This window comes from Anomaloglossus baeobatrachus, chromosome 7 (assembly GCF_048569485.1).
Source record: "Anomaloglossus baeobatrachus isolate aAnoBae1 chromosome 7, aAnoBae1.hap1, whole genome shotgun sequence".
In the NCBI taxonomy this organism is placed as follows: Eukaryota; Metazoa; Chordata; class Amphibia; order Anura; family Aromobatidae; genus Anomaloglossus; species Anomaloglossus baeobatrachus.
Window position 1 is genome coordinate 195138380 of NC_134359.1, and position 144179 is coordinate 195282558.

The 144179-nt window shown below is 45.9% G+C and overlaps 1 protein-coding gene across 2 annotated transcripts; it reads right to left on the reverse strand.

Moving 5' to 3' along the window:
- Positions 1 to 56333: 56333 nt before the first annotated feature.
- DHRS7B (dehydrogenase/reductase 7B) lies at positions 56334 to 110209 on the reverse strand. 2 transcript variants are annotated; one of them, XM_075319059.1, is made up of 7 exons: positions 110100 to 110209; positions 86413 to 86594; positions 83263 to 83378; positions 76882 to 77092; positions 68867 to 68959; positions 68129 to 68281; positions 56334 to 56681 (listed from the first exon to the last, which is right to left on the reverse strand). In XM_075319059.1, exons 1-7 carry the CDS (start codon positions 110114 to 110116, stop codon positions 56476 to 56478), a joined length of 978 nt encoding a protein of 325 aa, XP_075175174.1. In that variant the 5' UTR covers positions 110117 to 110209; the 3' UTR covers positions 56334 to 56475. The 2 variants fall into 2 exon arrangements, with proteins under 2 accessions (XP_075175174.1, XP_075175175.1); XM_075319060.1 differs by lacking the exon at positions 110100 to 110209 and adding an exon at positions 98849 to 98917.
- Between the last annotated feature and the right edge of the window lie 33970 nt (positions 110210 to 144179).

Consider the following 144179-nt stretch of genomic DNA (forward strand, 5'->3'; position numbering starts at 1 on the left):
AAAAAAAGGTGCATATGACTATGAAATAATGATTAACAAAAATACAATGATTTTATTGAAACCATTAATAAAAACATATTGGCAAACGACTGAAAGCAAGTAAAAAGTAGCAATGCATGAAAATGGCCAGTAGATGGCAACTAAACATCACAATTGTTTAAGAAAACATATAAAGTAATAAAGCAGCAGTGTTGAGTCTGTAGCGTATAGAACTATCATAATGAGTGATATGAATCAAAGACTCAATGCTGTATGCACAGAAAGTGTAAATAATTATAAAGTGCAATACCTATATGGATGTAGAGGTGACAGTCTCCCTTGGGACCACTACATCCATATAGGTATTGCACTTTATAATTATTTACACTTTCTGTGCATACAGCATTGAGTCTTTGATTCATATAACTCATTGTCATATTTCTATATGCTACCCGTGTCTGTGTGGGTTTCCTCCGGGTTCTCCGGTTTCCTCCAACATTCCAAAGACATACTGACAGGGAATTTAAATTGTGAGCCCCAATGGAAACAGTGTTTCTGATGTATGTAAAATGCTGTGGCATTAAATAAGTGAATAAATATTATTATTATTATTATTATTATTATTATTATTATTACTGACTCAACACTGCTGCTTTCTTATTTTATAGCTTGTCTTAGCCAATTGTGATGTTTTGGTGACATCTACTGGCCATTTCTTGAATTGCTAATTTTTGTTTTCAGTCTTTTGCTATGTTTTAGTTAGCTGTTTGAATAAAATAATTTTATTTTTTAATCATTATTTCATAGTCATATGCGCCTCTTTTCCTCATATTCAATGCAAATTTAGCACTGACTAGCTACATTTGTTTACGGTATTGCCCCATACGTTGACCCTTTAATATATCATAAAAAACTTACTTATTTGATGGCTATTATTTCATTTTACTTGCCTACTCATTTGTGCTGTCTGTCTAAATGTTGATATATTTCACTTTCAATGGGGTACCGTGCCAAAAGCTATATTTGGAGTTTTCAGAAAGTTCGGAACTTGGAATATCCAAACCATGAACCATGGCAAAGTCAAGCTCCTCCAAGCCAAAATGGACAGAACAGGGCTCAATTTACTTGGAATTAGCAAACTAAAACGGACTAAATCCAAACAAAATCACTCAATTGAACATTGGGTCTACTATTCTGGCAATGATAACTGAAGAAGAAACGGTTTCGCTTTATCTTCCACCAAAAATTGTCTGGCAATGTCCTGAAGTACAATGCAGTCAGTGATAGATCTCGATCTGAAATCATGGTGTGCCAATCTATCATACAATTATAAAAGTCTACTCACCAACAACAGATGCTGAGGAGGAGGACGATGAACTGTTCTACAATCAAGTTCAAGGAGAAATCGAGAAGACGCCAAAACAAGACTTAAGGGGGCTTTACACGCTACGACATCGCTAATGCGAACTCGTTGGGGTCACGGAATTGGTGACGCACATCCGGCCGCATTAGCGATGCCGTTGCGTGTGACACCTATGAGCGATTCGTTGCAAAAACGTGCAAAATCGCTCATCGGTGACATGGGGGTCCATTCTCAAAAATCGTTACTGCAGCAGTAACGAGGTTGTTCCTCGTTCCTGCGGCAGCATACATCGCTCCGTGTGATACCGCAGGAACGAGGAAGCTCTCCTTACCTGCCTCGCGGCCGCTATGTGGAAGGAAGGAGGTGGGCGGGATGTTCGTCCCGCTCATCTCCGCCCCTCCGCTTCTATTGGGCGGCGGTTCAGTGACGCAGATGTGACATCGCTGTGATGCTGAACGAACCGCCCCCTTAGAAAGGAGGCGGTTCGCCGGTCACAGCAACGTCGCCGGACAGGTAAGTATGTGTGACATGTCTGGGCGATGTTGTGCGGCACGGGCAGCGATTTGCCCGTGTCACACAACAGATGGGGGCGGGTACCCACACTAGCGATATCGGTACCGATATCGCAGCGTGTAAAGCGGCCATTACTCATAATCAGGGGAGACTTCAATGCCAAAATGGGCCATAACAAACCTGGAGTTGTTGGAAACTTTTGACTTTGTGAACTAAACAAGGCTGGAGGAAGATTCGTTGACTTTTCTATGAAAAATCAACTGTCCATCAGGAACACTTTTTTCAAAAATCACAAACTGAGACTCTACATATGGAAATCACTGAATGGGGCCTATAAGAACCAAATTGACTACATACAGTGCCTACAAGTAGTATTCAACCCCCTGCAGATTTAGCAGGTTTACACATTCGGAATTAACTTGGCATTGTGACATTTGGACTGTAGATCAGCCTGAAAGTGTGAAATGCACTGCAGCAAAAAAGAATGTTATTTCTTTTTTAATTTTTTTTTTAATTGTGAAAAGTTTATTCAGAGGGTCATTTATTATTCAACCCCTCAAACCACAAGAATTCTGTTTGGTTCCCCTAAAGTATTAAGAAGTATTTCAGGCACAAAGAACAATGAGCTTCACATGTTTGGATTAATTATCTCTTTTTCCAGCCTTTTCTGACTAATTAAGACCCTCCCCAAACTTGTGAACAGCACTCATACTTGGTCAACATGGGAAAGACAAAGGAGCATTCCAAGGCCATCAGAGACAAGATCGTGGAGGGTCACAAGGCCGGCAAGGAGTACAAAATCCTTTCCAAGGAGTTGGGCCTACCTGTCTCCACTGTTGGGAGCATCATCCGGAAGTGGAAGGCTTATGGAACCACTGTTAGCCTTCCACGGCCTGGACAGCCTTTGAAAGTTTCCACCCGTGCCGAGGCCAGGCTTGTCCGAAGAGTCAAGGCTAACCCAAGGACAACAAGGAAGGAGCTCCGGGAAGATCTCATGGCAGTGGGGACATTGGTTTCAGTCAATACCATAAGTAACGTACTAAACCGCAATGGTCTCCGTTCCAGACGAGCCCGTAAGGTACCTTTACTTTCAAAGCGTCATGTCAAGGCTCGTCTAAAGTTTGCTCATGATCACTTGGAGGACTCTGAGACAGACTGGTTTAAGGTTCTCTGGTCTGATGAGACCAAGATCGAGATCTTTGGTGCCAACCACACACGTGACGTTTGGAGACTGGATGGCACTGCATACGACCCCAAGAATACCATCCCTACAGTCAAGCATGGTGGTGGCAGCATCATGCTGTGGGGCTGTTTCTCAGCCAAGGGGCCTGGCCATCTGGTCCGCATCCATGGGAAGATGGATAGCACGGCCTACCTGGAGATTTTTGCCAAGAACCTCAGAAATGTATTAAAATTTAACTGAGCAACATAACTTGTTTGTTTGTAAGATTTATGCATCTGTTAATAAATCCTGCTCTTGTTTGAAGTTTGCAGGCTCTAACTTATTTGCATCTTATCAAACCTGCTAAATCTGCAGGGGGTTGAATACTACTTGTAGGCACTGTATATATATATATATATATATATATATATATACATATATATATATATATATATATATATATACTAGCTGTAGTACCCGGGCATTGCCCGGGATAGTAACTGTCTCTCTGTCTCTCTTTTTGCCCGTCTGTCTCTTTGCCCGTCTGTCTCTTTGCCCATCTGTTTCTTTTCCAGGGCTGTCTCTTTTCTAGGGCTGTCTATTTTCCAGGGCTGTCTCTTCTCCAGGGCTGTCTCTTTCCATGGCTGTCTCTTTTCCAGGGCTGTCTCTTTTCCAGAGTTGTCTCTTTCCAGGGCTGTCTCTTTCCAGAGCTGTCTCTTTGCCCGGCTGTCTCTTTCCAGGTCTGTCTCTTTCCAGGTCTCTCTTTGCCCAGCTGTCTTTTCGCCCTGCTGTCTCTTTGCCTGGCTGTCTCTTTTGCGGGCTGTCTCTTTCCCTGTCTGTCTCCCCACTGACATCATATTACCTCACACATAAGCTTCTTATACTAACAGTTTATTTTGTTCCTATAGCAACCAACAGTTGCTATTAATAACCTATAGCTCCCACCTCCATTCAGTTTAATGGAGGCATGTTTTTTTGAGAGCAGCTGTAAAGCGCAGGGTTAAATTTTCCCGTCAAAACATGGTTTATGACGTTCCCTGAGTCACATGAGGCATCTGTGCAAAATTTAGTGATTGTAAATGCGACGGTGCGGATTCCTTTAGCGGAAACACACACATACATACATACATACACTCAGCTTTATATATTATATATATATATATATATAGCGCCCCTGAGGCTTCAGGCGCCACAGGGTCCCCACAACACCACAAACTACACACAGCAGACTTCCCTCCTGTCACGGATGTGTCTGAACCTTCAGGTACTGCTCTGGGACCAGGTGCAGAAGGGCCTGGCGATCATCCAGACATTAATGGATGTTGTCCCTTTAAGGGCTGGATTTAGGTTTTTTTTTTCTGTTCCTTGCCAGGTTGGAGGAGCCTTTCCTCCAGCTAGCAATTAAGGGCCTTTATAAGGTTGGGCCTCGCACTCCTCCAGTGTGCGTTATACTCTGCACTTAGAGAAGTCACTTGCTCTGGTGTACATGTTGCTTCAGACTACTGTAGCTTTATTTTCTGAAGATTCCTTCTCTAAGATAAGGTGTTGTTTTTTTTCCCTTTTTCCCTTTTGCAGGTTATTTTTGTTTGTTTTTCCCCCTGTGGATTGGTGGGAGTTAGCCGGGCTTTACACATTGCGACATCGCTAGCAATTGCTAGCGATGTCGAGCGCGATAGCACCCGCCCCTGTCGTACATGCGATATCTGGTGCTTGCTGCCGTAGCGAACATTGTCGCTACTGCAGCTTCACACGCACATACCTGGTCGGCGACGTTGCTGTGACCGCTGAACAATCCCTCCTTCAAGGGGGAGGTGCGTTTGGCGTCACAGCGATGGCACTAAGCAGCCGGCCAATAGAAGTGGAGGGGCGGAGATGAGTGGAACATAACATCCCGCCCACCTTCTTCCTTCCGCATTGCCGTTGGATGCAGGTAAGGAGATGTTTGTCGTTCCTGCGGTTTCACACACAGCGATGTGTGGTGCTGCTGGAACGACAAACATCGTATCTGCAGCAGTAACGACATTATGGAAATGAACGGCGTGATAAGAGATCAGCAATTTTTTACGCTTTTGCGCTCGTTCATCGTCGCACCTAGAATTTACACATTGTAATGTCGCTACCGGCGCCGGATGTGCGTCACTAACGACGTGACCCCGACGATATATCGGTAGCAATGTCGCAACTAGAGTTGAGCACGGTTCGCGGTTCTCCAGTTTGCGGCTCGAGTGATTTTGGGGGGTGTTCTAGATCGAACTAGAACTTGAGCTTTTTGCTAAAGCTCGATAGTTCGAGTTACGTTCGAGAACGGTTCTAGCAGCAAAAGCAGGGCTTTTTACAGCTACAGTGTGCAGGGAGCCATCACTGTCAGCCTGCGGTAAGCTGGTAACCAAGATAAACATCGGGGATCCAATCAAAGTTAGTAACCCGATATTTATCCTAGTTACATGTGCAAGGAGCCGACACTTCCCCGCTCAGCTCCGCCCCCTCCTGCACTCGTCATGTGTATATACACACACACACACACACCTGTCCCCAGCCATACAGTCCACGACACTGACGTCCTCAGCGCCACATGGCCCCGCTAGGCTCCGCCCACCTGGCACTCTGCACACATGGCCCCGCTAGGCTCTGCCCACCTGGCACTCTGCACACATGGCCCCGCTAGGCTCCGCCCAGCTGGCACTCTGCACACATGGCCCCGCTAGGCTCCGCCCACCTGGCACTCTGCACACATTACCCCGCTAGGCTCCGCCCACCTGGCACTCTGCACACATGGTCCCGCTAGGCTCCGCCCACCTGGCACTCTGCACACATGGTCCCGCTAGGCTCTGCCCACCTGGCACTCTGCACACATTACTCCGCTAGGCTCCGCCCACCTGGCACTCTGCACACATTACTCCGCTAGGCTCCGCCCACCTCGCACTCGGCACACATGGCCCCGCTCAGCTTACCTGCGGTGATGAAGTCCCGCCCTCCCGACCTCAGCGCTGTCACGGTCCTCCATGGCCGCCGCTTGTCACATCACCTTCTCTCGCTTCCGACCCGAGACTGTGACTAGCGGTGACGTCACGGGCCGCTCGCGATACTTGGCTGTGAAGGTCATTGAAGTCAGTGACAGGTGCTCTCAGCAGTGCAGGAGATCAGTGCAGGTAATGTACCTCGCAGACAGCAGCACTTGTCATCCCCTGCAGTGACCTGGGCTGACCCATTGATGTTAGCTCAGGTCACTGCATTGCTCTCCCAGCCAATGGGGGAACATCCTGCTCTTCATTGACTGGGACAGTGTGGATCGTCATGGGAACCGCTTGGATTACAGCAGACCTGGATTTGTTTTTCTTTCTAATAAATTGATGAAAGAGGGAATGTATTGGGGAGTGTTTTTTCAAATAAAAATGTGTTTGTCGTCTATATTTTTTTTTTTTTTTTTTATTACTGACTGGGTTGGTGATGTCGGGTATCTGATAGACGCGTGACCTCACTAACCCCAGGGCTTGATGTGACATTACACATCTGGTATTAACCCCATATATTACATTGTTTTCCACCGCACCAGGGCACGGGATGAGCTGGGCGAAGCACCAGGATTGGCGCATCTAATGGATGCGCCACTTCTGGGGCGGCTGCGGGCTGCTATTTTTAGGCTGGGGAGAGTCCAATAACCATGGACCTCCCTAGTCTGAGAATATCAGACCCCAGCTGTCTGTTTTACCTTGGCTGGTGATCCAATTTTGGGGGGACCCCCACGTGTTTTTTTTTTTTGTTTGTTTTTTTTTTAAATTATTTAATTTAAAATAACAGCGTGGGGTGCCCTCAGTTTTGGATTACCAGCCAAGGTGAAGCTGCCAGCTGTGGTCTGCAGGCTGCAGCCGTCTGCTTTACCCTAGCTGGCTACAAAAATAGGGGGAACCCCACGTCATTTTTTTTTTTCATTTTTTTGGCTAAATACAAGGCTAAGCACCCCTTAGTGCCACATGAAAGGCACCAAAGGGTGCAAAATTACAAAATGCAGGAGAGTGGGACATTATGTGTCTTTCTGCCATTATAATGACAGAAAAGACTGATATGAAGTGTACAAGCACTAGAAAATCACCAGAGCGCTCTACGCTGTGAAAAGCAGTAGAAAATGGCACTGGAGTGAACATGTGACCGCCTCATGTAGGTTGAAGCTATGCATCTGTACCGCCCTGGGGGCTCGGCTGCTCTCCGTGGAGACGCTCGGATCCGGGCTCGGGTTGTCAGTGGCTCAAGCGCCTCCGGACCGGGGGCCACGTCGCTCTGGAAAGGGGGGGTTTGTTTGTTTGGTTTGGGGTGGACTGGTTTCACGGCCGGAGCCGCGGTGACCGGTAACAGTTCGTGACGCCACCCACAAGTCGTGGTAAGGTGATGGCCACCACCGCTGCGGTGAGGGTGCGGGAGCTCGTCCGGGATCGGTGGTGGGTCGCAGATAGGTGTTGACCACTCCGTGGGTAGGGGGTTTGTTGGTCCCGGGGCCAGGTGGCAGGAGCGGGGGGTTGCAGGACGCAGGGGCTCGCTTGCAGCGTGGTGCCTGATGGCACTGGTGTACTCACGATTAAACCACACAATGGTAAACAAAGTTCGGTGTAGGTCGGTGCCCGCAGCCGGCTGCGTGTGTCCTCAGTGAGATTGGTGATGTCGCCTTTCTCCTGCACCTTTTAAATTTGCTATAGTGACTCCTATACTTCAGCAACGGTAGTTCGCTCCCTGGCTTTTGGGTACCGGAGGAGCCCTTTTGCCCACAGGCGCTGGCCCTTTGGATCTCTGGCCCTTGGCGGTGGCTCTTATCCGGAATCGGTGGGCTGTTGCTGTCTATCGGGACTTTGGGTGGGAATGAACCCCTGAGGTCCAGACCGCAATCAGTAGATTTGTCTTAGCCCAGTTGCTTCTGGGCTTGAACGGGGTCTGAGTACCCTGCCTGGTGCTCCGGTTGACTTGTTAGCTCCCCGGTTCGGGTCCGAAGGGTCACCACCCTCTTCTCGATCCCTACGGTTCCGCAGTTCAGTCCCTGACCGGACTCCTGCAGACGGCCACCACCGTCTGCCTGCCTGACCGTTACAAGGGGTCCTAGGCTCCGTGCTAGGCCCCTGACTCTCAGCTCGCCACTTTTACTCCTCTCACTACTCCTCTCCCCACTCAACTCACTTGTCCTTTCACTGCCTCAGGCCAGCAGACTCCTCGGAGGGCGTGCCTATCCGCCTGGCTCCGCCCACCTGGTGTGCCTTGCTTAGACCTGAGGGAGGCGGTCAGGACTTGTTGGCTGCTGTTGCTTCACTGGGGTGGGGGTGTGTGTGGTGTTGTGTGTTGTTACCTGTGACCCCTGGGTAAATTTATGTATTTTCCCTCCTTTTAGTTTTTTTGCAGTACGCAAACAAACGGAAGGCACACGGATGACATAAAACGGATTTACCTTTGGCATTGCACTTTGGTAGCAACCGTTACGACATGGACTCTGCTGCTGTGGACCCGGGGAGAGTGGGTGCAGATTCATTGCACCCACACTCCTCACATGGAGGGTCTGCACTCCTAGAAAATGGGGGATACGTTCCCTGAGTGTCTCCCCCCATATTTTAGATGGTCCAGAGTCGTCGTGGGACCCCCTTATTTTTTTTCTTACAATAAATTGGTGAAAGAGGGAATGTTTTGGGGAGTGTTTTTTTCAAATACATTTTTTTTTTTGTCTTTTTTTTTTTTTTTTTGTTAGTACTGACAGTTTGTGATTTCGGGTATCTGATAGACACCATGACATCACAAACTGCTGGGCTTGATGTCAGGTGACTTTACAGCTAGTATCAACCCCCTTTATTACCCGTTTGCCACTGCCCCAGGGCACAAGATGAGCTGGGGTGAAGCGCCAGGATTGGCGCATCTAGTGGATGCGCCACGTCTGGGGTGCCTGCGGCCTGCTATTTTTAGGCTGTGAAGGCCCAATAACTATGGACCTTCCCACCCTGAGAATACTAGACCACAGCTGTCCGCTTTACCTTGGCTGGTGATCCAATTTGGGGGGGACCCTACTTTTTTTTTTTTTTTTTTGTAATTATTAATATTTATAAAATAATTATAAAAAAAGAGCCTGGGGTGACCTCCACATTGCATCCCCAACCACGGTAAAGCTGCCAGCTGTGGTTTTCAGGCTACAGCCATCTGCTTTACCCTAGCTGGCTATCAAAAATGGAGGGACCCAACGTAATTTTTTTTTTTAACTATTTTTTAAATAAAAAAAATGAATGGGCTTCCCTGTATTTTGATTGCCAGCCAAGGTAACGCCAGGCAGATGGACGTAGCAACCCCTAGCTGTCTGCTTTATCTGCACTGAGAATCAAAAATACCGCGGAGAGCAACGTCATTTTTTTTTAATGATTTATTTTTACAGCACTGTCATGTCAGGCAATCAAAATACAGGGAAGCCCTTTTTGTTTTTAGTTATTTAAATAAATAATTAAAAAAAATATATATGGGCTCCCGCTGCATTTTTTTGTATTGCTAGCTAAGGGTAATCCAAGCAGCTACTGGCTGCTGACCCCCACTGCTTGGTGTTACCTTCACTGGCAATGGAAAATCCAGGGAAGCATTTTTTTATTTTTTTTGCCAAAAAACTACAAAAAAATGACGTGCGTTTCGCCATATTTTTGTATGCTAGCCAGGTACAGCAGGCAGGTATGGCTGCCCCCAACCCCCAGCTGCCTATTTGTACCCGACTGGGAACTAAAAATATAGGGAAGCCCTTTTTTTACTTAATTCATGAATTTTATGAAGTAATTAAAAAAAAAACAAAAAAAACAATGTAGGCTTCGCTCCATTTTTGTGTCCAGCCGGGTATCAACAGCACAGGTTAGCCCGAGGTTTCTGGGCCCCTCTGCTGCGAATTGCAGTCCGCAGCCACCCCAGAAAATGGCGCTCTCATAGAAGCACCATCATCTGGCGCTGTATCCAACTCTTCCAACAGCCCTGAAGCCGGGTGGCTTGTTGGGTAATCATGAGTTAATACTGGCTTTGTTTTACTAGCTAGTATTAAGTCAGGCACGTTTGACCCGGCCATTAAGAATCTCCAATAAAAGGTTAAAAAAAAAACACACAGAAAAAAAAATACTTTAATAGAAATAAATACACAGACACACTTAGAGACTCCATGTTTATTACCCCCTCTCAGCCCTCCACGATCCATGGTCTTCTGTCTTCTTTCCCCTTCAACACATGCAGCTCTGTCTGCTCCATCAGACAGCACAGCTGCATGGGGGAAGACGCTGTGCTCCGTGCAGAAATCACTCTGTGAGAATGACCACAGGCTCCCGGCTGTAAGCGGTGGCACGAGTTGCCATAGCAACGCTGCTCCGATTACGTGATTCTGATGCTGCTGCGTGCTGGTAGCGGGACGTCCCCGTCACCAAGCACGTTGCTATGGCAACGGTGATCTCCGTTATTGACCGGCTGTGTCATCCGGTCAGGAGCCGGCTTCTGCGGACGCTGGTAACTACGGTAAACATCGGGTAACCAAGAAGCCCTTTCCTTGGTTACCCGATGTTTACCTTCGTTACCAGCGTCCGCCGCTCCCACGCTGTCAGTGCCGGCTCCCTGCTCCCTGCACACATAGCCAGACTACACATCGGGTTAAATTAACCCGATGTGTACTCTGGCTAGAAGTGCAGGGAGCCAGCACTAAGCGGTGTGCGAAGGTAAATATCGGGTTGGTTACCCAATATTTACCTTAGTTACCAGGCGCAGCATCGCTTCCACGCGTGCTGCTGGCTGGGGGCTGGTCACTGGTTGCTGGTGAGATCTGCCTGTGTGATAGCTCACCAGCAACCCGTGTAGCGACGCTCCAGCGATCCCTGCCAGGTGGGATCGCTGGAGCGTTGCTTAGTGTGACGGTACCTTAAGGGAACGGGAAAGCAGAGCGGGGAGTCGACCGTGTGCTAGAGCATGTTGCCGGTATGCGGCGATACACAAACGTGCACCGTGTAACAGAGAGATGCAATGACAGGTCCTAGCATGAGGCGTCATAGTCATGTGACTGTAGCCAATGAGATAATAGATATGTGACTGATCACATGGCCATTTTGACGTCACGATAGGTCCTGCATCACTGCTGGTGTTCCCGGAGGACGCAGCGATTACCGATGGAAAAGCTGCGGGAGACAGAGTGCAGGACGCATCCCGGGGACAGCTGTTATGGCAATGTTTATTAACTGTATGTGTACATTTGTAATGCGTTTTTATGTGTTTGTGATTGCCTCCCATTGTTTCCTATGGGTTCGAGTGGTTCGCCAAACCAGTTCGCCGACCCGAACTCGAACCAGACCTCGGGTCGACAACCCGAGCTCGAGCCGAACCGCAACCAGTTCGCTCATCTCTAGTCGCAACGTGTAAAGCCCGCCTTAGTCCTAGGGTCTGGCTAGGAGACAGGGGCATGTTGGCGGGCCACATCTCCTAACCATTATAGGTTCCTGTGGTTTGAGGGTAAGCGCAGGGCCCCCTAGTGTCAGGATCAGCGCAGGAGCCCTTGGTTTCCCCCCTCCTCTTTGTGTTACAGCCTCCCTTATTCCCTGGAGTCCATTTGCTGGGTGTCTCTCCCCACACCCAACGTGACATTATAACCCACCCAAAATATTGCAGGATTCTTTAAATTAAAAAAAAAAAGTGTGTTTAAGGTCCTGTGCGCACTGGAAAATGGAATTTTCTTAAGAAAATTCCGCAGGGTCTGAAAGATTGCCGCACCCGTGGTAAAAAAACGCGGCAAGCCGCACCTGAAAACCGCATGCGGTTTGCCGCGGTTTTACCGTGGTATTGTTTGCGGTATTGCCACGTGTGGGTTGGTACATGTGTTTTATTACATTCAATGCAATAAAGCACATTGAAAGAAAAAGAAAAAAAAATAGTTTCCTTCTGAGATAGATAGTAGATAGATAGATAAATAGACAGAAGAATAGATAGAGGGATAGAGGACAGATCACTGCATTTCTACCGAGCGGTAATGTGAGTTCACATTACCGGCTGTGGGAAATGCCCTGTGGTTACCTCTGCTGTCTCGCTGCGAGGCTGCATTCAGCAGTGTGTCAGTGTCAGTGTCAGTCGCGGCTGGATGCAAGCATCGCAGGACGTGGATTATGCCGGAGCTGTGTGTTTGGGAGAGGTTAATAAAAGGGTGAACGAGGTGGCTTATTTGTGTTTTATTTAAAATAAAGGATTTTTCGGTGTGTGTGTGTTTATTCACTTTACTTACGGGTTGATTATGTCAGCTGTCTCATAGACGCTGCCATGATCAAGCCTGGACTTAGTGGCAGCGATCCGCCGCCATTAACTCTTTATTACCCTGTCAGCCACCGCATCACGGCAACAGGAAGAGCCGGGACACTCCGGGACTGCCGCATAATGGATGCGACAGTCCCGGGGCAGCTGTGGGCTGATATTCTCGGCTGCAGGAGGGGGGGGGGGCATTAACCCTGGCCCTCTCCCTCCCCAGCCTGAGAATACCGGGCCGCCGCTGTGTGCTTACCTCGGCTGGAAGGTAAAAATACGGCGGAGCACACGTGGTTTTTTTTTTTTTTTTTTTCTTTCTATATTTCCGTTTGATTTCTATGTGTATTCTATATGTCTGTGTGTGAGTGCGATGTGTGTGTGTGTGTTCTATGTCTGTGTCTGTGATGTGTGTGATATGTGTGTGTTTACTCTCTGCTCCGCTTCCTCTTCCTGTCATAATGACATCACTTCCCTGCAAACCGCAGGGCAGCGATGAACATTACCGCAGGTAAACCGCGAAATACCGGAGGGAATAACGCAGAAATGCAATGAACTGCACAGAATTTGCTGCCTGCGTTATTCCCTGCGGGATTTCACGATTGCATTGCAGTCAATGGAGTGAAATGCCGCAGCGACGTGCGGAAAAGAAGTGACATGCAATTGTTTTTGCTGAGGGAATCCCGCAGCAAAACATGCAGCTGTCAAAATCTGCATAGTGCACACAGCATTTTTTTTTTCCCCCATAGGTTTTGCTGGTGATTCACTGCAGAGATGTTATGAACATTTTCTGCAGCGACACATGCAGCAAAACCACAGGAAATCCACAGCAAAAACCGCCAAGTGCGCACAGGGCCTAAAGCCTGCTTTACACCAGGCAATCTATCGTGCAATAGATCGTCGGGGTCACGGTTTTTGTGACGCACATCCGGCATCGCTGGCGATGTGTGACACCTCCTAGCGACGCAGTATCGCTCACAAATCGTGAGTTGGGTACTGCTCGTTAGGTTCCATAATATCATTGACTTTAGTTGCCCATCGTTTCCGTGGTAGCACACGTCGCTCCGTGTGACACCACGGGAACGATGAGCAGCTCACCTGCCTCCCGCGGCCGCCGCCGTCTCTATGTGGAAGGAAGGAGGTGGGCGGGATGTTTACGTCCCGCTCATCTCCGCCCCTCCGCTTCTATTGGCCGGCGCCCGTGTGACGTCGCTGTGACGCCGAACGTCCCTCCCACTTCAGGAAGTGGACGTTCGCCGCCCACAGCGAGGTCGCACGAGAGGTAAGTATGTGTGACGGGGTTTAGTAACTTTGTGCGACACGGGCAGCGATTTGCCCGTGACGCAAAAAGGACGGGGGCGGGTACGATCGATTGTGAAATCGCACAATCGGTCGTATCGTGTAAAGCAGGCTTTACTCTGTTTTTGTATTATGGATCCTGTTTCTAAATTGACTCAGCAACTTTACAATCTCTATTTGGAAGTGACTGATATTAAAAAATCCATTCAGGAGAGAGTTGATGTGTCTTTTGTGGCCCGTATAGAGCCACAAATAGCGCTTCCTGAACGTTTTTCAGGAGGTAGAGAGAAATTTACAGCCTTCAAGGAGCAGCTCAGCAGCGGATTGGCATCATTATATCCCTCCTGCAAGAGGATCCTCAGTCATGGGCATTTTCATTGCCGGAAGATGCCGCTTTTCTAAAGTCAGTCGAGGGCTTCTTCGAAGCTTTGGGCCTTATCTATGATGACCCTGACCGAGTCTCTTTAGCTGAGTCTAGACTACGTCGGCTAAGGCAGGGAGATCGGTCAGGTGAAGCCTATTGTTCTGAATTTCGTAGATCGGCTATGGATACATGGATATAGTGCATGATATTCCTTCTTCTCTAGAGGCTGCCATGTCTTTCGCATCTACGTGTTGAAAGATGCCTCCGTGAGAGAAAGGGTAGTACTTTTTTTTTTCCAGATGACATGTCTAGAGGTGAAATGTCTTCCTCTGAGAGGCAATCTGGGGGTGGAGGGCGGGGAATTGTGGCAGATGAACCCATGCAGCTCGGTGGAGCCACCACTTCCCGTGTCTCTCCTGTCGTCTGCAAAAGGACAGGAGAGTGGTTTTTATGCGGTAAACCCGGTCATTTTGTTGGCGCTTGCCCCCTTATTCCTAAATGTCCTGGGATGCCCGAGTCGCATGTTACAGTTGGTGGGGTGGAAGCAGGTAATCATGTTAGGTTTTTTTCTTTTACTTGTAATTTCCGTTTTCTCCTGCCTGTCGAGGTTGCGTTGGAGAGCAAAACTATAAAAATTGATGTTTTTGTGGATAACTGTGCCGGGGTTTGTTTGGTGGATCCCCTTTTCGCTAAAGAGCATGATTTGCCTCTCAGTACCTTATCTAACCCCATTTCCGTTTTTGCCATTGACTCTGTTCCACTTGCTCAAAGACATTTGTCTCAGATGGTACATGGTATTAAGTTGACAATGGGATCAGTGCATCATGAGTTGATTTCATGCTATGTGTTGAAAGGTCTTCCCACTCCCATTGTGCTGGGTTTACCGTGGTTGATTAAACATAACCCTGTAGTAGATTGGCAGGAGCAACTTATTTCTGATTGGAGTGACTTTTGTTATGATAATTGTTTGGGGACTTCCTTATCTGCTGTCTCTCCTATCTCTCTGCCATCCTTTTCTTTCTGATTATGATGATGTTTTCTCTGAGAAAGGATACCAGGACCTTCCCCCTCATCGGGTGTACCACTGTCCTATTAATCTTGTTCCCGGAGCTAAGCTACCCAAATCTAGACTGTGTGAGAGACAGGCTATGAAGGAATTTATTTTCAAAAGTCTACAGAAAGGACATGTTAGACTTTCATTCTCACCGGTGGCGGCAGGTTTTTTCCTTGATAAAAAGAAAGATGAAGGCTTTCGTCCTTGTTTGGACTTCTGGGAACTGAATCTTATCACAGTCCGTGACCCATACCATCTTCCTCTGATTCCTGATTTATTTGGCCAGGTGGTGGGAGCTAAGTGGTTCTCCAAGTTGCACTTGAGGGAGGCGTACAACTTGGTTAGGATCAAAGAGAGAGATGAACGGAAAACCGCTTTCAATACCCCGACGGTCATTTTGAGAGTCTGGTTATGCCATTTGGTCCCACCAATGCCCCTGCGGTGTTCCAGCACTTCATTAATGACATTTGTTATCATCTGGTGGGTAGATTTGTGGTGGTCTACCTAGATGACATTTTGATTTATTCACCTGATTTTGCAACTCACGAGGCTCATGTCTGACATTTTCTTCAAATTTTACGGGAGAATAACTTATACGCCAAGCTTGAAAAATGTGTGTTTGCTGTGCAGGAGGTGCAGTTTCTAGGGTACCTCTTGTCTTTTCGGATGGATCCCGGGAAGGTCAAGGCAGTGCTGGCCTGGGATCGTCCGGAAAATCTGAACGCCTACAGCGATTTTTGGGGTTTACAAATTTTTATCATAAATTCATCAAGAATTACTCAGAGATCGTTAAACCTCTTACCGATCTAACAAGAAAAGGTGCTGATTTTTCCGCAGGGTCTGATTCTGCTCAGCAGGCTTTCTCTTCTTTGAAGAGCTACTGCTCCCATACTTTGCCAACCTGATGTTTCGCAGCCTTTCATCGTGGAGGTCGATGTGTCAGAGGTAGGGGTTGGGGCAGTTTTGTCGCAGGGGCCGTCGCCTGGTAAATGGCTTCCTTGTGCATTTTTTTCTAAGAAGCTCTCCGCTGCGGAGAGAAATTATGACATAGGTAATAGAGAGCTCCTTTCTATTAAATTGGCATTTCAGGAGTGGCGTCATTGGTTGGAGGGGGTGGCTCATCCTATTATTGTCATTACCGATCATAAGAATTTGTCCTATTTAGCATCTGCCAAGCGTCTTAACCCCAGACAGGCCAGATGGTCCCTGTTTTTTACTAGGTTTACTTTTACTGTTACCTACCGTCCTGGGGTTAAGAACGTCAAGGCGGACATTCTATCACGTAGTTTTCCCAGGGGTGGTGATCAGGAGAATCCCGTTCCCATTCTGTAACAGGGGGTGGTTGTTTCAGCTCTTTGTTCTGACTTAGAGACTGCTGTTTTGGAGGTTTAGGGGGACGCCCCTGCCTCCTGTCCTACAGGGAGACTTTTTGTGCCCTCTGAGCTGCGTTACTGACTGATCCAAGCTCATCATGACTCTATGCTTATATAGCGCCCCTGACAATATCCGTGGACAGCAAACTAGTGAGGTCTAGCAGGGAAAGGGCCGCCCACCTATGGGTCAGGCAGACTGGTGGTAGGGGTGACAGACAGTTTATTGAGAGCCCTCAAAGTGTGAGGAGCTGGAGTAGTAGCTCCAGGGGAGCTAGACTAGATTGGGTCGCAGACGTGAGTCCAGGACCGGAGGAGTCGGGGACAGATTGCAGTGACTTGGGAAGGGTGTGACAGATATAGTCTGGCAGGACTGGCGGCACCAGAAGGCCCAATAACCGGACCGGTACTGAGCACGGTGGGGTACAGGACCCTAGATCAGGAGTCAGTTCATCGTCCTGATAATTAACCTGGGAGGGAGAGTCTCTTTATGAACTTCCCTAAGAGCTCAGAGATTGAAGGCATCAACACAACAAGAGGGACAGGGTTTCCCGTGACAAGCAGCCCACTGAAGTCCCACATGTCAGCCACCAAGAGCACAGCTATACTACAAATATTGAGCGGGGCCCTAACAGCTTCAAGCCAAAGGGTCACACACAGACCACCAAATTGTGCATGGAAGCAGGCTCCGGATTACCAAGCAGTACCATTGGAAGCAGACACCTGGACGGGCTCCCCAGAGTGGCAGCAGTACACAGAGACATTGGTTTACTTACAGCGTGTGTGTTGATACAAACAAGGACCACAAACAGATCGCATATTGGTATCAGCAACAACTCATTAGAGATAGTTACAAAAGCAGAAATATGAGTCTTTAAATTTGCTAAAAAGCAAGAAAATTATCCAAACAAGCATATATTTTTAAAAATTTATTAAAGTAAAGGGCTTAGGGTATAACATAAATACAGAATAATAAATGGAAAGGGAAGAAGAAGTGCTGAAGGGTAAATAACCCCAACTGTACTACAAATAGTGAGCGGGGCCCTAACAGCTTCAAGCCAAAGGGTCACACACAGACCACCAAATTGTGCACGGAGGCAGGCTCCGGATTGCCAAGTAGCACCATTGGGAGCGGACACCTGGACGGGCTCCCCAGAGTGGCAGTGGTACACAGAAACATTGGTTTACTTACAGTGCGTGTGTGTCTACTTTATAAACATCATCCAGCACCATGACATCCAACAGTGAGTACCATGCTCCCTGCCTCTTGTCTTCCCAAACCTACCACAAAACCCGCCATCCTCCTAGAGTCCAGGGCCTTCCCTACCTGTGGAGGGACTGACACCTTGCTGCCCCACATCATCTGCCCCAGTACTCCCTCCGGTATCGGCGGTACTCCCATTACCGCAACCCGTAGGTGGCGTCACAAACTTCTCCCCTGTAAATAATCCCTTTCAAAGAGAGTAGTGTCAGCCGAGCCCGGGTCTGGACCCCTCTAGCCACGAACACCCCCGGATCCGAGCACCCCGGTATGCGCCAGGGCGGCACACTTACTGGACACCCGGGTAGTAAGGCAACCTTGGACCTTGTGTGCCTTCTTTTTTGGTGGCCGGGATTGCAGAAGGAGGTAGCCAACCTTGTGACTGCTTGTGGTGTTTGCGCTCGTGCCAGAGTCCCACATACTCATCCGTCAGGGTCTCTTTTTCGGTTGACCATTCCAGATAAGCCACGGATGCACATATCCATGGATTTTATCACGGATCTTCCTGTGTAGGCTGGTAAAACTGTGGTATTGGTGGTGGTTGACAGGTTTAGCAAGATGGTGAATTTTATTGCCTTACCTGCTCTTCACAACGCCAAGACTTTGGCGCAGGTTTTTGTGAGATTGTGAAACTTCATGGTTTACCGTCTGATATTATCTCCAGGTTCTGGAAGGCTTTTTGCACTCGTTTGGGGGTTCAGTTGTCTTATTCCTCACCAGAACTTGGAGACCTTTTTGAGGTGTTTTGAGGCTGAGAACCGAGTATTGGGCATCCTTTTTGCCTTTGGCCGAGTTTGCCCTTAACAACCGGCGTAATGAATCCACTGGCCAGTCACCATTTTTTGGTGCATATGGTTTCCATCCTCAATTTGGTACCTTTTTGTAGTGGGGCGATCTTCGGGGGTCCCGGAAGAGGAGCGTTTTGCCTTCTCTCTCTCTCCTCTGTTTGGCGAGGGGTTCTGAGCAATCTGAGATGTATGGGTGACAAGTATAAATGCAAGGCTGACAGAAAGCGTGTACCTGGGTCTGGACCTGGTTGTGGATGATCTGGTGTGATTGTCGACATGTAACATTAAGTTAAATGTGCCTTCGTGGAAACTGGGTCCCAGGTTCATTGGCGCGTTCAAGATTTCTACCATCATCAACCCAGTGGCTTTCCGTCTTGAGCTGCCTCCCGCCCTGAAAATCCATAATGTATTTCACCGGTCCCTTCTTAAGAAGTATGTCGCTCTGGCCGTACCATCTCCATTGCCTCCCTCGCCCATTTTCGTTGAAGGGAATCTTGAGTTTGAAATTTCCAGAATCTTGGATTCCCGTCTTCTGCGCAATTCCTTGCAATATTTAGTACATTGGAGAGGTTATGGTCTGGAGGACAGGAGTTGGTTTCCGGCATCTGAAGTGAACGCTGTGAGGTTGATTCGTGCTTTTCATAGGGCGAATCCTGCCAAGCCAGGCCCTGAGTGTCCGGAGGTCACTCTTAGGAGGGGGGGTACTGTCACGGATGTGTCTGGACCTTCAGGTACTGCTACTGGGACCAGGCGAAGAAAGGCCCGGCGATCATCCAGACATTAATGGACGCTGTCCATTTTAAGGGCTGGATTTATTTATTTTTTTCTGTTCCTTGCCAGGTTGGAGGAGCCTTTCCTCCAGCTGGTAATTAAGGGCCTTTACTCCTCCAGTGCGGGTTATACTCTACACTTGAAGTTACTTGCGCTGGTGTGCATGTTGCTTCAGATTACTGTAGCTGTATTTTCTGAAGATTCCCTCTCTAAGTTTTTGTTTTTTTTCCTTTTTCCCCTTTTGCTGGTTATTTTTCTGTTTGTTTTTCTCCCTGTGGATTGGTGGGTGGTGTAATTTAGTCCTAAGGTCTGGCTAGGAGACAGGGGCATGTTGGCGGGCCACACCTCCTAACCATTATACGTACCTGTGGTTTGAGGGTAAGCGCAGGGCCCTCCAGTGTCAGCGCAGAAGCACTTGGTCCCCCCCTCTTTGTGTTACAGCCTCCCTTATTCCCTGGAGTCCACTTGCTGGGTGTCTCTCCCCACACCCAGCGTGACACCTCCCCAATGGGGACTGGGACCAGGGTCGGGTTACAAAGGGGGTCACCACAGTGGTTGGGTCTATAGGATGCCACCACACTTAGGGACTCCTGATCCACTGGATCCGGGACTAAGGGTCAGGGAGAAGGAGTCACCGGGGAGTGTGAGGAGCCAAAGTACAGTTAGTGACAGTTGGAGTAGAGAGTCGTGAGGAACTTCGGTGGAGAGAGGAGCTGACCTAGTGACGTCGGTTGGACATAAAAGTTACGGTTGCCGGTGGGATATGGTGTCAGTTTCCCGGGAGCAGTGCAGTCGGGGTGTAGAGCCCTAGGTTAGGGGACGCTTCAAGCTCGACTAATAAATCTACCGGGAGAGAAGATTTCACGTTTCTTCACCCACCAGTGTCCAGGGCACAGCAGCACATAGAGCCTGGGAATTGAGACTTAGAGCCAGCCTACTACAGGTTCGCGCTGCCTGCGAACAGACTGGAACTTTTTACACAAAAGGGGACCTCAAGTAGCTTCAAGCCACGGGGACCCGCCAAGAGAGCGTATAGAGGAAGGGCCCAACAATCACAATACCGGCTCCGGGATCCGAAAAGTTCGTGATCGCCTGGAGCCCATCATGGTGGAGACCGGCACCCCGTGGGCAGAAAGGACAATCAGTGAGTAAAAACTTGAACCGCAGCTGCTGTGTCGTCTGTTTACTTGCCGTCGCCCTGTCCCTCAGCGCCACCGTCACTACAACCACCATCATCCTCCCTGGGGCCTAGCTCTGCTTGCGGAGAGCTGAAACATCTCAGCTGTATCACACCATCAGCCCCAGCAGTGAGCGAGACTACGCAGGTTTCTCTCAAATACCTTGTGTTGCCAATAGTACCTGTAAGCGGCGCTATTGTGCTCTGCTCATCTCCTTCTTGTAAGCCCTGAGCTTCATGACCTCTGATGTCTAGTGAGGCCATGTCAACTTCCTGTTGACCTGACATCACCGCGGATGGCCCCAGTCTTCCTGAGTCACTGGGCTGTGGGCAGCATTTCACTGCTTGTGACAGCCTAGCGTCACTCCTGCTTGTGGCGCTCTGCAGTGAAAAAAAGCACGCGTGACATGCTACACTGTGACACTGTCTCACTCTCTCTATTCGTCTCTCCACAGAAACAAGATTACCAACCAAGCAGAGCTCCTCCTTTAGCTCCCAGCTCCTTTTACTTTAATATAAGCAGGTGTTTCGGCGAATAACTGTAAAGCACGGGCTAAAATTTCCAACTCAAAACATAGTCTGTGACATTTCCTGAGTCAAATGAAGCATCTGTGCAAAATTTCGTGATTGTAAATGCGACGGTGCAGATTCCTTTAGCGGACATACACACGTATACACACACACATACTCAGCTTTATATATATATATATATTTATATATATATATTAAGTTCAAGACAAAATATAGACCAGCTCACCAGCTCGTCAAAGCTCTTACAAGATTGAATCCTCCTGGTTCCTTCTATGATGCATGGATCTGGACTGGGAGAACATCCATTGATGAATGAAAACAGTGAGAACGGAAATCCGGGTGGCAGTAAAAAATATTTCCAACTTTATTGAGCACTAATTAAAAATATTTCAGTGCTCATGACAAGTGGTATATGCAAGACACACGCAGTAATGGACAACGCGTTTCGGCGGTACTATCCGCCTTCCTCACGGTCCAAGCCAAAACTGATGTTCCAATGTGAAAGGGCGTCTATATAGGCAGCTGATGTCATAGAAACTATGGTAAGATGTCAACAAACAGGTGCATATAATAAATACATAATTGAATCCCTGCAACAAACACACACAGTTACAAAACAGATTAAAAGGCTACAAGCATGAATAAATACATAGCCTGTCAAAAAAAGTACACACAAATCAAGTGTTGAAGTGCATGAAAATGCATATGAAATATAATGCAATCTAAATGCATGTAATTGCACATTCAGTATGCAATACAATACATCAGTAGTATTCGGGGAAAAAGAACAATATACAGTTAGGTCCAGAAATATTTGGACAGTGACACAAGTTTTGTTATTTTAGCTGTTTACAAAAACATGTTCAGAAATACAATTATATATATAATATGGGCTGAAAGTGCACACTCCCAGCTGCAATATGAGAGTTTTCACATCCAAATCGGAGAAAGGGTTTAGGAATCATAGCTCTGTAATGCATAGCCTCCTCTTTTTCAAGGGACCAAAAGTAATTGGACACGGGACTCTAAGGGCTGCAATTAACTCTGAAGGCGTCTCCCTCGTTAACCTGTAATCAATGAAGTAGTTAAAAGGTCTGAGGTTGATTACAGGTGTGTGGTTTTGCATTTGGAAGCTGTTGCTGTGACCAGACAACATGCGGTCTAAGGAACTCTCAATTGAGGTGAAGCAGAACATCCTGAGGCTGAAAAAAAAGAAAAAATCCATCAGAGAGATAGCAGACATGCTTGGAGTAGCAAAATCAACAGTCGGGTACATTCTGAGAAAAAGGAATTGACTGGTGAGCTTGGGAACTCAAAAAGGCCTGGGCGTCCACGGATGACAACAGTGGTGGATGATCGCCGCATACTTTCTTTGGTGAAGAAGAACCCGTTCACAACATCAACTGAAGTCCAGAACACTCTCAGTGAAGTAGGTGTATCTGTCTCTAAGTCAACAGTAAAGAGAAGACTCCATGAAAGTAAATACAAAGGGTTCACATCTAGATGCAAACCATTCATCAATTCCAAAAATAGACAGGCCAGAGTTAAATTTGCTGAAAAACACCTCATGAAGCCAGCTCAGTTCTGGAAAAGTATTCTATGGACAGATGAGACAAAGATCAACCTGTACCAGAATAATGGGAAGAAAAAAGTTTGGAGAAGAAAGGGAACGGCACATGATCCAAGCCACACCACATCCTCTGTAAAACATGGTGGAGGCAACGTGATGGCATGGGCATGCATGGCTTTCAATGGCACTGGGTCACTTGTGTTTATTGATGACATAACAGCAGACAAGAGTAGCCAGATGAATTCTGAAGTGTACCGGGATATACTTTCAGCCCAGATTCAGCCAAATGCCGCAAAGTTGATCGGACGGCGCTTCATAGTACAGATGGACAATGACCCCAAGCATACAGCCAAAGCTACCCAGGAGTTCATGAGTGCAAAAAAGTGGAACATTCTGCAATGGCCAAGTCAATCACCAGATCTTAACCCAATTGAGCATGCATTTCACTTGCTCAAATCCAGACTTAAGACGGAAAGACCCACAAACAAGCAAGACCTGAAGGCTGCGGCTGTAAAGGCCTGGCAAAGCATTAAGAAGGAGGAAACCCAGCGTTTGGTGATGTCCATGGGTTCCAGACTTAAGGCAGTGATTGCCTCCAAAGGATTCGCAACAAAATATTGAAAATAAAAATATTTTGTTTGGGTTTGGTTTATTTGTCCAATTACTTTTGACCTCCTAAAATGTGGAGTGTTTGTAAAGAAATGTGTACAATTCCTACAATTTCTATCAGATATTTTTGTTCAAACCTTCAAATTAAACGTTACAATCTGCACTTGAATTCTGTTGTAGAGGTTTCATTTCAAATCCAATGTGGTGGCATGCAGAGCCCAACTCGCCAAAATTGTGTCACTGTCCAAATATTTCTGGACCTAACTGTATAACCATAGATGTATGCATCACTACAAAAAACATGCATTACCGGACCTAAAAAATGATTGTAACAATCCAATCCAGCAAGAAGTAGGGGAAAAAAAGGGGGGAGAGAATATAACAACAAATAATATAGAATGATTAATGTGTAGGAATTTAATACTGAGTAGCAAGATCCATTCTGTTATTAAAACCATGTGAACATCTACTTAAGCTGGTGTCACACATAACGACGACGACAACGACGTCGCTGCAACGTCACCATATTCTGTGACGTTGCAGCGACCTCAACAGCGACGTCGCTATGTGTGACACATAACAACGATCAGACCCCTGCTGCGAAATCGCTGCTCGCTCCTAAATGCTCCAGGTCATTTTTTGAACGCTGCTATCCCGCTGCGCCATGCTGATAAGCTGATAATCCTTTTGTTTGACACTGCAGCAGGGACGCTACGCTACGTCTGAAACCACACAACGACCGTCGACGTCGCTATGATCGCTGCTCCGTCGCTGCTTTTTATACCATGTTTGACAGCTTACTAACGATCATCTATGGTCGCTGCTACGTCACAGAATATGGTGACGTTGCAGCGACGTCGTTGTCGTCGTCGTTATGTGTGACCCCAGCTTTACTCTCTCTTGCTAAAACTTTTTTTCTGAAAATCCCCTCCTCTCTCCAGTTTAAAAACCTGCTCAATGCCAAGAAAGGTACAGGTGCTAGAGGTGGGGAGACAGAAGGCGCAAATAGGGTCTTACTCGGTATGACTGGAGATGACAGAAATAAGAGTACACTCACCTGATCTGGTTGTGCCAGTCACAACTCCTGAGATCGCATGTGAGTGTCAGATTGGTTTGAAAGCAGCGGCCCCGTGGCTAGCAATTGTCAAATATATAGAAATAGGAAGACGGGTTTTAGCCGCGCTGAAAAACCACTGGTACAGGATTAATGAAGAGGTTTCTTTTTTATTTCAGCATTTCCAACGCGTTTCAGAGACTGGAACCGTCTCCTTCCTCAGGGAAAAAAGAAATCATGCAGCTGTCTAACAGTCAAATGTTATAAAGGAGGATGAAGACTGCCACGTTGACAGCCATGACGTCATCCACCCACTCTGTTGCAGGGCAATGACTCATAGACACGTGGAGAACATACAGGAAAAAATCACAATCAAATACATCGAATTATTGTAAAACACAAATAACTGCATGAGATAAAAATAAAAATTATTTAAAAGTTGTTAAAAAAAGTTTTTTGTGGTCCATTTGTGACATATAAAAGTTTTAGATTTGCAGGTATAATTTATAAAAAAAGACTAAAAAGAGAATGGAGAGGTGCGAACCTGTGAACAGTTACTAGTATGCGGGGGATTAGCCACCGTACCATTCCTCCAAATACATCTAGTGAACTTGGTAGAAATGGGGATGGGATGTCATAAAGTGACTCAGAAGGATCAGTTAATAAAGGCAATCGCCCTCCAAGAGACGTGAAAATTTAATAAATATTTGTATATATATAAAATATAGATCTGTGCAAGTGCATGTACATGATAAATATTAAATCCATTAACCGTATCAAGTTTTACTGTTTAGAAAAATAAATTATCAAATGAAAACCAAAGCGAACAATTTGGGTGAATCAAAGAGGGGCTAGTGTGGGATAACTGAACGTAAGGTGAAAAAGAACCGCATCTATGAAAGAAGGAAGCGAGTGCCAGTGGGGACGGGGTGAAATAAGTTCAGACCGTGGGAAAAAAACAGACTGCGCAAGCGCATAGGGAAAGTAAAACCCTCCTGGGGTGACGAAAGTTCAGACCGCAAGGAAATGTGCTCAGTGGCATAGAGTAATGGGTGAATACACAAGTGAAAGTGCACTGTGCAGGGCTGAAGGGTGATCGAAACTAGTGATTATACTGATAAAAATATCAGGATGACTAATGGGTGCCTGGAAAAACAAGGGGAGAGAAATAACTTGTGGATTTAAAACCACTTTAAGAAGGGCTATTAAACTGAGATAACAACAAAACAAATGTGTACCATGCGGAGATAAGAAGTGTACGGGACTAGCGTTAATCCCGACAACATATCTAAAGAAGAGAAATAAGAGAGGGACCAAATGTGTTTATAATTATAAAATATTTAAAATTATAAAATGATAACAATAAAAAGGTATCCATTAATACCAATCATTATTATCATTTAATATTCTTGGAAGGGGAAGATATTGGATATTTATTGATACCTTACAATTAAAATGGAAACAACGCTGGATAAGAAAGCAACTAATAAATCATGTAAAAACAAATAAAATCATGTAAAAAATCGTGCCAAAGGATACTTAAGGAGATTAACTCCCCTTTGCACATAGGAAAGAACATTTGCCTCTTTTTGTATTTCAACTTTACCATTCAAAGGGCTGCACCATAAGAGGTTTTTAAAAAATGTATGACAATTTTGCCCATAACAATGGGTCACAAAAATCTAGGGCAGCGTACATTGCCCGGGCTATGAAGGACTTGAAAAGGACCATAAAACACTGATTTTAAATTAGGCTAAAAAGACACTGACATCGGACATAAGTGAATTAAAACAATAAATTGGCATAAAAATAGGCTAATAAAATAAATCAGAGACTTCATTAAGGCCAAAAGGTTTCAGGGTATTCAATTTATATATCCAGAAAGTCTCTTTCCTGCTGAGAGTTTCAGCCCTATTGTGCACAACAGGGTCAATCTGTTCAATCGGTGTGATTTTAAAATCAGGATTTTTGTTATGCTGTAGAACACAGTGTTTAGAAAGGCCATGTAAAAGAAAGCCCGTTTTTATATTGTGGCGATGCGAATTCAATCTGTTATGCAGTGCTTGGCTTGTTCTACCTACATACTGTTTGCCGCATATACAATCCACCAGATATATAACAAAATTTGATTGGCATGTCAAATGATTTTTTATCTTAAACAATTCCTTCCCATTGGACGCGCTAAATGAAGTTCTTCCATGGTGAATGATTTTGCAGCACAAACAGTTCCTAGAACCACATCTAAATACACCCACTGGGGCTGAAAGAAAGTTATTTGGGGTGGGCTTTGTCCTTAATTTACTGGGGGCTAATATATTTTTGATAGTGGGTGCCCGTCTGAATGTTACACCCGGGGTGGGAGGAAGAATGGGACTCAGGATGGGGTCATTTTGTAGAATATCCCAATGTTTGGCCAGGATGTTTTTGATCGACTTATTGTCGCTACTGAAGGTAGTGATGAGATTCAGGCTAAAATCCTGCTTGGCCTTTTTTCTTGCATATTCATTTTGGTTTTCATTAGTTTTATCATTACTTTGCTCAATGGGGGGCATACTTGAACGGGTCTTGATTAGGTCTATTTGTTTCAAATTAGAAGACTTCTGATAAGCCCTCCGAATGAGAGGTTTGGGATATCCTTTTTCTTCAAAACGTTGTTTTAAAATAACCACCTGATCTTTAAAATCATTATCCTGAGTACAGTTCCTCCTGACTCTTTTATACTGGTTTAGAGGGATATTCTGCAGCCATTTATTGTAATGTTCGCTATTGTAGTCTAGAGTACTTAGTACTTAATAAAGTGCGGCTGCTCTGATGACTATAGCACCATTATTTTTCAAAGTTGACAGGGCTTCCCTTTCACAAAAGGATAAATTGTATTTAGTTTTCCTTTTTTGATTGATGGCTTCTTTTAGATCTGACAACACCAAGTCAGAGAATGTCTTTAAAAAATGCCCCTTACTTTGTGTGGGATAGAACCTGGATTTAGGTTTGACTGCAACATGAAGAAATGGGGTATCCTCAGCAGTGGTAGTGGAAGGGTTATTGTCGCCCTTGAGTAGGAAATGTCTTTTTAGTGTCAGTCTCCTAATGAAGCTTTGAACATCCAAAAAGGTATCAAAGTCTTTTGATCTGAATGAGGGGCAAAAAGATAGACCTTTATTAAGTACTCTAGTACTTAATAAAGGTCTATCTTTTTGCCCCTCATTCAGATCAAAAGACTTTGATACCTTTTTGGATGTTCAAAGCTTCATTAGGAGACTGACACTAAAAAGACATTTCCTACTCAAGGGCGACAATAACCCTTCCACTACCACTGCTGAGGATACCGCATTTCTTCATGTTGCAGTCAAACCTAAATCCAGGTTCTATCCCACACAGTGGTAGTGGAAGGGTTATTGTCGCCCTTGAGTAGGAAATGTCTTTTTAGTGTCAGTCTCCTAATGAAGCTTTGAACATCCAAAAAGGTATCAAAGTCTTTTGATCTGAATGAGGGGCAAAAAGATAGACCTTTATTAAGTACTCTAGTACTTAATAAAGGTCTATCTTTTTGCCCCTCATTCAGATCAAAAGACTTTGATACCTTTTTGGATGTTCAAAGCTTCATTAGGAGACTGACACTAAAAAGACATTTCCTACTCAAGGGCGACAATAACCCTTCCACTACCACTGCTGAGGATACCGCATTTCTTCATGTTGCAGTCAAACCTAAATCCAGGTTCTATCCCACACAAAGTAAGGGGCATTTTTTAAAGACATTCTGTGACTTGGTGTTGTCAGATCTAAAAGAAGCCATCAATCAAAAAAGGAAAACTAAATACAATTTATCCTTTTGTGAAAGGGAAGCCCTGTCAACTTTGAAAAATAATGGTGCTATAGTCATCAGAGCAGCCGACAAAGGTGGTGGAATCGTCATTCAAAATCGTACTGACTACCTTAAAGAGGCATATCGGATCCTGTCTGACCCGATTTACTATAAAACTGCTGATAGAGTGGAATATGATCAGGCTATTGCTGCCTACAATGGTCTCATCCAGAAAGCCATTGAAAGTAATATTTTAAATCCGACTGAAAAGAGATTCCTGCAAATTAAAAATCCAAAAATGGCATTCCTCTACCATCTACCTAAGATCCATAAAGATATTCAAAACCCCCCAGGTAGACCTATAATTGCAGGCATTGATTCTTTAACTTCCAATCTTGCTCACTATATGGATTTATTCCTGCAACCATATGTGTTGAGGCTAAATAGCCACATCAGGGACTCTGCTCATCTCATAGAGAATATTAGCGATATTGTGTGGAAAGACTCTTACGTGTTTGTAACCATAGATGTGGCTTCTTTATATTCAAATATACAGCATCATTTAGGCTTATTCTGTATTTCCCTGTTCCTAGAGGATGATGTTAATATTCCACCTATGCAAAGGAGTTTTATTCTGGAAGGCATGAATTTTATTCTACACAATAATTTTTTTACTTTCAACAACATATTATACCACCAGCGACTTGGAACGGCAATGGGGTCGAAAGCTGCATGTTCCTATGCAAACCTATTCATGGGGATTTTTGAAATGATTTACATCACGAGTGGCCGGCATAAAGAGGGTATTGTCCTTTATAAAAGATTCATAGACGATTTGTTTATTATCTGGGATAGCAGCTTCTCTGACATCAAAGTTCTCCTTGATGACCTTAATGGCAACAATTGGGGTCTCAATTTCACATCATCAGTATGTCATGATAGCATACATTTTTTAGATTTAATTATTTTCCATCAGGACCACAAGATTTTTACTAAAACCTATTTCAAAAAAGTTGATGCCAATAGCTACATTGACTACAATAGCGAACATTACAATAAATGGCTGCAGAATATCCCTCTAAACCAGTATAAAAGAGTCAGGAGGAACTGTACTCAGGATAATGATTTTAAAGATCAGGTGGTTATTTTAAAACAACGTTTTGAAGAAAAAGGATATCCCAAACCTCTCATTCGGAGGGCTTATCAGAAGTCTTCTAATTTGAAACAAATAGACCTAATCAAGACCCGTTCAAGTATGCCCCCCATTGAGCAAAGTAATGATAAAAACCCTTCCACTAATGAAAACCAAAATGAATATGCAAGAAAAAAGGCCAAGCAGGATTTTAGCCTGAATCTCATCACTACCTTCAGTAGCGACAATAAGTCGATCAAAAACATCCTGGCCAAACATTGGGATATTCTACAAAATGACCCCATCCTGAGTCCCATTCTTCCTCCCACCCCGGGTGTAACATTCAGACGGGCACCCACTATCAAAAATATATTAGGTTTTTAAAAAATGTATGACAATTTTGCCCATAACAATGGGTCACAAAAATCTAGGGCAGCGTACATTGCCCGGGCTATGAAGGACTTGAAAAGGACCATAAAACACTGATTTTAAATTAGGCTAAAAAGACACTGACATCGGACATAAGTGAATTAAAACAATAAATTGGCATAAAAATAGGCTAATAAAATAAATCAGAGACTTCATTAAGGCCAAAAGGTTTCAGGGTATTCAATTTATATATCCAGAAAGTCTCTTTCCTGCTGAGAGTTTCAGCCCTATTGTGCACAACAGGGTCAATCTGTTCAATCGGTGTGATTTTAAAATCAGGATTTTTGTTATGCTGTAGAACACAGTGTTTAGAAAGGCCATGTAAAAGAAAGCCCGTTTTTATATTGTGGCGATGCGAATTCAATCTGTTATGCAGTGCTTGGCTTGTTCTACCTACATACTGTTTGCCGCATATACAATCCACCAGATATATAACAAAATTTGATTGGCATGTCAAATGATTTTTTATCTTAAACAATTCCTTCCCATTGGACGCGCTAAATGAAGTTCTTCCATGGTGAATGATTTTGCAGCACAAACAGTTCCTAGAACCACATCTAAATACACCCACTGGGGCTGAAAGAAAGTTATTTGGGGTGGGCTTTGTCCTTAATTTACTGGGGGCTAATATATTTTTGATAGTGGGTGCCCGTCTGAATGTTACACCCGGGGTGGGAGGAAGAATGGGACTCAGGATGGGGTCATTTTGTAGAATATCCCAATGTTTGGCCAGGATGTTTTTGATCGACTTATTGTCGCTACTGAAGGTAGTGATGAGATTCAGGCTAAAATCCTGCTTGGCCTTTTTTCTTGCATATTCATTTTGGTTTTCATTAGTTTTATCATTACTTTGCTCAATGGGGGGCATACTTGAACGGGTCTTGATTAGGTCTATTTGTTTCAAATTAGAAGACTTCTGATAAGCCCTCCGAATGAGAGGTTTGGGATATCCTTTTTCTTCAAAACGTTGTTTTAAAATAACCACCTGATCTTTAAAATCATTATCCTGAGTACAGTTCCTCCTGACTCTTTTATACTGGTTTAGAGGGATATTCTGCAGCCATTTATTGTAATGTTCGCTATTGTAGTCTAGAGTACTTAGTACTTAATAAAGTGCGGCTGCTCTGATGACTATAGCACCATTATTTTTCAAAGTTGACAGGGCTTCCCTTTCACAAAAGGATAAATTGTATTTAGTTTTCCTTTTTTGATTGATGGCTTCTTTTAGATCTGACAACACCAAGTCAGAGAATGTCTTTAAAAAATGCCCCTTACTTTGTGTGGGATAGAACCTGGATTTAGGTTTGACTGCAACATGAAGAAATGGGGTATCCTCAGCAGTGGTAGTGGAAGGGTTATTGTCGCCCTTGAGTAGGAAATGTCTTTTTAGTGTCAGTCTCCTAATGAAGCTTTGAACATCCAAAAAGGTATCAAAGTCTTTTGATCTGAATGAGGGGCAAAAAGATAGACCTTTATTAAGTACTCTAGTACTTAATAAAGGTCTATCTTTTTGCCCCTCATTCAGATCAAAAGACTTTGATACCTTTTTGGATGTTCAAAGCTTCATTAGGAGACTGACACTAAAAAGACATTTCCTACTCAAGGGCGACAATAACCCTTCCACTACCACTGCTGAGGATACCGCATTTCTTCATGTTGCAGTCAAACCTAAATCCAGGTTCTATCCCACACAAAGTAAGGGGCATTTTTTAAAGACATTCTGTGACTTGGTGTTGTCAGATCTAAAAGAAGCCATCAATCAAAAAAGGAAAACTAAATACAATTTATCCTTTTGTGAAAGGGAAGCCCTGTCAACTTTGAAAAATAATGGTGCTATAGTCATCAGAGCAGCCGACAAAGGTGGTGGAATCGTCATTCAAAATCGTACTGACTACCTTAAAGAGGCATATCGGATCCTGTCTGACCCGATTTACTATAAAACTGCTGATAGAGTGGAATATGATCAGGCTATTGCTGCCTACAATGGTCTCATCCAGAAAGCCATTGAAAGTAATATTTTAAATCCGACTGAAAAGAGATTCCTGCAAATTAAAAATCCAATAATGGCATTCCTCTACCATCTACCTAAGATCCATAAAGATATTCAAAACCCCCCAGGTAGACCTATAATTGCAGGCATTGATTCTTTAACTTCCAATCTTGCTCACTATATGGATTTATTCCTGCAACCATATGTGTTGAGGCTAAATAGCCACATCAGGGACTCTGCTCATCTCATAGAGAATATTAGCGATATTGTGTGGAAAGACTCTTACGTGTTTGTAACCATAGATGTGGCTTCTTTATATTCAAATATACAGCATCATTTAGGCTTATTCTGTATTTCCCTGTTCCTAGAGGATGATGTTAATATTCCACCTATGCAAAGGAGTTTTATTCTGGAAGGCATGAATTTTATTCTACACAATAATTTTTTTACTTTCAACAACATATTATACCACCAGCGACTTGGAACGGCAATGGGGTCGAAAGCTGCATGTTCCTATGCAAACCTATTCATGGGGATTTTTGAAATGATTTACATCACGAGTGGCCGGCATAAAGAGGGTATTGTCCTTTATAAAAGATTCATAGACGATTTGTTTATTATCTGGGATAGCAGCTTCTCTGACATCAAAGTTCTCCTTGATGACCTTAATGGCAACAATTGGGGTCTCAATTTCACATCATCAGTATGTCATGATAGCATACATTTTTTAGATTTAATTATTTTCCATCAGGACCACAAGATTTTTACTAAAACCTATTTCAAAAAAGTTGATGCCAATAGCTACATTGACTACAATAGCGAACATTACAATAAATGGCTGCAGAATATCCCTCTAAACCAGTATAAAAGAGTCAGGAGGAACTGTACTCAGGATAATGATTTTAAAGATCAGGTGGTTATTTTAAAACAACGTTTTGAAGAAAAAGGATATCCCAAACCTCTCATTCGGAGGGCTTATCAGAAGTCTTCTAATTTGAAACAAATAGACCTAATCAAGACCCGTTCAAGTATGCCCCCCATTGAGCAAAGTAATGATAAAAACCCTTCCACTAATGAAAACCAAAATGAATATGCAAGAAAAAAGGCCAAGCAGGATTTTAGCCTGAATCTCATCACTACCTTCAGTAGCGACAATAAGTCGATCAAAAACATCCTGGCCAAACATTGGGATATTCTACAAAATGACCCCATCCTGAGTCCCATTCTTCCTCCCACCCCGGGTGTAACATTCAGACGGGCACCCACTATCAAAAATATATTAGCCCCCAGTAAATTAAGGACAAAGCCCACCCCAAATAACTTTCTTTCAGCCCCAGTGGGTGTATTTAGATGTGGTTCTAGGAACTGTTTGTGCTGCAAAATCATTCACCATGGAAGAACTTCATTTAGCGCGTCCAATGGGAAGGAATTGTTTAAGATAAAAAATCATTTGACATGCCAATCAAATTTTGTTATATATCTGGTGGATTGTATATGCGGCAAACAGTATGTAGGTAGAACAAGCCAAGCACTGCATAACAGATTGAATTCGCATCGCCACAATATAAAAACGGGCTTTCTTTTACATGGCCTTTCTAAACACTGTGTTCTACAGCATAACAAAAATCCTGATTTTAAAATCACACCGATTGAACAGATTGACCCTGTTGTGCACAATAGGGCTGAAACTCTCAGCAGGAAAGAGACTTTCTGGATATATAAATTGAATACCCTGAAACCTTTTGGCCTTAATGAAGTCTCTGATTTATTTTATTAGCCTATTTTTATGCCAATTTATTGTTTTAATTCACTTATGTCCGATGTCAGTGTCTTTTTAGCCTAATTTAAAATCAGTGTTTTATGGTCCTTTTCAAGTCCTTCATAGCCCGGGCAATGTACGCTGCCCTAGATTTTTGTGACCCATTGTTATGGGCAAAATTGTCATACATTTTTTAAAAACCTCTTATGGTGCAGCCCTTTGAATGGTAAAGTTGAAATACAAAAAGAGGCAAATGTTCTTTCCTATGTGCAAAGGGGAGTTAATCTCCTTAAGTATCCTTTGGCACGATTTTTTACATGATTTTATTTGTTTTTACATGATTTATTAGTTGCTTTCTTATCCAGCGTTGTTTCCATTTTAATTGTAAGGTATCAATAAATATCCAATATCTTCCCCTTCCAAGAATATTAAATGATAATAATGATTGGTATTAATGGATACCTTTTTATTGTTATCATTTTATAATTTTAAATATTTTATAATTATAAACACATTTGGTCCCTCTCTTATTTCTCTTCTTTAGATATGTTGTCGGGATTAACGCTAGTCCCGTACACTTCTTATCTCCGCATGGTACACATTTGTTTTGTTGTTATCTCAGTTTAATAGCCCTTCTTAAAGTGGTTTTAAATCCACAAGTTATTTCTCTCCCCTTGTTTTTCCAGGCACCCATTAGTCATCCTGATATTTTTATCAGTATAATCACTAGTTTCGATCACCCTTCAGCCCTGCACAGTGCACTTTCACTTGTGTATTCACCCATTACTCTATGCCACTGAGCACATTTCCTTGCGGTCTGAACTTTCGTCACCCCAGGAGGGTTTTACTTTCCCTATGCGCTTGCGCAGTCTGTTTTTTTCCCACGGTCTGAACTTATTTCACCCCGTCCCCACTGGCACTCGCTTCCTTCTTTCATAGATGCGGTTCTTTTTCACCTTACGTTCAGTTATCCCACACTAGCCCCTCTTTGATTCACCCAAATTGTTCGCTTTGGTTTTCATTTGATAATTTATTTTTCTAAACAGTAAAACTTGATACGGTTAATGGATTTAATATTTATCATGTACATGCACTTGCACAGATCTATATTTTATATATATACAAATATTTATTAAATTTTCACGTCTCTTGGAGGGCGATTGCCTTTATTAACTGATCCTTCTGAGTCACTTTATGACATCCCATCCCCATTTCTACCAAGTTCACTAGATGTATTTGGAGGAATGGTACGGTGGCTAATCCCCCGCATACTAGTAACTGTTCACAGGTTCGCACCTCTCCATTCTCTTTTTAGTCTTTTTTTATAAATTATACCTGCAAATCTAAAACTTTTATATGTCACAAATGGACCACAAAAAACTTTTTTTAACAACTTTTAAATAATTTTTATTTTTATCTCATGCAGTTATTTGTGTTTTACAATAATTCGATGTATTTGATTGTGATTTTTTCCTGTATGTTCTCCACGTGTCTATGAGTCATTGCCCTGCAACAGAGTGGGTGGATGACGTCATGGCTGTCAACGTGGCAGTCTTCATCCTCCTTTATAACATTTGACTGTTAGACAGCTGCATGATTTCTTTTTTCCCTGAGGAAGGAGACGGTTCCAGTCTCTGAAACGCGTTGGAAATGCTGAAATAAAAAAGAAACCTCTTCATTAATCCTGTACCAGTGGTTTTTCAGCGCGGCTAAAACCCGTCTTCCTATTTCTATATATTTGACAATGCCAAGAAAGGAAAAACCTTTTAAATCACCTCCATGTACTTTGAAAAATGTCGGGAGACAACTGAAGCTCCAACTGCACGTAAATTAGTGGCATCAGACAGATGCTTGCGGATTCTCATTTTTAAAGAGTTCATAGTGCAACCCACATATTGTTTGAGACATAATGCACAATTGATTAAATAAATTATATTAACAGTATTACAGTTAATAAAGGTTGTAATATTAAACTGTTTTATTGTGCATAGAGACAAAGGTTTTGTTTTTTATGGCATAAGTGCAGCACTTACAAATATTGGCCCCGCAGCCAAAAAAAAACAAAACATTTTTTTTTAACCAATTTTTATTTAGAGTTTTCTGTGTGGGGCCTTTAAAACATGCTAGGCGAAAGTAAGGATGCTAATGTCAGGGCCCGTTTTGCAACAAAAGTGATTGTGTTATCATCTACTAACTTTTTTAGGGTGTTGTCTTGAGAAAGAATGGGTAAATACGAACTGCAAGTCATTTCGATAATTGAGACCATCTGATGCACGAGATTTAAGAAGCTTAATCCATTACGCCTCTCTTAGGAGGAGCTTCTTCCTCCAGTCACCACCTTGGATCAGTCTAAAACCTTTTTCAATGCCAGTGACCGATAGGACTCATAAATCGCCCCCATGAATTTCAATAACGTGTTTAGATAAACAAGATAAAGTTTTATTGTTGCTAGTCTCCCTATTCACAACAGCTCCTACATGCTCTGAAATGCGTTTTTTGAGAGTTCTTGTAGTGCAGCCTATGTAGAACTTTTTGCAGATATTGCAATCAGCTTTATAAATCCAATAAGAACTGGAACAATTAATAAACAATTTTATATAGTATTGTTTAAGATTTATCGCAAAATATTTTCGTTTTTTTCAAATATTTACAAAGATTGCACTTCTGGGAATCACAGGCATAACATCCATTCACATTTAACCAGGTTTTATTCACATTATTACTGTTCTTATGTAAATACTCAGTGAAACAATATTACCGATGTTTAGGGCCTTTTTGGATACAAAATTGATTCCATTTTTGAGTATGGCTTGTAACTTATCATCCTGATATAATATTTTTGAATAATCTTTAATTTTACAATTTTTCATTTATTTTGCACTTGTACACATATATTTTTAGATTCTATTATATCTTGTTTATAAAAGTAAGTCAACCATTATGGTGGTTATATAATATTTTTGATATTAATGATTAATTGCATTCATGCCTGCGTTTTGTATCGTAACACGTTCTTTTTTTCAAACTCAGTTGTTTGTTCTAGAATGGGTTAATTTTGCATTGCGTATCCTAATCAATGTGATCCATATTTTTATAATTTCCTGTCTTCAGCATTGTATATATTGTGTTTTTATTTGTATATGTACTACCTATGACTAAGGGTCTATGACCTGAAACGCATAAAGCTGTTGTGATTTTAAGCATGTATGTTAAAAACAGTTTTGTGAATAAAGGATGTCTTAATTTTCACTGAAGACTGGACTACGGGTGCTGGAATACCACTTAGTCTTATTTAGGGTACGCTCACACGAGCGACAAATACGGACGAGAGCAATGCGAGAAATTCTCGCATTACACTCGGACCAATGTTATTCTATGGTGTGCGAGGCAAAATGTCAGTGTTGAGTGTGCAGCACCGACAGATATAATCCACTGCAATAATCGTGCATTGCAGTGGATTATATTAGTGATCAAAGTGATAAAACGTAATGTTCCAATAAAGGTACTAAGTAAAAAAAAAAAGTTTAAAAGAAATGGTTATAATATAAAAAAAAAAAATTAAAATGAACAAAATAAAAAACTTTCTTCCAATAAATCTGTATATTTATGTAACAAAAAGTACACATTTCATAATTTTGTGTCTAACAAACTAATCTATAAACCGGTCACACTAGTGTAAGGCTATGTGCGCACGTTGCGTCGTGTCCATGCTGAAAATTCTGCAGCAATTTGGCAGTGCATGTGCGCTTCAAATTGCTGCAGAAACACTGCGTAATGGATGCAGTTTGTCTGTAGAATAGATGCCGATTTCATGCGCTCTGGATGCAGCCTCTCACATAGACACAGTGGGAGCAGCATCCAAAGTGCACGAATAAGTGACATGTTGCTTTTTTGAGCGCAGCGATTTGGATCAAAATTTCAGCATGCAAATCTCTGCGCTTTCAAATGCAACGTACAGATAAATTATACACAATCTTCATAGATTGTGCTGGGGATGCAGGACGCATGCATTTACGCTGCAGTGCAATACGCAGCGTAAACACATGAAATTACGCAAAGTGCGCACATAGCCTTACCCCTTCAGTGAACACAGTAAAATAAAAAACCTAACAAAAAATGTCTTTTCATCATACAGCTGACAAAAAGTGGTATAAAACAAGATACAAAATTCATATATACCATATTTTTCGCTTTATAAGACGCACTTTTCCTCCCAAAAATTTAGGAGGAAAATGGGGGGTGCGTCTTATAATCCAAATATAGCGGTACCTGGGGGTCCTGTCTGTGCGGCGATCAGGCGGCCGGGTGCCTGTGGCTGTGTGCAAGCGGCCGGGCACCTGTGCTTGCGTGCGGTGGCAGCCGGGTGCTGTGTGCCGGCGGCAGCCGGGTGCTGTGTGCGGGCAGCAGTCAGGTGCCCGTGCGGGCGGCAGCTGCCATCGCACACAGGGTGGGCGGGCAGCCTGCTGGCTGCCACTCTGTGCGTGCGGCTGTGCAGCAAGTTACCCAGTTTGTCCGCAGTCTCACTTTCAAATGATGGCGCCGGGAGCGGGCGTGTGCGCAGATGGAGCTCTTGGATGAGAGCTCCATCTGCGCACGCGCTGCTCCGGGAGTCAGCGCATGCGCAGATGGAGCCCTGGGATGAGAGCTCCATCTGCGCATGCGCCGCTCCGGGCACCATTACTTGAATCGGGACCGCGGATACACTGGGAAAACACCGCATCGGTTTGCTCCACCACTGAGCCGTCGCCACCGCTGCCACCACTGAGCCATCACCGCCGCTGCCACCACTGAGCCGTCACCGCCGCTGCTACCACTGAACCACCATTTGAACCGGGTCCGCGGACACTCTCACTGCACCGGCCTGCTGCAGGACTCACCCGCCGCCGCCGCTGCTGCCGCCACCACGGACCCCACAGCTCCTGCCACCACGGACGCCGCCGCGCCTTCCACCACGGCACCTGCCACCACTGACCCACCCCGCCTGCCAGCACAACCTGTGCCTCCTGTGACTCGCTTCACCACCACTGCTGCCCCCCTCCGGTAAGAGAACACCGCAGTATAAGACAGACCCCATTTTTCTTTTATTTATCTTTTTTTATGTCTAAATTTGGGGTGCGTCTTATAATCCGGTGCGTCTTATAAAGCGAAAAATACGGTAAATAAAAATGCTACCACTAAAAAAGTAATCTTGTCTCACAAAAAACAAGCTGCCATAAAGCGCCATCAGTGAAAAAGTAAAAAAGCTATAGCTCTCAGAATACAGCAATGCAAAAACAATTTGTTTTTCTATAAAATTGTGTTTATGGTATAAAGGTGGCAAAACCTGAAAATAACTATATAAATGTGGTATTGCTGTAATAATACTGACCTGAAAAATAAGGCGGTCTTATTACTTTTATGACACAGTGAACGGCGTTAAAATAAAAAATAAAAACAAAAGAAAAACCAAACAGTTCCTGAATTGCTGTTTCTTCATGATTATACCTCACAAAAGCAGAATAGAGATCGATCAAATAAACAAAAACAAAGCCTTCAAAACTGACAGATGCAACAAAGAACCTTTATTTTCTTTAAAAAAAAAAAAAAAAAAAAGAGGAAGAAAAGCATTTATTAGCGTGATAATATATAAAGCCGGGCACCACAGGACTGTGACACTTTAGTAGTCTAGGAGTCCCACTACTTAATAATGGTGAAAAAAAATTGTATTCTGAGGCCCTCCTGTACATGTCTTCCAGGGTGTATTGCAGTCTCTCCTGATTTTTGGCAGCCCTTCCACATAGTGCATAGGGTTTAGGAGTCTAGCAGTCCCACTACCAATTTTAACAGAATGTACATGAGGACTTCTCTTATGTCTAACACAGGGTGTATCGGTGTACATACATTTTTTAAATTTTTGGCAGTTCTTCCATTGTCCGTGTAAGCTTTGTGAGGTTTTAGAGTCCTTCCTTCATAAATTAAACAGGATGTATCTGACCTGGTTACACACACCACATACCCAGATAAGGTAGTAAAAGGTTAAAATAACATTTACCAGTGACTAACAGTGGGTGCAATTTTATTTCCCCCTCTACTATGCTATCCCCCTCTACTATGCTATTCCCCCTCTACTATGCCATCCCCATAGGTAATGGAGAAATAAGGTGGCGATGACCCAGCTATTAATGCTATGTTCACCTGTTGCTTTTGTGCTGTTTTTTTCAGTGTGTTTGTCATTAGTTCTATGCAATTTAAAGGCTGATTTTCACAGTACAAGCAAAAGCTAGGAGAGTTTCAAAATTCCAAATCTCACGCACACAAATTTTTTTTTTTCCCTGATAAATGGAAAACTGCCTTTTTGAAAGAAGCAGCATGTCAACTAAGCATTTTGGCAGTGTTTTTCAACATTGAAAGCAAAGAGAAAAAGTGCAAAAATGCTACGTGTGAACATAGCCTAAGAGGGGGGTTTATTTTTTTTCTCTTATTATTTTGCCTTATATACTGTACAAGTCATTATACAGGAAAGAATGTTTCTTAACAATTTTGCCTGTAAAATCCATTTTATCTTTGGTTTTGTATGTTTTATTGTCAGTCCGTAAAAGTGACATAATACTCTGACAACATTGTTCCCAGCAGCGACCTGGGAGAATCAGAGATGTGTCCAAAATAGTGATGAGCGAGTACTAAAAAGCTCGGGTGCTCGAGGCTCGGGCCGAGCATCCCAAGATACTCGTGTACTCGGCCCGAGCACCGAGCCCAATGTTATCCTATGGGAGACCCGAGTATTTTTCTGAAATGACCCCCCGGCAGCATGTAGAAACCCTAAAAATGTCACAAAAGTCTCAGAAGAGTGCTCAAATGACATGGCAACAGCATGGGGAAGACCCCTTGAAGCATTTATCACTCAAAAGTCACAGCTGTGAACAATTTTGTCCGAGTTTTACGCCATTTTTACGGACTCCCCAGAAAACCTTTCAAACTGACACCAAAATGAATTTTCATGGCGGAAATGTTAAGGGCACATACCCAATAGTGAGATAGAGCTGGTGTATGTTACTTTTTGAGATTAATACATGAAAGATTTTACGTAAAACATTGTGTGGCACTCCGATGTACAAAACGCACGTTTTGTGCTTTTTACTAGCGATATCGGTCATTTTTTTTTTCATTCTATCTCCCGTCGGTCGGTCTCGCTCTGTCTGTCTCTCTCTGTCTTGTCTGTCCCCCTCTCACAGTCTGTCGGTCATTCTCCCCCCTCTCTCTTACTTACCGTTCCCCGATCACTGCCGCGGCGCTGCACTGCTGTTCACTAAACTCCGGCGGCTTTTCCTCTTTTGAAAAAGCCGGCCGCTCATTAAACAATCTCGTATTCCCTGCTTTCCTGCTTTTCGGCGCCTATGATTGGTTGCAGTGAGACACGCCCCCACGCTGAGTGACAGGTGTCTCACTGCACCCAAACACAGCAGCCGGTGGGTGTGTGTATACTGTGCAGTGAAATAAATAATTAAATAATTTAAAAAAACGGCGTGCGGTCCCCCCCAATTTTAATACCAGCCAGATAAAGCCATACAGCTGAAGGCTGGTATTCTCAGGATGGGGAGCTCCACGTTATGGGGAGCCCCCCAGCCTAACGATATCAGTCAGCAGCCGCCCAGAATTGCCGCATACATTATATGCGACAGTTCTGGGACTGTACCCGGCTCTTCCCGATTTGCCCTGGTGCGTTGGCAAATCGGGGTAATAAGGAGTTATTGGCAGCCCATAGCTGCCACTAAATCCTAGATTAATCATGTCAGGCGTCTCCCCGAGATTCTTTCCATGATTAATCTGTAAATTACAGTTAAAAAACACACACCCGAAAAATTCTTTATTAGAAATAAAAAACACTAACAAAGTCCCTCATCACCAATTTATTAACCCCGACAAACCCTCCATGTCGGCGTAATCCACAGTCCTCCAGCGTCGCATCCAGCTGTGCTGCATGAAGGTGACAGGAGCTGCAGAAGAAACCGCCGCTCCTGTCAGCTTCACACAGCAACTGAAGACAGCTGCGCGATCAGCTGAGCTGTCACTGAGGTTACCTGGATCCAGCGGTGGATGCAGCGGTGGCCGCGGGTAACCTCAGTGACAGCTCAGCTGATCGCACTACTCACCGCCGCTCCGGTCAGCTCCACGCAGCAACTGAGGTGAGTATCGCGATCAGCTGAGCTGTCACTGAGGTTAATCGCGGCCACCGCTGGATCCAGCGGTGGCCGTGAGTTACCTGACTGACAGCAGCTGATCGCGCTACTCACCTCAGTTGCTGTGTGAAGGTGACCGGAGCGGCGGTGTATTCTGCAGCTCGTGTCACCTGCATGCAGCAGAGCTGGACGCGACGCTGGAGGTCCGTGGATTACGCCGGACATGGAGGGTTTGTCGGGGTTAATAAATTGGTGATGAGGGACTTTGTTATTGTTTTTTATTTCTAATATAGGATTTTTCGGGTGTGTGTGTTTTTTAACTGTAATTTACAGATTAATCATGGAAGGTATCTCGGGGAGACGCCTGACATGATTAATCTAGGATTTAGTGGCAGCTATGGGCTGCCATTAACTCCTTATTACCCCGATTTGCCACCGCACTAGGGTAAATCGGGAAGAGCCGGGTACAGTCCCAGAACTGTCGCATATAATGTATGCGGCAATTCTGGGCGGCTGCTGACTGATATTGTTAGGCTGGGGGGCTCCCCATCCTGAGAATACCAGCCTTCAGCTGTATGGCTTTATCTGGCTGGTATTAAAATTGGGGGGGACCGCACACCGTTTTTTTTAATTATTTATTTATTTATTTTACTGCACAGTATAGACACGCCCACCGGCTGCTGTGATTGGGTGTAGTGAGACACCTGTCACTCAGCGTGGGGGCGTGTCTCACTGCAACCAATCATAGGTGTTTGTGGGCGGGGAAAGCAGGGAATATGAGATGGCTGTGTGCAGAGCACAGCGCGCTCGCCGGTATAAAGGCTCGGTCACGCTGTGCAGGCCGGCCAATCACTGCAATTCCACAACTAACAGGGCTGTGGCATTGCAGTGGTCTGCCAGCCAATCCCTGCATGAGGGCTGGCTCTCAAAAGAGCGCCAACATGCAGGAATGAAGACCACGAGTACAGCACGAGTATCGTGAAATTACTCGGTACCCGCCGAGTAGCCCGAGTACAGTGATACTCGTGCGAGTACCGAGTAGTAACAAGCATACTCGCTCATCACTAGTCCAAAACTCTTTCCCATGCTGTTCCCATTTCCATCTATTTCAGCAATTTTCCTTCCCGTTTTAACTATTCCTACAGTGCCTACAAGTAGTCTTCAACCCCCTGCAGATTTAGCAGGTTTGATAAGATGCAAATAAGTTAGAGCCTGCAAACTTCAAACAAGAGCAGGATTTATTAACAGATGCATAAATCTTACAAACCAACAAGTTATGTTGCTCAGTTAAATTTTAATAAATTTTCAACATAAAAGTGTGGGTCAATTATTATTCAACCCCTAGGTTTAATATTTTGTGGAATAACCCTTGTTTGCAATTACAGCTAATAATCGTCTTTTATAAGACCTGATCAGGCCGGCACAGGTCTCTGGAGTTATCTTGGCCCACTCCTCCATGCAGATCTTCTACAAGTTATCTAGGTTCTTTGGGTGTCTCATGTGGACTTTAATCTTGAGCTCCTTCCACAAGTTTTCAATTGGGTTAAGGTCAGGAGACTGACTAGGCCACTGCAACACCTTGATTTTTTTCCCTCTTGAACCAGGCCTTGGTTTTCTTGGCTGTGTGCTTTGGGTCGTTGGCTTGTTGGAAGATGAAATGACGACCCATCTTAAGATCCTTGATGGAGGAGCGGAGGTTCTTGGCCAAAATCTCCAGGTAGGCCGTGCTATCCATCTTCCCATGGATGCGGACCAGATGGCCAGGCCCCTTGGCTGATAAACAGCCCCACAGTATGATGCTGCCACCACCATGCTTGACTGTAGGGATGGTATTCTTGGCGTCGTATGCAGTGCCATCCAGTCTCCAAACGTCACGTGTGTGGTTGGCACCAAAGATCTCGATCTTGGTCTCATCAGACCAGAGAACCTTGAACCAGTCTGTCTCAGAGTCCTCCAAGTGATCATGAGCAAACTGTAGACGAGCCTTGACATGATGCTTTGAAAGTAAAGGTACCTTACGGGCTCGTCTGGAACGAAGACCATTGTGGTGGAGTACGTTACTTATGGTATTGACTGAAACCAATGTCCCCACTGCCATGAGATCTTCCCGGAGCTCCTTCCTTGTTGTCCTTGGGTTAGCCTTGACTCTTCGGACAAGCCTGGCCTCGGCACGGGTGGAAACTTTCAAAGGCTGTCCAGGCCGTGGAAGGCTAACAGTAGTTCCATAAGCCTTCCACTTCCGGATGTTGCTCCCAACAGTGGAGACAGGTAGGCCCAACTCCTTGGAAAGGGTTTTGTACTCCTTGCCAGCCTTATGACCCTCCACGATCTTGTCTCTGATGGCCTTGGAATGCTCCTTTGTCTTTCCCATGTTGACCAAGTATGAGTGCTGTTCACAAGTTTGGGGAGGGTCTTAATTAGTCAGAAAAGGCTGGAAAAAGAGATAATTAATCCAAACATGTGAAGCTCATTGTTCTTTGTGTCTGAAATACTTCTTAATACTTTAGGGGAACCAAACAGAATTCTTGTGGTTTGAGGGGTTGAATAATAAATGACCCTCTGAATAAACTTTTCACAATGTAAAAAAAAAAAACAAAAAAAGAAATAACATTCTTTTTTGCTGCAGTGCATTTCACACTTCCAGGCTGATCTACAGTCCAAATGTCACAATGCCAAGTTAATTCCGAATGTGTAAACCTGCTAAATCTGCAGGGGGTTGAATACTACTTGTAGGCACTGTAACACTTTTCCAATATACTTCTACTACCTACCCTACTCCTGTAAGCTGATCTCTCTGCAGCTCCTATATTCCTCTGTTGATGTTTTGGCTGTGCTCCTTCTGATCAAGGGACTGGAATCGGACAAACAGAGCAGGGCACATTCCTGGTGGGTTAGCCTCTCTGAGTGACAGATCACACTTCACTCTCCAAGTCTTAAGCTTTGTTTGCAGTGCGGTGCTTTCATCTAATAAGCACTGCGATGTGCCAATCATTAGATAGTATATCACCCTTTACTACAGTCATATGAAAAAGTTTAGGCACCCCTATTAATGTTAACCTTTTCTCTTTATAACAATTTGGGTTTTTGCAATAGCTATTCCAGTTTTATATATCTAATAACTGATGGACTGAGTAATATTTCTGGATTGAAATGAGGTTTATTGTACTAACAGAAAATGTGAAATCCGCATTTATGTTTAATCTTTCTTTATTAAAGTAAACAAGAGAATTTACAGGAAGAAAAAAAAAGATTCAAATACGTGATTACTTCATGTCAACTTACAGAGAAGAGTATAAGCCACATCCTAACACCTCTTCTCTTATTATCATAAGGCACGCATATGACATGTAACCACCTTTTATAATACAGACAATCTCCTTCCAATTGAGAACTACACCTCAAACAAAGTGAGGCTACTGCCGAAAACAAAAAAGAAAAGGAAAAAATTTGAAGATTTAACGAGAACTAGAGAGAAAGGAAAGTAGCAAGGGGGAAAGATAAGAAAAAGAAGAAAAGGAAAAGGAGGAGAGAAGAGCAACAGAGAGAGGGAGGGAAGGCATGGTAGGGATTACTACCCCAGTACTCGGGCCGCTACATTGGACTAACATAACACGCGTCATGCGTTACCAATAAGGTTCTGAAATGGTAGAGAATCCAGAGCCAGGGTCCAGGGGGTCCAGATCCTAAGAAATTTATCCACTGAGTCATTGGTTTCTGCCGTTCTGGACTCCATCCTGTGGATGATGGCCATCTCCGCAAACCACTCCCTAATAGATGGCACCCCAGTTGATTTCCAGTATCTCGGGATCACCATGCGTGCCGCCATAAGATGGTATCTCAGAAGGCCCGCTTTCTGTGATTTAAGCGATCCCGGGAGAATTGAAAGCAGCGCCATCTGAGGGGAACCCACCAACTGCTCTCCGCAAATCACAGCGTATGCTTTGAACACGGACCTCCAGAAAGGTTGTATCAATGGGCAGTCCCACCAGATATGCAGCATTGTCCCCCTTCCCCTTCCGCACCTCCAGCAGCTATCTGAGACCCCGGGAAATATTGCGTGTAGAGTATCCGGGCACCTGTACCACCGGGTCAGAATTTTATAATTTTTTTCCTGTGCTGCACAGGCGATGGAAAATTTATGAGTAAGGATAAAGGACTTTTTCCAGTCCTCCTCAGGAATGAAAGTCCCCAAATCTCTATTCCACTTCTCGATATATTTAAGGTCTCCCATGTCCGCCTCTGTAATCAGGAAGGAGTAAACCAGAGACAAGAGATGCCCGGGAGAATCCTCCCGCAAAAACAATTGTTCAAATTTTGTGGGCTGAGCCGCAAAAAGCCCAAGTCTGTTGTCAACCATCAAGAAGGACCTAAGTTGAAGGTATTCCAGCCAAGCCGTTGGATGCCGACCCTCTGGGAGCAAAAGGGCCGAAATTGGGGGTACTTCCAAACCGTGCAAAGTCTGGGCTATCCGTGTGTCCTCACCCCTCCTCCAACTTAAGAAACGCTCGACTCCCATCCCTGGGGGGAACTCTGGGTTAAAGAAAAGCAGTGAGAGTGGACCAGGACCCCTTGAGAGAGATCCCCGCCTGCACTCAACGTCCCAGACCCTCAGGGATGCCCTGAGAAACTCCACCTCCCCATCTATCCGTCTCCTCCGCAGCGGTGTGATCCACGGGAGGAACCGCAGGGGCGTTTCGGACCAAACCTGCTCCAGACTCACCCATTGTTTAGTGCTCCTATTAAAATTGCCAATCCATTAGTCTCAGCAGAAGAGACACCTTGTGGTACTTTTTAAAGTCTGGCAACCCTGCCCCCCCCCTCTCCCTTACCTCTACTCAAGACTCTCCTCCCCACCCGAGAGCTCCTCCCTCCCCACACAAATTTGTTAATAATTGACTGTATTCTGGTGAAGAAAAACGATGGTAGTGCTATAGGGGCCATTTGAAAGATATATAGAAAACGAGGGAGAACATCCATCTTGATGACATTAATACGTCCAAACCAGGACAGTTTCTGTCTATCGATTTGTTTAAAATCTCTCATAGTGCGTTCCAACAAAGGGAGGTAATTAAGGTGAAAAATCTTGGTACTGTCCCGTGGTACCGCCACCCCCAGATACGTCAGGGCCAATGTCTGCCATCTAAAAAGAAAGTTGGATGCAATATGATCTACTTCCCTCCCCGGCAGAGTGAAATTCTAGGCTTCTGATTTATTATAGTTAACTTTAAAGTTGCTTATATGTCCGAAGTTCTCAATTTCCTTAACCAAGGAGGGAAAGGATATGTGGGGCTGTGTAATGTATAGGTGGAGGTCATCTGCATATAATGCCACTTTACAATGATGCTCTCCCACCTCTATCCCTTTTATATCTGGGTTCTGTCTAATGGCCAAAGCCAAATGCTCCATTACGAGAACAAATAGGAGGGGGGATAAGGGACAACCCTGTCTGGTACCATTTTTTATGCTAATTGGCGCGGATAAGGACCCATTTACCTTTATTCTGGCAGTCGGTGTATTATAAAGGGAGGCCACTCCTCTAAGGAACCTGTCACCTATCTCCACCTGTCTCAACGCTGCCAACATGAAACTCCAGCTGACCCGGTCGAAGGCTTTCTCCGCATCTATGGAAAGTAAACACATAAGTAGTGCCTTTGCCTTCGCCCGAGCCAGCAGAAGAAACGTCTTATTTGTGTTGTCTCTTGCCTCTCGGCCCCCCACAAAACCCACCTGGTCCGTGTGTATCACTTGTGGAAGCAAAGGTGCCAGTCTATTGGCGAGAGCTTTTGAAAAGAATTTGACATCTATATTAATCAATGATATGGGACGGTAATTGGAGACATTAACTGGGTCCTTCCCTGGCTTCGGAATTACACATATATGCGCCTCTAGAGACTGAGGAACAAAAGATGCTCCAGCAGACACAGAGTTAAAGACCCGTGTCAAAAAGGGGACAATTTGTTCCCTAAAAATTCTAAAAAATTTAGTTGTAAAACCATCCGGTCCCGGGCTCTTACCTACTGGGGTGTCTTCTGTAAAATCTGACTCCAGCGTCTCAATTTCTGATTGCGCTAGCCTAGGCAAGGCAGTCCGCTGGACATAGTCCTCAATCTTATTATTGAGTGCAGTCGGTGACATATCAGTAAACTGACCCTTTATGTTGTACAGGTCCCCATAAAAGGCACGGAACTCTTCAGCTATTTTAACCGGGTCCTGAATCATATGTCCTCCTCTGTCCTTAATTTTCGGGATATGATTTGTGAGTTTCCTCGGGTGAATAAACCTGGCTAATGCTAATGCCCTTCCACACTTGTCTGCATGTTCATATAAGTATCTCTGTAAACGTACCCTCTGTGCATAGTATTTTTGATCTAAGAGCCCCCTAAGTTCCTCCCGGGATCCCACCAATTCAGCGTACAGCGAGGCCGATAAGGATTTTTTATGGGACGCCTCCAAGGTCTGTATTTGCTGAACCAAAGAGGTAATCAGAGAGGCCCTCTCCCGTTTAAGTCTTGATCCATGCTTTATTAATATACCCTGCACCACACATTTAAGGGCCTCCCACTGTGTCGGCAAGGCCGTCTGGTCCTGAGCGTGAATTTCCAAGAAATCACTCATCACCTGTCATATTTCTGCTACACATAAGTCATCTTTAAGTAGATGTTCATTAAGACGCCACGTCCATGGTCGCTACGAACCGTCTGGGGGAGTGAGTTGGACGAACACCGGTGCATGGTCCGATAGACATATAGACCCTATGGAGGCCTGGGCTCGCCATGGCATGGCGTGTTGGCTAATCCACAACATATCTATACGGCTGTAAGATGAATGAATTGGGGAGAAATAAGAGTAATCCTTCTCCGTGGGATGCAGTGCCCTCCAAATATCAACCAATTGTAATGCTTGCAACTTTTTCCCTAGTGCGAACATCCTTTTTTGTGAAATAAAACGCCGCCCCAAGGAGGTATCAATTGCCGGTTAAAAGGTGAAATTATAGTTCCCCCCCAGCTATTAAAGTCCCTTCTGCAAATTCCGCCAGCCGAGACAGGAGGGAAGAGCATGCCACAGTGGGTCTGGAGTTTGGTAAATACCAGTTAGCTACGGTATATACACCCACACCAATCTGGAGCTTCAGAAATATAAATCTACCCTCAGGATCCACAAAAGAGTCGATCACGGAGAACATCAATGACTTATGGAGAGCAATGGAGACCCCCCCGGATTTAGCAGTCGGGTTAGGGCTGTGAAACCATGTTGTGTAAAATCTATCCCTAAGAACTGGGACCTGGCCTGCTTTAAAATGGGTCTCTTGTAATAATAACACCTGAGTCCTCTGTTTATGCATAGCATAAAATATTTGCGATCTCTTTTGCAGCACATTCAACCCTTTACAATTAAGGGAGCCAAAATTAAGTTGCGTCATGCCGAGCACTGGGGTCCCACACCTAAGGATAGGGGTGAAGAAGGGGAAAGAGAGATGACCAGAGTAAGGAGCAAGAAATGCAGCAAGAATCAAGAAAAGATTAGGCTGTGAAATAGAGAAAAAGAAAAGGGAAAACAAAGATTACAAACTGTAAGCCCAACAAATGCGGTAATTTCTGGGTATTGCTTTCAAGCGTCACTCAATCCGCGACGCGTAAACCCAAACCAGGCGTGTACTTTCCAGGAAGGAAGCCCCACCCCCCTCCCAGGCCTCATTATAAAACCCAAACCACAGACAAACCCCAGCTCAGATGCGCACCCCGCAATCCCCCCCCCCCACGACCCACCCCCCTCAGGGGAAGGGAGGGAGGGAGGAGAGGTAGAAAGAAAAAAAAAAAACAGGGGGAAAGGAAAAAAGGGGCGGAAGAAGGGGAGGGGAAGGAGAGAGAGAAAAAAAAGGGGGAAAGGAAAAAAGGGGGGGAGGAGAGAAAAGAAAAAAAAAGGGGGGGAAAGGAAAAAAGGGAGGGAGGAAGGGGGGGGAAGGAGGGAAAAAAAAAAAGGGGGGACGGGGGGGGACAGAGGGCCACAGGGGGCAAGAAGAAAGGGGGAAGAGAGAGGTCGAGGAGCACGGGCCCGAAAAGAGGCGATAAAAGGCCAAAGGGGACACAGAAGGAGGAAGCGTCAGGAAACATGAAAAACGGGGGGGGGGGGTGTTAATCATAACCATATATGTCCTATATGAAACTGCAAGGAATTCTGTAAAAGCATGAAACTAAAAGAATCGGGGGCAGGAGGGCAAAATTGTAGCGGCAGAGAGGGAACCGTTTCGACTCACGTCAGTTATTATATCTAGCGTTAAACCTCTCCCATGACTTAATTAACTTAAACTTAGCCCCTCAATCAGCCCTCCGCATCCAACCCCCAAATAACAATACTACTCAAGTACAGTATAAAGTGTGAGAAGCATACAAGCCCCGTCTTGACGAACATCAGTCCTTGGTAGATGGACGACCTCCTCCCGTCTTCCTCTACCCGCGATTACTTCTTGGAGGATGCTGAGGAAGCCCACGCGAGAATTCTCTTGGAATAGAAGGCCAGGCCTCGATTTCAACTCTGGGAAGATTCAAGGCCTCTGAAAAGGGTGTCAGATCCTCAGGTGAATGAAGAACGTGCATTCGGCCGCCACTGCGGACTTGAAGGCGAAAAGGGAAGCCCCAGCTGTACACCAAGTCCCGTGACCGAAGGAGCTCCAACAGAGGCCGTAGTGCTCCCCTCCTCTGGAGAGTAAGACGAGAGAGGTCGGGTAGGATCTGCAACTTAATCTTTTGGAAAAGAATCGGTACCCCTTCCCGGAGCTTCAGCAGAATAGACTCCTTTTGTAAATAATGGTGGACCCGACAGATCCCGTCCCGCGGGAACTCCGAGTCCGCTGGTTTGGGTCCCAAGGATCTGTGTGCTCTATCAAGTTCGATCTCTGTGGCTGGAGGGAGCCCCAATATCTTGTTGAAGATTCTTTGGAGGACACGTGGGAGTTCCCTGGAATCAACGGACTCTGGCAGACCCCGTACTCTTAAGTTGTTGCGTCGTCCTCTGTTCTCTGCATCGTCCAGTGCTTCAGTCAGGTAGTGGAGCTGGCGAGATTGGGTCTCTAGCAACTCTTTATGAGAGGATAAGTCCTTCTGCATTTCTTGTAATTGGGTCTCCTGAGACAGGACCCTTGCATCTAGATTCTGCACACTGGAACGCACTTCTGTCAGCTCTGACCTGCACGCCTTCTCCAATCTGGAGATATAGCCTTCCATGTCTTCTCTGGATGGGATGCTGATGATTCTTGCTCTGAGCTCCCTCAGGACACCGGAACCTTCCTGTCCCAGCCCCAGAGTGCTGACATGCTGAGAAATCTGGCTGGTGGAGTGCTCCATACTCTCCATATCTTCTATATTAGCTCTGACCTCTGTGCCTGTCACAGCAGCTGCAGTGCCACGGAGTAGCAAAGGGCTGGAGGTCCAGGGAGCCCCATCCTCCTGTCCCTCCTGGAGCTCCATTGACAGTGAAGGGCTCAGGGGCAAAGTCAGATCCCTCTCCCCTCCTCCAGGAGAAGCTGCAGAGTCTGCAAGGCCCAGGCCTCTCACCTGCCGCCCGTCCACCTCCTCTCCCTCTGCCAGGACCTGCTCCCCATGCTGTGAAGACACCAGAGCCTGCTCCCTCCGAGTACCTGGCTCCTCAAACCACACTTCTCCAGCTGCACAGGATCTGTCACCGTCTGGATTCCTGCCTCCACCTTCTGCTCCTCGGGCTGTTCTCTGCTGTGGGCCTGACAGGTACTCTGTGCGCCCCCTCCCCCGCTGACACTGGTGCATAGCTGACAAGGCCAGCGGCCATCTTACTTCCCTCCTGCACCATCTGTGCCACTGTTGGTTTAGCCAGAAATCGCTGGATGCTGCCTCGATTCTGCCTGGAAAGTTGTCCCTGAGCTCCCCTCCGCCTCCTTGTGCTCATAGTCCGGGATAGAGGGCCGAAAAAATTAATGTAGTAGCTGATTTCCTGGGAGATAAGGGGGAGCTGAGGCAAAAGCACAACCTCCCTCCCTCATGGCCAGGACACGCCTGTGCAATCCGCATTTAAACAAAATTTGACTGGTGCAAAAGTATGGGCACCTCAACATAAAAGTGACATTAATATTTTGTAGATCCTCCTTTTGCAAAAATAACAGCCTCTAGTCGCTTTCTGTAGCTTTTAATGAGCTCCTGGATGAAGGTATATTTTACCATTCCTGTTTACAAAACAATTCCAGTTCAGTTAAGTTTGATGGTCGCCGAGCATGGAGAGTACGCTTCAAATCATCCCACAGATTTTCAATGATATTCAGGTCTGGGGACTGGGGATGGCCATTCCAGAACATTGTAATTGTTCCTCTGCATGAATGCCTGAGATTTGAAACGGTATTTTGGATCATTGTTTTGCGGAAATATCCATCCCCTGCGTAACTTCAACTTCGTCACTGATTCTTGCACATTATTGTCAGGAATCTGCTGATACTGAGTTGAATCCATGCGACCCTCAACTTTAACAAGATTCCCGATGCCGGCATTGGCCACACAGCCCCAAAGCATGATGGAACCTCCACCAAATTTTACTGTGGGTAGCAAGTGCTTTTCTTGGAATGCAGTGTTTTTTTGCCTCCATGCATAACGCCTTTTTGTATAACCAAACAACTCAATCTTTGTTTCATCAGTCCACAGGACCTTCTTCCAAAATGTAACTGGCTTGTCCAAATGTGCTTTTGCATACCTCAGGCGACTCTGTTCGTGGCGTGCTTGCAGAAACGGCTTCTTTCGAATCATTCTCCCATACAGCTTCTCCTTGTGCAACGTGCGCTGTATTGTTGCCTGATGCCCATTGACACCATTTACAGCAAGATGAAGCTGCAGGTCTTTGGAGGTGGTCTGTGGATTGTCCTTAACTGTTCTCACCATCCTTCTTCTCTGCCTTTCTGATATTTTTCTTGGCCTGCCACTTTTGAGCTTAACAAGTACTGTACCTGTGTTCTTCCATTTCCTTACTATGTTCCTCACAGTGGAAACTGACAGTTTAAATCTCTGAGACAACTTTTTGTGTCCTTCCCCTGAACAACTATGTTGAATAATCTTTGTTTTCAGATCATTTGAGAGTTGTTTTGAGGAGCCCATGATGCCACTCTTCATAGGAGATTCAAATAGGAGAACTACTTGCAAGTGGCCACCTTAAATACCTTTTCTCATGATTGGATACACCTGCCTATGAAGTTCAAAGGTCAATGAGGTTACAAAACCAATTTAGTGCTTTAGTAAGTCAGAAAAAAGTAGTTAGGAGTGTTCAAATCAAGAAATTGATAAGAGTGCCCATACTTTTGTACCGGTCAAATTTTGTTTAAATGCGGATTGCACATTTTCTGTTAGTACAATAAACCTCATTTCAATCCAGACATACTCAGTCCATCAGTTATTCGATATATGAAACTGAAAAAGCTGTTGCAAAAACCCAAATTGTTATAAAAAAAAAAAAAAAAAAAAGGTTAACTTTAATAGGGGTGCCCAAACTTTTTCATATGACTGTATCTAATAATTGGCTCATCACAACACTTGTCAGATAAAAGCCTGCACTATAAACTGGGCTGCGAGGAAATTTAAGAATTTCAATAATTTTTATTGTACTTTAAAGTTAAAAATATATTACATAATTAACTGCATTTATAAATTTGTTTAAATACGTTATGAATAAGTAGACATACATTTACTATTTAGTATTTTTAATGGGGCAAGGAATGAGAGGTTGGGGAGGGTAAATTAGGGAAGAACTTTATTGGGGGCAAACTTGGAAGGATCAAGGAAAATAATGGAAGGGTAAGTGATAAAGGGAGACTTAACTTTAATAAAAAAAAAAAAAAAAAAGAGAGAGGGAAAACATTGGGTAAGTGAGACAGAGGCTTTTTTGTATCTTTGGAGTAGAGTGTCTTTGAGAAATCTATAAGTTTAATAACAGATTGTCAGAGTAGTAGATGTCGCCCTATATAGTTTGGGATTCAATAGTCATCCAGTACCTATTACATTCTTTAACCAAACTCCCCATCTTTTATGGTAAGAGCCGAATGAAATCTAAGTGTGGTTTCAGCATGCATGCAGAGTCTGCTTTCACTCAGAGGCATACCTGCCCCCACCAGTGACGTGCGCTGTTCCTTACGTCCGTTCGACAGATCAAAAGTAACACAGCCAGAGCATCAACAGAGGAATATAAGAGCCGCAGAGAGATCAGCTTTCAGGAGCAGGGTAGGTAGCTTTAGTATATTAGGAAAGTAGTAGTCAGGAAGTGTTAGGACAAATGAAAGGGGGCAGGTGGGGGGGGGGGGGGGGGGGGAGTCACAATAGTAGAGGAAAGCCTGTTTATTTCTGGTGGTATGCTGGATCTTTGTACATGTAGGTGTTGTCTATGTTTCAATATTATCAAGCAGATTAAGTTTGAGTCTTCAAATACTGATGTAAAATACTGACAAAATACTCACCATGTGATCAAGGCTTTATGGAAATAGCCAAGAATGGTACTTGCAATATTATAATAATTCAATGCCCTGATTTAACATTTGCATTTCTTTTTAAAGTCCCTTTTGTTGTTTTCAGGTATTTGCTGATGTTTATTGTGCCAAATTCATAAAAAATCCTCATACGGTTCATGAACTTGACGTAAAGTTAACAGAAAAAAAGCGCTTCTTTCCTAATAAATTTTGCAAATTTTTTAGAAAAAAAAGTTGATTTTTTTTTTCAACTGTGACAAACTATGGGACTTTTGAAAGTCCTGCATGAACTATACCAGGGGGTGACTTGAGTAGCATTGTGCCAAATCTTGAGACTTATACTTGTCAAAAGTATGCACTCAGTGTGTACGTGAGGGTTTATGTTGTAGTAGTTGTCCAACCTTAGGACTTTGTGCTATATGATGAACCCTAAACTATATCATCAATATATCAATAGGGGGGGCAGACATACAGCACCCCTTCTGATCAGGTACAAGCAGCTCCAGCAGTTGCCGGATGTAAACACAACTGCTCCTACAGACTAGTTTGTTGCCCCTGTAGATGAGCTCTATTTATTTGACAAGGAACTGGGAGCAGCCACTGAAGCCTGATAAACCTATGACATTCCACTTTCCCCACAGTATTTCCATACGGCCACTGCCAAAGATGATCAGAGGGAGTTCCAGCTGACAGCTCCATCACCAATCTGGTATTGATTACCTATCCTAACAATAGGCCATCTATATCCATGTAGAAGAAATAATTTTAATGGGGTGTGAATTTACAATTTAAGACAAAAGTGTATGGTTTGTTTTTCATAAAAAAATAATAAATAATTAAAGCAAAGAAAAAAAGAATTTGGATTAAACCCTTTACAGCAAAAGAAACCAAATCTTTTTAGACACAATTATGTCCCATACACTCTTCTTTAGATACTGTAAGAACTTGGATGTTTCAAGATACCCTTCTGCAGCGATTTTCAAAATTATGATCCTTAAAGACTTTGATAAGGTGAAAAATAAAGAAAACAAATCTCTGCCCGGGGTCTGCTTTAAGGAAACAGAATACTGCTGCGTCAGCTGCCTGCCCATCCACTGGCGTACACTCCTTGATGCTTTCAATAGGCAAAGCCAACCTGCTTCTTCCTGCATTTCATTACATTACATTTCTTTATCGTGAGTCTTTGTGAGTCTTTGTAGCTGTTCTACTCACCATCATGCAAAGGGAAAAATGTATATAGGCTAAAGCTGCATCAGGAGAAAGGCCAGAAACAAATGCCAGAGTCAAATAAAGATAGTTTTGGAAGGGTTCTGTCAGAGTATGACTACAATAACTCAGCATAAAAGTAAAAAATAAATACTCTTCGATGTAGGGCAACCAGACATCCCTCTTGGGATCCAAGTTCAGGATAAGACCAGAAAAATTCAGGACACTGAAAACTAACACTAGACTACCTGGAACCAACGGGCTTTCTCAACCTAAGGGCTCTGCCTTTAAATACCTACAGGCTTGTACTCCTTGTAGGCAATACCTTGCAACAGATTCTGTCAAAGCTGATGGTAGAAATCATCTTAGGCGGTGGAGAGAAAAAAATAGACTTAAGGCTGCTTTACACTTTGCTCATGAAAGCACCCGCCCCCGTCGTTTGTGCGTCATGGGCAAATCGCTGCCTGTAGCGCACAATATCGCTAGTACCAGTCACACATACTTACCTTCCTAGCGACGTCGCTGTGGCCGGCAAACAGCCTCTTTTCTAAGGGGGCGGTTCGTGCGGCGAACCGCCCCCTTAGAAAACACACGGCAGTCGTCCAATAGAAGCGGAGTGGCGGAGAGCAGCCACATGGAAGTCACGCCCACCTCATTGCCGGAGGACGCAGGTACAGTGGTGTTCGTCGTTCCTGGGGTGTCACACATAGCTATGTGTGCTGCCTCAGGAACGACGAACAACCTGCGTCCAGCACCAGCAACGACATTTGGGAAATGAACGCCGTGTCAACAATCAACGATAAGGAGTATTTTTGATCGTTGGCTGTCGCTCGTACGTGTCACATGCAACGACGTCGCTAACGAGGCCGGATGTGCATCACGAATTCCGTGACCCCAACGACATCTCGTTAGCGATGTCGTTGCATCTGAAGCCCCCTTTAGGATACAAAGTCTGCATGGCTACTACTACTTGTAGTCAACAGAGATTAAAGGTTGACATAACTATTTAATAGGCCAGATTTTAAGATCTTTATTGGAAATCAAGATGCAAATATTGTCAGAAGCATGAGGAGCTAACTTCTTACACCTTGAGCTATGATATAAAGCATACTGAGAATAGTAAAAACTATAGGAGTTCCTCTATGGTTATTGTAGTGACTCAACATTATTTCAATTCTTCTGAATTCTGACTGCATTAAATAATATACACCATAACATTTTATTTTGATGCAAAAGAGAATAAGGTATATTACAGTTCAAATAAACTCAGCCACCATTTTGTAAAGGTAAAAATGTTTATTAAGGCTTCAACGTATGATGAATCACGAGGCTTAGTTAAGTAGCCAAGCTCGATTTACTCTGTTTTCTAGTGGCATAGGACATTTGGTCTTAAAGAGGAGACGGAATAATCTTCCATATTATGCATTCTTAAACTTCCTTTCCTTTTTAGCTCTTGCTGCCATGATAGAAAAAAATATTTTTGGAGCAAGTGCCCTCAGGTACACAGCTAACGTTGGCACCAGGCCAGCTACAAGAACATCTTTACTTCTTTCTCCGACAGCTCTAAGGACAATATGCGCTACCTCTTCTGGCGTTCTTCCTTCAGCCGTTGTCTTGTCCATTACTGCCAAAAAATGGAAATAATTCAAGAAGAATAAAGAATATACAGATTAATAACTAAACTAGATATAAGAAATATATAATCACAAGAAAACAGCACTGTAGAGATTTCTGTTGTTGATGTGCAGTGGCCACAGATCCTGATCAAGGATATACAATATGTTTGCCACAAACTGATAGGACTCCTAGGTATCATCAACATTTCAGCACACTTAGAGGGTCTTTCTCTTCATATTGCTTACGTTACTCAACGTTATTTAAGCAATGTAAATAGACTCAAAAAGAACCTGTCAGTAGATAAATTCTATTCCAACTGCAAGCAGCATGAATCAATGTCTCGCTGTACAATTGCAGTCGGGTATATTATTATCCGTATGCTCTGAAATGCTCCAGCGTTTCAGAGAAAAAAAAAACAAAACAGTTTACGGCGTCGCTCACCTGGCCATACCTTCTGTCATACTCGAGAGTCAGGATGATTATGCTAATGTTACTTGGATCAAACCCTACCAGAGTTTAATTCAAGTGTTGCCTTAAGTATGATCCTATTCTCTCATGCAAGAGAAGACTGCGAACTTAAAGGGACTGTATCGTCTAATTTTTTATTTTTTTTTGTAGGCCAAATCAGCAAAAATTATTATTATAATTGTGTAACAACTATTTTCTTAATGTAATTCAACTTTTAAATATGTAAAATAAAACTTTTATATAAAAAATACTTATAAATTGCCAGTAGGGGGAACATCTTCCTGTGTACACATCAAAAAGCTATAGTAATCCTTAGTAGAATTACGATAGCTGCAAATTTGGGCAGTCACTAGATGACATGCCTATTCTCCTCCCCTTTTGGGTGTTACACTGCACCCAAAAGGGGAGGAGGTGTATTTCATAGTAATGTGTCGCCATTTTATGGGTGACTGTATATGAATTGTACATCTCCACCCGGAAGTAAAGTGGAAACACATTTATACATATATATATATATATATATATATGCAGACTGCGGTCATCGAATCCTCCCGGTACCGCCACCGCTGCTTCAATCTCCTGTGTGGTGGCAGGTCCGCTCCCGTGCGAGAGATGGAAGCAGAGGCAAAATCAAAAGTGAACAATAGAGAAAAAAAAAAAAAAAGAAGGACATACCTGTTTGCAGACTCCCGGTGCCATGTCCGCTCCCAGCTCCAGTTCCGGTACCGCCGCTCCGGCTGTGTGCCGGCTCCCAGGCACGTCCGATGGCTGCAGGACATGGTGGTGGATCACCTGATGCAGTCACCTGACGCATCAGCTGATCGCAAGTCTCGCGGTGACGCTGGCTTTTTACCGCCCGGCTATCAGCTGATGCCATCAGGAGACTTTATCAGCTGATCACCGGCAGCTCCTGCAGCGATCGGACAGGAGCCAGCACGTAAGTGTGTAGGGTTTTTTTTTTCCACTGATGCATCAGCTGATTGTATAAACAGCTTTTATACAATCAGCTCATGTGTGATGTGATTCAGGCCTTGAACCTGACACATTATCTGATCGCTTTGCCTTCCAGCAAACTGATCAGATGATACTGGATCCGGATTGGACGGCGCAGGACCCTTGACCCAGGATTACTGCGGAGGGGGGTTCTTTATTTCAATAAAGATGGAGTCACTAATTGTGTTGTGTTTTATTTCTAATAAAAAATTTTTTTTTTTTATCTTTACTAGAAATTCATGGTGGCCATGTCGAATATTGGCGTGACACCATGAATTTCGGGCTTAGGGCCAGTTGATAATATACAGCTAGCCCTAACCCCATTATTACCCAGCGAGCCACCCGGCATTAGGGCAGCTGGAAGAGTTGGATACAGCGCCAGAAGATAGCGCTTCTATGAAAGCGCCATTTTCTGGGGTGGCTGCGGACTGCAATACGTAACAAGGGTGCCCAGAAAGCTTGGGCACCCTGAGCTGCGGATTCCAATCCCCAGCTGCCTAGTTGTACCTGGCTGGACTCAAAAATTGGGTGAAGCCCACGTCATTTTTTTTATTTTAATTATTTCATGAAATTCATGAAATAATTTAAAAAAAAAAAAAAAAAAAAAAAAACGGCTTCACTATATTTTTTGTTCACAGCCGGGTACAAATAGACAGCTGGGGGTTGGGGGCAGCCCGTACCTGCCTGCTATACCCGGCTAGCATCCAAAAATATGGCGAAGCCCACGTCAATTTTTTGGGGGGTAAAAAACTCCTGCATACAGTCCTGGATGGAGTATGCTGAGCCTTTTAGTTCTGCAGCTGTGTGAGGCTCAGTGGTAATCACTGTACAGTGGCTCAGTAGTTAGCACTGTATGGTGGATTAGGATAGTATTAGATACACAGCCCTGCAAACAGTATCACACAGGAGAGTATTAGATACACGGCTCAGCAGACAATATCACACAGGAAAGGATTAGATACACAGCCCTGCAGAAAGTATCACACAATAAAATTAGATACACAGCTCAGCAGACAGTATCACACAGGAGAGGATTAGATACACGGCTCAGCAGACAGTATCACACAGGAGAGTATTAGATACACAACGGTGCAGACAGTATCACACATGAGAGGATTAGCTACACAGCCCTGCAGAAAGTATCACACAGGCCGACAGGTGGAAGGGGGGGGTGTATTTGGAGAGGACACATACGGACACACGGACACACGGACACACACACACACACACACACACACACACACACACGGCGGCGGGCAGAACGGGGGCTGGGGAGAGCGGATGGAGGGGGTTTCATTACAGACGGTAACGGCGGGGGAAGGGACGGCGGCAGTTGCGGGGGCTGGAGAGAACGGAGGGAGGGGGTGTCATCGGTAACAGGGGGAGGGGAGGCGGCCCGGACACAAATTCCGGCGGTTGACAGGTGTAAAGTGGAGCAAAAAGCATGGCTTGAAGCTCCACAAAAATGGCGCTGAGATCCTCCCTCTGCTGTGATCTGGACAGCCCAGGGGGAGCGTCCAGGTCACAGCAGACGCGCACTGTAACGTTACTAATAGGGTTGGATACCAACCACTATTCTCTATGCACAGGGGCTGCCATAAAGGAGTGTGTAACTGTCGTTACACACACACACACAACAAATCCAACATGGTCCCCAGTGCATACAGTAAAATTAGAATAACAGAAAAAGTAAATAAGCTACGATTTTCATTTTGTATTAAAAATACTTGATTTCATAATCACTATTTTTAATACAAAAAAAAAAAAAAAAACCCGATACATTACCTTTAAATTTCTCCATTGCCTGTGCCCGCGGGAATCGGACTGCACTCGGAACACATCCGAGTTCAGTCCGATATTTAACATGCAACCATAGACTTGTATGGTTGCTCCTAATGAGAATATCGGAGCTACTTGCAGCATGTTGTGATTGTTTTTTTCATGCAGTTGGCATGAGAAAATAAATTGCAGATCTACACTGCCCCATGGTATAACTCTGGTCCGAGTCCTAACAGGTAAAACATCAGATTGTACTTGGCCATGTTATACGCTAGTGTAAGTGAACCCAAAAAAAAAAAAAAATCAAACCAGGGACCATCAGCAAAGATGAGAGTAGTCTGGCTCTGACCCTGTCCAAGTTGTCCCAGTGTAATGACCCAGAAGGGGACATTACAATATTTTCTGCATTCATAGGAGTCTATAGAATAAATTTATGATTTGATGTATTGCCTGGTATCATTCTATTAAATTGAATACAAGTTGTTGTTATTATTATTTATTATTATAGCGCCATTTGTTCCATGGCGCTTTACAAGTGAAAGACGGTATACGTTCAACAATCATTAACAGTACAAAACAGACTGGTATAGGAGGAGACAGGACCCTGCCCGCGAGGGCTCACAATCTACAGGGAATGGGTGATGGTACAATAGGTGGGGACAGAGCTGGTTGCGCATTGGTCTACTGGACTGAGGGCTATTGTAGGGTGTAGGCTTGTTGGAAGAGGTGGGTCTTGAGGTTCCTCTTGAAGCTTTCCACGGTAGGGGAGAGTCTGATGTGCTGAGGTAGAGCGTTCCAGAGTATGGGGGATGCACGGGAGAAATCTTGTACGCGATTGTGGGAAGAGGACATAAGAGGAGTAGAGAAGGAGATCTTGTGAGGACCTGAGGTTGCGTGCAGGTAGGTATCGGGAGACTAGGTCAGAGATGTAGGGAGGAGACAGGTTGTGCATGGCTTTGTATGTCATGGTTAATGTTTTGAACTGGAGTCGTTGGGTGATGGGAAGCCAGTGAAGGGATTGGCAGAGTGGCAAGGCTGGGGAATAACGAGGGGAGAGGTGGATTAAGCGGGCCGCAGAGTTTAGGATAGATTGGAGGGGTGCAAGAGTGTTGGAAAGGAGGCCAGAGAGCAGGAGGTTGCAGTAGTGGAGGCAGGAGATGATGAGGGCATGCACTAATGTTTTTGCTGATTCTTGGTTAAGGAAAGCACGGATCCGGGAGATATTTTTGAGTTGTAATCGGCATGAGTTGAAGAGGGCTTGGATGTGAGGCTTGAAGGATAGAGCAGAGTCGAGGGTTACTCCAAGGCAACGAGCTTGTGAGACTGGGGAGAGTGAGCAACCATCAAGTTTGATGGAAAGGCTTGTTGGAGGAGATGAGTAAGGAGGAGTAAAGACAATGAACTCAGTTTTGTCCATGTTAAGTTTTAGGAATCGCGCAGAGAAGAAGGATGAAATAGCAGACAGACATTGTGGGATTTGGGTTAGTAGAGAGGTAATGTCAGGCCCAGAGAGGTAAATCTGTGTGTCATCGGCATAGAGATGATACTGGAAGCCGTGGGACTCTATGAGCTGTCCCAGGCCGAAGGTGTAGATGGAGAACAGCAGGGGTCCAAGAACTGAGCCTTGGGGGACACCGACAGATAGGGGGCGAGATGAGGAAGTGGTGTGAGAATGGGAGACGCTGAAAGTTCGGTTAGGTATGAAGAAATCCAAGATAGGGCTAAGTCTGTGATGCCCAGAGAGGAGAGAATCTGTAGTAGGAGGGAATGGTCTACTGTGTAGGAGGGAATGGTCTGCTGTGTCGAAGGCAGAGGACAGGTCCAGTAGGAGGAGGATAGAGTAGTGTCGCTTGGCTTTGGCGGTTGCTCTGCAATACCACTGGAGATCAGCAGGTGGTGGTATAAGTGTTGGCAAGGGACTGTATTGGAGGATATCTGATCAATATCCTCTATAGCCAGGTTACTATGGTAACCAGGGAGAGTTGACAGTGAGCAGTGGAGACAAGCCGAGCTGGAGATGATGAACAGGTTACAAGGGCAGCTAATGTCAGGTACCTTGCCAGACAGTCTTTTCAAAGCCCATCGCAGTAAGGTCAAACTGCAATTATAGATTTGCAATTACACAGTGCCAGTCTGGTTGCCATCCAACCAGAACCTGTATGGAAATCCAGTGTCGCGACTAATGCATAGGAAGAAAGTAAACAGTCAGTGTTACCCAGTAAACTGAACAGTTCATACCCAGGTACGGTCTGCCTTATTCCTACTTACCTCATTCAGATGTACCCTGGGAATGGGTGTGGAGCACCAGAATCCAGGTAGGAGCACCATGACATCCCAGTCTGCACAACACCGCAGAAAAGCCTCACCACCGCTCAGCACCTACGTCTGGGCCTAATAGTGCCTCCTGCACCTACTACCAAGCTGTGACATACGTATGTATGTCTCTTCACCTTGGGCTGAATTACCCCAATCTTAGATTAACGTTTTATGCTTGGGAATAAAAACCTGCCGCCGCATGTGCCACTGCGGTTACTGTATCCTTGCAGCTCGCAATATCATGCTACCTCAGGAGGCCTGAGTGAGTACCGCTGGGGAAACGAACAGGGTAAGAGACTGTCTGAACCTTTAACTACCCTCTGGTATAGCCCAGTTAACCAAAGCAAGTTGCCGCCACAACTGTTAAATGGGCCATGCTCACATTTCTCGGCTGTTGCTCATAGCAACTCCTCCCAAAATTTCGTATTAGCTCAAATTGACTCATGTAGTCTGGTGCAGAATATTGAGAGCAATGTTTTGCAGTGAAGGTAGTCACACCATGGAGTGAAAAGACTCATCAGCGACCCAAGTGCCACAAACAACCTCAGAGAAGTTTACCTAGTACCCCAGTGAATGTAATTCACCCTCTGCAGCAACAGCAGCCAGTTGTCTCATGCATCTGACCATGCCATATTACTTTGGGGCCCCCTGGCTTTCACACTATAAGGCAGCGCCTCACACAGAGAGGGAATCCAACCTACCTTCTAATCGTACCCTGTCACTGAGGAGCAGAAAGTGGAGATCTTAGTCAGCGACATGGAGCAGCACTCAGCAAGGTCAAGTCCTGGCCTCGGCCTGAACACCAAAACTATAGATCAGATCCTGGAAATACTAAAGGTCACTTTTGAATCAAGGACTACTTCAGAGTTGAAGACGTGGTTTATTTTTGGAAAGCGGAAAACACCACAAGAGTCCCTCAGAGAATTTGCCCTGTCACTGTAGGAAGTCTTGAGTGACATCACACATGTAGACGCTCGAGAAGCTGAGACTAAAGATCAGACTCTTTGAGAACAATTCACAGAAGGTGTGTTGGACAAGGCTCTGAAGTGCCAACTAAAGCTGTTGTCTGTCCAGCATTCAGGTAGTTATTTCCTGGAATTAAAAAAAATTGGCCATAGGGGTCCTGGATGAGAAACGTCAATCTGAGATAAAGGAAGACAGACAGGTTAAGCCTACCGCAGAGTTTCCCCTTTCAAGCCGTATTTCTGAACAAGGAGCCCGTGCCCTACCTTCAGAATATGAAGTTGCCCTGGCTGGTCAAGTCTCTCGTCTTGCCGAAAACCTGGAAAAGGTGAATTGGTTGGAGCTACTGGAGTACCCCTCTAGATGGGTAAGAGAGGAACCTCCAAGATTAGAACGTGAACGGACACCACCGGGACCAAGAGAGAGAACAGATGCTGACCCCCAGAGAGGACTTTGGATTCATGGTACAAGAGTACCCGAAGGCTAGAATGTGACTTCTGTCATTGATGTGGTCACCAAGAAGAGGATTGCTGGCAGTTAAACGATTACCCCATGAGGCAGCGGGGTGCCCCTCATAAGAGAGACCCTAAGTCCCGAAGATCCAGCCTGGATACCAAAGTACGTGGGCGCTCGCCCCACAGTTGAAGTCCGCATTAATGGTGTGAGTCTCCATGCCTTGATTGACACAGAATCTCAAGTGACCACTATCCGGCATATAGCATTTGAAGAGTGCCAATAAGGAGCCAAGCTGACAACCTCCAAAAGGCCTGGCTCCACATCACAGTTACCAATGGAAAGTCAGTAGCCATACATGGCTAATGGGAACCCACGCTTCAGATTGGAGAGACCAAACTCCCACAGCAAGGAGTAGTAGTAATCCAAGTCCCAGAAAATGACAACTTTCCTGTGATTCTAGGCACTAGTGTTCTTCGAAACTGCTATACTGAAGAAGTGCTGGAAGCCCTATGACAGGACCTGCCAAAAGGTACCCAAAAGACTCTCAGACGGCTATCCATGAGACCATGCAGGTGCTGGCAGTTCAACAGAAGTTTACTAACAAAAAAGGGGAAATATGCCGTGCCCGGATCAAGGATGCCCAACCAGTCCGGTTACAACCTGGGACAAAGCCTGCATGAGAGTGCAGGGACAAGACTACCACGCCCTTGTTGAGCCACCTGTAATGACGGATTAACCACCTATCCTAGCCACAAGAAGCCTAGTTACAGTGTCCAGAAGACAAAGTATCTATTCATTTGATCAACATCAGGGACCAACTAGTGGACCTGAAAAATCTTAAATATTATGCTGTAGCCAGTCTATGTAACATCCACCAAGAGGATCTCCTGGAAACCTCTCATATGGTGTCGCAACAAGAGACCATAGCAGAGAATGCAGATAAAGATTCTGCCTCACCACCCTGGTTGACCACATTGAATGTTGGCAATGATAGCACTCCAGACGAACAGATCCAAGGAGTACTAGAGGTAGTCAAAACACACTCAGAAGCCTTCAGCCAACGCCACAGACTACGGGCAAACTAGTGTAATCCATCATACCATCCGGATGGGCGACCATCTCCCCATCAAGTAAAGGTGTAGGCCAGTGCCCCCTGCCATGTACCAGCAGGTGAAAATGGTCCAGGACATAAAGACAGCAAATGTGATCAGGGATAGCCATAGTCCGTGGGCCTCCCACCTTGTCCTCATGAAGGAGAAAGATAGAACCATACGATTCTGTGTGGACTACTGGAAAATCAACAATATCATGCATACAGATGCTTATCCCTTGCCTCGGATAGAGGAGTCTCTCGCAGCTTTAAGGTCCACAGTCTACTGCTGCACTTCAGATCTGACTAGCAGGTATTGGCAAGTCCCTATGAAGACAAAGAAAATCCTGCCACACTTGTACGCAACCAAAATGTAGTGAATGCCCTTTAACTGCTTAATGACCTTGCGTACTGGAATGGGCCTCTTCGAATTCAACTGTATTCCATTCGGGATGTGTAATGCCCCAGGGAGATTTTTCAGAGACTGATGGAAAGAAAGTGGTCTTGGACATGCAACTTTTGAAACAGTTCTTCAAAACCCTGACGATATAATAGTGTACTCCAGGACATATGAGGAACATCTGCAACATCTGGCGGAAGTGTTCCAGACCCTGGCTAAATATGGGTTGAAGATAAAACCTTCCAAGTGCTTCCTCCTGAAGCCCCAAGTGAAACACTCATTGTGAGTGCTGCTGTATTCCAGAAAGACCCAGATAGACTAGCTGCAGTGAGAAACTGGCCTGCTCCTACCAGAGTCAAAGAAGTTAAGCATTTCCTGGGATTTGCCAGTTACTATCGAAGAGACATCGCAAAATTTGCCCAGATAGTGAGTGGGTGCCCTCCAAGAGCTCCTAAAGGGGCAGCCTAAAGACTGGCAGAAGGCCAGACTCCCAGTGGATTAGACTGCCGACAGAGAAGCCGCATTCCAGTTACTGAAAGAGAAGCTGACTGTAATCCGGGTAACAAAAGGACCAGTGGCTCAGTTTACCCCTTAACCTACATACAAGATGCAGGCGCAAAAAAAAAAAAAAAATTATGAGCGGTGCTTTCCCAGATGCAGGCCAGAAATTAAAGGGTTGTTGCTTATGACAGTCGCTCACTAACAGAATGCAAGCAAAAACGATCAGAACTATAGCTCCTTAAAACTGGAGTTCCTTGCCCTAGTCTGGGCAATAACTGAGAAACCTAAGGACTATCTGGCTGCCTCACCCTTCACCATATATATGGACAACAACCTGTTGGTGCATCTAAAGTCTGCCCGTTTAGGAGCTCTGGAGCAGAAATGGGCCTCCAGTTTGGCCAATTTCAGCTTTATTTTTAGATACCGGTCCGGCAAGGCCAATGATATTGCCAATGCCTTGTCCAGGATGCCTGTTCGGACAAAAGTCAAATCCCTGGGTGATCAATGGGAAGATGTGGAGATGCTCGCTTTTTATACCCGCTTCATCCAGCAAGAGGCCCTACAGATCAGACAGCATATTCCAAGGATTATTGATGCTTAAAAGCAAGGTGATGTCCTGCCTTCAGCTGAAAAAGAGCTCTGGCAGAATCTCTAGGCCGTGAGCAAAGTCATTGGCAAACTTCTGAATTACTTTTCCAGTGGACGGGTGCCAGAAAGAATCCGGAGAAAGAGAGCTGATGCAGAGCAGGGATGCCTCTGGTGACAGAGAAAGATGCTCTTTCTACAGAAGGGCCTATTGTATCAAAGAGCCTTGGATCCAGTCACTTATGAGTATCTTCCAAGCAGTATTCCCCAGAAGGGAATCTAAAATGGTTCTAGACATGTCTCACAACCAGTCTGGTCAATTTGGTATCCAGAAGATGACAGAGGCCACCATCAGGCGATGGTTTTATAGGATCACCATGAGAGCCGACATCGAGACTTGGTGTTAAGAGTCCACACCTGTGCTGTGGCCAGGGGGGAAAGACAATCAACATGCTCCTCTTCACCCAATCGGAAGCCAGAGCTCCTCGGAGCCTGTAGCCATTGACCATGTCAAACTGGAGCCCAGCCACTCTGGGTATGCATATGATATGACTGTAATTGACAACTACACAAAGTTTGTGGTGGTAGTTTCCGTTAGAGGCCTTACTGCAAGGATTGCCGCGGCCGTCTTGTGGACAAAAAAAAGTTTCATTTTACCGTATGGGAGCCCTAGAAATATTCTCACCGATCAGGGAGCAGCCTTCGAGTCTCAGTTGTTTCAAGAGCTGTGTACACTATACAAGTGCAAAAAGTTGAGAACAACGGCCTATCATCCACAGGGAAATAGTCTGTGTGAGAAAATGAACCAAACCCTTATCAGCATGCTCAAGGCAGTTCCTCTACACAAGTGAGCAGACTGGCCAAGACTTGTCACAAAGCTAGTGCGTCTCTACAATAATACACTGCTCCACTGGATATACCTCTTACTATTTGATGTTCGGGAAGCATTGACACTTGCCTTCTGACATGTCTCTGGATAGCTCTGGACCAGACTCCTAGCATTTCCTTTCTTAATCTGATTGGGTCAAAGACAGCAAGAGATGCTTGCTTGGAAGGTACCAGAGAAATTGTGGACTCGACTTGCCAAGGCTTAACAAAGACAGAAGCAAAACTTTGACCTCCATGACAGTGTGAGCCTTTACAATCAAGGGATCAAATGTGGCTTAAGAACAATCACCCTATTAGTAAGCTAGACAGCAGATAGGAGAGCGAGTCATATGTAGTTAGGGACAGCCTCTCTCCTGAAGTCTACTTGATTTATCAGGAGGACCTAGGTATCCAAAGAGTCCACCGCAACCAGCTGAAAAGGTACCTGCAAGAGTCCATTCCTCAACAACTGTCAAGAAAGAGTGAGCAAACTGGACCATCGTCTGTTTCAAGGGGGTCTCCTTTTGAGAGGTCTTTACCTGACCCGATTCAATTGTCTTTGTTGACGCAGATCCTAATAGTGCCTCCTGCACCCAATACCCAGGTGTGATGTATGTTACACCAGCACCGCTCTGGTGATTGACATGGCTCTGCTATGTGTGTATTTTGCTGCAAATTTTGGAACAACAGTTATATTTTACCATAGAACTCCATAAGCACTAACTGTCAACTCCTATCTCAGAAATTGGAAACTCTGTTTTTGAAACAAGAACAGAGCGTTTTCAAAAAGAAAGATCAATCCAGGATGATAAAGAAGCTAATTTCTCTGATAATATATTACACATTCCTAATTACAAGGTTCAGTGGTCAGAAAGAAAGGTCCAACATTTCAAGATATTCTTTGATCAATGTAAGAAAGAAAAATCTGTTTAACAAAAAGAACTTGATTTAAACAATAGGTTATATCTACAGCGTACTTGAGTACACATTTCCTTTAAAGATAATCTGACTTTACAAAAAAATAAAAATAATTCACCTCCATATGTGGATCCATCGTCAGTCACAGCATTAAGGGACAAGTTGGTCTTAATATATCCGGGGCTTATAACGGTGACTGCAATGTCATGCGGCACCATCTCAGCTCTCAGGCAATCAAAAAATGCCTGTGTGGCGTGTTTAGATGCTGAATCTGTGAAGGGGGGAAAAAAAAAAAAAAAAGAAGTGTATTTTACTCAGAGACATAGGCTGCACCAACATCAGGGCAGTGGGGTCAGATGGGATACAATGACCTATACCATATAAGTGACTCTGTCCTCCCCTGCACAACCAATCGTATAACAGTGGTGACAAAGTCCCATTAAAAGGGAAGCTGTCAGTAGGATCAACCCTCCTAATCTATCTACATGAACATGTAGATCATAGGAAGCGGAATAAAATGAGACATTTATGTATGTGATATGATGTCTTATTACCAAGAAATGCAATTTTTTCTTAAATGTACATAAGCTTTTAAGATCTATGGGCCGGGTATAGATCTCTCTAAGGGTATGCCTTATTTTAAATGAAAAAAGGTGTTACCAGTGTAAGACATGTATTGACTGACAGTCTGCTCTACAGGTCTCACACTGGGAACGCCCCCAGACAGCTTAGAAGGGTTGATACTGACATATCGCATTAAAGGTCTTTTAGCATTCACACTTTCCCATAAAGTCTAATATCCATTTTCTTTACTTTCAGATGCACAACATGCAGATTGCTTTCCCTGTGTACTTACATGCCGATCTGAAAGGGATGCTTATTTTCCCCTGAACACTACTGATAGCAACAATATGTCCTCTCTTGTTCTTGATCATTGATGGCAGGAGAGCTTCATGAAAAGAGAGAAAACTCGTCAAGCAATAATAAAAAACATGAAAAATAATATTACAGTTATGTAAAGTGTAATCCATATGTGAATGTAACTTAACTCCTTCTGGTTGCAGGTATTTTGGGGACACAGCGAAAGATATTTTGTTGAAAAGAAAAAAAAAAAAAAAAAAAATCGATTCCTCCACAGCAGTTACCTTTATCGGTCAGTACAATTATGGGGATACCAAATTTATATTGTTTATATTTTGCTTCTTTTGCAACAATGATTTTTTTTTTTGTGTTGCCATATTCTGAGAGGCATTTGTTCTTACTTTCATCAACCAAGCAGTTTGAAGACTTGTTTTGAAAGGGGTGAAAAGGTACAGCAGAGAAACTCCATTCACAGGTATCATCAAGCCTCAGCCAACCATGTGACTTTTACCACCAGGGCCACGAGTTCCACAAACGAGACAGTGGGTGTAAGGCCGGGGCCCCACGGGGATTACTGTGATCCCCTCGCATGACACTCGGCTCACGCTGGCAGTACAGCAGAGCTCAAGTGCCATGCGTGTGTCCCTGCGACTGAGGTCCAACCGTGCGAGTGTACCTCAGCTGCGGGGTGGAGGGAGGGATTTATCTCCCTCTCTCCTTCGTAGCCGGCTACTGCCATTCTCGCACTGCACTCACGGTACACTGGTGTACTGCGAGTGCAGTGCGATTTTTCTCTCGCCCTATACACTTGAATGGGTGCGAGAGAAAGAGAGAAAGCATGCTGCGATTGTTTTCTCCGTCCTATTAGGGACCGGGAAAATAATCGCTCACGTGCGCTGACACACAGGCGAATATTGGTTCGACTGGAATGCGATTATTTATCGCACTCCACTCACACCGATTTTCATGCCGTGTGGCTTAGGCCTAAGGCTGGGGCCACACGGGGACTACTGCGATCCCCTTGCATGACACTCAGCTCACGCTGGCAGTACAGCATAGCCGAGTGTCATGCAAGTGTCCTTCCGACTGAGGTCCGTTCATGCGAGACCTCAGCTGCGGGGGGCGGGCTGGCACTCAGGAGGGGCGGGAGGGATTTCTCTCATTCTCTCCTCCGTAGCCGGCTATTGCCATTCTCGCACTGCACTAGCGGTACACCGGTGTACTGCAAGTGCAGTGCGATTTTTCTCTCGCCCCATTCACTTGAATGGGTGCGAGAGAAAGTCTCGCATTACAATCGCAGCATGCTGCGATTGTTCTCTCGGTCTGATTAGGGCTGAGAAAATAATCGCTCATGTGTGCTCACACACAGGCTAATATTGGTCCGAGTGGAATGCGATTTTTTTATCGCACTCCACTCGTACCCTTTTTCTCGCCGTGTGGCTTAGGCCTAAGGTGCCATCCTGGCATGCACATTTCCCCCATCCTGGCATGCACATTTCCCCCATCCTGGCATGCACGTTTCCCCCATCCTGGCATGCACGTTTCCCCCATCCTGGCATGCACGTTTCCCCCATCCTGGCATGCACGTTTCCCCCATCCTGGCATGCACGTTTCCCCCATCCTGGCATGCACGTTTCCCCCATCCTGGCATGCACACAAAATTAAAAAAACAAACAAACAAAAAAAAAAAACCCACAACAACAACTCCCTTCCAGCACCCGCTCCACGCCGCTGGGTCCTTAGTTCCCACGTGGCCAGAAGACGTCATTGTGCAAGTGCCGCTTACTGACGCTCCTGCCGTCTCCTAGGCAACAAGTCTGCGACCTAGGAAAGGAGGAGTGTCAGAGCGAGGAGAAAATGTCTCCTCTGCTCCGACACAACTTTGAACTACTAGTACGATTGCGCCAGCAGTGCAAAGCGGCTGCATGAAGCGACAGTGTGTGTGCCAGCAGAAAGGGTTTTGCGTGCCCCAGCTGGCACGTGTGCCACAGGTTCGCCATCACAGGCCTAGGGAGACTTCTAGGCCATGCGATATTCTCCTCGAAACTGAAATATGGAAAACATTTTGAAAGAGGAAGATGTCAGGGACTCTATTGCCACCTATTAGATATAGCAATCCTAAAAAACAATATTGACCCTTTAAAAAGGGGCCATTCTACATAATGTAGGATGAGAAGCCAAACCAGAAACCCTATTTGTACATATGATTTTGTGGTGCGTGTAATATGTGTTTCCCTACACCAGTTTGGCATTTTCCACAAAGAAAGTTTACCTTATAAACCACATGTAATAGGCTCCTCACCCAGTTTTCCTGCTTTGCACTGATGAGGGGAAAACATCCCAAAACACATGTTTGTGGATGAAATTTCTGGTTTGGCTTCATATCTTAATTCATGTTGCCAAGTCCTTTAAAGGGTCGATATTAACTTTTAAGAGTCCCTGTTCTTTTTTAAAGAGGCTGTTGCATATTTATGAGAAATAATTGTGATCCCTCCACTCCCAACTCCTAGATAAAAGATACATACACAGTAGGATAGGTCTTGAAAAAAGGAAAAACTTAGGTCCGACTAGCACTTAAAAAGGAGGTGCCATCAGAAAAACTTTTTTAATAACTGAAAAAATGTAACATGTTTTAATGTTTTGTTTAAATATTATCATTTGTTTTTAATTGACAAAATATTTAAAAAAAAAAAACCCCTAATTTTAAAAGTTTGATATTTTTCACTTTTAAACACTAGGGGAAGCTGCTGAAAACCTAGTGTACAATTAGCTCACATTCCAACTGCAGTAAAAGTGGGCAGAATCTGCTCTCATTTGTGTGATGTCACACCTCTCCTCTCAATCTGGGTGTTTCCAAAAGGATAAGAGAGGATGAAGTTTAGGAACACAGTGCGGAACCATTTTGTTGATGACCACAAACTAATCCTGAATTGTGGAAAGTGTCACCTAGGACGGCTGGCATAGTGCTCCACTGTATAATGTGTTCCATATTCCTGTGCATCCTCTGCACAGAGCACTGCCAGGAGGAACTGCGGGAAGCAGAGGTGTGAAGTGAGCACTGGCAACTGCAGCGACGATATGCAGCGTGAGCCTGGTATTAGACTATAGATGTCATGCTGTGATCATTGCTTCCCGCCGCTGTGCATACCTCAGACCTCCGCTTTTGGCAGCTTCTCCTGTCAGCCTGGTGTCTCGGCAGTTCCTTCTGTTAGTTGCCGAGAGCAGAGGTCAGAGGTGAGCACACCGGAGGGGAGCGATGATCTGTAGCGTGAGCCTGGTATTGAACTATAGATGTCACACTGTGATCATTGCTCCTTCGCCGCTGTGCTCACCTTGGACCTCCACTCTCAGCAACTCACAGGAGAAACTTCCGGGAGCGGAGGTCTGAGATGAGTAGAGCGGCGGGGAGCAATTATCACAGTGTGACATCTATAGTACAATACCAGTCTCACACTGCAGATTGCTGCTCGCCGCCTCAATGCTCAGGGGGAAAAGTGGTGCGCAAAGTAGATGCTAAGGGCTCCACAAAGATGGCGCGGTCTCCTCCTACAGCGCTGATCTGGATAGCCCAGGGTGCGAGTCCAGGTCACAGCAGGGAGCAGCCACAGTGGTGGAGATAGCATCGGATGCCGACTAATATCTCTTATACACAGAGGCCGAGGTATTTGAGGTGTGTAACTGTCGTTACACACAGCAAATCCAAGATGGCAGCCCCCAGTGTTTGAGTAAAAATAGAAATAAAAACTAAATAAACAATTTAAATTTTATATTAAAAATAATTGATTCTATAATCAGTCATTATTAATACAAAATTACAAATCGCGGAACCTTCCCTTTAATCCTCTAAAATAGAGAATAAGGACTTTTCACGTGTCACAGATTTTTTAAATTTGTCATTAAACGTTTTCTAGTATTTATGAATTGTAATTAAAAGTTATGTTTTATTAGTAACTTTGTATATGTATCTATCCCAGGGTTTCTTTGCACTGATTATTTTCAATTGTCTGGATATACTGCATTTGCAAGTAATCCATGCACTTTATGATTAGTGGATTTTGCTTTTTGTGGGATCAGCTGAAATTTTCATTAGTTGAATTTTTCTATTTCTTTGAGAGCAAGTGAAACATTTTGCTGAAATATGGTCAATCTGATTCCTATAGAAGATGGAGTGAAATCTGTTTCCTTGCGGCAACGCTTTGCCTGCTCCATGCCATCCAAATAATTGTCAAAATTAAACTCCTCATCTGATGAGTATGAAGATATGGCAGCAGTAGCACTGTCAGGACCCAAGTCCTCTTGCGCCTGGCAGTCCTGTAGGCCACTCATCCCAACTGCTACCTCAGTCACTGTTTGTTCCTTTAGTAAGCTGTTGATCACGATGACGTGGGTCCACAAACAGCTGCCAGAAAAATTTTATTTTTTAATACCTGTGTCTAAAGTATCATTTTGCTGTTCTTCGGTTGTAATATCTGTTTGTTCCTCAGTTACATGAACAGCACTGTGGCTCCATCTCAAACATACTGAATCCTAAAAAAAATTTCTTGCTGTTGTTCATTACTCTCATTCATCAGTTTAATTGTACTTATGTTTAAAGCATTGTCCGTTATAATAGCAAGAACCTGTTCGTTTTTGAGTTCGTAATCTTGCAGAACTTTTTCCACTAAGGCCTGGAGAAAATGGCTGGTGTGATGAGCTTTAGTATCTTTTACTGCCAGTGTCTTGGTAACAATTTCTTTGTTGTCACAAACATATCGACCATTGATGGCAAAATAGTTCACTCTGACGTGTGCAGGCATCCATTTTAAGAAACATGAAGCGTCTTTTGAGAGTCTTTTTAAGATCTTCCTTTTGTTTAAGGGTTTCTTCAATCACTAATTTTCTAATACTTTCTCTTTCCAGAGAAACACCAAGTTTGCGGGTCATTTCTCCATTAAAAGCTGGTCGTGCAAATAATGATAATGGTACACAGTCCTTCACAACAAGTTGTATGAGCTGTCTTTTAAACATATCTGCTGTCATTGTTACAGTAACTGTGTCACTTACAAAATATCTTGTTAATGATGTTTGAGATGCTGTTTCCTCCACCTTTGTCTGGAGGGAAGTGGTGGGCTCTGGTTTCTTGATGCTGCTGTCATTTTCTCAATCACAGCTTTGAAAACTTCTGGGTGGAAGCGTTGTAAATGTCTTTTTAGATTGGAAGCTCTTGTAGGAGCATTTTTATCACTGCCTGAGTATGCACTGATTTTGGCATCACAGCATTTGTTTTCCTCTGGGTCACTTGTCATACATTGACACAAAATATTTTTCATCTTGAGTCACTGTGAAATGCTCAAATACAGCTAGCTTCATAGGGAGCTTCTTAGACATTTTGTAATCATATAAATTCACTCACAAAATAATTTTCTCCTACAAAAAAATAATGTATATTATAATTCCAGCAAGAACAGGGAACCATGTACAGTGGGGAAAATATGTATTTGATACACTGACAATTTTGCAAGTTTACCCACCTACAAAGAATGGAGAGGTCTGTAATTGTACACTTCACCTGTGAGAGACAGAATCTAAAAGAAATCCAGAAAATCACATTGTAGGATTTAAATAATTTGCATTTTATTGCATGAAAAAATACGTATTTGATACAATAAAAAAACCAGAGCTTAATATTTGGTACAGAAACCTTTGTTTGCAATTACAGAGGTCAGACGTTTCCTGTAGATTCTGTTTGTCAGTTGAAGTGTACCCATGATAAAAATTTTAGACCTCTCCATTCTTTGTAGGTGGGAATCGACAGTGTATCAAATACTTATTTTCCCCACTATATAATTTTAGATAGAAATAAAACAAACTTTGCATAAATCAATAGTACAGATGACAAATATAAAGTTTGTAAAATATGTCATTAGACAGCTTTACTTTGAATTTCCAATCTCAGGCTTTACTTAAATGTTTCACATCAGATTGCTTCAGTCTACGAGGAGGGGAGGAGGGAGCGAGCAAGTTTGTTGTGTATCATACTCCAGGAACAAAGAAACTGATAACAGAGCTAATAACATGATATTTTGGCTTCTATACCTTGTGAGATGACACTCGGTGATATCGTGCAGAGAACCTCTACCATGAACCTGGATTCTTCGCTGGGACTTGTAATTCCACGCGTCTTTTGGTAACATGCCGCGAATGGGATGTCCCTTGACCCTAGGTTGACAAGACGGGGTTTGGCGACAGCGCCGAACGATGTCTCAGGAACTGATGCTCTTAGGCGACTGAGATGGCCTTATCGACAGGTGGGGCACGGTAGCATGGATGCCCTGTCTTGGGGCCCCAGGTCGTTGGCAAGTTTTCTTCCCTACAGGTTTGAACCCAGGGGGGAGGGCATATAAGATGGCACGCGGTGATATCGGAAATGGCTGGTATGCCGCAGAGAACCTCTGCCATGAACCTGGATTCTTCGCTGGGACTTGTAATTTCAAACGTCTTTTGGTAACATGCTTCAGGGCTAGATGCATGGGATAGTACCAGAAAGTGATGGGCGGGACTGACCATCCCCACATACCTCCCACCAGGGGTGTGTCTGAGATGATATCATGTGTCTGGTTGTGATCACATGGCAGTCTACCAGGGTCCTGGAAGGAAATAGACCTGATGGGAGCACATGGTGAGACCATGTGAGGAGTGTGCTGAGACTCCTGAATAGGTATCCCCAGGAGAAGGGGGTTGTGAGCTGACTGGGTGTCAGCAAGTGAAGACCGCATTATGTGTCTTCGTCCGGATACAGCTGAGAGGTCAGTGAGTAAAGGCTGTGATGCCGGTACGGGGACACTGTATGAAGCCTAGCGAATATGTTAAATGAAATGTAACAGCGGTTTATGATGCTTGAATAAACCGTATGGACATCTGAAGTGATAAAGTGCTCCTGTGTGACTCAATCCCATACCCTGACGCTTGGTCCCCCATATGCTCGGGGCCCACGTCGTCACAACCTATACAAGTGCTCCTATAAGTCCTCATCTATCCTGTTGCTGTATTTTCCCTGTATATTGTATAGAAGTTATCCTCCCAAAAGTGCATGAGCTCAAAGAAAAAAACAAACAAGCATCAAGCATACAGAGAGAACATACAGTATACTGGACTATTGATTTATGCACAGTTTATTGAAAGTTTAAATGTGCTTTAAGAAGTAATTACCTTAATCTTGTTATCCTGTTCACTCTAGCAATTCTGAGATGAGTGCAGGCCTTGCTTATTTCTGAGTGTGTTTACTATTTACCCTTGCCTGTAGAGGAGGAGCTTCACTGGTGCTGAAGTGCAGCACAGACTTATCTCAGCTAGGACAAAGCCTAGATCCTCAGGCTACATACATTCACACACAGCATTTTTTTGCAGTGAAATGCAGTGACTCTGGGCATCCCAGCAAAGTCAATGGGTTTCAAGATATGACTTTTAGACATCGTTTTGTGAGGATCCGTTTTTGGGCTCAAAAACGGATCCTCACAAAGAATGAGCAGTCAGTTTGTGTGGCGTTTTTCTAATCTGCTTTTGAAAACATTATATATGAGCTCAAAAACCTTTAGGTGATGCGTTTTTTTAAAAAGCTGGTCTGCTTTTGCAGCTGAAAAACGTATCCTCAAAAAACGCAGCAAAAAACGCTGTGTGTGTGAATGTAGCCTTAGATCACTAATAGAGCAGCCATTTATAGGACATTTCATAACTTTCCCAAATTCCTATGAAAAAATATTCAGCACATTCTGCATTGAGCTACTGTACCCAATTTATTATTTATTTTAGGAGTCGGAGTTGGTCCATTTATACCGACTCCACCAAAATGAACTCCGACTCCACAGCCCTGCTACTATCAAAGAGTGTCAATTATAAGAAAGTATAACATCTACTGTAATATTTCTTTACATTGCGATATCTCCTTATGGATTTTCACAAGAAATGACAGCTGGAAAATTACAAAAAAAATAATACAAGTTACAACATGCAGTCAAAATCTGCGCCACTCACCTTTAGTCAATGCAACTGGTCCAAAATAGTTTGTGTCCATGATCATTCTGTCCACACTAACCCTGGTGTTCAGAATAGTGCCACGGTAACTGATTCCTGCATTGTTAATCAGGATGTCCACCTTCCCTGCAAGCTGAAGGATCTCTTTAGCTGCACTTGCCACAGCCTCCACGTCCGAGAGGTCAAATATTACCATATGTGGCTTATGAAACTATAGAACAAAGCAAAATAATTTACAACTATACGGTGGGCAGCGGGACGGTAATGTTTCTATATTGTATACAGTGTGTCCACCGTCATTAACTTGAGAACGGCGGCAGCTATAGGCATAGAAGTGGTGTCTAGGTTTAGTAAAGTAGCCATGCGCTACGCAATGAAACCACCTATTGCGCCACCTGGTGGAAAACAACGGAGTTAGTATTTTTATCTCAAACGGAACGAGATAGAGAAAAAAAAGGGAATTACAAAGTTGTAGGGCATCATTAATTCAATACGAATCGACACCTTGCATACAGAAATGCTATGATTAGAACGTGTAAAACTCACAAGGCTGCGGACATGAAGCAATACCTCATGGAGACCTTCCTACAAGTCATTGGGTCTGATGGCTGCGTGGAGTGGCCTCCACGCTCACCTGACCTGACCTGACCCCATTGGACTTCTTTCTGTGAGGTCACATCAAACAGCAGGTGAATGCGACCCCTCCACCAACATTGCAGGACCTACAACGACGTATCACACATGCTTGTGCAAACGTGTTACCTACCATATTGCACAACGTGCAGCAAGATACAGTATGCTGTCCAGAGTCCAGATGTGCATTGCAGCTGATGGTGGCTACGTTGAGCATTAAAGTTAAATGAGCGCCATATGCATGACCAGCATTCAATGTTTGGAGGGGGGGGGGGGTCATGGGTTTCATATCATAGCATTTCTGTATGCAAGGTGTCGATTCGTATTGAATTGATGATGCCCTACAATTTTGTAATTCACTTTTTTCTCTCGTTTCATTTGAGATAAAAATGCTAACTCCGTCGTTTTCCACCAGGTGGCGCAATAGGTGGTTTCATTGCGTAGTGCATGACTACTTTACTATACCTAGACACCACTTCTATTCCTATAGCTGCCGCCGTTCTCAAGTTAATGGCGGTGGACAGGATATGGGTGGACAACTGTATATGTATACACACATTATATACAGTATGTATATATACAGTTAGGTCCAGAAATATTTGGACAGTGACACAATTTTCGCGAGTTGGGCTCTGCATGCCACCACATTGGATTTGAAAGGAAATCTCTACAACAGAATTCAAGTGCAGATTGTAACGTTTAATTTGAAGGTTTGAACAAAAATATCTGATAGAAATTGTAGGAATTGTACACATTTCTTTACAAACACTCCACATTTTAGGAGGTCAAAAAGTAATTGGACAAATAAACCAAACCCAAACAAAATATTTTTATTTTCAATATTTTGTTGCGAATCCTTTGGAGGCAATCACTGCCTTAAGTCTGGAACCCATGGACATCACCAAATGCTGGGTTTCCTCCTTCTTAATGCTTTGCCAGGCCTTTACAGCCGCAGCCTTCAGGTCTTGCTTGTTTGTGGGTCTTTCCGTCTTAAGTCTGGATTTGAGCAAGTGAAATGCATGCTCAATTGGGTTAAGATCTGGTGATTGACTTGGCCATTGCAGAATGTTCCACTTTTTTGCACTCATGAACTCCTGGGTAGCTTTGGCTGTATGCTTGGGGTCATTGTCCATCTGTACTATGAAGCGCCGTCCGATCAACTTTGCGGCATTTGGCTGAATCTGGGCTGAAAGTATATCCCGGTACACTTCAGAATTCATCCGGCTACTCTTGTCTGCTGTTATGTCATCAATAAACACAAGTGACCCAGTGCCATTGAAAGCCATGCATGCCCATGCCATCACGTTGCCTCCACCATGTTTTACAGAGGATGTGGTGTGCCTTGGATCATGTGCCGTTCCCTTTCTTCTCCAAACTTTTTTCTTCCCATCATTCTGGTACAGGTTGATCTTTGTCTCATCTGTCCATAGAATACTTTTCCAGAACTGAGCTGGCTTCATGAGGTGTTTTTCAGCAAATTTAACTCTGCCCTGTCTATTTTTGGAATTGACGAATGGTTTGCATCTAGATGTGAACCCTTTGTATTTACTTTCATGGAGTCTTCTCTTTACTGTTGACTTAGAGACAGATACACCTACTTCACTGAGAGTGTTCTGGACTTCAGTTGATGTTGTGAACGGGTTCTTCTTCACCAAAGAAAGTATGCGGCGATCATCCACCACTGTTGTCATCCGTGGACGCCCAGGCCTTTTTGAGTTCCCAAGCTCACCAGTCAGTTCCTTTTTTCCCAGAATGTACCCAACTGTTGATTTTGCTACTCCAAGCATGTCTGCTATCTCTCTGATGGATTTTCTTTTTTTTCAGCCTCAGGATGTTCTGCTTCACCTCAATTGAGAGTTCCTTAGACCGCATGTTGTCTGGTCACAGCAACAGCTTCCAAATGCAAAACCACACACCTGTAATCAACCCCAGACCTTTTAACTACTTCATTGATTACAGGTTAACGAGGGAGACGCCTTCAGAGTTAATTGCAGCCCTTAGAGTCCCTTGTCCAATTACTTTTGGTCCCTTGAAAAAGAAGAGGCTATGCATTACAGAGCTATGATTCCTAAACCCTCTCTCCGATTTGGATGTGAAAACTCTCATATTGCAGCTGGGAGTGTGCACTTTCAGCCCATATTATATATAGAATTGTATTTCTGAACATGTTTTTGTAAACAGCTAAAATAACAAAACTTGTGTCACTGTCCAAATATTTCTGGCCCTGACTGTAGTTTGAAATGTAAGGTAAATGGCAGTTAGAAGGTACAGTGGAGGTCAAGATAAGGTCTGGAAAACCAAGCAACATTTCTGTGAGAGCTGCTCATAGAATTTCTAGAGAGGCAAAGCAGAACCCACGTTTAACTGCAAGACACCTTCAAGAAGATTTAGCAGACTCTGGAGTTGTGGTACATTTTCCTACTGCTCAGAAACACCTGCACAAATATGGCCTTCATGAAAGAGTCATCAGAAGAAAACCTCTACTGTGCCCTCCCCATAAAATTCAGCATCAGAAGTATGCAAAAGAACATCTAAACAAGCTGATGCGTTTTGGAAGCAAGTCCTGTGGACCGATGAGGTTAAAATAGAACTCTCTGGCCACAATAATCAAAAGGTATGTGTGAAGAAAAAATGATAGAGAATTTCAGGAAAAGAGCATCTCGCCAACCATTAAGTATGGGTGTGGATCAGTCATGCTTTGCAGTTGTGTTGCAGCCAATGGCATGGAGAACATGTCACAGGTAGATGGATGAATGGATTCAATGAAATTTCTTGATGCATACATAACACAATCTGTAAAAAAGCTGAAGTTGAAAATAGGATGGCTTCTATAAATGGATGATCCTAAACACAGATCAAAATTCGCAATACTCTACTTCAAAAGGTGCAAAATGAAGGTTTTACAATGGTCCTCACAGTCCCCTGATCCGAACATTATTGAAAATCTGTGGCTAAACCTCAAAAGAGCAGTGCATGTAAGCCGACCAGGAATCTCACAGAACTGGAAGACTTTTCCAAAGAAAAAAGCAAGAAAATCCCTCAAACAAGAATTGAAAGACTTGGCTGCTACAAAAAGCATATACAAGCAGTGATACCTGCCAAATGGGGTGCTAGTAGATACTAACAATGCAGGGTGCTCAAACTTTTGCATTGCCCATTTTCCCTTTTTGTCAATTTTAACATGTAATTAGATGAAAATAACTTTATATTTTGCCTAAAATACAAAAGGAAATGTGTCATTTAACTTGATGCCTTGTAGAGATCATTTCATCTTCAACTTCCACAATAAGGCTATGTGTGCACAGTGCGTTTTTCACGGAGTTTTTGGGCTCAAAACTGCATGACTTTGCTTCCCCAGCAAAGTCTATGAGTTTTCATTTTTGCTGTCCATACACAACTTTTTTTTTTAAGCTACGTTTTTCAGCTTAAAAAAAAAATAAAAAAAAATGGACATGTCAATTCTTTCCTGCGTTTTCCCCCATACAATGCATTGGAAAAAGGCAGCAAAACGCAGCCAAAAACGCACCAAAACGTGGTAAAAACACATGCATTTTTACCGATGCGGTTTGAGCATTTTTGCCGCGGGTGTGTTTTTATGCGTTTTTAGTGGCCAAAAACGCACACGAATGCAGAGTCAAAAAAATGCAGCGTGCGCACATAGCCTAATAGTTATATATACACACACACAGTGGAACCTTGGATTAAGATTAACTTGGTTTGAGAGCGTTTTGCAAGACAAGCAAAGCTTTTTACAAAGTTGTAACTTTAAGAGTACGAATTTGCAATAAGAGCAAATACTCACTGTGTACATTTCCGATTCTGTCCTTTCACTGCACTCTGACTCGCTCTGGAGGTAACTTTCTGTACATAGGTACTGTATACAGTATACCAAGGTACAGTATATACTATATAGCACATCTATTAATTTGCATTTATGGATACAGTTCTGTACTTTCTAATAACCAGTATAGCACATTGCTTGTACTGTAATCTAATTGCCTGTGCAGTATTCCTTTTATACCCCACATTTGACTTAGTTGTACCATTATTTTGCGGAGAATAGATTTGGGTTGTGTTATTTGTGTACTGTGCTAGAATAAAGATTGCAACGTGTATTTTAATTTGTTTTTTACTGTACATTATTTTGTATTACTATAATAAATTTGTATACGAGCTGTAAATATTTTTGGGTTGTGTAACGATTTGTCTGCGTTGCAATTATTTCCTATGAAAAAATTTGCTTAAAAATATAAGAGTAACTTGGTTTAAGAGCTCACTTCCAAAATTAGGCTCGAAATCCAAGGTTCCACTGTACACGCGTGTACACACAGACGGCTGTCGAGTGGGTAAGCAAAACCTGCGACTCAGACTCCTCAATTTCCCTTGCACCGACTCAGACTCCACAGCCCTGCGCGCGCGCGCACACACACACACACACACACACACACACACACACACACACACACACGTCATGTTCGTTATATTCGATGCCATAGTCCCTATTGACTGCTATCCAGGGGATTACATGGCAATAGTCTGAGCCAACTATAATCATAACAGCAATAATTGCATGACGCCACCTTCAGTGTATTGAGTTTCCTCTGCTCCAGAGCCCACTCCATACATCTCCATTGGTTTCTGCAGTGAGGTCTGCGATTCTACCCTTATTCCCCTAAAAATGCGATTACAATGATCCCCTGATAGAACCACACACTGCAATGACATGAACAGAATTTCAATTAACTCCATTTGTATTTATTTTCTGAAAGTGTTTGTGTTTTCAGAAGGGCAAAAAAAAACAGAAAAAAACAAAAAGTTTATTTTAAACTCTGTCACTGCAGGCTATTGACGGGATTCATCTCAATCCCATTCAGTTAGGACCCCTGAAGGAACTACAGAAATTAGAGCGCTCATACTGGTGATTGCTAATCACAGTCATTGTGTCACACAATCACGTTAATATTTTAAAACGTTTACAATTAAAAGTGATCCTGTCACCAGGTTTTCCCCTATAAGCTGCAGTCACCACCAGTGATCCCTTATATACAGCATTCTAGAATACTGTATATAAGAGCCCAGGCCATGCTGTATAATGTAAAAAACACCTTTATTATACACACGTGGGGGGTGGTCGGGTCCAATGGGAGCCGTTGGTCTCGATCCGGTGCTTCCTCCATCTTGTGCAGTCGCCATCCTCCTTCCCAGCTTCATGTGGATGACGCATCCTACATCATCCACACAGAGGCCTCCATTGCACTCCTGCACAAGCACACATTTGATCTGCCTTGCTGAGGGCAGATCCAAGTATTGTAGCAGGCATGCGCGGATGGTCTTTGACCTTTCCTTGTGCCTGCACATTATGGTACTTCACTCTGCTCTCAGCAATGCGCAAGAGTTCAATGGAGGCCTCTCTGTAGGACACATAATCCACACGGAGCTATGAAAGAGGACGGCAGTGGAAGGAAGATAGGAGGCACCGGACCAGAGTTTAGTGACGCTCATCGGACCAGACCGCACTGCAGGTGAGTATAATAAAAGCTCTTTTTAAGGTTATAAAGATCAGCCTGGGCTCTTATATATAGCACTCTAGTATACTGTATATAAGAGCTCACTGGTGGTGGCTGCAGGATATAAAGGAAAATCCTCGTGACGGGTTCCTGTTAAAAGCTTTTATCATTTAGTCATAATTGCAAATAACGAAGGAAGCATGAAAAAAAATAAACAAAATCTTTCCTCAGCCACACAAACCTGTATGGATCCTTTGCGTGTCCGACACAGCTCACTGATCAGATCCTTCAGCCCTTCTTCATTGCGGCCACAGAGCACAAGCTGAGCGCCAGCTTTATAAAATACTTTAGCACATTCTGAAAAATGACCAAAAATAATTACATCTAAAAAAATAATCATAAAACACAAAAAAAACAAAAAAAAAACAACCCTAGGAGTTTCAAAACATATTGATGTGTTATACGTGTCTGTGTTCTCGCACTGGTAAATCATTGTTGTTGGAAATCAGTAAAGGGTTTTTCCCACGAACAAAGTTCGTTTTAGTCAATAGAACATGTAATAATAATAAGTTCCACAATTGGATGTGTTTAAAAAAGAAACAAAAAATGTTCCTGTTCTGAGATGATCATAATTTTTTATACATACATACATACATACATACATACATACATACATACACACACACCGTATTTTTCGGACTATAAGACGCACTTTCCCCCCCCCCCCAAATGTTGGGGGAAAGTGGGGGGTGCATCCTATAGTCTGAATGTAGGGCTGCGGGTCATCGGGGGTACAAGCAGACTGCAGCAGCGCCTGCTGTGACTACATGCGCCCGCTCATTTAATATGCACACCCATCCTCCCGGGGAGATGCACGCTTACTAAACAGCCTGCCCGCATGATCACCCCTGGCAACTACAGCCTGGAGTGATCATGTGCGGCTGTATTCACTGCCCCCCGCGCATCATCATCAGCGCAGGGGGCAGCGAATGAGTACACTCACCGGTCACTTCCCTGCAGCACCGCAATCTCCTCCTGTCTGTGCCGGCAGCACTGTGTGAAGCCAGCCACGATCCCTGCAGCATCGCGATGTCCTCCTGTCTGTGCCGGCGGCGCAGCTGCATGTGGACACATGCGCACAGCGATGACGTCATCGCTGTGAGCACCGCTAGTCTCCACACAGCCGTGCCACCGGCACAGACAGGAGGACATGGCAATGCTGCAGGGATCGTGGCCGGCTTCACACAGCGCTGCCGGCATAGACAGGAGGAGGAGCGATGCTGCGTGGAGCGAGGAAAGGGGAGTATAAACGTTTATTTTTTTTTGTGTGCCACAGGATGCAGGACATATAGCAAAATGGGGGTATATGAGCAGGGTGGGGGGTATATGAGCAAGATGATGGCATATATAGCAGGATGATGGTGTATATAGCAAGATGATGGCATATGAGCAGGATGATGGCGTATATAACAAAATGGGGGTATATAGCAGGATGGGGGTATATAGCAGGATGGGGGTATATAGCAGGATGCGGCCATATGCCAGGATGTGGTATATAGCATGATGCGGCCAAATACCAGGATGAAGTATATAGCAGGATGGGAGCACATACCAGGATGGCAGTATATACCAAGATGGGGCTATACCTGGATGGGGGACATACATACATACATATACATATTATATATATACACACACATACACACACACATACACACACACAAGGCAGGAGGATCATTACCAGGATGGGGCACCTTAGTAGAGAATTTGGGGACATTACCCCATAATACATGTAGTGTGAGCAGCAGATCCTCGCCCCATAATGTGTCATGACCACATTTTTTGCTTAAAATTTTATTTTCCTATTTTCCTTCTCTAAAATCATGGTGCATCTTATAGTCGGTGTGTCTTATAGTCCGAAAAATACGGTATATGTCCCTGCTGTGTACTGTGTAATTGCTGTGTCTGACCGTACAGGGACAGGGTCTGATAATACAACAGCTCCAGGGCTGCGGAGCAGGTTAAAAAAAAATATATACTGATATATACATACATACATACATACATACATACATACACACACGCAGAACAGCACAGTATCATTGCTGATTCTTTTGGGAGGTAAAACATTTCTCTGATAAGGTGAAACATTTTTTAAAACCTAAGTAAAGAATTGTTTGTGATCTGTGCTGTGCTGTGCTGCGCTGTGCTATCTGTATACTTTTTTACTTCCTCCTCTGCCCAGGAGATCTGGAATGGTTAGAGCATGTTCCTGCACAGTCAGACACATTCATTACACAGTACACAGCAGGGTCACACATCCAATGGTGGAAATTATTATAATTACAAGATAGATTAAAATTAACTTTGTTTGTGAGAAAACCACTTTTAGGCTCTGTGCGCACTAGTGCGTTTTACCCGCGGATTTACCCGCGGATTTGCCGTGGAAATTTCTTGAGAAATGTCTGCAATCTTTGTGCAGACATTTCCCAGCAAATTCTATGAGAAAAAAAAATAGCTGTGCGCACTGTGCGGATTTTTCTCAAGAAATTTCCTTGAGAAGAATTTCTCGAGAAAATTTCTTGAGAAAATGAGCATGTCAATTCTTTTCCGCAGGTACCCTGCGGATTTCGGCAGTACAGCCTGCAAAATCCGCAGGGAACCACCCGCGGGAAAATCGCGGCAAATTCGCGGCAAATCCGCATGCGGATTTGGTGCGGATTTTTTCCGGAGGTCCGGAAATCTTTCACTCCCAGAAGTTTCTCAAGACATTTTCTTGAGAAACTTCACATTTCTAGTGCGCACATAGCCTAAGGCTATTTGCGCACTAGAAAATGATTTTTTCTTAAGGAAAAACTGGAGCCTGTTAAAGTATCCCACACCTGCGGTAAAAAAACGCACCAAAACCGCAACGAAATCCGCATACAGTTTTGCCGCGGTTTGGTGCAGATTTGCCGTGTTTTTTTCCGCAGGTTGGTCCCTGCGGGTTTTTACCATTATCTATGGCAAAAAACGCAGGTACCTGCGGAAAAGAAGTGACATGCTCATTAATTCCGCGGGTAAATCTGCAGGTATAAAAAAAAACGCAATGTGCGCACAGCATTTTTTTTATACCCATAGGTTTTGCTGGGGAATGACTGCAGAAATGTAGAAACATTTTCTGCAGCAAATCCGTAGTAAAATCCACAACATGCGCACATAGCCTAAGACTATTACCCAGCCAGCATTCTGATGGCAAACGATATTGTACAAGTGGCCACAATATGAAGTGTCAAGGAATCATACAGGACACGACTGTTCCCTTTATGATACAACATTGAAATACTAGTGTGTGCTTACATCACCTCTGCCTGCTATAGATATGTATGATCGCGAGGATGGAGAGCCCTACCTTTGCCCAATCCAGATGTAGCACCAGTTATGACAACAACAGCATCTTGAATGTAGGCACTACTACGTAGTCTCTGCAAGAGTCTGAACAGACCGTAGATCCCAACACTGCCAAACAGAAAAGGAATGATGACCCATGACGTCAGGTCCATCAGTTTACGGGTTGGCCCGGAAAAGCCCTTCCTGATTGAGAGAAAAAAAAAAAAAGTAATTGTTTAGTGAACAATACAATTTTTCACAGTTTGCTGCTTCTTTTAGTCGGATGTTTCAATGGTTCCTTCAATACAATTTAGTAGTTTTTCAAAAGTTTATGCAAAGCCTCAATATTTACAGAGTTGACCCTTATTTTTCAAGGGTTACAATTCTCCCTGGCTTACTGGAGATCATAGTCTGGGCCAAATCCTGACTGATGGCAACCCATTCTTGTTTAATCAGTGCTTGGCGTTTATCACAATTTCTGTGTTTTTCTTTGTACACCATCTTTTTTTGAGTACTGACCTAAAGGTTCACAATGGGATTGAGCTCTGGGAAGTTTCATGGCCATGGATCCAAAATTTCAATGTTCTGTTCTCTGCGCCACTTAGTTATCGCTTTTGCTCAGTCATGCTAGGAAAAAGCATTTTCTAGAATAAAGAGGGCTTTATCAGAGAAAAAAGCTTGGAAGGAAATACAGGGTTTGGCTGTAGAAGATTGGGGTAAGGTTATTTTCTCTGATGAAGCCCTCATCATGCTGTTCAGGGCATCTGAAATGATTGTCTGGAGAAGAAACGTTAAGCACTACCCCGAGTCCTGTGTCATGCCAGCAGTAAAGCATCCTGAGAGGAGTCATAAGTGATGATGCTTTTCATCCAAGGGAGGGGGCTCACTCAATTTCTACTAAGAACACTGCACTCATTAATGAAATCCAAACATCCTCCAAGAGCAACTTCTCCCAACAATCCAGAGGCAATTTGATGATAAATTTTTGCCAGTCTCACAACTTTAAGCCACAACTGAACATTTATTGCTAAAGGATTCATCCAAGTTTCCCAAATTAAGGTGCCAGTGCCATGTGATGCTGACACTTTAAATGCAGGTAATTAATAAAGAGGTGAAGGAGGGTGCGTTTTGTACTTTACTCCAAATAAAGGATTTTTCTGTGTGTGTGATTATTTACATTCACTTACAGGTTGTGATGCAGGTATCTCATAGACGCCTGTGCCATCACAAAGCTAGGGTTTAGTAGCAGCTGTGCACTGCTATTAACCTATTACCCCAATTGGCACCGCATCAGGCCAATGGGAAGGGCTGGTAATGCATCGGGATTGTCACATCTAATAGATGCGGCAATACCAGGCGGCTGCAGGCTGAGAATACCAGCCCTAGAAAAAACCTTCTGCCAGCAGGTGGAAATTTGGCACTGAAGTCTGGTGCAGACGATTTCAGTACCAAATGTGCATCTCTTGGTAAAAAAAAACACAGCAAAAAAAAAAAAAATAAAATCGTAGGGAAAAAACCCGCGGCAAAAAAATGCATCAAAACACCAAGTTTTTTTGCCAGGTGGTGTAATTGGATGCAGGAATATGGTGTAAATTTCAGCACCAAATTTGCATCTCTTGGCCAAAAAAAACTGATTTTCTGCTAGGAGATGCAGGTCTGTGAACTTAGTGACCTCCACCTGAGGTCAGGTTACCTGCGATCACAGGTGAAGGACCGTGGGAACCTCCAGCTGTGACCGCAAATGACCTGAGTGACGTCAACGCTCATTGCACAGCTCATTCATTCTCTGGAGCTCACAGAGAGCGGTCACACTCTATGGCCTCTCTCTGTGATATACAGATGCAGCAGAGCTGAAGCGGCGTGGGACCTCGTGTGGATTACGCCCAGCATTCAGAAGCGCGAACACAGGTACATGTGGCACTGCTCGTAATGCTGCATTGAATAGCATGTTAGTACACCCTTGTGGGCGTGCCAACATGCAAAAAAGCCAGATTTGTCAGGGATATAACACCCTTGGGACTAGTCCCCACGATCATTAGCATGAGATAAAAGATCTTTAGAAATACTTTTTCTAAAGATCTCTTTATCTATGCTAGTGTATACAGGGACGGTTAGGCAGGGGTTAGCAATGTGCACCCATAACTGCTTGTGGTTCTGGGTGCATATTGCACTTGACAGGTTCCCTTTAAGTTAGCGCAAAATCGAATGGGATTCTCTCATCTCTCAACAATTCATCTTTGGGGCGCGGGCTCATAGTAAGCAGCATCTGAATGGTAAATGGAACATTGTGCAGCAGGTTCAATAGTCCTCCACTGATAATCTCCTGATGATAAAACTGTGTAAGCTGCAAATACAAACAGCCCACCAAATGAGATATTGCTGGAATCAGGGTCTCTGACCTTATATTATGCTGTCTCTCATATTAGGTGGCAAAAACCTGGTGAGGGATCCCCTTAAATCAGGGATAGCCAACCTTTTGCCGTCTCTAAGCCACATTGGAAAAAGAACAGTTGTCTTTGGCCACACATTGAGTTTTGGTCGCATGAGCATGATCTCAAATATTTTTCCCTTGGAAACTTTACTAGTTGGCCCATCTACTATACTGTAATGTAGATAGTTGGCCCAGCAAATATCCATTCCACTACATCAAATATATATATATATTAAAAAAAAAACAAAAAAAAAAAAAAACAACAGGAGAAAATGCAGCAAAACGCAACGTGTGATCAAGCCCTTTGTCCACCCATTTCTCAATGTGCCGAGTGTTCCTCACTCCCCCTTTCTACAGAATATAATAAAAAAAGAATTGCAATAAACAGACATATACTGACCAAACAGAGACCAAGATGACACTAAGGCCCTGTGCGCACTTACCGTTTTTTCCCGCGGATTTCTTGCATGTTTCGCTGCAGAAAATGTTCATAACATCTCTGCAGTGAATCACCAGCAAAACCTATGGGAAAAAAAAATCCTGTGCGCACTAGGCGGAATTTGACAGCTGCATGTTTTGCTGCGGGATTCCCGCAGCAAAAACAATTGCATGTCACTTCTTTTCCGCACGTCGCTGCGGGATTTCACTCCATTGACTGCCATGTAATCGTGAAATCCCACAGGGAATAACGCAGGCAGCAAATTCTGTGCGGTTCATTGCGTTTTCCTGCGTCATTCCCTCCGGTATTTCGCGGTTTACCTGCGGTAATGTACATCGCTGCCTGCGGTTTGCAGGGAAGTGATGTCATTATGACAGGAACAGGAAGCGGAGCAGAGAAAACACACACATCAGACATTTTTACCTTCCAGCCAAGGTAAGCACACAGCGGCGGCCCGGTATTCTCAGGCTGGGGAGGGCGAGGGGCAGGGTTAATGTCCCCCGCCTCCCTCCCCCCTCCCGCAGCCGAGAATATCAGCCGCAGCTGCCCCGGGACTGTCGCATGCATTATGCGACAGTCCCGGAGAGTCCCCGGCTCTTCTTGTTGCCGTGATGTGGTGGCAATCAAGGTTATGTAAGGAGTTAATGGCGGCGGATCGCCGCCACTAAGTCCAGGCTTGATTATGGCAACGTCTATGTGACAGCTGACATGATCAACCCGTAAGTAAAGTGAAAAAACACACACACACACCGAAAAATCCTTTATTTTAAAATAAAACACAAAAAAGCTCCTGGTTCACCCCTTTATTAACCTCCCCGAAACACACAGCTCCGGCGTAATCCACGTCCTGCGATGCTTCCATCCAGCCGCGACTGACACACCGCGCTGAATGCAGCCTCACAACGAGACAGCAGAGGTAACCACAGGGCATTTCCCACGGCTGGTAATGTGAACTCCCTGCCGACCGTGAGAAATGCAGCGTGTGCTCACAGGGACTCTATCTATCCTTCTATCTATCTATCCCTCTATCTATTCTTCTGTATTTCTCTATCTCAGAATGAAATTACTTTTTTTTTTTTTTTTTTCAATGTGCTTTATTGCATTGAATGCAATAAAGCACATGTACCAACCCGCACGCGGCAAAACCGCGGCAATACCGTGAACAATACCGCGGTCAAACCGCATGCGGTTTTCGGGTGCGGTTTGCCGCGGTTTTTTACCGCGGGTGTGGTAATCTTTCAATGCCTGCGGAATTTTCTTGAGAAAATTCCATTTTCCAGTGCGCACACAGCCTAATGGCTTCTATCTGGCAAAAGAGTCCAAGGGTCATATTTCCTAATGTACATGAAGAATATAGGGCAAAAATCTGCAGTGAACAGAACCTTAGTCGATTATTTTGGTAATAGTGGCTTCTTGTTTATTCTTTTAATCATACAAAAGGAAAGAAAATACATACATGACTTCTCTGCTTGATAGTGATAGCTAACAGGTCATAGCTGTACTGGTGAGGTCTATTTTTACCATATTCCACTATCTCATCCAGTTCATTTCTTGCTAATCCAAGCACAGTTCAAAGTCAAGTTTTGGAAACAAAGAGGACATTTCATGTTTGTCAGCTCCGACATTCACATAGCACTGACCTAATCTACAATTAATATTCTTAGGCAGTAATAATAATATTTCTATGGCGCCAATATATTCCACTTCACAAGTCACAATGAACAACAATAACAGACATTACAGAGCAACACATAGTGATGACTTTGCTCGCAAGAGCTTACAATCTCCATAGAAATAGGGGTGACAACTGGTAAAAGTGCTTGTATTGTATGGGCCTGCCACCAGTAAAGTAAATCGCAGTATGCATGTAATATGCCTATACTGTATCTGTATATGTCCAGATAGAAACATTGTTCAGCGTAAAGAGGGTGTGCGACCAGAACATAAAATGAGCCAGATACTGAGCAAAATGTATAAACAAGAATCTGAAAACTGAACTACTGAGGTGATGAGACAGGCCTGCCTAAAAAAAATGCGTTTTAGGGAACACTATGGACAGGAGGAATTAGCCAGATTGTCTGGAATAGTGCATTCCACAGAAATGGAGCAGCACAAGACAAGTCTTGAAAATGGAAGCTGGATTGAACAACAGAGGATGTTATGAGGGGCTGCTGATAAGTCTTTGTGATCTTTTTTTGTTTCTATGGTAATGAATGTTACATCACATGAAAGCCTTACGTGTCTAATATATATTTTCAAAATGTTGTTTGTTGCTTATTGCAACAGTGTCCTACGCACGGAGGAAAACAAAATGGCGAAGTGTAATGCGATATTCACAGCAACTGAGAGCAGAGGAGGGATAAAATGCTTATTTCTACAAGGAAAGTCTGCAAAAGATATTCATGGTGATATGTCGCAGACATTGGGGGATCAATGCCCTTCATATTCCACAGTTAAGAACTGCGTTGCCAAATTTAAAAGAGGCCAATTCAGCACCAATGATGAGGAACGTCCTGGACGACCGAGAGTGGTTGTTGTTCCGGAGATTGTCGATGCTGTGCACAACCTCATACTGGAGAATCAACAAGTTTCAACTAAAGCAATAGCAGACATGATGGGGATTTCCTGTGAACGAGTTTTTGTCATTATCCACGAACATTTGTACATGAGGAAGCTATCTGCAAAGTGGGTCCCCAAATGTTTGACAACAGATCAGAGAAGCATGTGAGTGAAAACGTCCCGGTCCATTTGTCAGCGTTTCCGGACTGATAAGAACTTCCTACATCAACTGGTCACTATGGATGAGACCTGGATTTATTAGTATGACCCTGAAAACAAGAAGCAGTCAAAAGAATGGAGGCACAGGGGTTCTCCTCATCCAAAGAAGTTCAGGGTGCAAAAATCAGCCACTAAGGTGATGGCATCTGTGTTCTGGGATAAGGAAGCAGTGCTGCTAGTGGACTACCTTCAAAGATACATTGAACTTTTGGACCAATTGAAGGCAGCTCTGAAGGTCAAAGGCGCGACAAGCTGTTCAAAGGAACCTTGTTCCTGCAAGACAATGCCTCCACTCACACTTTACAAGCGACCACGGCAAAACTTGCAGAGCTAGTCTTCCAGCTGGTTAACCACCCACCTTATTCACCAGATCTAGCTCCCTCCAACTATCATCTGTTTCCACACCTGAAGAAACACCTCAAGAGTACCAAATTTCACATTTCTGATGCCATGGCTGCTACGGATGCCTGGTTTGAGGCAAACTGAAATCCTTCTTTTTATTAGGCTTACAGAACTTGGAATATCGATGTAAAAAGTGTGTTGACATCAGTGGAGAGTATGTGGAATAAATATAAAGTTTCATCATCCTATCTCGTTTCTTTCTGGGTAAAGCCAAAGACTTATCAGCAGCCCCTCGTAATCTGAGATCATTAGTAGAGCAGTGAGCACAGGTATGCTGGTAGGTAAAGTTGAGGGAGGAGATGTAGGGCAGTGCGTAAATGTGGAGAGCTTTATGGTTAAGTAGACTTGAAAGCACAGCACTTCTGTTTATGAGTGCTCTGGTAGGGTCCAAATCCATCTTTAAGTAATATAGAACCAGGCATTCCAATGGATGAAAAATTAATACATTTTATTTACAGCATACAGTTCATGTAATTGAGGTTTCGGTCAGTATCTTGACCTTCTTCAGGAGTACCCTGCTGTATATAGGATGCATGTAGAATGAAGGGCTCATTAATAAATGTGCCAATATTCACAATGTATAAAACATTGTTGTAATGGTAGCCAGGTGTAAAGGAGGGATGAATGCAGTGTCCACCACTAGTATATTGAGCTGTAAGATAATAAAAAAAATGCCGATATCCGGTGTTGCAGACAGCGTGGTTTATGCTGCTGTCTGCGGTCGCAGGATGTTACGATGCACGGGGCAATCTGGAAACATTTAGTATCCACCACTTGTGTGTAGCACTCATGGGTAAGTGTGATACATTATGTTGTACTCTGTAGCTTTGGGCAACCAGTGCAATGACTGGCACAGGGTGGAGGCGTAGGTGCAGCCGCTGGTCAGAAACATGACTAGCTGCTGCATTCAGGGTAGATTGGAGGGTGAGAAAGTGAGACAAATACGGTTTAGTAGTGAGCTGCAATAATCAAGACAAGAACGAATTAAAGGGAACCAAACATCAGCATTTTCCTATATAAGGTGCAGCCAGTGCAGTACTGGCACTATCAGGCACATTGTGTACATACCATTATGGGGCAGCTCAGGTGTGTAGGCTGTGAAATCCAACTTTATAAAGTTTGAAAATTCATGCACTTTTTGATTGACGTGTGCACCTCTGCTGCTAATATCCGGGCGGGTTATGCACATGATTCCCGCCCCCCCCCTGCTCCTCCCTCCCTCTGGCCATATGTAAATTTCTAATCTTCAGTAACACGGTGTCGGATTTAGCGCCTGCGCATAGCGCTCATCCCCGGCGCCGTGTTTCTGATTCTAAAGCCCACAGTATTATGGTGCATGGAAGGGCAGCGCATGCACCCTCGCTTCTTCAGATCTGTTGTGACCGCGGGAGCGCGCACGGTCACAACAGGACTGGAAAAATCTTAATTACTCACCGATAAAGGGATTTTCAATAGGTTCCGCCCACATCAGGACAGGAAACCCACTGATAAAAAGGCGGCACCTCTCCTCCACATCAGTAGGTTTTCAGAGCCAGAGAGGACCAACAAAACACAAACAGATTAATCTTACCACCACCCAAGGAAAACACACCAATAACTCTAACACTCCCCGAAGGTTGCCCACAACCAGTGAATAGGGGGGGGGAACTAAGGGTGCTATCATGGGCTATTGAAAATCCCATTACCGGTGAGTAATTAAGATTTTTCCCTGCCGCCCATGACAGCACCACCTGAGAGATTTATATAGACCACCACCTTCGGGAGGGACCACCGCCTGTAAGGGTATGTGCGCACGTTGCTTTTTACCTGCTTTTTTGCTGCTTTTTCTTCTGCGCTGTTTAATGCCAAAATGGATGTGTTCTTCTATTCAAGCAAAGTCTATGGGAATTTGGGTTTCTTGTTCACACTATGTTGTTCAAAATGCTGCCTTTTTGTGGCAGAACTTTGGTCAAAAACTCAGCTTTTCAAAGAAGCAACATGTCAATTGTTTTTGCCATTTGGGTTTTGCACTGCAAAGCTGAGTTTTTGACCAAAGTTCTGCCACAAAAAGGCAGCATTTTGAACAACATAGTGTGCACAAGAAACCCAAATTCCCATAGACTTTGCTTGAATAGAAGAACACATCCATTTTGGCATTAAACAGTGCAGAAGAAAAAGCAGCAAAAAAGCAGGTAAAAAGCAACGTGCGCACATACCCTTAGACCCGTCTCCCAAAGGGAAGGTCAGTTGTGGAGGATAAGTCCAGCCTATAGTGTCAAAAGAAAGTACCAGGAGACGACCAAGTAGCCGCCCGACAGATCTGGTCCGGAGCGTCCTGCTTCACTCCAGCGTGCAGCACAGCAGGGACAAGCCTTCCAGCGGCCGCCGTGAGTGCGCACATCCCGGGAGCGACGCCGGGCCGAGCTCCTGCTCCTGGCCCGCACCACACTGCCGCAGAGGTCTGAGACCGAGGGGGGGGGGGTGCATCCAGGCCCGAGCACCGGCTTCTGGTAAGTACCAGGCTTCAACACCGGGTCGGACCTGGGACAGCAATGGGTTGTCCATACCAGGACAGGAAACCAAACTGATGTGGAGAAGAGGTGCCGCCTTTTTATCAGTGGGTTTCCTGTCCTGATGTGGGCGGAACTATCTCTCAGGTGGTGCTGTCATGGGCGGCAGGGAAAACAGCTGATCTTACCGATTAGCTGCAGGAGACGATATCGTAGCAGACGTCTGCTGCAGCTAATCAGGGTAAGATCAGCTGTGCTCCAGTCCTGTTGTGACCGCGCGCGCTCCCACGGTCACAACAGATCTGAAGAAGCGAGGGCGCATGCGCCGACCTCTCATGCACCATAATACTGTGGGCTTCAGAAACACGGCGCCGGAGATGAGCGCTATGCGCAGGCGCTAACTCAGACGCCGTGTAACCGAAGATTAGAAATTTACATACGGCAAGAGGGAGGGAGGAACAGGCGGCGGGGGGAGGAGGGGGATGTTTGCGGGGATACACGTGCATAACCCACCCGGACATTAGCAGCAGAGGTGCACACGTCAATCAAAAAGTGCATGAATTTTCAAACTTTATAAAGTTGGATTTCACAGCCTAAACACCCGAGCTGCCCACTAATAGTATGTAGACAATGTGCCTGATAGTGCCAGTGCTGCACTGGCCGCACCTTATATATGAAAATGCTGATGTTTGGTTCCCTTTAAGAGCGACAAAAAGTTTTGAAGTTTAGAAATGGTTGAATTCTGAAGTCAAATATAACTGAATGACAAAAGGCGTGCTGCTTTGAAGTTCCAGTAGTACCACAATTGGAAATGCAGATACCATATTTAGGTAGGGTGACAGGGGAAGGAAACACAAGAAGTTCACTTCTGGAAAGATTGAGTTGCTGATAGATGACAGACATGATGTTAGAGACAGCAGACAGACAATCACAGGCATTTTACAGTAATGTGTGGTGATGTTAGGAGAAGATGAGTATGAAGGGGAGTTGCCAGCATAAAGATGGCATTACCATTAGATACAGAAGTCAGTAGACCATACATAAGATTTATATTTATTGTATGGACACTAAACAACAATCACTGTTCTTTCAGATGGGTTATTTGATCTAAATGTACAGTATATACTTGAGTATAAGCCGCGTTTTTCAGACCATTTCTTTATGCTGAAAGCACCCCCCTCTGTTTATACTCAAGTGATGGTCCCACAAAAAAAAATTATTCTCACCTGTCCTCCGTTCCCGCGGTGTCTTCTTATGGACCACAGACAGAGACATCTCTGTGATCGCGGCCGATGCAGGGGCTGTCATCAGCGTTTCACTTCAGTTGAATGATTTGCGTCGTCGCAGAGCATACAAGTAAAGAAAAGTGCAGACGACCGCAGCAGCGGTCCCTGCACTGGCTGTGATCACTGAGGGGTCTATGTGTCTGTAGTCCGCAAGAAGCAGGTAAGAAGACACTGCAGGAACGGAGGACAGGTGAGAATAAGTGTGTGTGTGTGCGCGTATACACACAACGGCATAATAGGGGACAAATAGGGGACCGGAATGAGGACATTACTAAAAGATGGTAACATTACTACACAGCTCATTTCTACAGGAGACAATATGGGCACATAGCTACAAGGAGACAATATGGGCACATAGCTACAAGGAGATAATATGGGCACATTACGGTAGCTAGTAGCTACTGCATTTCCCACCTAGGCTTATACTCGAGTCACTTAGTCTTCCCAGTTTTTATAAGGTAAAATTAGGTGCCTCGGCTTTTACTTTCGTAAACACGGTATTTATTTCACTCACTTATATAGTGGCATTAATTCCACAATGTTTTAAATAGATCATTAATGCAAAATAGATAATGTGCTAATCCCTTCACTCAAAATTTATGTTGTCTAAAATTTACTCCAAAACTGACTGGTAGTAGGTGCCTCCCTTCTGTAACTAGCAGTCCACCATCTGTTATCAAATATAAAAGCCTCACTGCAGCGTGGTTTTTATTTTTTTAATATTTGCATATGGAAACAAGAACCCTGCCTGCCCCCTGTCATATACTCACCAACCTCATCCTCTATCACTGCTGCTCTGGTCAGTCTCCACCAGTTTGTGACCTGCCAGCAGCTCTAGAGTTTCATGGAGTGCGCTGGAAGTCACAACTCAATGCAAGTCTATGAGAGCCTCGTTCTGACTCTCAGAGATGCATTGAGATCTTGTGATGTAATGTCTCACTTCCGGCCAATCAGAAGTTGTTGTCAAAAGAAAGGGCATGACGGGACAGGGGTAGCGCCGAAAAAGCAAGAAAAAGTCAAACAGAGTGAGTATAGAACCGGGGGCAGGGGACTTGGATTTAAAGCACCACTACAGTGCCAGAAATATAAAAAAAAAAAAAAAAAAACTATAAAACACTGGAGTTGTGCTAAAATCTATTTCTGCAACAGAGATAGCATGGCAGATTACATGTAGTAGAGGGAGAGCGTCATCTTTGTGCTCCGGCTCTACTGCCTGTCAAACTGCATAGAGCCATAATGAACCGGCGTCCTATCAGTGCAAAGCAAAGCCACACATTGGATAATATCAGGTGCACTGCATGCTGGAAAAGAGAATGTATAGGAAGTGGCAGCACCTATAATGCTGGCAGAATGTAGATTAAATGCAACACTAGAGAGTTAGTAGACAGTAAGGGCTGTGACTGGATATATTAGAAATCTGCATCAGATGTTTGTATAGGAGATAAGGGGCGCAAAACCATGCTTTCTATATGTTTTGTATGAAAGGACAAGTTATTGTATCGGTTCTTCACCCTGGTCCTACGAAAGTACATGTTTATTCAAAAGGTCTCAACAAAGGGATTAAGGGAATGGGCATGTTGAACTCAAAAATACCCAAATCCTTCCCCCCTTCCCCCTTCAACAACATCTGCAGTCTGGGCAAGATTCAGGAACATGCACTACACATTAGGTGGTTAAACTTGCCATGATAATCCATCATTTAACTAAGGCTACTTTCACACATCCGGATTTTTGCTCTGCCGCACAATACGGCGTTCTGCAGAAAAACCGCAACCGGCTTTTGTAACGCCGGTTGCGGGTTTTTTTGCATAGACTTACATTAGTGCCGTATTGTGCCGCAGGGGCTTGCGTTCGGTCCGGTTTTTGCCGCATGCGGCAGATTTAGCCGATGCCGCGGCCGGATCAAACGTTCCCTGCAACGTTTTTTGCTCCGGCAAAAAACACCGCATCGCGCCGCATCCGGCCGCTGCGGCGCATTTTTCAATGCATAACTATGGAGGCCGGATGCGGCGCGATGCGGAAAAAACCGCATCTGCTCGCCGCATGCAGTTTTTTCCACTGCGCATGCTCAGTAGCATGCCGCAACCGGAAAAAAACGGATGGGCCGCATGTAAAAACTTATGCAAAGGATGCGGTGTTTTCGCCGCATCCGTTGCATAGTTTTCACAGCCGGATTGAGCCGCACTGCTCAAACCGGATGTGTGAAAGTAGCCTAGGGCACCGATAAGGCTACAAACGTACAGGATATACACAAACTGGAATATGATTTTGGGTATCAGAAAACCATTACCCACTAGTTGGATAACAGATCTCATGCCGCTCACCGCAGCCTCCTACAAACTCTTTTTCCAAAGTAAATAAATAAATTACTCTTGCAAATCAATGCGTTCTAGACCAAATGTTCTACCGTGGCTTTCCTCTATATACCAAGGACATCGCAATGAGACAGCGGTCACTTGTTCTTCAATGTCCTACGAATCTCCTAAGATACAAACTCTACTTCTAGTAGTATGCTGACACTTACAAGAGGCTGCCAGATGGACTTTCTACAATAGTGCAGTTATAATAACATGGATAAACAAGAGAAGTCACACTAATAAGAAAACACAAGAAATTATTAAATATATACGTACGGGCTCTGTTCTCCACAGCTCCGTGCAGTGCTCCCAGAGCTTGTGCTCACATGTCACAGACATAGAAGGTTCATGTGACATTACAAGAATAGAAGCTGGGGAAGCCAAGTCCTTGAAGTCAGGACACTATGCTGGGCCTGCTCTATAACCTCACAAGTCTAACAATCAATGCTCAACGCAGAAGGAAAAGTAACATCTGCCCGTAAGGCTGGTTTCACATTAGCGTTTTTTTGTAGGACGTCAAAAAAACCGCAAACCGCATGTGACTGGATTCTGTTGATTAAGTGTTTTATAACACATGCAAACGCAAGAGATATTTTACAGGATCCTTTCACTTGTACAAGTAGCGTTTTTGACACAAGGTAAGAAAACGCAAAATAACGGATCCAGTATATAGCGCATGTTAACGCATCTTAACGTGATTCCATTGAAAATGCATTGCAATGCAAACGCATTTGTCAAGGATCCAGTCAGATGCGTTTTTTTGACGTCCTTCAAAAAAACGCTGATGTGAAAGCAGCCTTAGGCTATGAGCCCACGTTGCGTTCTGTCCCTGCAGAAATGTTTGCAGCGATTTGAACAGCACACGTGCGCTTCAAATCGCTGCAGAAACACTGCGTACTGAAAAGCCGATGTCATGCGCTCTGGATGCAGCCTTTCCCATAGACAGAGCGGGGGCTGCATCCAAAGCACACGAAAGTGACATGTTGCTTTTTAGAAGGCAGCAATTTGGCCACATGCAAATCGCTGCGTTCTAAAACGCAACGTGCGCATGGATAATGCACAATCTTCATAGATTGTGCTGGGGACGCAGGACGCATGCAGTTACGCTGCAGTGCAGAACGCAGCGTAACTGCATGCAAATACGCAACGTGGGCACATAGCACGTACATAGCATAGCAACGTGGGCACTTACCTGTAAAATATGTACTCATATAATGAGGGGACAATCAGCAGCAACAGAGGGCATAATGATTGTACATAGGAGTAGAGGCAAAAAGGAAGACAATGCATCTAAATCGCTTTTAATTAGTTGACCCACCCGGAAAAAAGGAATTTAAATTTTAAATTTAAATATGTATATATATATATATATATATATATATATTATATACACACACACACACACACACACACACACACACACACACAGATAAAAGCCATTATCTGCCCCACAAAAAAAAAAAGCTCCCAATCGGTCCTCCAACAGAAAAGTAAAAATGGTTTGGGTCTCAGAATATAGACACAGAAAAGGGGATTTTAAAGTAGGAATAGTAGCAAAAAAAAAAAGTTTAATTTTTGCCATAATCACACAAATTAAAGATTAAAAAAAAGGAGGGAAAAAAAAAAAAAAAAAAAAAAAAGACTCCTGGTAGGTGGGAATAATATAAAAAGCAAAAAAGACAAAATGGTTGTAGCAGGAATGGTTAATCTTTCTGTGCATATTTGCAGCCAATAATTTTATTGTTCTCGAGCCTCCACAGAGCCGCTCACAATTCACAATGCCACTGGTATTCGCACATGACCTGACCTAGGCAATTCCACATTTTGGAGACCCTATATTTAAAAAAATCCTATACTTTGTGTACATACAATACAGATAAATAGTCTACACACCCATGTAAAATGCCAGGTTTTGTCATGGGTAAAAAAAAAAAAACACAAAACCATACCAAGTAGTATCTTTCCAGACCTTTTTGCACCTTTAATCTGTACAAATCCTTTGAGAAACAGAAAATTATTTTGCGAAATATAAAGGTAACAAAACTAATATAGTGTGGTGCTACCAACGTAAACACCCTCTTATAATTTAGGATGTAGTTGTGTACAGACTTAAGCGGGCATTACACGCTACAATATATCTAACGATGTGTCAGCGGGGTCACGTCGTAAGTGACGCACATCCGGAATCAGTGATATGGTAGTGTGTGAAACCTACGTGCGATTGCGATTGAACGAATAAACATTGATCGCATACACGTCGTTCAAAACCTAAAAATTGAACGTCAGGTTGTTCATCGTACCTGGGGTAGCATACATCGCAGTGTGCGACACCCCGGGAACGATGAACAGCAGCTTACCTGCGTCCCGCGGCTCACGCCGGCTATGCGGAAGGAAGGAGGTGGGCGGGATGTTTACGTCCGCTCATCTCCGCCCCTCTTATTCTATTGGCTGGCTGCCGTGTGACGTCGCTGTGACGCCGAACGTGCCTCCCACTCCAGGAAGTGGATGTTCGCCGCCCACAGCGAGGTCGTATGGTAGGCAAGTACGTGTGACAGCAATTAATCGTTTGTGCGACACGGTCAACAAATTGAACGTGCCGCACATACGATGGGGGCGTGTCACATCGCATACGATATCGTATGCTTAATTGTAAGGTGTAAAGCAGGCTTTAGTCAATCACATTTAAGCCCTTTAACGACATCCACCATACATGTACAGGCTTGTCGGAAGCAGGTGTATGGAGTGGGCTCATGGGGTGCTCGCCCCATACTCGGCAGGAGATGGCCGTCTTACAGCCAGGACCTGCCTCAAACAATCGAAGGTGGAGCGGAGCCCATAAAAAAAAAAAAACAATAAATATAAGACATTGGCTCCATTGATCGTTATGAGTCTTGGAAAATGGAGAAAGAACCCACAAAACTTCTTGGGACCAAACTTCAGATTTTTTTCCCCACCACTAAACTAATTTAAAGGAGAAAACAAAATTGGCCCAGTCATGAAGGGGCTATACGCATGGTAAATAGTCAGTAGAGAGCGGCCATCTTTTACGGTGAATCTAATTAACGTCATATAAAAGGTTAACTGTTCTAGTTGCATTTAGCAAAAGCTATAGTCTGTCGAAAGCTTACAACAGAGCAAAGGGATCTCATTGTTGAAAGTTATCAGTCAGGAAAAGGGGAAAAAAAAAAAAAAAAAAACGTCCAAGGCATGGAACACTGAAATGTTTTAAAACTGGATATCCCTCAAAAATTGACTCTTTTTTGTCCCTCAACATGACATCAGCAGTGATGCCCCGTTGACAGAGAAGGCCAGTAGAGAAAGTTGTGCTTTGTTGACAAGAGGTCAAAATAAGAAGGGGAATCTCAGCCTGAGCATGGAGAGATCTTTACAGAGCAGAGCAGGCAAGTACTTAGCAACCCCTGCTGGTAAAGTGTTCGCCCAATAGGCAGAAAAAAAAAAAAAACTACCGTATTTTTCGCTTTATAAGACGCACTGTATTATAAGACGCACCCCCAAATTTGGTGAAGGAATAGAGATTTTTTTTTAATAAATGGGGTCCGTCTTATAATGCCAGTGTCCGTCTAACAAATCATATAGAATATATGTCCCTCAAAGCCCCCCCATCCTAAAATTAGCCCCCTTAATCTTGGGCTGGCACATGCGGCCCCCTGTGGCTGGCACACGCTGCCGCCTGTGTTAGATATCGCCCCCGTGCTGCTGCTTTTAGTAAAATAAACTCTTTCCTTACCTTCTCCAGCACTGTGCTCCCTCGTGTCCCGCTCCTTAGGGTTGAGCTCCGGCCTCCTGCCTGCATTTCCTGGTTTACGGTCCCGGTCATGTGAACGGCACAGCAGAGTGAAACCTCTGCGTGCATGATCACAGCACCAGGAGGGAGACCGGGGAGACACGCTGGAGGGGGTAAGTAAAGAGGTTTTTTTATTTTACTATGGGCAGCAGCATGGGGGCCATAGCTAACACAGGGGTGCATGTGCGAGCAAAGGGAGCACACACAGATATAATATGCGCAGCTCCCCCAGCCCATCGCCGCAGTGCGGTTTCAGCACCACAGTGATGGACAGCGGCTGTGCATATTATATGAGCGGGAGCAGGAGATCAAAGGCTCCCTCCCGCAGCTTCACCAGCCTCCACCAGCCCCCAGCTCCGCTCCAGAGCGGCCCCCACCTCCCCTGGACCCTGCAGTATATAATCCGTATATTCGGTTTATAAGACGCACCCCCTACTTTCCCCCAAAATTTGGGGGAACAAAAGTGCGTCTTATAAAGCGAAAAAAACCGGTAAATCCCAGAAAATCCCGTTAACACCTGACCCTACTCACATACTGAACCTTTGGAGTCTTCACCTTTTATCGCTATTCCTTTCCAGTCCCTCAGCAACATCTTGTGATCGCAACTTCTGTCTAGCTGGTCACAAGCTCTCAATGAAGTCTAGGTGAGGCAGAACGAGGCTCTCATAGGCTTACATTGAAGAGTGACCTCCAGCACGCTTCATGAAACACTGTAGTAGGCGGCAGGTCACAAACTACAGAAAACCAATAGGAGAGTTGGTGAGAAAAGGTGAAGACGCTGGAGGACGAGTATATAAGTGGGGTAAGGGACCTTAGATTAATAGAACCACTCCAGAAGAGACAAAAAAAGAAAAAAAAAAAAAAACACCTTGCTGGAGTGGTGCTTTAAGACCAGTCGATTTTTCATTTTTGGTCTCTTATAAATTTTCCTCTTCTTCCAAGAGCCATAACTTTTATTTTTTTTACCAATGTCAAACTGCTGGGTAAAAAATTTTTTGGGTACAGTAAAATCTTCCTCACAACCTTCATTGGGGGACATAGGAAACTATGTTTTTATGCTGACACGAGGCAAGAAAAAAAAAATAATTGCTCCTCCTCAGTAGTAGACACCCACCAACTGGAGTCGGGCAATAAAGGGGTGAAGGACATATTGGAAGGCCTTAGGGGAGAACCTATGGGTAGCCTAAAGGGTGCTTTACACGCTGCGACATCGCTAGCGATAGCTAGCGATGTTGTGCACGACTGCACCCGCGCCCACGTCGCTGTTTTGTCATGGGGGTGATCGCTGCCGTAGCGAACAATATCGCTACGGCAGTGTCACATGCACATAACTTCTTAACGACGTCGCTGGAGACACCGAACAATCTCTCCTTTAAGGGGGACGTGCGTTTGGCGTCACAGCGGCGTCCCAATAGCAGAGGAGGGGTGGAGATGAGCGGCTGGAACATGCCGCCCACCTCCTTCCTTCCTCATTGCTGGCGGCCGCAGGTAAGGAGATGTTCGTCGTTCCTGCGGTGTCACACATAGCGATGTGTGATGCCGCAGGAACAATGAACAGCCAGCAGCATGCACCACCAACGATATTATGATAAGGAACGACGTGTCAACGATTTTTGACGTTTTTGCGATTGTTGATCGTCGCTCCTTTTAGTCACACACAACGATATCGCTAACGGCGCCGGATGTGCGTCACGAAAGTACCCTTATGGATATAGACTGGAAAATCTGCCTTGAACCATCCAATAGGAAATCCTCCCAGGAAAAGAAAACAAGGCAGTTTGTAATTGTGGACGGTGGAGACTCCTAAGGAGGGGTTGATCGAGGAGAAACTATTTTAGCCATGGCAGTATAATCCAGAGCTGGAGCCTGAGCCTCACAGCTGGAGGAGGTGGCATGCATCCCAAGATGGAGACCTGCAGTTGTAGGGTCGTTGGGCTGCCTAGGAGCGCATTGCGATAGGTCGGCATTGGACAACAATGGTGTTAAAAGCCAGTTGGCATAAGTAATTTCCCGCTCAGCTAGAGGAGGAAAAAAAATAGACTGATTAAGGGATAAAGCGATTTGCCATAAGCACAAGTACATATGATTGGTCTGGCGGCGTCATAGAGGGTGCGCAGCGTTCCCACACAACTCAGAGAGGGAGAGACATGCTCTAATAGGCTAAGGGAAGAGAACATCTGATTGGGTGGGAGGCAAGGAGCAGGCCCTGGTACAAGCTGGGGACTAAAGTAGAAGCATGGCTGACGAAAAAGTCATTTAAAAAAGTGGGGGGGGGGGGAATAGACTGAGCCTTGCATCATTGCAGGACCACTGTTTCTACTTATTATTAGAATCTCTCATCACCATTTTTTTTTTGTAAACAGGATCCCCCACAGTCCGGGACCTAGGTTGGGGGTGGTGGCAAGGACGTCCGCCTGTCCCTCTGTGCAGATGCTCCATACATGCAATGTATTAGGGGGGGTTAGGGTCCTGCCGGACAGACACAGGAGGCAACAGTAGTGATGCAACCCCATTCTGTGCGCTTGGTCTCTATGTGGGGTGACAGTGTGAGCGATTACACTCTGCTTCCCAAATCATTAGCTGAATCTGAAAGAAAAAGTTAAGTCATTAATAACACAACACACACTGCAAAGCTATGGTAGAAACGGGCATGTCTGCCTCCTATGGACACTAAGCTAAAACTGACCAGCTTGGCTCCGGTTGGTGGGTGTACACTACCAAGAAGGTGCTCACTTTTTTTTCCCTAGTGGTAACAGCATACCCCCATGGTGTCCTCCAACGAAGCGATAGAGAAAAAAAAGCAATTGCACAATTGCTTTTTGGGGTTGTGTTCATATGGCAGTCACCGTGCAGTAAAAATAACCTAGAAATAGGATTCTCCAAGTCAGTACAATTACATCGATATCAAACATTGTGCTTTTTTGTGTTTGAAAAAGAACTCTGAAACGTGTAATAACATTGCTGCTTGTTTCGCCAATTTCCAAAACTCGTAACATTTTCTTCTTGCAGTCGATAACTGTGTGAGGGCTTTTTTGCAGAGCAACCTGATGTCTTCATTGATACTATCTCTTCTTATTGCATTTGAGTAGCTGTGGAGTTTCCAATTATTTTTCTCTTTACAGTGATTACCTATCAGGTTAATTCATTTTAGATTTTGAGAGATAAGATTTTTATGGATGCAGCGATACCACATTATTATTTTAAATCATAAGTTCTTTATTCTGAACGGGGGAAAGGAGGGGCACTTTAATTTTTCTGTCATTTACATTTTTTTTTTCTGCACTTTCAGTGTATTTGTTGCCAGTGCATCCATTATGAAAGGCACAGAGATTTTCAGCAGACTCCTAGCTGTCACAGCAACCCATGAGCGCACAGCGATCACTTCACGGAGGTGTAGATGAGTGGCTAGAACAGTGCATCCCCAGGTACGCATGCTGTAAATGCAGCTGTCTGAGAATAACATTGGCATTTAACAAGTTAACAGCTGTGTTATGATCTGATGGGATCAGGTTTGAAGTTTTTGGCCATAATTCCAAAAGGTTTGTTTGCAAAGCCAATAATTAGCATCACCAAAAGATCACCATACCCACAGTGAAGCATGGTAGAGGCAGCATTATGCTTTGGGGCTTTTTTCAGCAGTTGGAAATGGGGCTTTAATCAAAGAGGAGGAAATATACACAACAGCTGACAATGGATGAGATAGGGAAATTAATCCTGTCCTCTCCTAAATCACCGGATGGCATCACAATGGCATGACACGGCTTACACTCCAGCAGAGTGGGAGTCCAGTATCATGCGATGCACTCGCAGTGGCGCTCGTGTGGCCCCAGCCTTAAGCCACGTGCACTCGTTGAGTATTTGGTGAGTTTTTACCTCAGAATTTTAAATCAGAACCTAGAGTGGAACAAATCAGAGGAAAAGTAGAATAGACACATGGGCACCACTTCTGTATTTATTACCCACTCCTGGTTTTGACTTACAAATAGAGAGGTAAAAATATTACCCAACTACTTAAAGTGTGAACATGGCCTAAGGGTGTGCATACTTACATAACCACATTATTTTACTTCTTTATTTTTCTTTAACACTTGAAGAGAATTTAGTTTGTTTTTACATTGATTTGAACAGCAATGGACAGCTCAGGCATATCTGACTCAGACCCGCAAAAAAAAAAAAAAAGGGGGGGAACAAAACACTCAAAAGTATGAGAATGTACATGTCTATGTAAAAATGGTTTGCTGTTTACATGTTCTGTTTAGTTTAGTGTTACCCGCTTCAGGTATCCCAAGACACAGGGAGTTAGAAGAAGTGACCTGACAATTTTTCATGCATTTTCTGATTACCAGACACTCATTACTTACAATACATGTCAATGGGAAGACTCACAAGATTCCTTCTTGAGCGTCGGCGGTTTCATCTGATTAGCCACTAGCAATCAGGTAACATGTCTGCTGTAGCCATGATGGGAGCCCTACCACCTCCCCAACAATTGAGGGGTGTCCGGGTATATGTGGATACATGCAGTTAGCCCCTGAGAGGGGTGTGCAGAAATGGCATGGTGCATGCTGTATGAATACAGCTCAGGAGTCCAGTCCATTTATTTTTTGTGCTAATGAGTAGGGAATAGCACCAGTGAGGAATTAAATATAAAACTTAGCTTTTACTCTAAAGCCTGCTGTACACGTTGCAATTTCGCATACAATATTGTATGCGATTTGCAACACCCCCATCGTATGTGCGGCACGTTCAATTTGTTGAATGTGCCACACAGACGATTCACCCCCGTCACACGTACTTACCTTCCATACGACCTCGATGTGGGCGGCGAACGTCCACTTCCTGGAGTGGGAGGGATGTTCGGTGTCACAGCGACGTCACGCGGCAGCCGGCCAATAGAAGCGGAGGGGCGGAGATGAGCGGGACGTAAACATCCCGCCCACCTCCTTCCTTCCGCATTGTGGGCCGGGAGCCGCAGGACGCAGGTGAGATCTGTTCATCGTTCCCGGGGTGTCACACACTGCGATGTGCGCTACCCCGGGTACGATGAACAATCTGACGTTCAATTCGTCAGGAATGAACGACGTGCGTGCGATGAACGTTTTTTCGTTCAATCGCAATTGCACGTCGCTATCACACGCTACAACATACCTTACGATGCCGGATGTGCATCACTTACGACGTGACCCCGCCGACACATCGTAAGATATCTTGTAGCGTGTAAAGCAGGCTTTAGATTAAAAGCTAAGTTTTATATTTAATTCCTCACTGGTGCTATTCACTAATCTAATTCGTGAGCATTGTCCCTGTAGAAACACCAACTGGTGGTTCTTTTGCTATTTATCTGCTAATGAGTAGGGTTGAGCGGATCCCAACTGTAAAAGTCCGGATCCGCGCTGTTTGAAGGATTTCCGGGTGCCGGACCCGGAATCGGGTTTCCAGGTGCACGATCTGGATCCGGCACTGGGGAAAATAATTGAAAAATAAAAAAAAAAAAGGAATTAAACAGCGTTTCATACTTACCGAGACTCAGTGTCATGGCGGCACACTGCTTCCAGGTCTTGCATTCACTTCCTGTACTGTGCATCGTATACACACAGCTTTCCGTTTATTCCCCGCCCACCAGCAGTCTTCTCGTCTGTGATTGGTTGCAGGCAGAGGCGCCCCCAGCCTGTGACTGTATCTGCCTGCCGTGCAGTCATTGCGGCTGTCATTGTCTGCACAGCCTGTGGCCGTGCTCTATGGCCACTGGCTGTGTTATGTAGCAGAGATGAAGCGGCGTGGGACCTCATGTGGATTACGCCGGACCTGCAGGGTGTTGGGGATTAATAAAGAGGTGAAGGAGGGTGTGTTTTGTACTTTATTACAAATAAAGGATTTTTTTTCTGTGTCTGTGTTTATTTCCTTTAATTTACAGGTTAGTGTGATAGAGGTATCTCATAGACGCCTGTACTATCACTAACCTAGGGCTTAGCTGTGCGCTGCTATTAACCCCTTATTATCACGATTGCCACCGCTGCAGGGCAATCGAGAAGAGACGGTAAAGCACCGGGATTGTCACATCTAATAGATGCGGCAATACTGGGCAGCTGCAAGCTGAGACTACCAGCCCCCAGCAAGCTATATCTTGGCTGGGGATGAAAATTAGGGGGGGTGGACCGTACGTCTTTTTTTTAAATTTACATAATAATAATAATAATATTATATAAAAAAAGCTGCATCACCGGCACAGCCGCACACTTCTGACAGAAGCGTGCATGTGTTTCTGTGTACATGCACGCTCATGCTCAGAGAGCGCAGGCTATGCCTGCTACGAGTCTGAGGCTATGTGACCACGTTGCGTTCTGTTTCTGCAGAAATTTATGCATTTGAACAGCACACATGTGCTTCAAATCGCTGCAGAAACAGTCCGTAATGAATTGCCGATTTCATGCGCTCTGGATGCTGCCTCTCCTATAGACAGAGCGGGACCTGCATCCAAAGCGCATGAAAGAAGTGACATGTTGCTTTTTAGAAAGCAGCGATTTGGCACCAGCTGAAACTCTGCGTTCGAATACACCACGTGGGCATGGATTAGGCACAATCTTCATAGATTGTACTGGAGACGCATGACACATGCAGCTACGCTATGGTGCAGAACGCAGCGTAACTGCATGAAAATACGCTACGTGGACACATAGCCTGACAGTGCATCACAGGCACAGCCGCACACTGACAGGAACGTGCAACGTGTTTCTGAAACACATGCACATTCACCATACTGACCCGCAGACACTTGCACTGCTTTCCCCACCCACCAGCCGTCCTGCCACCTGTGATTGGTTGCAGTCAGCTGACATGGTGCACTCGGGTTGGGGGCGTGTCTAGCTGCAACCAATTACACAAGCCGGTGGGCGCGCAAAACAATGAATATAGAATTGTCCGCTCCGGAAGGGAAAAGTGTGACCCGGAAGGAGTTTGCTGCCATGACACAGCCTCGGGTGAGTACACCGCGCACGCTCCTACCCCCGCATCCCTTCCACAAACGTGTTTAATCTCTGGATTCTGGTCCCCATAGACTCATATGGGCACTGGAATCCGGAGTAGATCCGGATTTCTTTTTCAATCTGGCAGTGATCCGCCGGACCCGGATTTTGGCAGATTCAATCAACTCTACTAATGATGCCATGCACCCATCTCCGCTCATCAGGCACAGTGCTGGCCAGTACCGCAGCGGAGGAGCTGAGGCCACGCAGCACTTCCATCCGTGGCACCTATGGCCAGTAACTGGAGGGCAGAGTCAGGACCCTGCTGGGGGCGGCACGTCACTGTGAGGGGTCTGCGAAGATAACAATAAGGATATGCTCACACATGCATCACATTAAGTTTGTCTGTTTATAAAAACAAACAAAATGTATGTAAAAATATAGATAAATGGTAAAAACTGCAGAACAGACGCGTCACTGGGAGACGTCTGGGCTATTTATTAGTTTCCACAACTGAAGGAAAGCGCAGGATGAACGTTACCCTTTATCTCTCCTGGGCTGGTCCTTGCCTGTACTGATACTGTATGTGTGACACCTGCCCTGTAATGTGTGCTCATATCCTGATATACACTGAGCCATGTACACTCCTATATGCACCGTCCACACCCTGCGCACTATGCCTTACTACGTGTACACAATCACTGATGGCCGGAGGAGGCCCAGACCTGGCTCTCTGCTCCATAGTGCCCACAGGACTCACCTGGACACTGGAAGCATTAACCCAGGCGCTCCGGAGCTGCACTCTCCGAGCTCACATCCAGCAGGAGGCGGCCACCGCGAGATCTGCAACTGCGACCTGCCGGGCACGTGATCAGAGGAGGCGGGGCCACATAGCACGTCAGGTCGCTGCCTGGCTGGGGACAGCGCATTGTACTAGGATAGGGCTTTGCTGGAGCGTGTGAGAGCGCACTATGGGGAGGAGCCGCTGTGCAGTGTGCTGGAGTGGGCACTGCTGGAGTGGGCGCTGTGCAGTGTGCTGGAGTGGGCACTGCTGGAATGGGCGCTGTGCAGTGTGCTGGAGTGGGCACTGCTGGAGTGGGAGCTGTGCAGCGTGCTGGAGTGGGCACTGCTGGAGTGGGCGCTGTGCAGCGTGCTGGAGTGGGCACTGCTGGAGTGGGCGCTGTGCAGTGTGCTGAAGTGGGCACTGCTGGAGTGGGCGCTGTGCAGCGTGCTGGAGTGGGCACTGCTGGAGTGGGAGCTGTGCAGTGTGCTGGAGTGGGCACTGCTGGAGTGGGAGCTGTGCAGCGTGCTGGAGTGGGCACTGCTGGAGTGGGCGCTGTGCAGCGTGCTGGAGTGGGCACTGCTGGAGTGGGCGCTGTGCAGCGTGCTGGAGTGGGCACTGCTGGAGTGGGAGCTGTGCAGCGTGCTGGAGTGGGCACTGCTGGAGTGGGCGCTGTGCAGCGTGCTGGAGTGGGCACTGCTGGAGTGGGCGCTGTGCAGTGTGCTGGAGTGGCACTGCTGGAGTGGGCGCTGTGCAGCGTGCTGGAGTGGGCACTGCTGGAGTGGGCGCTGTGCAGCGTGCTGGAGTGGGCACTGCTGGAGTGGGCGCTGTGCAGCGTGCTGGAGTGGGCACTGCTGGAGTGGGCGCTGTGCAGCGTGCTGGAGTGGGCACTGCTGGAATGGGCGCTGTGCAGCGTGCTGGAGTGGGCACTGCTGGAGTGGGCGCTGTGCAGCGTGCTGGAGTGGGCACTGCTGGAATGGGCGCTGTGCAGCGTGCTGGAGTGGGCACTGCTAGAGTGGGCGCTGTGCAGCGTGCTGGAGTGGGCACTGCTGGAGTGGGCGCTGTGCAGCGTGCTGGAGTGGGCACTGCTGGAGTGGGCGCTGTGCAGCGTGCTGGAGTGGGCACTGCTGGAGTGGGCGCTGTGCAGCGTGCTGGAGTGGGCGCTGTGCAGCGTGCTGGAGTGGGCACTGCTGGAATGGGCGCTGTGCAGCGTGCTGGAGTGGGCGCTGTGCAGCGAGCTGGAGTCCGCACTGCTGGAGTGGGCGCTGTGCAGTGTGCTGGAGTGGGCGCGGTGCAGCGTGCTGGAGTGGGCACTGCTGGAGTGGGCGCTGTGCAGTGTGCTGGAGTGGGCGCTGTGCTGGAGCATAATATCCTACATACATAAGAGCCAATTAATGCACAATAGGGATGCATAAGAAGCATAACTTTATTTCAATCGTTAAAACAATTCAATAAAAATAAGAGCGGCCACCAGTGAGGCTGTCATCATGTTCTGATCTATGTATATTACACAACCTTTATGGGTCTGTTATGACTCATAACAGTAAGATAATAGCATCGTGCAGTTCTACAGAGTATCCACAAGGTGGCAATACAGCATAACAATACGAGGACGTTGCAATAAAATAGCAGAATGTACAGTACATGCAACATACTGTACCCCAGTAGATTCAATAATAAAAGTAGAATGAACAGTACATCACATATACTAGTATAAGGATAAGGCTACATTCACACGACCATCCTGTTTTTGTGGCCCACAAAAAACGGTCCTGTTTTTTCACAGATGCATCCGTGTGCCATCCGCGTAACATCCGTTCCGTAGATGGGCCGTGTGCCTTCTGAGGTTTTTTTTTGCGGACCGCAAAAATACGGAAGCAGCTAGATAGATAAATAGATGGATAGATATAGGGATAGATAGAGAGACAGATAGATGGAGAGATAGAGGAATGACTGAATAGTGGAATAGATAGAGGGATAAATAGATAATAGATGAGAAAGACATATATAATGTGCCCCATGTTTCATGTGGCACTAAAGGGTGCTTAGCCTTGTATTTAGCCAAAAATTAAATAAAAAATTAAAAAAATCAACGTGGGGTCCCCCTATCTTTTGTAGCCAGCTCGGGTAAAGCAGACGGCTGTAGCCTGCAGAGCACCACTGGCAGCATTACCTTGGCTAGTAATCCAAAACAGAGGGCACCCCACGCTGTTATTTTAAATTAAATAAAAAATTTAAAAAAAGTGGGGTCCTCCCAATTGGATCACCAGCCAAGGTAATGCGGACAGGTGTGGCCTGGTATTCTCAGACTAGGGAGGTCCGCGGTTCTTGGACCCTCCCCAGCCTAAAATAGCAGGCTGCAGCTGCCCCAGAAGTAGCGCGCACCCATTAGATGTGCTAATCCTGGCGCTTTTCCCCAGCCCATCCTGATGCCCTGGTGCAGTGGAAAACAGGGTAATATATGGGGTCGATGCCAGCTGTGTAATGTCACCTGGCGTCAAGCCCTGGGGTTAGTGATGTCATAGCATCTATCAGATACCCGACATCAGTAACTCAGTCAATAATAAAAAATAATTGACGACAAACAAATTTTTACTGTATTTGAAAATACACTCCCCAGAACATTCCCTCTTTCACCAATTTATTGGAAAGAAAAATCAAACCAGGGTGTGGCTTAATTCAATAAGGTGATCCCACGACGATCCATACTCAATGTCCCAGTCAAGGAAGAACAGAATGTTCCCCATTGACTGGGAGAGTAGTGCAGCGACCTGAGCTAACATCAATAGGTCAGCCCAAGTCACTGCAGGGATGACGAGCGCTGACTTCAGGAGGTTAGCTACGTGCATTACCTGTGGTGATGTAAGCTGCTGCACTCCAGACGTCAGCGCTGGTCACTGAGTTAAATAACCACCGCGTTCACAAGTATCGCGAACGGCCCGTGACGTCACCGCTAGTCACAGTGTTGAGACGCCCGTGAGAGGTGATGTCAGAACGCGGTGGGCATAGAAGTAAGTGACAAGCGCTGACAGGAGTGCAGGAATTCATCACCGCAGGTAATGAACTTTACGAACCTCCTGACAGCAATGCTCATCATCTCCGCGGCTGCTCACACTGCTGTGCGGGCATCTGGTGATACTGCAGTGCAGGCAGCTGCTGACATACTGCAGTGCGGGCAGATGCTGACACACTGCAATGCGAGCAGCTGCGGGGCTGGTTGCGGAGTGGGAAATAGACTGCAAGGGCACCTGGCGGAAGTCACATGGAAATGCTTCTGTGCGGCTTTCGGGGATTTTGCGGGCCCATTGACTTGTATTGAGTCACGGTCCGTTATTACAGAACAGAATAGAACATGTTACATAATAACGGAGCAGACATACGGCATCCGATCTGTTTTTTAGTAGGAAATGCTTCTATGTGCCATCCGATCCTACACAACAGACATTGAAAAGATGGTCCTGTCAGTAGATCCGCAAAAAAACAGGAACTGAACAGGATAAACTGAACGGTCATGTGAATGAGCCCTAAGGGCTTGGTTCAACTTGCGTTTTGCACAGACAAGTGCAATCTGATAAAACATCGCATTGCTCTCACTCTAGTGCAAAACTATGGGGCAATGTCCATCTGCAATTGACATCTCATGCCATAGCAGCATACGGAATGAATTGCAGAGTGCTGCGTTTGGCAGCGAGTCTCAGCTCACGCCAGTGGCGTAGCAACTGCTTTTGCCGCCCGGGGCGGTCGTCAAATTTGCCGCCCCCCCTCCGTTGGCCATTGATAAGGGTACTTTCACACTTGCGTTAGTCGCAATCCGCCGCTTTGGAAAACAGCGCAAACCATTAATGGCTTGCACTGTTTCCCATAGACTTGTATGGATAACGGATTGCGACTAATGTGTCTGCCTTGCATTCGCCGCTTGACGGATCAGACACACAGCATGTAGCGTTTTTTGAGCAGCGGAATCCCTTTTTTTCACTGCGCATGCTCAGCTCTTATGTTTAATAATTGAAATCAATGTTTCTCTCTCTCAGCGGCCGGCTTTTGAAAACGATCAGCTGATCGCCTGTCGGCCGGCTTTTGTGAGCCATCAGCTGATCGCCCGGCAGCCGGGCGATCAGCTGATCATTCACAATAGTCTGCCGCCGGTAAAACAGTAAAAAAAAAAAACAAAACGGATTGTTGTTTTGCAATATTTTTGCAGTCGGTCGGTCTCTCTATCTTTCTCTGTCTGTCTGTTGGTCTCTCTGTTGGTCGGTCGGTCTCTCTCTCTGCCGGTGGGTCTGTCAGTCGGTCTCTCCCTCTCACCCCCTGTCTCATACTCACCGATCACCGGCATGGTGCTGCACGGCTGTCACAAAGCTCTGGCGGCCTTTTCTCTTTTAAAAATGCCGACCGCTCATTATTCCATCTCGTATTCCCTGCTTCCCTCGCCCATTGGTGTCTATGATTGGTTGCAGTCAGACACGTCCCCACGCTGAGTGACAGCTGTCTCAGTGCATCCAATCACAGCTGCCGCTGGGCAAGTCTATATCGTGCAGTACAATAAATAAATAATCAAAAAAAAAGGCCTGCGGTCCCCCCTAATTTTGATACCAGCCAAGATAAAGCCACACGACTAAAAGCTGGTATTCTCAGAAAGGGGAGCCCCACGTTATAGGGAGCCCCCCAGCCTAAAAATATCAGCCAGCAGCCGCCCGGAATTGCAGCATCCATTAGATGCGACAGTCCCGGGACTCTATCCGGCTCATCCCGAATTGCCCTGGTGCGGTGGCAATCGGGGTAATAAGGAGTTAATGGCAGCCCATAGCTGCCACTAAGTCCTAAGTTAATCATGGCAGGCGTCTATGAGACACCCCCATGATTAATCTGTAGTGAAAGTAAATAAACACAAACAACGAAAAATCCTTTATTTGAAATAAAAGACAAAAAAAACACCCTCTTTCACCACTTTATTAACCCCCAAATACCCCTCCAGGTCCGCCGTAATCCACACGAGGCCCCATGACGCTTTCAGCTCTTCTACGTCGGAAGCTGACAGGAGCGGCTGTAGAACACCGTCATTTCTGGCGGTAGTACCTGGGTGTGTGCGGTGATGATGGAGGCGGTAGTGCCTGGGTGTGTGCGGTGATGATGGGTGCGGTAGTGCCAGGGTGTGTCCGGTGATGATGGAGGCGGTTTGGGGGTAAAAAATGCCGCCCCCCTGACACGTGCCACCCGAGGCTCACACACCCCCATACAAATCTATGGGAGCACATGAAACATCATACTGCACTTGCTACTTCCAACTACAGTGCTATGTACACAGAGAAAAATTGGGGTGGAGATAGTGAGAAAGTGCTCCCTCCCTCTTCTCCGCAGCTGTGAGGCGATCGCAAGATTGCATTACAGTCGCATGACCCTCGGCTGACGCTTGCAGTAGAGGGTAATTAGCATATCGCTTCTGATGCTCTTGCATCAGAAGCTCTATGCAAGTGGAACCGTACCCTAAGAAGTGGTGATGGGCAGACCCACACTGTAAAAGTCTGGATCTGCGCGGTTTCAAAGATACCCTGGTGCCGGGCCCAGGATTCCAGTTGTTAGATCCGGAATTTGAGAAATAAAAAAATATATAGGAAAAATGAAATAAGAAAAAAGCAAGTGCTTTATGCTTACCAAGGCTCCATCGCAGCTGTACGCTGCTCCCGCGGCCTCTCCTTCCCTTCCTAGGCTGCTTATCATTCCTCATCCATATGCACTGCTTTCCCCGCCCACCAGCCGGCCTGACGTCTGTGATTGGTTGTAGTTAGACGCACCCCAGCCCAGCCTCTGTAACAGTGTCTGCCTGCAACCAATCACATGTGCTGTCTGTGGGTCAGTATCGTGGTATAAAAATAAAACAATTGACGTAGGGTTCCCCATATTATGATACCCAGCACAGATAAAGCATATGGCTACAGGCTGCAGCCCCCAGCCCTGTGTTTATTTTGTCTGTGGAACAAAATAAGAGTAACCACATGCAGGCTTTTTTTTTAGTTATTTAAATAAATAATTTAAAAAAAAACAGCGTGCAGTCCCCCCCCAATTTTGATACCCAGCCATGATAAAACCCGACAGCTGGGGGCTGGTATTCTCAGACTGGGGATGCCTATAGTTATTAGGCCACCTCCAGCCTAAAAATAGCAAACTGCAGCTGCCCGGGATTGTCGCATCCATTAGATGCGACAAGTTCGGCGCTTTACCCTGCTCTTCCTGATTACCCTGGTGTGGTGGTAATCGGAGTAATGAGGGGTTAATAACAGTGCACAACTGTCATCAAGCCCAAAATTAGTGATGGGAAAGGTCTTGTTAGGGTGAACTCTTACAAAGTTTCACAAGTTGCCTACTGCCTGATTCTAATTGGTGTGGATCGAGTGCATGCTTGAAAAATTAGATCAGACACACAGTCGGATATTCATCTTTCCTCTACCAAGGTCGACCCAGAAACTGAGAGATTTATTCAAGAACATGTCTTTATAAAAACTAGGAAAAGGGGCATGGTCAGTGAGCATACTTGGATGTGTCCATTGGTCAGGGGGTTGAACAATGTGTTAGTCCATGAGCTGATTGGTGGGCATCAGTGTAGGCGGGTCTATGACGTCATTGGACGGATCCATGCTGATGCTGATTGGAGGGACGTCATCTGGTGGATCCATGCTGATGGGAGGGTCTATGATGTCATCGGGGGCCATCTTAGTTATCTCTGAAAACCTGGCTCATGTAAGGCAAATTGACACATTTCCCACAATCTCCTGTCAAGAGGTTAATTATCTTCACAATTGCCATGGTGTGGTAGCAATTGGAGTAATGACGGGTTAGTAACAGCACACAACTGTCATCAAGCCAAAAATTACTGATCGGTAGTGGTCTATGAGACTCCCATCACTAATCCAATAAGAAAAAAAAATAAACACAAACAAGAAAAATCCTTTATATGGAATAAAATACAAAAAACACACTTTTTCACCACTTTATTAATCCCCAAAACACCCCTGCAGGTCCGTCATAATGCACACGAGGTCCCACGACTATTCAGCTCTGCTACATATCTGAAGTCACAGCGTGCGATCATGACCGAATGCTGTAACTGCAGGCAGAGAATGAGCCACGATCAGCGATGACGTCACTCAGGTTAGTCATAACTAGAGATGAGCGAACCGGTCCCGGTTCGGCTCGAGGTCGGTTCGTCGAACGGAGGTCCCGTTCGAGTTCGGTCGTCGAACGTTCGACGAACCGAACTCGAACCGCATAGGAAACAATGGCAGGCATTCACAAACACATAAAAACACCTAGAAAACACCCTCAAAGGTGTCCAAAAGGTGACAAACAACTCACAACACAACACAAACACATGGGAAAGTGACAAGGACATATACTCATGCGAAAATAAAAGAGCAGGACGAGGAAAAAGAGGAGGACACACAGATATAGGCATCGCACGCCCTTCTAAAATCATGTAAAACACCGCAAGGTGACTCCAAGCGGAGTCTCCCTTTTTTCCAAAAATTGGGCCACACACACACCCACCCATTCAGTGGCAGCAGTTGTGCCCCAGTTGTACACTTCACAGCTAGATTTGCATCAAGCACATTCAAAAATACGCCATACTTAACCGTCCCCAGGATGACATCGGGGTAGGTAGCAAAGTCTTTCCTGATCCCAGCTCTGTTCATCTTGGCTTCTTTTAAAAACAATGTAAGCAAGGGTTACTCCAAGCGGAGTCTCCCTTTTTTCCAAAAATTGGGCCCCACACACACCCACCCATTCAGTGGCAGCAGTTGTGCCCCAGTTGTACACTTCACAGCTAGATTTGCATCAAGCACATTAAAAAATATGCCATACTTAACCGTCCCCAGGATGAGACCGGGGTAGGTAGCAAAGTCTTTCCTGATCCCAGCTCTGTTCATCTTGGCTTCTTTTAAAAACAATGTAAGCAAGGGTTACTCCAAGCGGAGTCTCCCTTTTTTCCAAAAATTGGGCCCCACACACACCCACCCATTCAGTGGCAGCACTTGTGCCCTAGTTGCAAACAGGATGTTTTGATTTGCATCAAGCACATTCCAAATCCACAAGCATTTACTCTCCCCAGGATGACACAGGGGTAGTAAATTCCTTGTGGATCCATGACTTGTTCATTTTGATGAACGTCAGTCTGTCCACATTGTCACTGGACAGACGCGTGCGCTTATCTGTCAGCACACACCCAGCAGCACTGAAGACACGTTCAGAGACAACGCTGGCAGCTGGACATGACAAAATCTCCAAGGCGTAAGTGGAGAGCTCTGGCCATTTTTCAAGATTTGAAGCCCAAAATGAGCAAGGCTCCAGTTGCAAAGTCATGGCATCGATGTTCATTTGGAGATACTCCTGTATCATCCTCTCCTGCCGTTGACTATGTGTCAGACTTGTTGTCTCTGGTGGCCTTGCAAAGGACAGTCTAAAAAAATTATGAAAATATTCCATAAAATTGCTGTTACCAGCACCAGATACGGTGCTACTGGTACGGGTAGACTGTTGAAGATGACGAGACCGTCCCATGTTTGTCAAGTTACAACTGGGAGATTCACTCCCTGCACCTGCACGGTTGTTTGGTGGAAAAGCCGAGCTAAGATCGAGTAACAGCTTCTGCTGATACTCCTGCATACGTGCGTCCCTTTCTATGGCTGGAATTATGTCACAAAATTTGGACTTGTACCGGGGATCCAATAGTGTGGCAAGCCAGTAGTCATCATCACTTCTAATTTTGACAATACGAGGGTCATGTTGGAGGTAGTGCAGCAAGAAGGCGCTCATGTGTCTTGCGCGGCCATGCGAACCAAGTCCACGCTGTGTTTGTGGCATAGAGGTGCTAACCGTTCTTTCTTCCTCTGACATCTCCCCCCAACCTCTTTCAACTGAAATTTGACCAAGGTCTCCCTCATCCGCTGAGTCTTCCATGTCCATGGACAGTTCGTCCTCCATTTCTTCATGTTCTCCTGCACCTTCCTCAACATCTCGCCTGCTACCATGCGCTCTTGTTGATCCCTGTCCCCCATGGTCCCATGCCTGCCGCCTTGGTGATGATGAACGTCTGGACCTTGGTGATGTTGTTGTGTCTTGCGCATATGAATCCTCCTGTAGTTCCTCCCCTTCCTGTTGTCCCACCCCCTGACTCCGAATAGTGTTTAGCGTGTGCTCCAGCATGTAAATGACTGGAATTGTCATGCTGATAATGGCATTGTCAGCGCTAAACATATTCGTCGCCATGTCGAAACTCTGCAGAAGGTTGCATAGGTCCTTGATCTGAGACCACTCCATCAGGGTGATCTGCCCCAACTCTGCATCTCGTTGGCCCAGGCTATACGTCATGACGTATTGCACCAGGGCTCGACGGTGCTGCCACAGTCGCTGTAACATGTGGAGAGACGAATTCCAGCGTGTCGGCACATTGTATTTCAGGCGATGAACCGGCAGGCCGAAAGACTTCTGGAGCGATGCAAGTCGCTCAGCTGCGGCGGTTGAACGGCGGAAGTGAGCAGACAGTTTTCGTGCCCTGGTCAGAAGGCCATCTAGGCCGGGATAGTGTGTTAAGAATTGCTGGACAACAAGGTTCAACACGTGAGCCATACAAGGCACGTGTGTCACCTTGCCCAGGCGAAGGGCCGCACCCAGGTTTGCAGCATTGTCGCACACGGCCTTACCAGGCTGCAGGTTGAGTGGAGACAACCATTTATTAAACTCGGACTGCAGAGCTGACCACAACTCCTCAGCTGTGTGACTCCTATTCCCAAGACATGTCAAGCTAAAGACCGCCTGATGCCGTTGCGCTCTGCTGCCAGCATAGTAATGAGGGGTGCGTGATTCCTTCTGCACAGTGAGAACGCTGGTGGCCTGCCCAGGCAGGCTTGGGGTGGAAGTGGAGGACACAGATGAGGTGGAGGAGGCAGAAGCAGTGGCGGAACTTGGACAGACAGAGGATTGACACACAAGTCGTGGGGACGGCAAGACTTGTGCAGCAGACCCTTCACCATCTATCACCATAGTTACCCAGTGCCCAGTCAGCGACATGTAACGTCCCTGTCCATGCTTACTGGTCCAAGTATCGGTGGTGAAATGCACCCGTTCACACATAGTTTCTCAAGGAAGTGGTGATGTTGTGTGCGACATGCTGGTGTAGCGTGGGCACATCTTTCTTAGAGAAGTAGTGGCGACTGGGCATCTGGTACTGGGGCACAGCGACAGACATAAGGTCTCTAAAATCCTGTGTGTCCACCAGGCGGAAAGGCAGCATTTCGGTAGCCAAGAGCTTACAGAGGGATAAAGTCAACCTCTTAGCTTTGTCATGGGTCGCAGGAAATGGTCTTTTATTTGTCCACATCTGAGGGACAGAGATCTGGCTGCTGTGTGTAGACGGTGTTGAGTAGGGTGTCCCTGGAAAAATGCAGCTTTGTGAGGAAAGTGCAGGCGGAGACATGATGTCGCCTTCATCCAACGTTGGTGCTATCGATGTCTGAGAGAGCTGTACACACGCACTTGTTTCCCCTTCCAAACCAACTGACGACCTACCAAGCAAACTGCCTGTTGCGGTTACAGTGGTGGAAGTTGTGCGTGGAAAACCAGGTGTGACAGCTGTCCCCACAGTCCTAGAAGATGAAGAGCGCGCGGATGCACTGGAAGGGGCCGGAGGTGGATGGTTCGCTCCGCTAGGCCGCATTGCAGCACGGTGAGCTTCCCACCGGGACATATGATATTTATTCATGTGACGATTCATGGAAGAAGTTGTCAAACTGCTGAGGTTTTGACCTCTACTAAGAGAACCATGACAAATTTTACAGATCACATAATTTGGGCGATCTTTTGCTATGTCAAAAAAGGACCAGGCTAGGCAAGGCTTAGAGGGCATGCGACCTGTTGATCCACCCCGACTAGTGCTCAGAGGCAGAGTGGTGGCTGAGGATGCAGTTGTAGACGTGCTACCAGTACTCCGACTCTGTCCAGGAAGGCGCAAGGTAACTTCGTCATCAGTTGCATCCTCCTCCACCACCTCTGTTGACCTCCTCGAGTGCCTGACTGTGGGTTGACAGTAGGTGGGATCTAGAACTTCCTCATCAATTGTTGTGTTTGCACTCCCCTCCCCCTCAGACCGAGCCTCTTCTTGCCCTGACCGAATATTTAAGTTGTCATCCCAATCTGGTATCTGCGTCGCATCGTCATCAGTATGTTCCTCATTGTCTATAACAACAGGTGTTACAGTTTGTGAAAAAGGGCCAACATTATGCTCAGAAACTTGGTCCTCACGGCCTGAATCGGAGTCACAAAGGTTCTGGGCATCACTGCAGACCATTTCCTGTTCTGTACTCACTGTAGCTTGGGAGCAGACCTCTGATTCCCAGGCTATAGTGTGACTGAATAGCTCTGCAGACTCAGCCATCTCAGTTCAGCCATACTGTGCAGGGCGGATGGAGACTTCAGACCTGGGAGAAAGCAAGTTTGATTGGGATGACAACTCAGAGGACTGGTGTTTTTTGGATGCGGTAGTTGAGGTGGAGGAGAGGGCAATTGTTGGACCACTTGAGATCCATTCAAGCATTTTCCTTTTTTGGCCATCATCTACCTTTGTTCCAGTTGTCCGTGTCCGTAAAAAAGGGAGCACATCGGATTGTCCACGGTAAGTAGTAGACATCTTACTTTTGATGGAAGATGGTCTATCTTCAGCAGATGTTAATGGAGCTTTGCCACCTTCACCACGGACAAACCCTTTTTTTCCTTTTCCAACACGCCTCTTTCCACCAGCATCTGTCATTTTGCCACTCATTTTGATTGCGACAAGATCTTAAAATGTGGTAGTAAAAATTGAGAGGTGGTGTAGATTGCAGCGGTGGTCTAGCTTTATTAACAGCAGAATAAACAACAATAATTATCACTGACAATGCAACTACGGCCCTTAAACTGGCAGCAGTGTTTGCTTGTATAATGACTTAGCTACAATGAGTTTGAGTGTGCAATGCAGGCAGAGGTGCTGCAAATATCTTTGCACTAGTGGGACCATACAGAAGTCCAATAGCCACGTTTAGGATGACACTAGGTACACTCAGTGTTTGCTAGTATAATGGCTTAGCTACAATGAGTTTGAGTGTGCAATGCAGGCAGACGTGCTGCAAATATCTTTGCACTAGTGGGACTATACAGAAGTCCAATAGCCACGTTTAGGATGCCACTAGGTTCACTCAGTGTTTGCTAGTATAATGGCTTAGTAACAATGAGTTGGAGTGTGCAAAGGGCAGGAGGGTACAGTGGCAGGGTTGTGGGTCTCTGGGTAGAGGAATGGAAGCCTGCCTTTCTATCCCTCCTAATGGCGAAATGCAGCGAGGAAATCCCTGACCTTAGCTACACAGACGCTGTCTCTGTTTTCAGGACCTGTCACCTATGGCTCTGACCCTGCCGGTACGAGCCCTTAAAAGGACTGATAGAAAGTGCTATCCCTAAGCTGTCCAGCGCTGTGTATGGAGCGCATACAGCAGTATCGGCAATAGGACTCAGGACGGAGCTGCGCCAGTGATGTCTGACACCAAGGACGCAGAAGAGATAATGGCGTCCGGACGGGCAGATACTCGTTTTTATAATGCAGGGACATGTGACATGGACATCCTATCACACATGCCGTTGCTTCTCTGGCTAAAAGTCCACTTAGCTGTGTGTGTGTCTGGGATTGGCTGACATGCTGGCCCTCCCCACTACACGCGCGCGCTTAGGGAAGGAAGACAAGGAAAAAAAAAAAAATGGCGATCGCCATTATCCAAACAGCAGTGATCTGAATGCGCTGTTCCCGCACACTATACACTGAAATGTCATAATAGTGTGAGTCACAGAGTGACTTACACTATTACAGCGGAAAGCCAGCTAGGAATTAGCTGGTTTTTTTTGCTGCTAGAACCGTTCTCGAACGTATCTAGAACTATCGAGCTTTTGCAAAAAGCTCGAGTTCTAGTTCGATCTAGAACAGCCCCCAAAATCACTCGAGCCTCGAACTGGAGAACCTCGAACCACGAACCGCGCTCAACTCTAGTCATAACAGAAAGGTTCCCATGGTCCTCCTTCTGCTATGACTGCAACTAACCTGAGTGACGTCACCGCTGATTGTGACTCAGCCTCTGCATGGTGTTACAGCGCGCGGACATGTTCCATGATCGCATGCTGTATTTCAGATGTAGCAGAGCTGAATTGTCGTGGGACGTCGTGTGCATTACGTCGGACCTGCAGGGGTGTTGTGGGGGTTAATAAAGTGGTGAAAGAGTGTGTTTTTTGTATTTTATTCCAAATAAAGGATTTTTCTCGTTTGTGTTTATTTGTTTTTACTTATGGGATTAGTGATGGGCGTCTCATAGAGCACTACCGATCAGTAATTTTGGGATGATGACAGTTGTGTGTTGTTACTAACCCGTCATTACCCCAATTGCTACCACACCAGGGCAATTGGGAAGAGATGGGCAAAGTGCTGAGATTGTCGCATCTAATGGATGCAACAATCCTGGGCGGCTGAAGGTTGCTATTTTTAGGCTGGAGGGCTGCCTAATAACTATAGGCCTCCCCAGTCTGAGAATATGAGCCCCCAGCTGTTGGGCTTTATCTTGGCTGGGTATCAAAATTGTGAGAATCACACATCAGTTTTTTTTTATTTAACTGATTTAAAAAAAAAAAAAGCCGCATAAGATTCCTCTTGTTTTGATACACACCCTAGAAAAGCATATGGCTAGGGGCTGCAGCCTGTAGCTGTATGTTTTATCTGTGCTGGGTATCATAATATGGAGGGACCCTATGTTAATTTTTTTTATTTATTTATTTCTACTGCACGATATAGATGCACATAGAATCTGTGATTGGAGGCGTCATATAGGCTGTCACTCGGCATAGGGGCACGTCTGACTGCAACTAATCACAGACGCCGGTGGGCGGGGAAAGCAGTGCATATGCAATGAGGGCCCCGGAAGTGAATGTGCAACTGCTGGTGTAGTGTTCCGCGATGACGGAGCCTCAGTAAGTAAAGCGTGTGCGCGCTCCTATCCTATCCCTTCTACCACTATTTTTAAACACCATATTCTGGTCCCCATAGACATATATGGCCCGGAACTGGACTTTAAAAAGAGCGTCACAGAGATATGCCGGTCCCGAATATCTGCGAGTCTGCTCATCTCTAATAAAAAGGAATCTGTAGAGATAAATGATAAACGGTGCAAATGTACAAAACATCCACAAAATGACAACGAAGTCTGCTCCTCAGATAAGTGTTTGTCTTTTGCTATCTACCTGGGCTCTAGTGATATAATTCGTGTTTCCCCTGTATTGTTCCCTTGTGTCTTCTTTTAGTGATAGTGGTGTTGACTAGCGCTCATACTCGTCATCCTTACTTAGGGCCCTTTTGCCAGGGGAAGACAGGGCCCCAGGTATCCAGCTCGGCGACAGGTGCGGAACCTGTATATGGTCGGTGAGGACAGTGAGGGTGAGCTGCAGGTTGTTGTCAGTGGCCACCACTTCCCCTTTTCCTTAGCAATAAGGCATTCCTTCCCCCTTCTGGTGTGTTGTACTATACGGCTGGTATGGCCTCTCTTTCCAGCTTTGGCAATAAATCCTTCTTTAGTAATTTTTATCAATAATTCCATCACGGAAAGCTTCATCCAGAAGACTGACAAACTGCATATGAAAGACGAGGTGGGATTTAAGTAACTTTCTTCTAACAGAGTACATTGTTCAACTCCTTAAAGGCTTCTCTTTCATATAGCACTGTGGGCCAAACCACGATGTTCCCGCCTTTGTCGGCGGGTTTAATCACCACATCTCTGAGCTTTTTCAGTTCTTGTAATGCTCTCCATTGGGCAAATGTCAAATTATCATTCTAGATCTTCATTGAAATGTTATCAAATTCTTCTGTGACAAGACATCAATATCAGGATACACTGTCAGTGGAGGAAACTTCTCATGCTTGGGAAATTATATAGTACACTCACATCATCATAAAAATTGTTTTTGAACTTCTTGTATTATACAGTGTGTCCACCCATATCCTGTCCACCGCCATTAACTTGAGAACGGCGGCAGCTATAGGCATAGAAGTGGTGTCTAGGTATAGTAAAGTAGCCATGCGCTATGCTATGAAACCACCTATAGCGCCACCTGGTGGAAAACAACAGAGTTAGCATTTTTATCTCGAAAAGGGAACGAGATAGAGAAAAAAAGTGAATTAAAAAATTGTAGGGCATCATCAATTCAATACGAATCGACACCTTTGATACAGAAATGCTATGATATGAAACCCATGACCTCCCCAAAACGTTGAATACTGGTCATCCATATGGCGCTCATTTAACTTTTATGCTCAAAGTGGCCACCGTCAGCTGCAATGCACATCTGGACTCTGGACAGCATACTGTATCTTGCTGCACGTTCTGCAATATTGTAGGTGACACGTTTGCACAAGCATCTGTAATACGTCGTCGTAGGTCCTGCAATGTTGGTGGAGGGGTCTCATACACCTGCTGTTTGATGTGACCTCACAGAAAGAAGTCCAATGGGGTCAGGTCAAGTGAGCATGAAGGCCACTCCACGTAGCCATCATACTCAATGACTTGTAGGAAGGTCTCCATGAGGTATCGCTTCACGTCCGCAGCCTTGTGAGTTTTACACGTTCTAATCATAGCATTTCTGTATGCAAGGTGTCGATTAGTATTGAATTGAGGATGCCCTACAACTTTGTAATTCACTTTTTTCTCTATCTCGTTCCCTTTGAGATAAAAATGCTAACTCCGTTGTTTTTCACCAGGTGGCGCTATAGGTGGTTTCATTGTGTAGCGCATTGCTACTTTACTATACCTAGACACCACTTCTATCCTTATAGCTGCCACCGTTCTCAAGTTAATGGCGGTGGACAGGATATGGGTGGACACACTGTATACTCTTTAGCACCTTGTACTATATATAACCTATTCCATCATCATTTTTGTTTATCCAGTTGATTATTTTGCACTTTATTTGTGCAATTTATGTATTTCTTCAATGCACATCTGCACTTTATATGGTGCACTTATCATTTATGCCTTGATGTACCTTTCGAGTTCTACACATATAAATCTTTTATTTTCTTTTGTGGTGCTCCTTGGGTCATATATTTATTATTTCTATTTATTATTAAATTTATTATCTATTGGCTCATTTCATGCACCTTCAATCAGAGCTCTCTATACATATACTTTGTCCTCATATTATATTCTGTCACGTTGCGCCCTGCAACGTGGGGGTTCCACTCGCTTGCAGCGGTGTGAGGTAGCTTCAGCAACACACGTACACAGTATCTTCATAGAAATTCTGGCAGTTTATTTAAAGACACTCAGCATAAACTGTCCTCAAACATAAACAATAAGTCCATAATGGAAGTTTTAGCAACTTCCCCACTCTCTGGCTCCTGCCAGCGTACAACTCTAGCCAAGGTTCCTTCCAGCACCCAGGGCCCTCTGCAGACCCCTGCCTGTCTCTCCTCCTGGAGAGATTCGGCCCTACAGCCCTCGCCTGGCTTGGCTGCACTCACCTCAGACTCAATATCAGAGCCTTGTGTTCAGCCTCCACACAGGCTGATACACCCAGAGCTCCCGGCTCTGCTCTCACTTGTTTCCAGTACACACACACTGGAAGTCTGGAGCCAGTCTCTATCTAGACTGCCCTAGACACACTCTCAGAGCTCCCTGCTCTCACTTGTTTCCAGTCCACACACTGGACGTCTGGAGCTAGTCTCTATCTAGACTGCCCTAGACACACACTCCACCTAGGTTCAGAGACAGGATTGCTTTAACCCCTGGAGCCACACCCACAGGTGGTAAGGAGTGTGTAATCAGCATCACACACCCTTCCATGGCTCTGCATGTAATGCAATCCTGTGGAACCACAGGTCCCAGCCAACTTCACATTGCAGAGCACCCATGCTTCTGCAAAACATACCGGCCCTTTGTAATACAGCCGGTTGATACGTCACATACCCTCCCCCTCTGTTCAAACCCGTAGGGGAGAACACTTGCCAACGACCTGGGACCCCGAGACAGGGTATCCCCGCCGCCATGCCCCACCAGTCGAGCGGGCCGTCCAAGGTGCCCAAGAGCATAAGTCCCTGAGACATCACCCGACACTGTCACCAAACCCTGTCGTGTCAACCTAGGGTTAAAGGACGTCCCCTTTCCGGACCGTTCTCTCCCTGACCCCCTCCCAGGGTCACAGTAGTTGAGAGACACGTTCTCAGTCAAACCTACAGTCTTGTCTGAACCTAGGTTTACTCGTGTATCCCCAGGGCTACTGTCGGGAACTCTATGCTCATAGCGGCCACTATCTACAGTACATCGCAGGGTACTTCTCTGTTGGCGACTCCTTTTATCGCGTGTCTTAACTACTGGACCGACACGCCATCTTCCACTTCTTTCCTCTGAACAACGGGAGAAGACGGCTGCTGTCCCCCACACAGTTGGCGAAGCTGCTCCTCAATTTTCAGGTTTTCTTGCCTCAACCGCTCCATGTCACGTACATGGTTCACCCGATATCCAAGAAGACTTCGAATGTTTCCAAGACTCTCTACAGTCCCGACACAGACGAATGGAACCATACCAGCTTCCCTGGGTACCTTGCTCTCATTAGCAGCAGTGATTCTTAATCTCGCCAATCCCGACTTATTCACCATGTCTTGCATGACTCGTCCGGTTCTTCCAATGACTGTCCCCACCAGAGCCCAGGGTACTTGGACGATATCTTCCGCCAGACTCTGCGCTTTCCTTTTATACTCTAGCTGTCTAGTTGCTTCCTCATTTTTCAGTTGGACCTGCCACTTCATACGAACACATCTGAAGTGCATGTCCTTTAGAATAGCCACCCGCTGCCCAGTAGTTTCACTGGTGGACAATATCACTAACTGTTCAAGCCTTTGGGGTACAGTAGACCTCACATGCTTCCACAGCTCTCTTAAAGTCGTCATGCATGCACTCGATGGCACACGCTTCTCTTAAGTCCTCAGGTATATCCACCATGCACTTGACTACAGAAGTCTCATTCATCCCTGCCGCTTCCACATGCTTCTCCAATTTCGCTTCCAGAGTCAGCTCTTTTTGGGCCTCCCCTGCTTCAACAAGTTTGGTCAGGATCGACACTCGCTGCTCCATCTGTTCCAAAGCTACCTGGGACCTGGACTGGTACTCTGCCAAGTGACTTCGGAGCTCAGCAACTTCTTTCTCCAGCTCCCTTACTCGACTCTCAGTAGCCTGCCTAAGAAGTATCAGTTGTTGCAGATGGTCTTTGCTCATCCTCTTGACTGAGTCTTCACTTGCAGACCTCTCTGGTCTATGACACATTATTTCGGAGGCTTCTTCCACCTCTACCCCTCCGGCCTTTCCATGGGGTGCAACTTTGTCATAGTCACCCCTCTCTTGGGTCTCAGCTTCAGAACCTTTGGGTTTCTTACTCTTCTTACCCACAACCTTCTCTATACCAAGCAGGTCAAGCAGGCTCTCAGTTCTGGAGGAGACCTCTGGTCCGATCTTCACCTCTTCCTCAGAGGCTCTTTCCATTTTTACAGCATCAGCCGTGTCTTGGGACTTCACTGCATTCCCTCCAACTTCCTCTTGGGTCTCTGCAGTGTCACCCTCTGCCTTCTCTTCGGCCTTTACAACATCACTTTCTACCAGGGTGTCATGCCCTTCAGCACGGTACTTTGTTCTTTTTAGAACCTTGGCACCATTGTCAACATTCAGCACCTCAACACTGGGTAGCTTACCGGTCCGCTCACCAGGACCTTTGTGCATTTGTACTCCACCAACACTGTCTAGGTTTACTTCTCCTATATTACTCTGTAGGATGTCATCTCCTACAGCGCTTTCATCTGACAGACCACCAGCTTCATGCTTGGAAATTATAGAAGACACCGCCATTACTTCTTTGGTCGGTTCTTTCCCTGCAATTTCACCCTGCTGAATTCTGTCGTTACAATGTGTCAGTTCCAGCACAGACACAACTTTCTTTTGCATGATTTTGCTGTCCGACTCTACCTGGTCCATATTTTCTGAGGTTGTAGCTTGCTTCGCCTCTCTGCGCCTGTTGCGCCTTCGGCGACTGGAGGAGGATTTCCATTCTTTGCTCATCAGTATGTCACTGTACTCATTTGTCACTTTAGTAACGTCAGTGTCTATTCGGGAGTCATCGACACTCCCCCTGGTGTTCTGAACTACCACATCCCCACTTAACCAGGTGTCGGACCCCTTGTCTGGAGCTCTCCCGTTTTCAACGGTCACACTACCATTTGTTACTTTAACGGTCATGTCACTAAGTTGGGCATGTCCCCCATTATCTTTGGTCACCCCTAACTTAAGACTGTCCTTACGTGGAGGTACCTCCTTCTCAGTGTACCTCAATGTCCCACCGGGAACCTGTATAACCTCTTGCGGAAAAGAGGCTTCTGTAGACGGGAGCCGACTTATTCCTGTGCAATCAGTCCCGGCCTCTGTCTTCCATAAGTCCCGAAAGAACTCACAGTCCTGTCCTATGACAACCGGATATAGCAGATCTGGAGCTACACCCACATCAGGGCGCCCCACACCTCTGGACGTCCAAATCAGCACCCTGGCCAGAGGATATTCTTTAGTGGTCCCATGCACACAACATCCTTCTATTGTCCTACCCACCATAAAATGGAGATCGGACATGGGTCTCACTAATGTCAACTGGCTACCCGAGTCTAACAAACCAGACACACTTATCCCATTCAAGTCCATGGAGCACTTCTGTGGCCTCACATCGGATGGATAGCCTATACCGCAGGTAGGACATAGGTAAGGCGAATCCCATTGCCCCTTGCTATAGTCCACCTGTTCGGCTTGTGAATGCTCCACCCCCTGGTGGGTCACCACCGCTTTTTGAGGCTCCGCCCCCTGTTGGGTAACTACCCCGTTCCGGGCCTCCGCCCCCTTCTGGGCAACCACCCCTTTTTGGGATTCCGCCCCCTTTTGGCTCACCGCCCCTTTTTGGGACTCCACCCCCTTTTGGGCAACCACCCCTTTTTGGGACTCCTCCCCCTTGTAGGCAACCACGGATTCCATGCAATGTCCTTAGCCCCCAGTTCACACCGTTCGCCCTTATTTCCCTGGGCACCTAGTGTCCACACTGGGCCCCGAAGGGAACACTCAAAACTGGTCCATGGCTGCGACATCGCCACACACTGACAGCTCCTGCTGTCCCCGGACCAGGAACTGGTACAGCTCCTCCACAACGTACGCAGGGACCATTCGCTCTTTTTGGCTTTCAGCCCCCACTGCTGTCACTGGACCTCCTGGCACATGCTGTTGGTGCTGCTGGCTCTGCAGCAGCTGGTTCAGGAGCTCCTCCATGCTGTAACGAAAAAGAGGCACAGGAGGGGCGCTCCAATGGGTAATACCCGGTGGTCAAAGACAGGGGGAAGTTAGAGAACCACTAACCTTTCCGGGTTGTACCGCCCGTACAACCAGGATCACCAGCCTGTGGTGTATCACTGCTCACCAAGCAGGGCCTCGCAATTCCGGCTGGCCTCCAGTCACTGGTCTCTCGCCACTACAGCACAGAACCCTGCAGACCCGCTGATTCGCCACCAGCAGCTGGAGCACGCTGTCCCTGTTCGTGGACCCGCCGATCCACCGCCAGCTGCTTGAGTGCGCAGACAACATTTTCGTGGACCCGCCGATCCACCGCAAACCACTTGTATCCAGAGGAATACGTCCTAGACCGTTACTCTCAGCAACCAGGCTGCGTTGCCCCTAGCAACCAGACCGCATGCCCGCTACCTCCACCATATGTCACGTTGCGCCCTGCAACGTGGGGGTTCCACTCGCTTGCAGCGGTGTGAGGTAGCTTCAGCAACACACGTACTCAGTCTCTTCATAGAAATTCCGGCAGTTTATTTAAAAACACTCAGCATAAACTGCCCTCAAACATAAACAATAAGTCCATAATGGAAGTTTTAGCAACTTCCCCACTCTCTGGCTCCTGTCAGCGTACAACTCTAGCCAAGGTTCCTTCCAGCACCCAGGGCCCTCTGCAGACCCCTGTCTGTCTCTCCTCCTGTAGAGATTTGGCCCTACAGCCCTGGCCTGGCTTGGTTGCACTCACCTCAGACTCAATATCAGAGCCTTGTGTTCAGCCTCCACACAGGCTGACACACCCAGAGCTCCCGGCTCTCTCACTTGTTTCCAGTACACACACACTGGAAGTCTGGAACCAGTCTCTATCTAGACTGCCCTAGACACACTCTCAGAGCTCCCTGCTCTCACTTGTTTCCAATCCACACACTGGACGTCTGGAGCTAGTCTCTATCTAGACTGCCCTAGACACACTCTCAGAGCTTCCTGCTCTCACTTGTTTCCAGTCCACACACTGGACGTCTGGAGCTAGTCTCTATCTAGACTGCCCTAGACGCACACTCCACCTAGGTTCAGAGACAGGATTGCTTTAACCCCTGGAGCCACACCCACAGGTGGTAAGGAGTGTGTAATCAGCATCACACACCCTTCCATGGCTCTGCATGTAATGCAATCCTGTGGAACCACAGGTCCCAGCCAACTTCACATTGCAGAGCACCCATGCTTCTGCAAAACATACCGGCCCTTTGTAATACAGCCGGTTGATACGTCACAATTCCTTATTGCTGGTCTCATCAGCATTTTATTTACTCATACTAGTGTCACGCCGCTCACCGATAAGGTGGCGGGCGCGGGGATGACGCATCCCAAGGGTGAGGTGGACCCACTCCGTCCAGGGACTGTGGCAGCTGAACCAGGCTAGGTGACCACGGGACAGGGGGACAGGCAGGATCAGACAGGTCTGGCGTGGGTACACAGTACAATTCAGAATCAGGCTGGTCCCTGGACCCAGGAACAAATTAATAACTCTGGCAAGACAGAGCAGCTAAGGCAGCAGCAGCTGGATGCCATCAAGGTATGGGAGGCTTCTATGATGGGCTCGGTGGCAGTGATGTGGGCCTACGCTAAATCAAGGCCACTACACTTGGAGGAAGAGCAAAATGGAGGGGTGACAAGTGACCTGGTTGCCCCTGCCGAAAGCGATGCCGTCCAGGAACGACCGACCTGTCTGCCTGTTCCAGCCCTTGATCAGGAGCTCTGTGACCCACCTCTAGAACCAGCCGCCGATGACTAGGTAGCTGAGAACCCGGCCGCCAACACCCCGGTAGCTGACAACCCCGCTGCCCCGGTAGCTGACAACCCCGCTGCTTTGAACCCGGCAGCCAATGCCCAAGCTGATGCCAACCAGGTGGCAGAGGACCCGGTAGCTGATATCTCGGTAACCGACGATCCCGCTGCTTCCAACCCGGAAGCCAACACCCAGGGCGACGACGACCAGTGTGGGGAAGACCAGATTGCTGACCCAGATCCAGATCCGGCTACTGCTGACCAGGTAGCTGCAGAACAGGCTGCCGTCGACCAGACTGCCTGCAATGTTTCACGAGCATCGGTAGCAGGGGGACCTGTTGCCATTTAATCGGAAGAATGTGGAGAACCAAGAGCCGAGGCTCCAACCAGACAACCGGAGGACATCCATCCAGGACTGGTGTGGGAATGGTCCTATTCTAACTCCTCCATGGACCTAACAGAGGACTCCATGTCTGAGGACAATGATGAGGAGTACCGTTGGGCCACCCTCATCCAGCGCCTCTGAAGAAAGCAAGCAACAGGCTCGGCTGGCCGCGGTAAAAAGGAGAAACCTGAAACCTGGTCAACAAGGAGCTTCTCCGGCAGGCCCGTCTATCGACCCGTGGAGAATTCCATAAAGGTACAGTCACCAATTTTGACCTGAGTAAGGGGTGGGGGTTCATCACTGAACCGGGACTCGGGAGGGAAGTGTTTGTGTCCCGGTGGGATGTTGAGGCACATCTCCCTAGAGGTCATCCTGGTAGAGACCTGTACCCTGGTGACGGGGTAATCTACACTCGGCAATAAGGTGAGAGGGGCTGGTTTGCCCTGGACTCTGTCGTCCAGACGCGGCAGCAGCAGTAACAGCACCAATCGAGCAGCCAAAACTGGTACCTGTTGTGCCTAAAGAGCCTTGCAAAGAGGGGTATTTCCACAAAGCCACCCAAACCCCAAGGGAAAGTTACCTGAGACCGGCCGGTCAGGAACTCCCAGGCTCACAGTAAAATGTTTTTGATATGTTTACAGTTTGAAAATTATGGACAACTGGGCCGCTGGACATTGTGTGGTCGGAACTTTATTTGTAAATAATTGCACCAGTTGTTCACCCTTCCAGACTTATTGCAACCTCTTTGGTCCTTAAAGACAACTGCTAAAAGTGGTGCACCAATCAGTGGCACACTGGACACAATTGTCATCCGTAATGACCGGTTACTCTTCAATGAAGGTGTGATAACGCTTTGCTGAAACTGTAAATAATGATGAATAATGTACCGAATGTAAATGACGTGTAAATATGCTCTGCTAACTAGTGTAAATATTGCCATGTTTGATACCATGTACAGAATGTTTTCTACCTCGTGTGAATGTGATGATAATGCTAGCAAAAAACGTACGGAGTAAACCTGTTTGCAACGTTCAAGATACTGTGCCACCCGTAAAGAGAAGAAATAATGCTTTTGGTTTAATGCATAACACAAATGTGGTGATCACTGTAAAATGTTGCGGCCCGGGAGTGCCGCCATTTGCCACCAGGGAATGTGGCGCCCCTGTGGCTTCAGGCGCCACAGGGTACTGCACCCCCGTTAGGGTGTAGTACTCATCCTAGGTCCAGGGAAGGTCGAGGCCGGTTTACACATACACAAACATACAGTCACTGGGTTGCCCTCCCCAATGGGGACCGGGCCAAGGTCGGATCACAGTAGGGGGTCACTACAGCGGTGGGTTTACAGGACGCCACCGCACCAGGGGCTCCCAAGATCCACTGGACTTGGGACTCAGGGTCAGGGAGAAGCAACCACCAGGGGGAGTTAGGAGCTCAGTGGGAAGAGCAGGTTGACCTAGTGAGAGTAGTTAACCAGCCGATGGCAGTGATTGGGGGCAAAAGCTCAGACCACACAACACCACATCTACAGGGAGTTCAGCTTCAGACACAGAGCACATGCCGCGCACAGCCTATGGGCCAAGGCGTTCAACACAGTTGCCGGGGAGAAGCAGGGCAGCTGCCTCCACAGGACTGACGCTGTCGGGATACAGATTCCTAGGGCAGGCATACTCCAAGTTGTCTACCAACTCTGCAAGGGTTGCGAGGAACGGCTACAGAAAGTCACCGGACCCGTCCCATGAGTCTGCAGCAAATAGCACATAGGATCCGCGGTTATGGACCGGCCCCATAACAGAACCGCGCTATGAGCATACAGAACGGGACACACTTTACTGACACCGGGACCCTCAAGTGCTTCACGCCATGGGGGTCCGATACTTAGCGCATAAAAGGAGGCGAGAGCTCACAGGCTGACATACACACCGGATGTTACGGGGGGCTGTCTGATAATAACCTAAAGGAGTATCAGACAGTCAGGGTCCACCGTGCAAAGACTTTGCTGCAGACTATGGCAGAGTGCAATACCTCTGTTAACTCACAGAAGGATATAAAAAGTAAGTAAAGCAATTCCTCCCTTACTTGGAGGGTGTGTGGAATGATCTCTGTTAATAATCACAGAGACAAAGGCAATGTGTGCGAAATGGCACCTACCTAGGTCCGCTCTTCTAGTGGTGCAAAAGAGACGAACAGCAGCGTAAGTCACACAAAGCTCCTACCTGCGTTCGCTCCACTAGTGTGCGAGGAAACGAACCACTAGATATGGCACCTGCCTAGGTCCGCTCTTCTAGTGGTGCAAAAGAGACGAACAGCAGCGTAAGCCGCACAAAGCTCCTACCTCTGTTCGCTCCCCTAGTGTGCGAGGATACGAACAACTGCCAGACGCAGTATAAGGAACGTTACCCTAGCGGCAACGTCCACCTACGAGTCGAATCACAAGGCCCAGCCAGACCATGTGCCTCAGGCACCTGCCTATGTCCGCTCCCCTAAGAGGTAAGGATACGGACAGCAGCCGAAGCTGTAAGGTATAAGAACGCTACCCTGCCGGTAGCGCTCACCTAGCATAGACAGAGGAATTTTTAGAGGAACGTGCACAGGGCGTCTACCCTCATGCATGAACCAAGAGGACTGAGCGCCATGCGGCGTGTGTCAGGGTCTTATATAGACTCTGTGCCTCATCCAAGATGGAGGACACCAGAGCCAATCCGCTGCCAGAACGACAAGAGTGACGTCATGCTGGCCTATCACCGAGCAAGGCGTCACAAGCACATGACCAGCGACCAATCGGCATAGGTGTCAGAGACATGTGACCTCGTGTCAGCGATGATGTCACCCGCACATGTGCAATGGCTCCAAGATAGGACTTAGTCTCCAGCGCTCGCACATGTGCAGTAGCAAGAAATCTGGACTTAGTCTCCAGCGCTCACACATGTGCAGTAGCAAGAAATCTGGACATAGTCTCCAGTGCTCGCAGCAACCGTAACACCGGACTTGACCTTTCACGGATCCGGGATTGGCTGGAGCTCATCGTAGCAGAGAATGGTACCTCGGGCAGCGTCTGAAAGACTTGTGAGTAAAAACATCTGGAACCGCAGCGTCCCTGTCTCTGCTTCTCCTTTACCAGCGCCATCGCCCAGCTTTGCGGCACCCAGCGGGGAACCACAACTACCTCCCCACCATCCTCCCGTGGTAATCCCACTCCGCCTGTGGGGAGTGACACCATCCCAGCTGCATTTAACATCTGCCCCAATGATAGACCCTGCAGCGGTAGGCCCCCATCCCTGGCCATGTACCACAGGCGGTGTCACGATCCTAATAGACTTTCCTAAACCGCCAACTACTACATTCATCCTCCCTGCCACCCTCCAATCCTCCTTCCTGTATGCCTCGGGGCAACGGAATCGGGCCAGGCCACCCTGTGATGATGCAGAAGGATCTCCACCCCGGCCCAGCAACAAGTAGGATAAAACACCTGTTCCGTGGGGCGCTACACAGGCACAGGCGGGATTGGACCACAGCTAGGCGGTGCAGGCTCAGACGAGATTGGACCACAGCTATGTGCTGCAGGCACAGGCGGGATTGAACCGCAGCTAAGTGGCGCAGGCACAGGCAGGATTGCACCGCAGCTAGGTGGTAAAGGCATAGGCAGGATTGAACCACAGGTAGGTGGTGCAAGTACAGGCGGGATTGAACCGCAGCAAGGTGGTGCAGGCACAGGAGGGATTTAACCGCAGCAAGGTGATGCAGGCACAGGCCGGACTGGACCATAGCAAAGTGGTGCAGGCACAGGCGGGATTCGACCACAGCAAGGTGGTGCAGGCACAAGCAGGATTGGACCGACCGCAGCAAGGTGGTGCGGCACAGGCAAGATTGGACCGCAACAGGGTAGTGCAGGCACAGCAGGATTCTACAGCAACAGGGTAGTGCAGGCACAGAGGGATTGGACCGTAACAGGGTAGTGCGGGCATTGTGCGTAGAGTGGCATCTAAACGTTTGGGCATCTCTGATCAATATTGCTGGTATTGTGATTAGTTAAGCAAGTTAAAGATGAAATGATCTCTAAAAGGCATAATATTAAAGATGACACATATCCTTTGCATTTTAGGCAAAAAATGTATACCGTATAAGCCAAGTTTTTAAGCCTATTTTTTATGCTGAAATGGGCCCCCTCGGCTTATAATCGAGTGAGGTTCCCAAAAAAAAATATTCTCACCTGTCCTCCGTTCCTGCGATGTCTTCTTACCTGCTTTTTGAGGACCGCAGGCACATAAACCCCCTCAATGATCTCATCTGGTGCACGGGGTCAACACTGCCTTCTACGTCATCGCTTTATTGCAGATGAATGCTTTGCAGCGCCGTAAAGCATTCAACTGCAGTAAATTGCTGACGGCAGCGGCGTCTCCGTGCAGAGGATGCGGTCATGCAGGGGTCTATGTACCCGCGGTCCACAAGAAGTACCCCTCGATGGTCACAACCGGTGCATGGTGCCGCCACTGCTGTCATCCCTTTAATGTGGTTGAATGATTTGCGACTCTGCAAACCATTCAACTGCAGTAAAGTGATGACAGCAGAAGTGGCACTGTGTACCAGACTTGATTATCGATGGGTCTTTGTGCCTGTGGATGCCATAAGTAGGTAAGAGGACACCGCAGGAGCAGAGGACAGGTGAGGAGAATTTTTTTGTGTGTATGGGAACAATGGCATATTAGTGGACAAGAAGGGGACCGGAATGAGGACATTTCTAAACGATGGGCACTACAGAATGGGGCACAAGGATTGGGCACATTACTACAAGGGGACCAGGATGGGCACATTAATACAAGGGGACCAGGATGGGGAATTACTACAAGGGGACAATATGGGTACATTACAACTAGGAGGGACAAGGATGGGGCACATTACTACAAGGGAACCAGGATGGGGCATTAGTACAAAGGGACAAGATAGGCAGATTATTACAAGGGGGGACAATGATGGGGCACATTACTACAAGAGGACCAGGATGGGCACATTACTACAGGATGGGTCACTTTACTACAAAGGGACAAGATGGGCACATTACTACAGGAAGGCGCACATTATTACATGGGGTCCAGGATGGAGCATTACTACAAGGGGACAAGATGGGACACATTACTACAAGGGGGGACAAGGATGGGGCACATTACTACAAGGGGGGAAGGATGTGGCACATTACTACAGGGCACGAGGATGGGCACATTACTACAAGGGGGGTACAAGGATGGGGCACATTTCTACTGGGCACAAGGAGGGGCACATTACTACAGGGGACAAGGATGGGCACAGAACTACAAGGGGTGATAAGGATAGGCACATTGTCACGGTTCCGATGTGCAGAGGATCTTGTGCTCTGTTATGTTCTGCTATGCTCTATTGCATAGCCGGTAGTTGCCTGTTCTAACGTGCAGAGCATTTTGCAGGTTGTTGCTCTGCTGTTCTGCATGGATGCTGGTTCTGCAGTAAGTGCTCTTGGATCCTGTTTGTGTACAGTTATCTGGTCTTGGCTTCTTGACCCTAGACTGTAGTTAACTCTGCTCTGCCCGCCCCCCGACTTTGTCATTACCTACTGGCTTCTGACCTCGGACCTTCTCCTGACCATGCCTCATCCTGCTCCCTGTATCCTATACGTATTCTCCTGTTATTCTGACCCTCGACCTGTATCTTGATTTAATCTCTGCCTACTCCCTGTGTCCTGTCGTGTCTTCCTGGTTCCTGATCCCAGCTTGTTTGACTATCTCTCCGTTCACACTGCACGCAAGTAGTATCTAGTGCCACCTAGTGACTAGCATCACGCTACGCCACATAGTGTCGAGCATCACATTACTACTGGCCCAGACTTTTTTTCTTCCACCTATGGATCCAGTGCACATGCGCTGCGATCAGGTGGCAAATCTGGTTCAGGACCTGGCTGTGGAGAAGAAGAAGTTGGCCTCCTATCAGACTCAGTTACAGGGATAGTTTTCCACTGCATTAGGAACTTCTCAGAACCCCTCACTACAGACGGTAGGTAGGCCTGCTGAACTAACTATTGCGCAATTTAGTTTCCCTGAACCCGTGGTAGCACTCCCAGATAAGTTTTCAGGGGAGAAAAACCAGTTTACAACATTCAGGGAGAGCTGTAAATTATTTTTTACCTCGATCATCAGGGAATGAGTCCCAATGCGTGGGAATTATTATGTCCCTGCTGAGGGGGGTCCTCAGACGTGGCTTTTTCTTTGCCCCCATTAGCCCTAGAACGGTCTTCTGTTGACATGTTTTTTGACACTTTGGGGTTGATTTATGACGAGCCTGACAGAACCCAGGTAGTCGAGGCTAATATCATGAACCTGACACAGGGAGGCCACACTGCCGAACAGTATAGTTCCGAGCTCAGACAGTGGTCATCCGAAGTTCTTTGGAACGACGCTGCCCTCCGCTGTCAGTTTCAAAGAGGCCTGTGTGACGCCCTGGCGCCGCCAGGTGGACAGAGAGGTAAATAACACCCTAAATAACACCTTCCCACACAAGGGTTCCATCAGCCACAAAATCCTAGCCACCCCCCCCCAGGGTAAGAAGGACACACCAGTGGGCAGGACCAGTCGGATTGGGAGCGCCCACGTAGGGGTCTTGAGGATCCGGGGGCGGGAACAAGTCAGATTGAGTTTGGAGTTTGAAGTTGAAAGGTGTGACAGTGACAGACTGTCAGGAGGAAAGGTGAGCCTAGTGAGGGTGGACAGGGTAGTGGCCCTGGTCTACTGGCTAGGTGGCAAGCAGTGGACCGTGTCAAAAGGCGACGGGATTATGGTCACGGGAGATCCAGAGTGGAGCAGGACAGGTTGGAGTCCGCCGGTACCGACAGCGGAGATCAGGTCCAGAAACCGTGCATAGGCTGGGTACCTGGACCCTAGTTAGAAAACGGTTGCAAGCCCCTTCTCTAATTAACCAGGCCAGGAGCAGGTTTCATCCCTAGCTCCAGAAGTTCAGCCCACATAGAGCGACCAGCAGCCCACCGCGGGGGATAGGGTATCCGAATTCACCCAATGAAATCCCAAGGGTCAGTGTTCGCGGGCAATGGCTCCTCAGGTACACAAAACACCGGGAGCAGATTTTTCCCGTTCCACACGGGTCAAATCAACACAAGAAAATTAAAGAGTGCCGGAGGAAGGGACATATGTACACCAGCCCAGGTGTGGGGCCCGAGTACACCTGGACACGGCAGCCGGCCACTGACACCTTGGTTTACCAATGGACTTGTGTGCAATTATTCCACAGTGAGTACACCAACACTCCCCGGTCCGGCCCTGTGCGCCACCTCCGACCTACATCATTTCCTGTGTTTTGGACACTGAGCCCCGGGGCAACCATCCCTACCCACGGAGGGGTTAACATCCAGCTGCCATCCCATCGCCCCCGGGTTCTCCCTAACAGCAGCGGTGGTGATACATCTCACCACACACCGTGGGTGGCGTCACGAAGTACTTGCAACAATCCCGTACATATATGTCCCCTTTTTATTTGAGTGTCCGCGCGACCCCCGGGTCCGGAGATCCCTCGAGCCACTGCGGATCTGGATCCGAGCAGCCCGGCTGCTACTGACGTGGGGGCGGCACACCTGTTGGATACCTTAAAGGACACTTTGGCCATCCATTCTTCTCCTTGCTCTTTGGAGGAGGTCAAGACTCAGGCTATCCAGATGGATTGTAGGATATGGGAAAGACGTGTGGTCTGGCAAGAGACTCCTTTCAGTCCTCCCAGTATCAGTCATCCACCTGACACAGAACCTATGGAAGTCGGTGCAGCGAGCCCTGGAGAAAAGGAGAAGAAACGGCGACACTACCCGGAACTCTGTTTCTACTGTAGTTATGAGAGACACTGAAGGAAAGACTGCCTTGCACACCCCCCGCGGCAAACCATTGGGAAACGCCTAAGTCTGGGTAATTATCGAGGGGGTCACTCAGACTTCCAGGTACCTCTTAACCCCTCCAATAAGGTTTTGCTAAATGTGGAACTGCTTTTCAAGAACCAGCTTATGTCTGTGTGCCGCCCCTGCAGCTGACCGAACTGCTAGGATCCGGGGGTGGTGATTACTCGTGGCTCGAGGGTCTCAGGATCTGGGGGCTAGGGGCTACACTCAAGTAGAAACGGGAGTATTTACAGGGGATTTTGTATAGTTCGTGACGCCACCCGTGGTGTACGGTAATTGGGAGTACCACCGCTGCCGTTGGGAGTACCCGGGGCGATGGAGTGGGGCAGCAAGATGACATTATCCTCCACGGGTAGGGGTAGGCCCCGGGACTCTGGATGGTGATGCGGGGACGCAGTGCAGGAATCAGTCGGGTACTCACTCAGCAATGAAGCAGACGCTGACAACAGGGTAAACCAAGTCTCTGACTGCCGTTGCCTCTCGAGGGGAGCGCGTCCGGGTCCCGTCCCCTGTAGGACTGCCTGGTGGTATGTAACCTGCCTTCTGGCATCAATTTAGATTGTCCATTGTGGCCCGGTAGCTTGAAGCTTTCCGGGCCCCGCTCCCCACTATGGCTAAGTTAAGGAGCCTGCTCCCAGGAGCTCACGCTTGGAATTTCAGTGGGCCGCTTGCTAGGAAAGCCCTATCCCACTCGTTGTGCTAGTGCCCCCGATCTCTGAGCTGGGTGGGAACAGTCCATAAAGGCCCTGTCCTCAGCAGGTTAATTGCCGGGTCGCCTGAAGCTTCTCCCCGACCTAGGGTCCGTGTACCCCAACGTGGCTTCGGTCCCGGACCGGTGATAGGACCAGGCTGCTGACCGTCCTCCTTGACGTGTTCCAGGCACCTAGCCTCAATCCCCTGCGGCCGGGGGTCCGACTCCTCTAGGTCCAGACCACCGTGTGACCTAGTTTACTTCTCCCCTGGGAGTTCCAACTCCCAGCTTCCTCAGAGGTCCTCTCAACTCGAGGGCTACCACTGAACTGAACTCGACACCTCCCACCTCCCTGTCTGATCTCTAGGCCCTATTCCTGCTTAAGCAGCCCACTGGTGTGCCTGACAGGTGTGGTGCAAAGTGCATCTAGGATTTGTGAATGCTGGTGGAGGCAGTACTGCAGGATAGAGACCCAGAACCATGGGGGGTTGACTACTGCACGGGGAGGGCAGTTTGTGCAGTACCCTGTGACGACCTGAATAGTCCAGGGGCGTGACATCTGCACTCGCTTTCATTGACTGTGGGTCTGCTGATAACTTTATTGATGCTGGTCTGGTTCGAAAATTAGATTTAGGGACAGTTGGGCTGGAAAAGCCTATCCAGATTATTGCTATTGACAAAACTCCACTATTCCAGAATCTGGTCCAATTTATTACGGTGGAGTTCACACTTAACCTTGGTATGGAGAGATCCCACCTTATCTCCTGCTATGTTATCTATAATATACCTGCGGGAATGGTTTTAGGAATTCCGTGGCTACACATGCATAATCCTGTCATAGATTGGTGTCAAAGGGATATTGTGGGGTTCTGAATGTCATAAGACTTGTCTTAAATCCGTTCAGGTTTTCTCTGCCAGTCCGGAGGGTCTTCCGGAATACCTAAAGGACTTCAGAGATGTGTTTTCAGAAAAAGAGGCAGAGATCTTACCTCCTTCGGCCATCTTCGTCCTCCTTCTTCTCTAGCTGCGGTGCATGAAATGTCCGACGTCATCCACAATCGCCGGCATTCAGGTCCTGAGCAGGCGCACTTTGATCTGCCCTGAGCAGGGCAGATCAAAGTATGGTAGTGCGCCTGCATAGGATCGGCGAGTGTGTATGACGTAGATGCGTCATGCACACAGGCTTCAGAAGGAGGATGAAGATTGCCGAAAGAGGCGGCGCCGGAACCGGAGAACGGAGATGCCCATATGGCACATCGCACGACCATTAAGTAAGTATTATAAAGTGTTTTTTATGTTCTCACAGCGGCCTGGGCTCTTATATACAGCATGTTAGAATGCTGTATATAAGAGCCCAGTGGTGAGCCCAGTGGTGGTGACCGCAGCTTATACGCCGAAAAAGTGGTGACAGGTTCCCTTTAAGAAGTTTTCTCAGATCGTCAAACCCCTGACGGATCTTACATGCAAGGGGGCGGATATGAGGGCTTGGTCATCGGAGGCTATTGGGGCTTCTCTGGAATTGAAGAAACGTTTTATGTCCGCGCCGGTTCTCATTCAGCCAGACCTCAAGAGGCCGTTCAATGTGGAGGTGGAAGCCTCTGAGGTAGGGGTGGGAGCAGTATTGTCTCAAGGACCGAAAACATTAACCAACTTGCGGCCATGTGCCTTTTTCTCAAAGAAATTCTCGTCTGCAGAGAAAAATTATGATGTCGTTAATTGTGAGCTGCTTGCTGTGAAACTGGTGTTTGAAGAATGGAAGCATTTTTTGAGGGTGCTGTCAATCAAATCACGGTTATTATTGACCATAAAAATTTGGCGAATATTGAATCACCTAAACGGTTGATCCCTAGACAGGCCTGATGGTCATTATTTGTCTTGAGATTTATTTTTTCTATTACGTTTCGGCCAGAGTCTAAAGGCCCTGTCACACACAGAGATAAATCTGCAGCAGATCTGTGGTTGCAGTGAAATTGTGGACAATCAGTGCCAGGTTTGTGGCTGTGTACAAATGGAACAATATGTCCATGATTTCACTGCAACCACAGATCTGCCAAAGATTTATCTCTGTGTGTGACGGGGCCTTAAGAACGTGAAAGCTGACGCTCTATCACGCAGTCTGAATTTTGTGTCTCCCCCAGAACCTCCATCCTCCATTCTTCCCCAGGGTGTTGTTATTGCCATGTTATCTTCTGAGTTGGAGGCAAAAATCTGTGATGCCCAGTCGTCGGCTCCGTCCTCTACTCCTGAGTCTAAAGCGGGCTTTACACGCAACGATATCGCTAATGAGATGTCGTTGGGGTCACGGAATTCGTTACGCACATCCGGCCTCGATAGCGAGATAATTGCGTGTGAAACGCAGGAATGACCGTTAACGATTAAAATTAGTCACCTAATCGTTGATCGTTGACACGTCGTTCCTTTCCCGAATATCGTTGCTGTTGTAGGACGCAAGTTGTTCGTCGTTCCTGCGGCAGCACACATTGCTATGTGTGACACCGCAGGAACGAGGAACAACACCGTACCTGCGGCCACCCGCAATGAGGAAGGAAGGATGTGGGCGGGATGTTCGGCCCGCTCATCTCCACCCCTCTAATTCTATTGGGCGGTTGGGCGGCCACTTGACGCCTTTGTGACGCCGAACGAACCGCCCCCTTAGAAAGGAGGCTTTTTGCCAGCCACAACAACGTCGCTAGGCAGGTAAGTACAGTGCCTACAAGTAGTATTCAACCCCCTGCAGATTTAGCAGGTTTACACATTCGGAATCAACTTGGCATTGTGACATTTGGACTGTAGATCAGCCTGGAAGTGTGAAATGCACTGCAACAAAAAAGAATGTTATTTCTTTTTTTTTTTTTTTAAATTGTGAAACGTTTATTCA

Coding starts and splice junctions, on each gene's coding strand:
- DHRS7B (XM_075319059.1), bottom strand. Junction 83,379..86,412: donor TACATCTGGATTGGGCAAAG/GTAGGGCTCTCC, acceptor GTCATTTTTCAG/AATGTGCTAAAGTATTTTAT. Junction 56,682..68,128: donor CGATGGATCCACATATGGAG/GTGAATTATTTT, acceptor ATTTTTTGGCAG/TAATGGACAAGACAACGGCT.